This window comes from Conger conger, chromosome 8, assembly GCF_963514075.1.
Source record: "Conger conger chromosome 8, fConCon1.1, whole genome shotgun sequence".
Taxonomy (NCBI): domain Eukaryota; kingdom Metazoa; phylum Chordata; class Actinopteri; order Anguilliformes; family Congridae; genus Conger; species Conger conger.
Genome location: NC_083767.1, coordinates 16,108,313 through 16,252,491, shown reverse-complemented (window position 1 = coordinate 16,252,491; position 144,179 = coordinate 16,108,313). Strand labels below are relative to the sequence as shown.

General features: G+C 43.8%; 5 protein-coding genes across 7 annotated transcripts; 2 read left to right on the top strand and 3 right to left on the bottom strand.

The window, feature by feature from the left end:
• Window positions 1-31,122: 31,122 nt before the first annotated feature.
• Window positions 31,123-64,410, top strand: efcab6 (EF-hand calcium binding domain 6). Its single transcript, XM_061251942.1, has 29 exons — window positions 31,123-31,218; window positions 32,718-32,790; window positions 33,067-33,287; window positions 36,206-36,285; window positions 36,868-36,934; window positions 42,545-42,681; window positions 42,933-43,054; window positions 43,391-43,518; window positions 45,108-45,256; window positions 45,652-45,747; window positions 45,846-45,948; window positions 47,504-47,677; window positions 48,109-48,180; window positions 48,322-48,482; window positions 48,991-49,101; window positions 49,644-49,800; window positions 50,801-50,915; window positions 52,234-52,355; window positions 53,481-53,710; window positions 55,222-55,309; window positions 55,866-55,984; window positions 57,434-57,713; window positions 58,112-58,303; window positions 59,238-59,462; window positions 59,740-59,937; window positions 60,419-60,608; window positions 61,156-61,340; window positions 63,276-63,425; window positions 64,288-64,410. Exons 1-29 carry the CDS (start codon window positions 31,123-31,125, stop codon window positions 64,408-64,410), a joined length of 4,164 nt encoding a protein of 1,387 aa, XP_061107926.1.
• Window positions 64,411-65,460: 1,050 nt separating this feature from the next.
• On the bottom strand, window positions 65,461-83,645 carry LOC133135521 (metallophosphoesterase domain-containing protein 1-like). The gene is made up of 6 exons (XM_061252580.1): window positions 83,423-83,645; window positions 82,495-82,676; window positions 74,798-75,023; window positions 69,518-69,633; window positions 68,872-68,985; window positions 65,461-68,107 (listed from the first exon to the last, which is right to left on the bottom strand). Exons 1-6 carry the CDS (start codon window positions 83,569-83,571, stop codon window positions 67,989-67,991), a joined length of 906 nt encoding a protein of 301 aa, XP_061108564.1. The 5' UTR covers window positions 83,572-83,645; the 3' UTR covers window positions 65,461-67,988.
• A 3,543-nt stretch (window positions 83,646-87,188) lies between these two features.
• On the bottom strand, window positions 87,189-118,709 carry LOC133135040 (signal peptide, CUB and EGF-like domain-containing protein 1). Of its 2 annotated transcripts, XM_061251790.1 has the most exons (23): window positions 118,521-118,709; window positions 116,206-116,328; window positions 114,801-114,926; window positions 108,522-108,656; window positions 103,626-103,751; window positions 103,024-103,140; window positions 101,563-101,652; window positions 99,399-99,515; window positions 97,300-97,422; window positions 96,822-96,938; window positions 95,971-96,093; window positions 95,671-95,790; window positions 95,229-95,330; window positions 94,244-94,357; window positions 93,215-93,376; window positions 92,756-92,971; window positions 92,232-92,393; window positions 91,326-91,493; window positions 90,817-90,978; window positions 90,528-90,725; window positions 89,625-89,777; window positions 88,860-88,939; window positions 87,189-88,341 (listed from the first exon to the last, which is right to left on the bottom strand). In XM_061251790.1, the coding sequence occupies exons 1-23, from the start codon at window positions 118,606-118,608 to the stop codon at window positions 88,192-88,194; spliced, it is 3,072 nt and encodes a 1,023-aa protein (XP_061107774.1). In that variant the 5' UTR covers window positions 118,609-118,709; the 3' UTR covers window positions 87,189-88,191. The 2 variants fall into 2 exon arrangements, with proteins under 2 accessions (XP_061107774.1, XP_061107775.1); XM_061251791.1 differs by lacking the exon at window positions 101,563-101,652.
• A 1,014-nt stretch (window positions 118,710-119,723) lies between these two features.
• On the top strand, window positions 119,724-126,243 carry LOC133135192 (sorting and assembly machinery component 50 homolog A-like). The gene is made up of 15 exons (XM_061252018.1): window positions 119,724-119,914; window positions 120,266-120,376; window positions 120,681-120,782; window positions 121,030-121,117; window positions 121,381-121,487; window positions 121,971-122,101; window positions 122,505-122,592; window positions 123,254-123,382; window positions 123,482-123,553; window positions 123,640-123,726; window positions 123,861-123,931; window positions 124,459-124,526; window positions 124,626-124,772; window positions 125,158-125,299; window positions 125,588-126,243. Exons 1-15 carry the CDS (start codon window positions 119,894-119,896, stop codon window positions 125,631-125,633), a joined length of 1,410 nt encoding a protein of 469 aa, XP_061108002.1. The 5' UTR covers window positions 119,724-119,893; the 3' UTR covers window positions 125,634-126,243.
• Window positions 126,244-126,814: 571 nt separating this feature from the next.
• washc4 (WASH complex subunit 4) lies at window positions 126,815-142,086 on the bottom strand. Of its 2 annotated transcripts, none has more exons than XM_061252690.1 (33): window positions 141,969-142,086; window positions 140,505-140,644; window positions 140,192-140,245; window positions 139,546-139,611; window positions 139,100-139,145; window positions 138,490-138,557; window positions 138,066-138,148; window positions 137,830-137,872; window positions 137,522-137,625; window positions 137,221-137,341; window positions 136,935-137,058; window positions 136,505-136,632; window positions 136,085-136,245; window positions 135,735-135,861; window positions 135,354-135,479; window positions 134,407-134,514; window positions 134,177-134,323; window positions 134,002-134,081; window positions 133,697-133,802; window positions 133,436-133,552; window positions 133,081-133,249; window positions 132,720-132,874; window positions 132,238-132,312; window positions 132,032-132,136; window positions 131,478-131,612; window positions 131,026-131,134; window positions 130,568-130,634; window positions 130,337-130,423; window positions 129,983-130,130; window positions 129,603-129,699; window positions 129,173-129,369; window positions 128,921-129,017; window positions 126,815-128,754 (listed from the first exon to the last, which is right to left on the bottom strand). In XM_061252690.1, exons 1-33 carry the CDS (start codon window positions 142,033-142,035, stop codon window positions 128,687-128,689), a joined length of 3,525 nt encoding a protein of 1,174 aa, XP_061108674.1. In that variant the 5' UTR covers window positions 142,036-142,086; the 3' UTR covers window positions 126,815-128,686. The 2 variants fall into 2 exon arrangements, with proteins under 2 accessions (XP_061108674.1, XP_061108676.1); XM_061252692.1 differs by having other exon boundaries at window positions 126,815-128,751.
• Window positions 142,087-144,179: the final 2,093 nt, after the last annotated feature.

The following is a 144,179-nucleotide window of genomic DNA, read 5'->3' as shown; positions in this document are numbered from 1 at the left end:
GGGGGGTTGAGGCACATGGCTTTCACTGGGGCAGAGCTCCACATAGTTTCTCCTGGTTGGTTATGATGTCCAGGGTTTGCTGTTGCAGAAATAAAACCATTGCACCAGTCGCACTGAAACAATCAGGATAATACCAAACATGAATATTATCTAAACTGACTTTGTCATGAAACATCCAATGCTGTACACATCATTTAGTGACTGAGTAAAGAGGGAGAGAGCAATAAAGGGGGGTTCGAAGGGAATAATGGGCCCAACAGGCCGTGCCCTCTGAAACCTTCCCGTGCCGTAAAGGATGTTGCCCCGTCGTAACGAGTTTAACGGCTGGAGGCCTGAGTCTTCCCCCACAGGCTCCTGCCCATATGGGTGCGGAGATAGTGGGGGTTAATGGTGCATGCTCCTGAGTTAAATTACTTTACAGCCACATATTCCACAATACCAGAGGAAGCCAGCAAGCTGACCAGCCCTGAGTGATAATGCCAGATTTCCAGCCTTACAGGTCCATGGCACAAGTAGTAGGGCGGTGGGAGAGCAGGAGGTGAGACACATCAGCATCTGTAAGGGGACAGAAAGAGGAGAAACAGGGGGCAGACACAGAAAGGGAGGCAGGCATAGAAGTGGTGGTGGTCACGAAGGTGCTGCGGATATCGGCAACCTTCTCGTCAAAAAATCGTCAAAGTCATCAGCAGTGAGCGAGAACTGAGATGGTGGGGGAGGTGTGCTCAGGAAAGAGGAGAAAATGGAGAACAGTTGACGAGGGTTAGAAGTGGAATTCTGGAATTTTGTTTGGAAGTAATTTATTTTGGCAGTGGTGATAGCGGAGGAGAATTCCGCCAGGAGAGACTGGTAGGAAGACAGGTCCGATGGGTCTTTTGATTTCCTCCACTTCCTCTCAGTCGTCAATTGCTGTTCATGTATTATTGGCGATACAAGCAGTTTGAAATGTTTTAATCTTCGGAATGACTCTGACCTCTCTGTGTGAGTTTGTTAGACAAACTAACTTTCCTGATTGATCAGTCTTTGAAATAAATTGGGTAACAGTTTCTCTTCCCCGTGTTATAGATACATTCGAGAACAACAGATGATCAACATTTCACCACCAGACCTACGTGAACCATCACAACATTACTGTGCCGCTTTAGCCCAAAATATAACATGAAGAAAATATATTTGTAGCTAGACATTTCATGGGGATATTACGATCTGTAATGAGTAAAAATCTGTTATCATAAGGACTTTGAAGCTTCAAACAAAAGGAAAAATAATTTGTGGAATGTTTAAAGTAAATTTTTATTTTCTACAAAAATGAAATATTATCACAAAAATAAATAAAAAATAAAATAAAACAGTCATCAACAAACATTAAAAACAATAGAACTCTGGCTTAGTAATGCATCAGTGTGTGTTCATAACTAAAGGCTAATTATAATATCCAGAAGTGGCCAACCCTTAGAGAACCACAGAGTCTTCCAGATACATATCATTTCAGGGTGCCAGGCCAATTCTACAGCAAAGTTGGACTAATAGGATCACCCGGAGTACTTCTCAGTGCACAAAAACAAAATATAAAATCCGAAAAAGACAAATACACTCTTACAGTATGAATCATCAAAGAGACACTCTTCGGTTGGACAGCTAGGAAGTGAGAAGAGGTTCTCACAACTTCAGACAGTTTCCACTGGAAACAAGCAATGTTCACCAGAAAATCAGGTGATTGAGCAAGTGTGAGTCATGCCTTGAACACAGATTCTAGTGCTTTGCCATGTGCCTCCTCCTGTAATCCTGGAAGGTGGCAAATAGAGAACGTGATGTTCCTTTTGAAGTGTCACTTGGACTCTGAGCACAGGAATCTGTCAAGTGGGACAAGAGACAATACTCAGGCACATCCAACAGAATGATAACAGTGACTACTACATTGACTGTATAATTAAAATTACATCTGACATCAGAGAAGCCAACTGTCCAATTGCTTTTGGTCCCCTAAAATAGGGGGACAATGTAGAAAGGTATGAAATTCCTACATGGATGAAAATACCCTGAAATTAAAGGTGACAATCTATATTTTAACTTCATATTCATTGTTTCATCCTAAATCCAATGTACTGGAGAACAGAGCCAAGATAAAAAAGGCAAAAAAATATATATTTTCAAATTGATAAAAGTTTCAACAGAGGTTATAATGTCAACACCATCTCAGAACAAATTGGTCTTGGATAGTTGAGCTATTGCCAAGATACCATTACTTGTCTGAAGTAGCAAAACATATTTTTATATCATTCATTCCTTACAATGTTACTCTACTGTGTAGCACACCTAGTCAAAGTCATGGAGTCATGGTAATCAGAGAAAATTTTGTTAGCCTATATCTCCCAGATTAATAATCCAAGTGTAATTTTGGTTCCAATGGTTGCTTGTAAAACCAAATCAGCATGCCAAATCTCATTATCTGTGACAATAAGGTCAAAAAGTATGTTGAACTGACATGGACTTACCCTTCATAAAGAAAAATAAAGTGCACAATTAAATAAAAATATAAATGTGGTCTGCAAGTCTCCCCATTATACTACACTGCTGCTCACAGGATTGTAGTACTTACTCTTGTCTTCAGGAATTCTTGGATTTCACGTGGCCAGGACAATCTTTGAACAACGAAACACTGGCCTTCCCTTTCACTGCAATCTGAACTGATCTCCAACTCTGTGCTGTATTCTTAGTTTTGGATGTTGTTTTCTTTGGACTCTGGTCTGACTGTGACCTCAGAAGATGCACTTTCTTAAATTTCACATTTTTTGGCCTGTTGTTTTTGTCCCAGATAACACAATGTGGCCTTCAAATCCTGCTGCCTTGTTTCTCTACTGGTCTTTCTCAATGATGGGAAATCCAGGGATTGATGCACACTTTTTCTTCTTCTTCTTCTTTGCAAATTTTGCTGCGGACCGTGTCTTTTCCTGAAACTTGTCCAGGTGTTTGTTAACTGATGTAGGTACAGAGCACCTCTTCTCCTGATTCTTCCCGAGGTGTTTGTTACATGCTTTATATACAAAACTGTTTTCTTGATGGTCTTTACCTGTTTTTGGTGTCAAGTTCCTTTTTTCCTCCATCTTGCTCAGGTGTTTGATTCCTTCCCCAAGTTTGACTCTGGTGGAAGTCCTTGATGACTTTGAATGATTTTGACATACATTTGAATTAGCAGTCTGTGTTCTGGTTCGGTCTTGGTTACTATATCCCTTCACGATGCCCTGCTTAAGTTTCACAGTCTTACACCTTTCAGAAGAGATTAATGGTACAAAACTCTGTGCCCAGTTTGAAAATACCTGTTGTTTTGCTGGGCATTTAGCAGTTTCTTCTGAATGATTAGTGTCCTTGGAATGATTACTGAAACCTAAGGTTTTAGGTGCAGATAGAGTTCTGCCTCCAATGGATTTGAAAACTGATTCTCTAGTGGAATTTACAGCCCTATTTCCAGCTTTGGCAGAGGATCCATACAATGTCAAACACACGCCGCTGCCATTTGCTTTCTGCTCAGGCAAATCTTTTGATGAATTTACTTTGCATACAGATGGACTTTTTTCAAAGTTGCTTCCTTGGCTTAAGTGTTTGTCTATGTGCAGTTTAGGAAGCTTTGATTTTGGGGATTCAGAGCAGTCATGTCCTTTACGTTTGGCCAGCAGGGGCTTTTTCCTGTTGAGATGTCTGTGCTCAGTGCCTTGGATCACAGTCACTGCCTCTTTCATCTCCCTGACCTTTGCTCTTTGGGGCGATGGCACTCGGACAGGTGACGTGGGACATGGGGACTTTTTACAACGCCTCCTTTCGCACTTTTCTCCCCTTCTGAAATGTTCATCCTTATAATCATGCTTCTCTGCTGGTGAGACACGTTTGTGAAGCCTCTGCCGCAAAGAAATAGAAGTTTCTCTTCCTATCAGTCTTTTCAGATCAAAAAAATCCATTGGTTCTGGCAGGCAACTGGAAACCTCCTTGTGAGAATCCACCGTGGTTTTCCCCAAAACCACGTCATCTTCAGCTTCTAACCCAGAGGTGGGAACTTCATCCATATTTGCCAGGAGTGGAACTGGAGGCTCACCTTTAGCAATGCCTTCTTTCCACCACTGTTCAGAAACCGCTGCGGCAATCTTGAGTGTCTCCTCATAGGTAATGTAGAAATTATCATTTTCAACTTCAGTGACATTCTGGACATTCGGGATGATGACCTCATGAAGAGTGGTATCAGGATCAAAGAGAATCTCTGAACTGGAGCAGTCATAGGGGCCCCTTCCTTCATCCGGTTCAGCAGATGACACAGCGGCTTCCCCTTCTGTGCCGCTCCCCTCTTCCTGGATGGAGTCATCTGCTGGCTTGGACTCGTAACATTCAGACACAGGGGGTGCCTTGTTTTCGATATTCTGACCTAACTCTGGCAGATTTTCCTTTGGTTGATCTTCCTCTGGCAGATTTTCCTTTGGTTGATCTTCCTCTGGCAGATTTTCCTTTGGTCGATCTTCCTTTGGCAGATTTTCCTTTGGTCGATCTTCATTTGGTTGATCTTTCTCTGGCAGATCCTCCTTTGTAGTTTCACTTTCATGGACAGAATCAGTGTTGTTCTTTTCAGCTGGAAAGCATTCACCTTCCACGGAACTCTCCATGTGCTCCACCATCTCACCTTTCCCAATTTGGGTGCCGTCTATAGAAATGTCTATTTCTGATTCCCTCTCTCCCCCCTGCCATCCCATCCAGCGGATTGGGCAACAGGAAACATTGACCTGCTTTTCCTCTTCCTGCTGCTCTTCTGCATGCCACGGAGATAGCTCGACCTCCATTACGCTCATTTCATCTGCCTGGCCCTCCTCTGCAGGCAGCTTGCTTTGTGTGTCATCCAGCTTCACAACCTCCATTTCCTCACCACAGAAAATCTGCCTGGCTATTTCAGATGGAAGCACTTGAATTTTGATGGAAGAGAAGGCATCCACAGAGTCAGTCTGTGACGATAGGAGTGTGTCCCTGTTACTTCTGTGAGTCACAGTTGTAGTTCTGACTGTTTTCCCTTTCTCAGTTTGGTTTGATTTCACAACTTTATGTTCTTCATTGAGGAGAACAGGGCTGTGCTTGAGAATCTGGCAGTTCTCTGCCACTGCCTCAAGGCTTGTGGGATGAATCTGGGAAAACACAACAGAGTTTTCTCCTCCTTTGCCTATGCTGCAGGCTTCGGCCATTATCGACTGGTAATGGTCCGAATTGAAGATGTCGGGGAGATCATAATAACCCTGCAACCCGTAAAGCTTTGCAGTCTTCTTGACATCCATCTCCTGCTTTGGGGTGCCTTCAGTCTGATGCAACAAAGAGATTAGCTTGACCAGATCTGCAATTGTCCATTCTGTGATGACTACAGATGAAAGAGTAAACACCGCCTTTTCCAAATCTCCATTCTGGTCATGGTTTTCATGATTGACCACAGCTGTTTGGGCACCTAGTTCAGGGGAGTGTATACCTGAAGGGGTATTGTCTTCTGTGAAAGGAGGAGCTGGATAGGCTGGTAGCATTGGGTCAGTTTGAGGATCAAACTTCTTTGTGGCTGAATTATCGTGTGTGTGCGGAATCACCTGTAAGGTTGAATCAGACATCTGTGATGTCATTTGCTGGTGTGGTATAACCAGCTCTGTAGACTCTGGAGCCAGGCTTGCAGTAGAGGGCACTACTGACTGGGTGTTCTTTGGATCTTTTTCACCTGTTCCCATGCTGATTAGCAAGGACTCGAAAGCTGCTTCTGTCATTTTGAAGTCGAACAGACCTGCTGTGGACTCTGCACTCAGCGATATCACACTCAGGATCTTACATGGCAGGTCACTCTGTGTGTGGGAGATGCTGCTGGTCTCATCTGCAGGGTCCCAGGAGTGTGGTGATAAGGGTGGAACCACTGCCACAGCCTTCTGGCTCAAAGAGGAGCCAGATGACTTGCTTTGCTGGCTTACATTTGGTGGCTTGAAAGCAGGTTCTAGAGATGGGGAATCAGCATCTGAAATATGCGTGCTGGCAGTCTGTGGGCTCTCGGTTCCACAGGTCCCTCCATGGTCTTCTCTGTGATCTGCTTTCACACTGACACCTGCAGAAGATATATGGCTGCTTTTCTTTTGACCTTCTCCTCGTCTAGCAGGCTGGCTGCCCATACATGAATCACTTCCTGGCGTAAATGAATTCGCTGAGATCCCTTGTCTTTCTGAGCTGGTCATTGAGGTACTGGATATCTGATTGGGGCACAGCTGCTTACCTGGCTGCACAGCCTGGCTGGGAAAAGCAGAGGTGCCAATGCTCAGCTCATGGTAATCGCCAGTGTCACAGCATTCACTACCAGGTGCACTCGGATGGTTTGGGTGATGGTCATCCATTTGTATTGCCTTCACATGCTTCACAGCCTCATCTGTACCTCCACTGTTTGTCCTAGTCCTAGATGCCCCCTCTGTGTTTCTCTCCCCAGGACCCTGTGCTTTTGGGGGCTGTGGGCTGGTTGAGAGCAGGTCCCCCTGCTTGGTGGGGAAGGTATGGTGCAGAGGCAGGTGACAAGCTGCACCTTGGCTGGGGACACACTGGTAAGACTGCTGTGCTGTCGCCGTGCCGCACTGGTTCACGGGTCTCTCACCGGACATGCTTCCTGGAGAATTGGATGGGTTCAGGGAGCTTTGGGGTTGGATTGCTTTCTCCCCACATTGTTCCTGAACCAAAGGCACCCCTGCATTTGCAATGCCCTCAGGTGCCATAAGCAAGTAGCGGAGCAAACCATCTATTGATTTATCTTTGTCAGAACTTATCAATTGGCCTGCCAAGTCTGTGGCATCATATATGAGCTGGAGCAGCTGCAGGTGAGGGAGAGTTTTCTGTGCTGGAGCAGCAGTTGGCACAGCAGCATTTGGTGCCCTTCTGGCCAGCTCCTGACCCCCACAAACCGTTCTGTGGGCCTGTACTCTAAAGTTGGAATTCAGTCTCAACTCCTTCCCGCAGTTCCTTGAGACACTCCTCGCCTTGTCCATCTCCTGCCTGAGGTCCATCACCTCCTGCCTTCCGCTGCCCTTCTGTCCCACCATTGCAGCTGATGGTAAATTCAAGCTCTCTGTCCTCCCAGTTCCCACAGCCTCATGCCTATTGTTCCACGCTCTTCGATCTGCGTTGACATTTCCCTGAAATCTACGGGGGAAGAACTGTGCAGAGGAGTATGTCCCTGCACCCCAGGCTGCAGGGATAGAACACTGTGCAGAGGAGTATGCCCTTTTATCCTGTGCTACAGGGATAGAACACTGTGCAGAGGAATATGTCCCTACACTCTGTACTGCAGGGATAGAACACTGTGCTGAGGAGTACGCCCTTTTATCCTGTGCTACAGGGAGAGAACACTGTGCTGAGGAATATGTCCCTACACTCTGTACTGCAGGGATAGAACACTGTGCTGAGGAGTACGCCCTTTTATCCTGTGCTACAGGGAGAGAACACTGTGCTGAGGAATATGTCCCTACACTCTGTACTGCAGGGATAGAACACTGTGCTGAGGAGTACGCCCTTTTATCCTGTGCTACAGGGGTAGAACTCTGTGCAGAGGAGTATGTCCCTACACTCTGTACTGCAGGGATAGAACACTGTGCTGAGGAGTACGCCCTTTTATCCTGTGCTACAGGGAGAGAACACTGTGCTGAGGAATATGTCCCTACACTCTGTACTGCAGGGATAGAACACTGTGCTGAGGAATATGTCCCTACACTCTGTACTGCAGGGATAGAACACTGTGCAGAGGAGTACGCCCTTTTATCCTGTGCTACAGGGATAGAACACTGTGCTGAGGAATATGTCCCTACACTCTGTACTGCAGGGATAGAACACTGTGCTGAGGAGTACGCCCTTTTATCCTGTACTACAGGGATAGAACACTGTGCTGAGGAATATGTCCCTACACTCTGCACTGCAGGGATAGAACGCTGTGTAGAGGAGTACGCCCTTTTATCCTGTGCTACAGGGATAGAACACTGTGCTGAGGAATATGTCCCTACACTCTGCACCACAGAGGTAGAACGCCGTGTAGACGAGTACACACCGGCTCCCTGCACCACAGGGGTAGAACGCCGTGTAGAGGAGTACACACCTGCACCCTGCACCACAGGGGTAGAACACTGTGTAGAGGAGTACACACCTGCACCCTGCACCACAGGGGTAGAACACTGTGTAGAGGAGTACACACCTGCACCCTGTGCTACAGCGGTAGAACACTGTGTAGAGGAGTACACACCTGCACCCTGCACCACAGGGGTAGAACACTGTGTAGAGGAGTACACACCTGCACCCTGTGCTACAGCGGTAGAATACTGTGTAGAGGAATACACCCCTGTGTCCTGTGCTGCAGGGATAGAGAACTGTCTCCCCGCACTCTGCCTCCGAATCAAACCCCTTTGTGGTAGTGAGGTAGGCAGCTGAGGTGCATCATCAGGAATAAAGGAATGCATAGTCTTTTGGGAAATGTAGTCCTGAGGCTGCACAGGGACTTGCAAGTTCTGCTGGTTTTGTCTGGCAGCACAGCCATCTGGTCTCATGGGAGTTTGTTGTGCTGTGCACAGGATGTACTCAAAATTTGCTGGAGGGGAAACACAACCGACATCTCCAGTTGGCGAAAACTGGATTTTTAATGGTGGCTGGTGTCCAGGCCCAATCGTTGATGAACAATGATTGGTGTTGCCTTGACCTGGACATGAGGAAGAGCTCCTAGGGAAGGGACATGGTGGCGCAATTTTCATGTAATTCCCGCTGGCCTGCTGTCCTCTGTGCTGGGAGCGGTTGGAGGGTGGTACAGGTGGAATCTGATAGACAAACGCAGGATGCCTGAGAACCCGTCCTCCATTACGGGCACCATGGTAGCCAGAGTTATTTGGCTCAGTTGAGCAGAGGAGCTGTGGCAAAATGTTCTGCATCATACTGCTCCTGCTGCATTACCTTTCTCTGTACAGAAATATGTGCTTCCTAAAAAAACAAGAAACAGAAGGTCAGATTTACTGTATTGTATCTTCCTACAACTACTGCTTAGCTCCACCAAAACCAGTATGTCTACCACTTTCATTGGACAAGACAGTGGTTTGTTGTTAAAACCTCTGGGGTAATTCTGGGGAAATGGTTCCTTTTCAATCTTGACTGCTTTCTGATATTTCACTTCCATAATGTAACTCAGGAGTACTGACCATGGGGCCAAATATGTGGGCCAAAATGGACACTTTTGCCCTGAATTTTCTTAAGTGGTTTATATACTTTCCAAATGTATACCAATGGTTGTGTCAAACAGCAAAAACATCTCAGAGGTCAAAAATTAAAAGGAGCCATTTTCCGCCAGAATTACACTGAGATTAATTACAATCCAAGCACAAGCACACAACTAATACAGGATGAGGCCACTGTAGAAACAAGACACTTACAGTACTTTCACTTAACAACAGTTTGTATAAAGCTATTTTAACTAAATAACAAAAACATATACATTGGTTGACTATAGAACAGACTGAAGGTAAACCAAAGTTTAACATTAAAAGTTACAATAGGTAAAGATTTTGGGTTAAAACATTGGTACAAGACTGACAGGTTGGTTCTCAGGAAAAGAGTCCGAAGCTGGTGAATAATATGTTTTTTTATTGCAATAATATTCTGGCCCAGAAGAGCAATGTTAGAGGAACACAGTATGAACACAGAACAGAATCTCTTGTTCATACTAGGGCTGCAACTAACGATTATTTTGTTATCGATTAATCTGTTGATTATTTTATTAATCATACGATTTATCTACATTATTAATGTACTTGGTGGGGGGGGGGGGGGCAATTGATTCAATTTGCAATTGAACATTGAAAAAAGTATTGACATGTGCGAAGTGCGAAACTACTATCCGTAAATCACTTGGGTAGTTGCCTGTCTGACACCAACTGCTGAAGACCCAGAGTAGACCATCTTTGAGTAAAGAGCTCAAATCATCAACAAGGATTTGTTTTTTACTACAGTCGTATGAAAAAGTTTGGGCACCCCTGACAATTTCCATTATTTTCATTTATAAATCATTGGGTGTTTGGATCCGCAACTTCATTTTGATCTATCAAATAACTGATGGACACAGTAATATTTCAGTAGTGAAATGAGGTTTATTGGATTAACAGAAAATGTCCAATATGCATCAAAACAAAATTAGACTGGTGCATAAATTTGGGCACCCTTGTCATTTTGTTGATTTGAATACCTGTAACTACTTAACACTAATTAATTGGAACACAAAATTGGTTTGATGAGCTCATTAAGCCTTGAACATCATAGACAGGTGCATCCAATCATGAGAAAATGTATTTAAGGTGGCCAATTGCAAGTTGTTCTTCTCTTTCACTCTCCTCTGAAGAGTGGCAACATGGGGGCCTCAAAACAACTCTCAAATCACCTGAAAACAAAGATTTCATTATGGTTTAGGGGAAGGCTACAAAAAGCTATCTCAGAGATTTCAGCTGTCAGTTTCCACTGTGAGGAACATAGTGAGGAAATGGAAGGCCACAGGCACAATTCTTGTTAAGTCCAGAAGTGGCAGGCCAAGAAGAATATCGGAGAGGCAAAGGCGAAGGATGGTGAGAATGGTCAAATACAACCCACAGACCACCTCCAAAGACGTACAAGGTCATCTTGCTGCAGATGGTGTCATTGTGCATCGTTCAACAATACAGCACACTTTGCACAAAGAAAAGCTGTACGGGAGAGTGATGCGGAAGAGCCTTTTCTGCGCACACGCCACAAACAGAGTCGCTTGAGGTATGCAAAAGCACATTTGGACAAGCCAGCTTCATTTTGTAATAAGGTGCTGTGGACTGATGAAACAATGTTTGAGTTATTTGATCATAACAAGGGGCGTTATGCATGGTGGCGAAAGAACACAGCATTCCAAGAAAAACACTTGCTACCCACAGTAAAATTTGGTGGCGGTTACATCACACTGTGGGATCTGTGGGATGATTTGAAGCAGGCTGTCCATCCTCGGCAACCATCACACCTAACTGAAATATTACTGTGTCTATCAGTTATTTGATAGATCAAAATGAAGTTGCGGATCCAAACACCCAATGATTTATAAATGAAAATAATGGAAATTGTCAGGGGTGCCCAAACTTTTTCATATGACTGTAAGTTAAAAGTAACAGAATTAAAAGTCAGAATTAGTTTGCAGTTGCACTGTAGGAAAAATTCACGGAACAAGATGTTCTACCTCCGTTTAATGACAACCAATCACAAGTCAAAATCAGACTAAACCATCAAACTGTCAGAGTTGAGCAAGCTGGTTCCTCCAAAACTCTTAAAGCTTCATGCCAAAAGTATACCAATATGTATGCGGCCTATAATCAATATATATCACTGAGTGATACATTTATTTTTAAGAATAGCTTACAAAGCAAAATGTCATGTTTAACAAGAGAACATTTATTTTTAAGAATAGCTTACAAAGCAAAATTGTAATTTGGGCAATTGCCACAATGATGTTGGCCCCCAAGAGTGCTAAATCATTGTGGCGTAACCGAGACCAGCTGGTATTTTTTTAGGAGTTATGCTGAAAGCAGTGTATAAAATGGGTGTAAAACTGACAATCGAGGTTCAATTCTGCAGAGTTGATCTGGCATTGTGCACATGTGCTAATAAAGTCTGATTTTTCTGAAGAACTTGCTGCCGTGGTGTCTTTTCCCTCGTTAAGTTGTTTTTCGACAAATTAGAGATTGGACTTTGAATTCTGTCGTTTCCTAGACACGACAGCACAATTTTACACTTAAACTAGAAAATTACAATTAAATGTCATATTAACATTTGTACTTATTGGTAAGAATATAATATTAATAATATTGATAATCATCATCATGAGTCATTAAGTTTATTTATGTCTGTAAATGCTGTGTGGGCGAGTCACCTACATGCCATGTCTTACTGCTCTGAATGTATTGACTCATTATAGCTACTTTATTATATTGAAATAATACCACACCCACGAGTTACTATAATGTTGTTTTTCATTATATACAATCTATCTATGCCTGTAGCTACTGTTGTGTCTTTTTCTCTTGACATAAATCTTGCAGAGACAGGAGCTTGTAGTTTTCAAACAGACTTTATTAGCAGTTAACAAAGCTGGGAGAATCCATTGAATCACCCCCTTCTCAATCTTTTTCCTTATATTTTATACAGTTAGAACATACTTTGTTCCTCCTCTCTTTGGTGTCCGATGGCCAATAACATGCTGCATACATTGATACCTCATTATTATTTAAATGACCAACACCTTTAGCCATTGTGCCACTATTGTCTCTTATCTTATATGTTCAAATTTCCTTTCTCTCCCTTTCTGTTTGTTTGGCGTTTTTCAGCACACATCTGTCTTTTCCTTATCCTGTTGTTTTACACTTGAGTACTTCAACAACACATTTCACCTTATGCTACCCAGCTTGGGTACTTATTTCACTTCTCTTCATGAGTGCCTACCATGCTTTGTTTTTTATGACCAGTACAGAGACACACAGTGTACTAACAGAAATGTTCCTATTCTACATGCAGAATTTTTTTTTACGAGATTATCCAATGGAGAGGCTGCACTATAATTATAGATTACTTGCGACGCTTGTATTGTGTTCGTCTGTGCACTACGCAGTGCATACATGGCAACTTGTTTATTAGGGTGATGGTAAAAGTTGGACTTGGACATGGACATGGAAACATTTAAATTCAAATTTGTTGAATAAACATATTTTAAGAGATGTTATTTATATTTCCAATGTGACTCGCACTCGTTAGATTACACATGTTGCGCATGTTATGACTTTGAACGTCTGCCATTTGCACTGCAAAGACGGCACAAGTTAAATCAAACACGTTATAAAACTAACCTTACAAATGGTTCATTTAACGTTGATTATAACAGCTGCTGACGTTGCCTCTTGTTTGCCTTACAAAACACTCGATCGCTGATTCCATTAATGGAATGTCAAACCGTGGTCAAAGTTTTGCGGAGTTACACAGTAGCCTAATATTGCTACCGGTGTGCATAACGTTTAGTGGCTGGAGCCGTCACAACTCCGCAATGGAAATAGTGCTTTGTAGCGTAAATGTAACTGTGGCGTTATAACAATTCCAACAGTATAGTCCAACAATGATCAATTATGTATTTACATTAATACGAAAGATCTAGATTTCAGACATGCGTGGGGTTTTAGGTTAATTTCACTAAAATCAACACACTATAATGTCTGAGAATAGAAATGTGGACGTTAACGATACAGAGCTACATATACATAACAATAGCAAGCTAGATTAAAAAAGCATTCAGGAGCTGTGATGGCATGGCCGTCGTGCTGCTTTGATCTGCCGTTTCGGCATTGGAAGTGTTCCCACACTTTGGATGCTCAGATTTTTTGGATGAACTCTCACTATCAGCTGGGTTTGCCGCTGCCATATTCAAAACAATATGACGCGTCGATCATGAAAATTCAAATTGACGAAATTTCATGATCGACGTCATCGATGCAGCCCTAGTTCATACATATCTTTTATACCATTTTCCTGACTCGTCATAGGAAGGAGGGGCTGTTCCACAGAGATAACAAGATGTTTGCTCAACAGCTTCCTCCCCAACATCATTCATTAGTCAAATAAATCTCAATACAAACTGCCGTTGTTAGTACATTCTTATTCTTTGATATACACATGTTTCACATTTTGCATAATTTCCAGTATGCATGATTAGATTCAAGAACAATAATTTAAACTGGGGCCTGCCAGGGCACACAGTTCGATTACATGCAAACTTCATAAATTCAGCAGGCGTGCAAGCTGGGGTCTCTTAAGGCATAAATCATGATTGCAAACACAGAAGTTCAAACTGGGGCCCTAGCGTTATAGCCATGTCCGTTTTTGTAATAACCAATTATTTTCATAACCAATATGAAATGTCTTGTACAAAAGCGGACATTTTGGTTATTTTTCTGAGTGCTAGTATCGGCCATTCTAACAAACCACTAAATGAAGTCAAGGTCCCATTAAGTGTAATGCGAGTTACCATCGAATTGAACTACAATAACTACTACCACTACTACAATAACTACTGTAGGCTATGACAAGAAAATACAGTACAACTCGTCCTTTGTTCCGTTGGTGATTATATGAACGTACATGCGAGGTACTGTTGCAAACTCCGTCAGCTACTAGCCACACTTTATTTAATGTGAAAATATATGATTCGGAACATTCTAATGCAACAACCACAACTAGTAATTGAAAGCAGAGTGTAGATCTAGAACACCGATCACATTCCAACGGACTCTTCATAGGGCTTACAAGTTGAAAAGTTTTCTGTTGCTTCCGTCATGATAATTAAATTCTAGGACAGTGTAGGCAACAGACTGCATTCGAAAGGTACAAAGTACTGCATTTATTTTTTTGGCTCAGGTTTATGAAAAGTATTTAGCAGTGTAAATAAGCCTGTTTAATTCGTCATAGTGATGCTTGCAAGCTAATTACGTTTGCAAGTTGCAACAGAGCAGCCGGACATGAAATGACGCCCGAGCATTAGGCTGCCGCCGGTAACTGTTAAGCATGCAAAAAATCCAAACAATACTCACATATTATGAAGTGGTGGCCACAGCATCAGATATGCATTCCCTCTGATCGAGATTATGATTCGTACAGTCAACAAATTCCTTTACTGTGTATTCCGGTCAAAGTAAATCCATATGTCGCAAGCTGTATTCTGCCGACCTTCTACACCCAAATACCACCAACCAGCAATTAAAAGTCAATCGCTTTGGTGATGTTACCAAAATGTTCACGCCCACACAGATCAGAGTTGCCATCTGATACTTATTCCCAGACGAGCGCCCTGGTACTTTAGGGTCGTTCGCAGTTTAAACATTCGTTTCTTCTGTTATTGCAATCTCAAATGGTCAACGTTTATATCGGAAATGTTCCTAAAATTGTAATTTTTATTATAATGTTGACCTCTTCACACATTCCAAAACAAGTGCGAATCAGCAACAGAATTTGACGTTAGCAGTCTTTTCCTTGGGATTACTTACTGTCGCTTAATGGTGTAACTGCCGTATGGCTACATGGATTACACTGCATTCTTTAAGCAGATGCTCTTATCCCAGGTAACTTAAAACATCCTAAAATCGGCCATTATGTTTTATGCGTTGTAGGGGCCATTAGTCTCTGGTCTTAATCTCAATACACTGCATTTCTACTCTGCTGAAACCTACACTATAAGGGACATTCAATACAAATGATATTAAATTTAAAAAATATTTAACATGTGTTTTTGTTGTCCTATGCACGCAAAAACGTTTTTCTGACTGGTCTTGTTGGAAATGTAATGTCATTATATGAACTAGTCTGGTAATGCACTTATAGTAAAACAATGTGATAGTCCATATAGACAATGTATATTAATCAAGCCACTTACTGTTAGTCACTGACTGGTTGAATGCACTTAATAAAGCCAGTCACATTGGTATAGACTCAAAGGGAGTTGTATGCACTTATGGCATTAATAAACACATTCTTATTTTCATTACCAATGACACATTTTCTACAATTGTTTGCCAAGAGGAGGGATTGTGGGGAGTTTCTAAGAGTCTGTAACCACAATGATTTCACAATGCTGGCAATGGTGCCAAGCAATGAGCATCAACCTATGTTTATTAAGAAATGTGAAACCATTGTGGCATGAGGAAAAGAGACTGTTCTGTTGGGAGGAGATACGCCTGTTTGAAAACTGTGTAAAAACTTGTCTGTAACTGAACAGATTTTGGGACACTGCAGAGACACCACAGCTTTGTGATCTCAATTTGAAGAATTAAGTGTGATATTCTGGAAGATTCTGCCTCATCCTCTTTACTGAAAATCTTAAAGAAATTATACACAAAGTCTGGATTCATCTCATTAATTGCTATTTGGCTTCTGATATCAGCTCACATCAAATTCAAAACCCTGGTGCTAGTCTACTTATCAACTGAATATTTATATATATTTATAAGTTCATCACACCCTCCACACCTCTCTTCTGGGTTCCTGAGAGATTTATCTCCCCTTGCTTCTGATCTCAGGCAGCCTTGATCAAGTTTTTATGTAAAAAGTAGTCATTTATCTGAGTACCCACACTTTTCTTCCTTGATATCACAAACAACAGAAGGTTTTTTATTTTATAATTAAAGATGTGGAAAAAAGCATTGTTTTAACTGTTGTTTTGCACTATATATGCCCCTGTATAAGTGTCTATTGGATCTAGAAACATATTATAATGCAGCACAATTAAGGTCAATTAGCATATGGATAGATGACCGCTCACAGATTAAATGGAGGAAAATTGAGATTAGTGGGCTAGGTGTTTGGTTGAAAAATATAGCCTTTTATGATAAGAAAATAATAGTAAAACACTGAATAATCATTGCGTTATAACACATTGAAAGTCTGGGGAAAAGTGTGCAGGGTTTAAAGGAAGATCAAATTTTATTAAGAGAAATATCCTCAGACCTGGAATTCATACCAAATAGAACGGTTTTCAAAACATGGGCCGTAAAAGGCTTATGTATCTATGGCCAATTATTTAATAATAGTTATAGTTATATTTAATAATAACTTTCCTCTGTATATGGACTCCCAAACTCTCACCTATTCCACTACTTACAAGTGAGAAAAGTATAAGTAGATTGTGGTGGGAATTTTAATTTATTCCTGTAAGAAAACACTCAGCGACAGAGACAGTAAATAAAATCCAATCTTTACTATGCACATAGGGTCCAAGTTGCATGCAAAAACAAGGACAAAGTTTTTCTCTTTTGTCTGGATATATGTATGCGCAGAGCGCAACAAATGTACGCCCCCCTTTGATTAATATTCCCAACGATCAATATTCAAAGACAATCCACCACTCTTCTCCTGACTACAGATGTTTATTCATATCTCCCCCCCTCAAGGTACTGTTTATGCAGATATATGTTCTCAGAACATTCCAGCATGATGTATACGCAGGGCCTGCGCAGGGCCTGCACGTCTGAGAAGTTTATTTTATCTTGTTTTAACTCCCTATCTTGAGGGGGAAGATAATCCCCATGGTAACCTCAGTGCTGAGGTCTTATGTTTTTGGTTCTGTAGGCTCACAGGTTCCCATGACAAGATAATATAGAACACATAGTTTATGGCCGTAGCCTTGGAGGCTCACAGGGTACAGAAGGAGAGAGACATCTCAACTCACACAGTTACAGAAAATAATACTCATTAGCACAAAGCAAATTATGATACTTTAATAATTATGTATGATCTGGATCACTCAAGGATAAGCAATTAATAATAAAATAATCACATAAATGTATAAATTCAACAACATAGATAAAGTGGTAAAAGGAAGGGAGTGGCATAACATTGCCCTTGGTGAAATGCTTGATCAAAACATATTAAATGACTATTCAAAGCTACTTGCCAAAATGATTAAACCGTGAAAAGAGGACATAGCAAATGTATACCCAAAAACTAGATTTAAATGGGAACAGGAATTACAAATAAATATTACAAATCAGGAATAGGAAAATATATGTCAAAATATACACAAAACTACATACATAGTGGAGGGAATTTGCTTGGAAAACAGTTATGCGGTACTTTATTACTCCACAAATACAAATAAAATATCAACAATCTATCTCAGGCACATGTTGGAGAAAAAGCAGCAAATTATACACATATATTTTGGTCATAAACAGTAATTAAGTTAAATTGGGAAAAATCTATCCGAGAAATGTCTGAAATATTTAAGGTTAAAATAAGGAAAAACCACATTGTTTTCTTGTTAGGAAATCAAGTAGGGGGTGTGAATAAAAAAATATTTATATTTGTTTAGAACTATTAGAATTGCGATCCTAAAACAAATAACCAGAAATTGATTAACAACTGAGATACCAACAACTAAAGAATGGACCGAAACTGTACAAAAAATATATGTAGCAGAAAGAATAAAAAACCAGGTACAACTACTAAAGGAAAAATAGACTACATGGGTAGACAATATGGAAAAATATGAAGATAAATTCTTGATGTATAAGGGAAACAATGGGTTGAGCTGAGCTTTTTATGTATTTATTATTATTATTATTATTAATAATATTATTACTACCGTAGTTTTATTTATTATTATTATTATTATTATTATTATTATTATTATTATTATTATTATTTTATTGATAATAATATAATATAATATAATATAATATAATATAATATAATAATAAAATGTTGTGTGTATCAGTTGGTTGTATTTTATTTTTGTACCTCTAAAAAATGTTTTTTATAAGTGTCTATAAATATATTCCTTGATACAAATAACTTTCTAACAACATAAAATATGAATGCATGTTTTAGAATACTCCCTACAAGTATATGCTATGTATATTCTCTATTCGTTGTATTGTGTGCAAGAGAATGGGAGATGTGTACCTTCCTGGCTTTCAGATAAGAAAGGGTTTGAAGTAAGGAGTTGCCAAGAGGAATGTGAAGATGGTGCAGGTGGCTAGGCAGCTATCAAAGAAAAGTCTTCTTAAACAAATCCGGTGAGACTTGTCCTTGGAAGAGCCTGAGAAATGTGTGGGGAGTTTATGGGAAGGGGAAATGTCCCTGAACAAGTCTGTGAAATGTGGGGGAAGATGTCTGGGAAAGAGAAGATAAGTGTGTAGTGTATCCAAAGTTAGAACACAATGAAACAATTTCTTAATTGCTGGGGACCCACTGTCATTCCAAATATATGTGCTCCTGCAAACTTTGCAAGAAAATACATTTCTTGTGTTCATTTTGGTTTGAGTTTTTTATTTGCTTTGATACAGTATTGTTGAAGTTTGATCAAAATGCTTTTATTAAAACTATGAATGTTTAGAATAATGATGATGTTTGATTTAAATGCTATTATTAAAACTGTGAATGTCTAGAATGTCATTAAAAATACCCTTTCTCTAAATGTTTCTATATATCTACAGTACTGTGCAAGTCTTAGGCACCTGTATAACTGTACAGATAAGATTCTTTAGAAAAAAATTCAATGAAAGGTCTTAAATAAACGTGCTATACATTTTACATTACATTTTAGTAATTTGGCAGAATAGTTAAAAACTGAATCAAATCAATATTTTTTGTGACCACCCTTCGGTGTTAAAACATCACTTCTCTATTATAGCCAACACTGTCCTGCAGTTCTATAAGACAATCAGCAGGGAGGTTGTTCCAAGCATGTTGGAGAACTTGCCACAGTTCTTCTGCAGACTTTGGTTAGATCCTTGCTTCTGATCTCAGGCAGCCTTGATCAAGTTTTTATGTAAAAAGTAGTCAATTGTTTACAGTAATATGTTACTTTTTAAAATTAAATACAAAAATGTCTCTGCAAAATGGTTGGCATTTATATAGCGCCTTTATCCAATTGATGCTTCTCATTCACCCATTCATACACACACTCACACACTCACACACTCATACACCAACGGCGATTGGCTGCCATGCAATGTGCCGACCAGCTCGCCAGGAGCATTTGGGGGTTAGGTGTCTTGCTCAGGGACACTTCGACACAGCCTGGGCGGGGGATCGAACCGGCAACCCTCCGACTGCCAGACGACTGCGCTTTCTGCCTGAGCCATGTCGCCCCTGTAAAATTAAATCTTTTGGAAAATGAATATTTGGAAATCTCAAATGTGTTATTGTAGGACCCATTCACAGAACAATCTCCGTTTTATCTCCGTTTTATGACAAATCAATCACAAGTCAAAATCAGATTAAACCGTCAAATTGACGAGTTGAGCAAGATGGTTCCTCCAAAAGTCAATTCAAACACCCTATTTGATGAAAGAAAACTGTGTTTAGAAACTCAATTTATACAGATCAACACCGCCTATTATCTCTGCTTCAACATATATTTATGAAGAAATGCTTGAAAAGTGGCGTCTTTGGTGATATTGTGTGATCATTGTGATATTGTATATGTCCTTATTTTGAATATGCTATAACGTTCTCTCATATTTATTCATGAACTCATTCAGGTGAGTCAGCGATACTATTCATAAACTATTTCCCACTTTACAGTCGATGTTTATAAATGCGGAAGTCATGGAAAATCTGCTTTATTCCTACTTAAGCAGAGGGTGTCAAGAAAACTGTTCAACACAACAAGACCTTTGAGTATTCTTATAAGACTTTATCCGCACTTGCAAGCCAATGAAGAATGGGGATATGTGCTTACTGACACTTTCCCCAAAATGCAAGAGGGGCAGTCCCTTTTTATATAATTTTGCTTTGCCGGATATAGATTATTTTAAGATGTTAAGCATTACTAGTTTTGCAATGACCAAGTTGTGTGGACACTTTAAACAAACAGAAGCCAGGGCTAAATGTATTATCTTATCTTTCTGCCTGATAAGGTATATCTGCAACAAGTTATTCCCCCATTTCAATGTCTCTCTTTCTCAGTCAGCAATACCTCTGGCCCAACTCTATATTAGTAATTCACCTACAATAAGTGTACTGTGTCAACCTTTTACTTTGAATATTTTCATATTCATCTCTGTACATTCCTATGTAATGAAAGCCAGATGTAGGGTAAGGAGGTGAGGTTAGTCTCATCATGATAAGAACACTGTCACTTATTACTGTGGTCAAACCAAGTCCAAGATATACTCACACAACGGGACAACGGGATTATAGTTGTCTAGCAAATTTATTACCAGTGACCGCTATATGTAATATATTATCAGTGCCAACAGAGGCTGGGGTAGTTATTCTGCCACATAACTTAAATATTTAAAATATACCCTCTGCCACATTCATTTTCAGATGTATACAATAATTTTAATTTGGAACATAATTTTACCTCCCCGAGAAATTCTGTGGATATTTAGCACTTCATATCTTGTGCCTACGGTAATATGGTTTCTTGTTCCTTTATCAAGTTGCTTTGGCAGAATGTGTTGCTTTTGATTGGTGAATTGTCTTCGCAAAGAGATAATACACTTAAAGGAACTTTATATAGGTCAATTTTGATTGTTTATTGTTGATGTTTCTCTTTTATACAGTATAATAAGAAAGTGGTAACTACTCTCTACATATACCCAGGTAACTAATACAAAGCTGCTATCAGGATGTACTGAACATTCAATATAAAATTCAATTAGCCTCAAAGTTGCCAGGGGGCTTCAATCACAAAACATCAAGATATAAGTAATTATTCAGTGAAATAAACTAAATAAAGCAAGCAATTAATAGTATACAACATACAATAACACTTTTACTTTCTGTAGATGTCTCACCTGTATATTTACTATTAAATTTGTATGGCAGTTTAAAAAAATGAAAAAAGGTTGTGATCCTGGTTACAGAACTGGGCTTGTAACTGCAAGGTTGCAAGTTTCATTCCCAGATAGGGCATGGCTGTTGCAACCTCGAGCAAGATACTTAGCTGTGTAATTGAATTGCATTGATGGGAAATGCTCTCTGAAAAATGGCTGAATAATATTGCTTATGAAATACAATAGTCTGAATATTTAAAAACATATTGCTTGACTCTGCTACTAGACTGGGGCTCTATAAGGACAGAGCTTCATGTCCCAGAAGGCTCTGCTTTCTTTCTCTCTCCCTACTCTGATCCTGGGAGATGGTTGCCGTGGTTCCCGTTGCTGTTTAATACATAGATTAAACACACAGCTGGCCACACGCACATGCTAAGCTGGTAGCTGTGCTCTGTGCTCAGCTGCATATACCTTCTGTCGCTGCTTTTCAATTGGACAGACCTGTAACAGTGGGAAGGAAGGGGGTGCTAACATGACGCAATGAGCATTTTCAAAATGTGGAAAATGAAATTTAAAAAATGGGCACCTGTGTGTTGATGAATTTGTACAATGATGTGAACAGGAGGGACTCTTTCACCTTGTAAAAACAGTGATGGTTTATTACTCTCATTTACTAGTGTGTCGTTCTGCTAAGTGCCTATATATCATGGGCTTCTACCTACACCTTTTTAGGGTGCAAGGTAACTGTGAGGTCAGATTTCCACCTCTTAAACTCTTTCCTTCTCCAGCAGAGTAAGAAACTGGGCTTGTAACCCAAATGTTCCAGGTCTGCTTCCCAGCTAAGAGGCTGCTGTTGTACACTTAAGCATGGAACCAAAATTGTTTCAGTAAATATCCAGCAGTATAAATTCATCTGATGGATAAATGCACTCTGGACAATAGCATCTGCTCAATGACAGTAATGTAGTATATGTGTATATGCATGCACTTCCTGGGCATGGCCTGTGATAATGTGCTGCTGATTGAGCAGTGCTGTGGCTCTGACAGCCTGTCTGCTGGCAGGGGTATGAACTCCTGCCTGTTCAATGAAGGCTCATAGCTGGAACATGCCACTCTTATCAACTTCAGGAGCAAACCTTGCTTGGGCCCTCTGCTGCCACCTTGTGGTGAATAATCATAGTTACAGCTTGCACCGAGAATTAAAGTGTTGTACAAGGACAAAAAAAAGGCAGAATTTGAATTGAATGTTTTCATTTTTGGTTTCAAAATTTAAATGTTGTTGTTTGTGTCTGAGGGGCTGTGAATAAGAGACACATTAAAAATAAATAAATGAAGTAGTGTTGAGCTGAGTACCATAAGTAAAACATATGTATCTTTTGAGCTAATCAACATATAATGTTTGAATAATCGAAATGTGTAACCAACTGAGAAATCTTTGTGATTTAAGTGTTTCTTTAATTTTCATTTATTACTTTTCATTTAAGACCGATGTATGTTGTTTCACAATAATGATGTAATCAGACAGACTGTGCATGAACAGGATGCGTGTTTGGGTCAAACAGAATATCATTTTGGCCTTGTTGGGAGGAGAGGGAAGTGGTGGAGGCTGTTGCCAAGGAAGGCTTCTGCTTTTGTGGAATCTAGACTTATGATCTAAGAGACACGGGTTTGCCTGTCTGATGAGTTTATGCAGTTTATATGAAATCTGTCTTAATGATCTGATAGGCCAACGATCTGATATTTTAAAACGTTATTTTGTAAAAAGACTATATGAACCAGAACCAAGGATAGATGGGAAGCCTCTATATGTCAAAGGAAGAGACTGCCTTAATACTAAAATTTATGTTAAAATGTAACATGTATTCCAAAGAATAACAATGTATTAACAATAATAGTTTGCATTATGGATTATTGTACTAATGAATTATAAAATGTATCAGCCAACATTAACAAGAGTTAAGTGCTTGTAGAGAATAGATACACCATGCAAAGATCAATTTATCAGTGAAACCTGGAACGAGTGAGAGTTTGAAAAGGTATAAAGATTGGAATGACCAAGAGATGTTTCGCAAAGCATTACTTTTTGTCTTGTGCATTGCTCTTCTGGACCAGAATATTATTGCAATAAAAACATATTATTCACCAGCCCTGGACTTCTGACTTGTCAGTGTCTGTATATTTTGAGTTTAATTCTTCCTTTTGGATTTATTATGGTTTTTACTATGTCCCCATTTTTCTATTTAGTGCATGGACCCATGTCTACACTGATACCGGTGCTGTGAGAAGTTTCAGTCGGAACTTTAATGCAGGTCTAGTAGCCTATCGGGAAGGTGAGAAGAGCAACACTGAATTTCAGTAAAGGGTCAGAGAAAACTGCTACCACAGCTAAAGAATGAGGACTAAGTAATCCGATTCACTGGTTTTGGTGTAAAATATCATCTTCTCCTTCACTATGGAGTGTATGGCTGTGGAATACTTGTCATCTTCACTGTTTCTATGAATGACATGTTTGATGCATTGAGTGCCTATTGAGCATTTATTCTGCAATAAATGGGGAAGTCTGATCTCAGCTTTGACTTCATTCTTTAAGGACCCTTACCCTGCAGCCTCCACTCCCAAACCGCTAACCATGCAGACGCCACACCTAAAATTACAGACCACACACCTAACCCTGCAGACTCCACACCTAAAACTACAGACCACATACCTAACCCTGCAGACTCCACACCTAAAACTACAGACCACACACCTAACCCTGCAGACTCCACACCTAAAACTACAGACCACACACCTAACCCTGCAGACCACACACCGAACCCTGCAGACCACTCACCTAACCCTGCAGACCACACACTTAACCCTGCAGATCACACACACCTAACCTTGCAGACCACACACCTAACCCTGCAGACCACACACCTAACCCTGCAGACCACATACCTAACCCTGCAGACCACACACCTAACCCTGCAGACCACTCACCTGACCCTGCAGACCACATACCTAACCCTACAGACCACACACCTAACCCTGCAGATCACTCATCTGACCCGGCAGACCACACACCTAACCCTGCAGACTCCATACCTAACCCTGCAGACCACACACCTAACCCTGCAGACCACACACCTAACCCTGCAGACCACACACCTAACCCAGCAGACCACACACCTAACCCGGTAGACCACACACCTAACCCTGCAGACCACTCACCTGACCCGGCAGACCACATACCTAACCCTACAGACTCCACACCTAACCCTGCAGATCACTCATCTGACCCGGCAGACCACACACCTAACCCTGCAGACTCCATACCTAACCCTGCAGACCACACACCTAACCCTGCAGACCACACACCTAACCCTGCAGACCACACACCTAACCCGGCAGACCACACACCTAACCCTGCAGACCACTCACCTGACCCGGCAGACCACATACCTAACCCTACAGACTCCACACCTAACCCTGCAGATCACTCATCTGACCCGGCAGACCACATACCTAACCCTGCAGACTCCATACCTAACCCTGCAGACCACACACCTAACCCTGCAGACCACATACCTAACCCTACAGACTCCACACCTAACCCTGCAGATCACTCACCTAACCCTGCAGACCACTCACCTGACCCGGCAGACCACACACCTAACCCTGCAGACTCCACACCTAACCCTTGGATTGTGATTGTGAACATGTGATGTGCCAATCTAGCACACACAGATTCTCAGAGATAATATTGCAGCAACATCAGACAAACCTTATGAGAACATTATGTGCCATTGGAGTAACTGCCCAGGTCTGGTTTTCCTGACCACAGACCAGTCATTGACCATACACAGTCACAGATTTACTTGGCCCTGTATCACCTATGATCAGGTATGCTTACCAAACCCTCCAAACTAACAGGAGTGAAGTATAGAGTTTTAATAAGCATGTTCAGACAGCATTTCCATATGAACCCAGCCCTTGATTCAGTCAGGTCTGGTGATGCTGATTGCACCCTGTCTGTGCAATTTGAGCGCTGGCTCAGGAGTTTTACAGACATTCAAGATCATTACTTCACCTTTGCCTGTTATCTATTGCTGTCTGTGCTTAACCTGTGCTACCAGTCCCATTGACAACCCCCCTCCCCCACCTTGTTTTTCATCTTTCCCAAGTGTGGGACATGCCGGGTGACTCTCAAAACAACACCATGTCATACATGACATTTATAAACACATACACATACACAAACATACACACACAAACAAAGAGCATCCACAAATATACAGTCTCCCTATAGTACTAACTGACTGGTCTGGGAGGTAACACATAACAAAATACTCACGCACAGTTGTTTTGTCTTAGCGGCAGCTCTACAGCAGCATCCTCATGATACCAAGTTGATGTGGTGACCAACTCCCCAGGAACAGACTCAGGAGCCCTGAAGGATGAGGCAGCAACAGAAGGTCCAATCAGTGACAATGTATTAACCAACATCCACACAGAGAGAAGTCCAGTCCAAACCTACAGATACATTTGGTTTTATCTGCCACAGTCACAAACCCAACAGTTTGGTCACTCCCGTAGAACGTATCCACCAATTACTTCCCACCACATCTCCCATATCCGAACACAACTCCTGTGTTGGTTGCTTCATGAGGGTGCCCATACCATCCCTCCCCCTGACCAAAAGGTCAGAGGCTCAGGTCAACCTAAGGCTAGCAGATAGTGTAAACACATATAGGATTTGTGTATCTGTTTTCCACAAGGAACCCCTATCACAGCATTTCAGCCTATTCCATCGGGGAGCAATGTCCATTGCGGCATTGCGGCCCTCCCCTCTGTACCGTAGCTTATGTTTTGGAGATACGTTTACCTGTTTAGGTGTCTTCCAGGGTGAAAACTGACCTGCAAAAATAAAAATAAATATGCATGAATGAGCAGGGAACAGGAAACAGCACAAAGGGTACATGGCATATACAATCCCCTCAAAAATTATTGGAACAGCAAGACCAATTCCTTTGTTATTGCAATACACTGAATACATTTTGGGGGGAGATAAAAAGATTAACATGAGACAAGAGTTCAGAATTTCAGCTTTTATTTCCTGGTATTTACACTTGTGTTAAACTTCTTAGGACATAGCACCTTTGCTATCAGATCGCCCAATTTTTAGCTGAGCAATAGTATTGCAACAGAGAGTATTTAAGTAAATGAAAGTGAATAACACTATTTGGTAGCATATCCCTTGCTTGCAATAACTGCATCAAGCCTGTGGCCCATTGACATCACCAAACTATTGCATTCTTCTTTTTTGATGCTTTTTCAGGCTTTTACTGGAGCCACTTTCAGTTGTTGTTGGTTTCAGGGTTTTTTTTTCTTTCCTTCAATCTCCTCTTCAGGAGGTGAAATGCATGCTCGATTGGGTTTAGGTCTGTTGACAATTGACTAGGTCAGTCTAAAACCTTCCCCTTTTTTTCCCTAATGAAGTCCATTGTGTTGGCAGTGTGTTTTGGGTCACTTTGGTAGAGGCTAATCTTGGCCTCATCAGTCCATAAAACGTTGTTCCAGAACTTTTGTGGCTCATCTCTGTACTTCTTTGCACATGTAATGTCACCTTCGGATTCTTATTATTGATGAGTGGTTTGCATCTTGTTGTAGCCTCTATATTGCTGCTCTCTAAGCCTTCCTCTAAAAGGTTGATTGAGATACCTTCATCCCTGCCCTGTGGAGATTGTTTATGATGTCACTGGCGGATGTCACCACCAATAATTTGGTGGTCTGATACAGAAGGTGATATGTTCTAAATTGTTTAACAAATCTAGATCTGACCTTGCTGTCAATTTGTACATTTGGAGGGGACTGTCAGTGTAGGGTGGTTTACAGAAGCATGCTCCTTAACAGACCCCCAAAGGAAAGCAGGCTGTATGTCTAACAAACACAGTTAACCTTTGAAACACACTCCTTAATGATACCGTCTTATACCCCATGACATCGGCATTCCAGCACACCAAACATGATTACACTGTCAGAGTCAGTGAAGTTTGATAAATAGACAATGCTCATCAAATATGGCACTTTTGCCCCCATCATTCTGCTGCCTCTACAGATTGCCCCCACAACTTCTCAGCTCAGATAGCAATATGTAAACATTAGGTTTTCTACATATAGTGTAATAAGTTTTGGTGTGTTGGAATGCTTTTGTCATGGGGAATAAGTTGATGTCATTGAGAGGTGTATATGTTAAACATGGATAATGAAAGCAGGATCATTGATGTTACTGTCGGTTTGTGATTACGTCTTTAATTGAGGAGTTGCTGTTTTTCTCTGATCCTTGGGTATATAAGGGGTAAAGTGATTTAAATTCTCAGTTCCACTTTAAAGAAAGCCTCTTGCTGCGTAATGTCATATAACTAACCACTTTGTTTAGAGAGCACAAATACCTAATACTGATCAAACCTCAACTGGATTATCACATACACTCACTAAGCACTTTATTAGGAACACCTGTATACCTACTTATTCATGCAATTATCTACATTATCTGCAGTGTAATGCATAAAATCATGCAGATACAGTCAGGAGCTCCAGTAAATCTTCACATCAACCAACAGAATCTAAGTGACTTTCCACACATGGATTGTTGGTGCCACACATGGTGGTTTGAGTATCTCACAAACTGATGAAAAAACATCCAGTGAGCAGCAGTTCTGCGGCAGAAACGCATTATTAATAAGAGAGGTCAGAGCAGAATGGCCAGACTGGGTGAAGCTGACAGGAAGGTGACAGTAAGGCATACAACCACACATTACAACAGTGGTATGCAGAAGAGCACTTCTGCAAGAGAGTTCTCCTAGAGAGTTATTATAGCCATGTTTCAGATTTGTGAAAATGGCAAGAATTAAGTTTTTGCACAGGGTTTCACCATCAGAGTTTTAAAGAGAGCTCTAGCCTCTTGTGAACACATCTCAGCAAAGGTGAATTATACCTCACCAAATATGACTAAGCACGTAATATGACACTTCAAAAGGCAGAATGCTAATAGTCACACAGGAATGCACCCCACTATAAACCCAGACACCCATATAGGCTTTAGCCACTGCTTTACCTTGTCGAGGACCCGGCCCTAGGCCCTCCTGATGAGAGATTGACAGAAGATGGGTTAAGCAGGAATGCATTGTTAACCCCTCGCACACGCCAATGGGGTAGGAGTAAAAGCTCCCGTAAGAGGAAAAGTATATGGTATAAAATAAATGTACAACCGTATATGGATACTGAGGAGTCTGAAGTCAGAGGACTTAGATTCAGGGTTTTAGAGAGCAAGGCTAAAGGCCTGACTGAGGCCATGCGTAGAATGTGTTCTAGCATGACCATGGAAGGGGCTGAACACGCAGAACGGAAAATTGGGGACCCAGGGAGTTTTGCATTTAAGGAGACGATAGATGTGATAACATACTTGGTTGACACGTGTGGGCTGGCTCCTACAGGGGAGGAGCACGAGGCCTGGTTAAAAAAACAGGATGAGAAAGACAATGAAAATAATTGGGAAATCAAAGAGCAGGAGGAGATTGAAAAATGTAAAAGAGATAAGGAAAACGGAAGGGATGTCAATACCGAAAGAAAATTAATGATTAATGGCGGATGATTTACACTCAGCTATTGGCTGGATGTCCTTTGTAGATCCCTTAAGGCGCCACAAAAAGGGGCACCTGAAGAGGGTGTTGAGATGGTGGCAGGCTTTAACGTCTGGCTTGCATGAGATCAAAGTTTGGAGGAAGTCAAGGAGAGATTATGAAACTGACACAGACACCAGTGATGAATAGGTTCATTAAAAACAACATAAGGGCTAGTGTTTTTCCACTCGTATATTAAGATGGTGGAAATTCCCAAACCAGAGGGGCCCATGAAATAAAATATTGGGGACAGTTCTTTTGAGGTATGAGAAAATGACAATTGGAAAAACAGAAATAATTAATATGATCATTAAAAAACAGGTTATATAAAAGATAAATGTCTTCCCGCTTGACATAATGGGGGCATTTCTTATCAAAAAAGGTACACTTTTGTATGCAAAAAAGATATATAAGGCAGATATATATATATAAGATATATATATAGATATATATATAGACCTTAGAGCAGGATCTTAGAATTTTGCTTCAGAAGATATCTACGGGCTGTTGAAGAGAGAGCAACACAAGACAGCTGTATTCAAGCTGGAGTGGCGCGCTCCCTCTGCGCGCCACTCCAGGATATGGATATGGAGAGAGGAGTGACGTATGCGGTGCGGACTCATCTGAAGAAAGAGCCACGCAGAACAATTATAACCAAGCTGGAGTGGTAATTATAATCTATATTACTTGTAGAAGTAGGAAAAGTAACATATTATAAGTTTACTTTTATATATCTTTTATTTCTCATTAGGGTACTATATAAAGTAGAAAAATGTAGAGAAATTATCATATTTAGATAAATATAATATTATAGGAATAGTTTCTTTTTAAACGTCAAGAAGGGAGAGCTATAGGATAAGGCTAAGGCCAAAGAGGATGGATATAGGAAGGGTGTACCTTGATTTTTAAACATCATGGTGGAAAGGTAATTTAGAAAGAGCTAAGAGGGGTATATGTAACTTGCATGTGATTAGCAAACTGCAAAAGATGATATGTACACTGTAATCTGTATAACTCTATTCTTTTGATTGATTATAATAAAGTATATCTTACTATAATCATATGTGATAAAGATTCTTTAGAGGAATACATTGAATACAGGACATCGATTACCAGATTTGCATCACACCCTTCACTTCGAGACTGGGCTGGAAGTTCAGTAGAACTTACCAGGGCTCCAGGACGTTCGGAGTACTTGAGTTCGTCCCCGAGACACCTCATGGTGAGGTACTGCTCGTGGGAACGTGAGGTCTGAGCTCGGCAAGGGGTCCGTGGCTCACGACAACCTGGTCCAGAAAGTGGATGAAGACTGTCTCCCCAATACAATATAGACCAGACTAAAACACTCAAACCTAAATATAAAACAGTACACAAAGTTGTATGTTCTTTATTTTCTTGGTAAAAAGGAATTAACTTCCATGCATTCTGATCAACTAGACCCCACTAGTCCAGGGTTGCGTGCCCCACAACAGACAGGTTTGGGTGTGCTGGCTTTCAACGGGGTGTATGTGAAATGGTTAAGACAGTCAGTCACGCTAAGCCCACCCCAGTTCACAGGCAGGAATGCAGACAGTTAAACAGTAGCACACAATGAAACAGTAGAATTAACAACTACCTATCAACACACTTACCCAAGCTATATATCCACCTTTGTCTCTGGACCTGACCTATTGCCCCAGAGACCAATGGCTCCTCCCAGGAAACCAAGAAATGTATGCTTGATACTGCATACCTCCTCTCTCGCTTAGCAGTTTCCCTTTTTGAAAGGTGATGGATGATTTTCAATTATCATTACCGAGACCAAACGTCATAGAATCACAATTAATACATATTCACGTTGTTGAACGATAAGAGGTTTCGTCAATTTTCGCCAAATTATCATTCATTGAAAAATAGGTGTACAAAATTCGCAATTAAGATCAGCATCTTACACTTATGGATGCAAATCCACTTCAATATTAAAGGGATTTGTATTTGTTTAAAAATCATTATTCGTATTTATGCAGTTTTAATTGAGAAAGATTAATGAAGAATGTTTACTACAGAAAAGGAGAGGTTGGAGGAACGTCGGTCGTAATTCAGAATGGAAACTTTCAGCCAATCACAGACAATACCAGGCGGAGTCAGCGATGGTTGAGGGAGGCCAGGCCGTTTCTGTGGCAACCACGGAGCGTCTCGCTGGTTGCGAGGAGAGCAGCAGGCGCGCGGAAATCGGCGAGACGCCCGTGAACCGATCAGACGAGGAATTATAAATAAATTCTTGCTGTATTATAGAAGGGGACAGGGTAAGTATTGTAACCAAATATTTCCGGACCTCCCCTAAGTGCCTTGCCAAGAAAGGCACAGGAAAATATTCGAAGCATGATTATTTCATAATTGTTACACAAACTAAGCCTTGTTTAATTGAAACTGTTGCTTTGAAATTTCAACAAACAAAACAATAAATGTGTGTCAATGTTTTATTTTGTTTGCCAGTAGATTAACTATGTTTGATTTTAACTTGAATATTAAAAGCAAATAATTTGCAATCACAGAAGATAAGTAACAACAAATGTGGATGGATCAGAAAGCCGACTGTTGCCCACACACGCGTTCTAATTCTTAATCAGCTTGGCAATGACTGTTTAAAGCTTTTGTTGCCATTACATCAAAACAACACTAAGAATGAATAATTTAAATGGAATACAAGAAAAAGACTGCCTTTTGATACAAATTGTCATTACGATATTTGTAATTGTAAGGCGGATTCAAAGTTAGTTTTAATCCAAACAGGCTCATTTGTAAAAACAAAAATGTTTTAAGTTAATATCGTTTTTACATAGTTAACCCATTAATGTCCATAGTTGAAGTTTTTGAATTCCCTTGTTACACACAAGCTAGTTGCACCTATGACGAATCTGTTTCAAATTCTTAATATCAGCCAGTGTATTAGGCTACAGCACGTTCTATTATCATTATTATTATTATATTTTTATTTTTTTGCATACATTTTAGTCATTAGTCACGAATGGTTTCTTTCTACACCAAACAGAATGACCTATGCAGTCATTTTCTAAATTCTTTTTTTAGTGAATTAGGGGTTAATGAATGGACGTGTAGTTACATGCAGTTCTACCCTTCAATCAAACTATTATTGCGAACCATAACTTGAGCTGCCTGTTCATGGCTGAACACCCAGCGATAAAGAGGTAACTCGGCAACCAGCCAGAGCCAGACAAGAGGACTGTACCCCACCCTGTTTTTCTCTCTCTTAGTACCCAGTTGTAAATAGATTCATATTTATTTTCATTTCTCAAATGAAACATTAAGTTCTCAAAATTAAACATTAACTTGATAACTTGCAACCATCTGCTGGTATTGCCTTGCACTACCGTGCCATACGCTCTCATAATAGATCTCTTGCATGTATTTTATTAGAAAACTACAGAGCTTCAGCTCGTAAAATTTAATCATAAAGTTTGAGTGACATTTTTAATGTGTTTAATGCGTGTTGCAGGAGGAGTGGACTTTCTGGTGATTAGAGGGGCAGAACCTGTAGTTGTCTTCTCTGCATACCTCTTTTTAGATGGCTGCTTTTGTTCCTCCAAATCTTGGTCTTCAATGCCAGGCAATGGGAGTTACCCCAAGACCACAGAGCTCTGTAAAACCTCAGGGGACCCCAAGGCCTCACAGCACTCCAAAAGCACAAGGCACCTTGAAACCGCACAGCTCTCCAACACCCCAGGGCACCCCTCACTCCCCTGAAGATGGGGACCATGGTAGAGATTCAGGGCGCAACAGCAGCCAGTCAGAATCCAGTAAGTCATGAACCAGGAAATAAAGAATGTATATAAAACCATGATCTCATTAACACACCCACATACACACACACATGCTCACTTATGTATTCTGTATATACACATATATGTGCACACATACACATGCACAGCCACCTGCATGTGCGCGCACACACACACACACACACACACACACACACACAGACACACAGGAATATTACTGTAATAGTGTCTAATGGGTTAAAGTGTGAAATAATAACAGGACCCAGAAAGTGACCCAGCTCTGCTCTCTCCCAGCGACCTCAGTTGGGTCTGTCCCAAACGAAGCACTTTCGGGGGTGCAGGTGGATCAGGCCATCGCTCGCGCCGTGCGGGAGAGGCATGGTGTCCTGAGGTCAGCGTTCCGGGCCCTGGACACTGAGGGGAACTTCACCGTTACTAAAGGAGAGTTTTGGCAGGTCATCCAGGGCTTCATCCTCCCGCTGACGCAACCGCAGTTCACAGCGCTGCTGGCCAAGGTGAGAGCACTCTGCCCTGGTAGACTCACCTGTACCCATCCCACAGGTCTACCTGAGATTCCATCCCACAGGTCTACCTGAGCCTCCATCCCACAGTTCTACCTGAGCCTCCATCCCACAGGTCTACCTGAGCTTCCATACCACAGGTCTACCTGAGATTCCATCCCACAGGTCTACCTGAGCCTCTATCCCATGGGGGTCCTGAAATCTATCCTTTTGTGTATTGGGTCTACAGAGGGAGGGATTGCCTAAGGTCTAAAAGAACCCCAGATAGTACATCAAACACTATTTACATTTGACTCCTGTTTGACAACAAAGTGATCCACCTAGCAGGCTGACAGGCATGCCATTCTTAAATTCAGCCAGAGGGTGGCAGTAAAACACTTCAGATCACTTGCGTTCAAATGAGAAATTCCACAAAATGGATTTATAGATTTTAATAAAATTATTTATGCTCTGAGAAACAGCCGGAGAGGCTAAAGGCTGGATCAGTAAGTAATTTTCGAGGCTCAGACATGGTTGGATTACTGAAGGTTTGAGTGAAATGACGTAATTGCAGATGTCCCACAAACCTATTGGTAGAAAAACAAGCTGAAATTTTTGTACCATAAACCAGCCGTGCATTGAAATGAATCGCAGAGCAGCTGAGAATTTAAGTGGCATGTCACCTATGACATTACTAATGGGTAGTAGTGCTTGGCTTTGACCAGAATCTCTGTCAGTACAGATGGCCTGTGCCATTGTCCCAGACACCACATACATTTACATTTAGACACTGAGCAGACCGTCCGGTCCTCACTGTGACACCACACAATGATATCTGAGCTCTTCCTCCTGTCTGTCTCCCCTTACACTGTAAAGAAAACCCTATGCTACACTGGGCTTAAAACTGTCTCCACATTCTGTCTCCATAACATTTCCCAACTGCATTACAGTCTGTGTACCTCAACAGAGCCACGGTGCTTCATCTACCAGATTACGCTTTCTCTGCAAAATTAAAATGCTTCCTGCACTTAGCCATGGTGCTTTCTCACAGCGTTTATTTACGCAAAAGCAACGAGGCTTTAATGAAATATGGCAACCCAAATTACATTGTTTTAGCAAACATGTGTGGGACTGATGGTTCATCAAGATGTGTTGGGCTCTAATACATGTATTCATAAGTATGTGTGTGTCTCTGATAGAACGGTTCATCAGCATGTGTGGGGCTCTAATAGATCTGTTCATCAGGATGTGTGGGACTGATAGATCTGTTCATCATTGTGGGTCTGATAGATCTTTTCATCAGGATGTGTGGGACTGATAGATCTGTTCTTCAGTGTGGGACTGATAGATCTGTTTGTCAGGATCTGTGGGACTGATAGATCTGTTTGTCAGGATCTGTGGGACTGATAGATCTGTTCATCAGGATCTGTGGGACTGATAGATCTGTTTGTCAGGATCTGTGGGACTGATAGATCTGTTCATCATTGTGGGTCGGATAGATCTTTTCATCAGGATGTGTGGGACTGATAGATCTGTTCTTCAGTGTGGGACTGATAGATCTGTTTGTCAGGATCTGTGGGACTGATAGATCTGTTTGTCAGGAACTGTGGGAGTGATAGATCTGTTCATCAGAATCTGTGGGACTGATAGATCTGTTTGTCAGGATCTGTGGGACTGATAGATCTGTTCTTCAGTGTGGGACTGATAGATCTGTTCGTCAGGATGTGTGGGACTGATAGATGTGTTCGTCAGGACCGTGTTTTGTTGCCGCAGTGTTGTCACTGTGCTACATGACTGTAATTGTCTGTTCCTTTGTGTTGGGTGTCACTGCTCGACTGACAGACAGCTCCACTGCGTGCTGTCGTCTCAGCGCTCATCTGCAGGCACAGAATACACCCGTAGACTTTGTTGGCTTCTTCCCGAGTTGTTGAAAGTTTACTTTTTAAAGACTGATTCTGCAGCAGCAGCTGTTAATCTGGGGATATCTGACAGATGAGCATTTAGCAGAGCCGCGGGATGCCAAACACATCTCTCTCTCCCTCTCTCTCTTTCTCTCTGTCCCTCTCTCTCTCTATTTCTCTCTCTCACTCTCTCTCAAAGGACCACCAGATGCAAAACAGGATCTCGTTTTTAATTCTGATCTGTTATTGAGCATTAAAAGCAGTCATTTTGCACGTGAGAGGACCTTTTAAAAACACAAATAATTGAAGTGACTGAATTCACAAATATACACTGAGAAAAAAATATCCCTTCGGAAATGTCCGAAGGAGCATGAGAATATTGTAAATGTCGGGCAAGTAAACCTGGGCATAAAGAAGCATTTGAGGAAGAGCAGGAACATGTTTATGCAATAAAATCGACCGTGATTTTGCACCTAGCAAGTCACTATGGAGAAGAAACTAATAAATTACTGAATGTCAATATTCTGAAATAAAATGCATATAGCAACATGACCGAGGCATCTAATTTCGTAGCAAAAACATGCTGTTTTCACCTGTAGTCTGGACACATTTCTGAAATACAGTGGCTTCAGAAATTATTCAGACCCCTTTACTTTTTGCACACTTTATTGCAATGTAGATTTAATTCTAAATTGATAAAAAAAGGTACATTTACATAACCCATAATGACAAAGTGAAAACATGTTTTTAGAAACTTTAAATAAAAAAACTGAAATAAAAAAATGCAATAAATGAACGGGTCTGAATACTTTCTGAAAGGACTATTTGGCAGACCTGATTGTTGGCTTTGGGTCTGAAGGTGTGGTTCTGTAGTGTGAGTGATAACTAACCTGTATGTGGGTCCCTTTAATCAGCACAGTACCCCTTTGCGCTTCTCTCGCTAGGTGCTCTGACCAATCACACGTTGCTATGTAGCCACATACATTAGAGAGGAGCTAGAGCCCATGACTCACTGCATGCTGGGTTTTGTAGGCTCCAAGGAGAGAAAATGGGAGCGTGGCCTACATGGAGTTCCTGAGGAGATACTGCAGAACCCCCACTGCGAGGAGCAGGTACTGTATGGGAACCCGGACCTGTTACCAGGACTGGTGAAAGGGACAAACGTAAGAATACTGCCAATGTATAACGGACTTGGGGACAACTCCATTTTGAATTCAGGAATTTAATTGAATTTCAATGAATTACCTGAAAAACCCTCATAGAACCTTATGGGCATTTTCAGTTCATAAAATCTAAAGTCAATTAATTTCCAGAATTGACCTAATTGAAATGGCCCTGATGTGTGTGTTTTGTGTGTATGTGTGTGTGTGTGTGCCTGTGTGTATGCGACAGCCACCTGCTGAGTATTGATGGGAACAGTAGTGTTCTCTTGAGGTTCAGAACTGTAAAACTGCAGCCCCCACAGTTTGATTGTGTGAAGTATCAGCATTGTACCTGCAGTACGAGGTGACTCTCTCATCGATTGGATCACAAACACACTGCACATCACCCATACATTTCACAGCTGAACCTAAAACTCAACTCCACTGCAAAAACGGTCCTCAGTCGGTGTTAAAACATGAATAAAACTCAAGAGCTGGGACGGGTTTGACCCAAATCTTAACCTGACACCCCATCTCTTCCCCTGTCCCAAGGTTCCCCCCCAGGAGTCGACAGCAGGCTATGACCCTGAAGGAACTTCAGCACTGCCTCAGAGACAAGGTTTGGACACTCCACATTTTACAGCAGGGCTGTGATTTTACACAAGTCAGTTTACACAATACCATAGTCTTTTACAACTTTGACAACCATTTTGAGTCTTTCAGTCACAAAAATGAAAACCATTATCTAATGACTGATGTATAAATGCAAGCCTCTATATTTTTCAGGGAAATGTGTTTATCTGTGTCGAAGGGAATTAGGACAGTCTGGAAAGTCTGAAACAGCTTATTCTGATGCATGTGCTTTGCACATATTCTAGATATTAGTTACAGGAGTAATGAAATGGAAAATGCACTAAATTAAATCAGTGTACAGATTAATACCTTGGAGGGTTTATATTTATTAACGTCAGGTGTTTGTGTGATTATTCATGTTCAGAGAGGCCTGGTAGACCCAGTGGTACAGCGTGGCGTTCTAATGTACTTACACATCTGTCTGTATCACATACTGCTCTGCTTTACCATGCAGATGCTATGGCTCTCTCAGTTGGCCCTGCAGACCACAGATAGCACAGATAGCCTTTATCCAAAGCGCTGTACAATTGATGCTTCTCATCCACCCATCCACTCACACACCAATGGCAATTGGCTGCCATGCAAGGCACCAACCAGCTCATCAGGAGCAATTTGGGGTTAGATGTCTTGCTCAGGGACACTTCGACATACCCAGGGTGGGATCGAACCGGCAACTTACCCCCAGAGCCAATGTCGCCCCTTATCTCTGGTGCAGACAGTGCAACAGGTGCCTGCCCTGTGAACTATAGATATCACAGATGATATCGTATCTATGGTTTTGGACAGTTTGGTTCACCAGGGACCTGGCTGCAGAAATCCTGCTCAATATGGTCTACTTGAGCATCAGATTTATGTGTCTGAGACAGGTGATCAGTGAGAGAAGTGATCAATCTGAAACAGGTGATCATTTTAATTAAGGTAAGGCAACATGGTATAAAAAGCAACAAACAAGGAAATAATACCTGCACACTAGCTAGCTAGACAGACCCGACAAAGACCAAACAGGTCGAAAACGTTGTCTGTCTATCTCACTTTAATAAATATCACCAGGGAGCATTAATAGCACTGTGTGGGTATTCCTTTCAGTCTTATTTTTTACCTAGTGCCCGCGCTACAAGTTTAAAACGGGGTGCAGTGTGTAAATCTTCCGGAACCAAAGGAAATATCTGGAACAGTCACTCTGTTCAACCACCATAATTGCGCATTATCCACTGTATCCATTATCTACGATAATTTGGAATATTATTTAAACTAAAACACTTTGGGGACTTGTTCTGAGCACATTTGACATTTTTTTAAAGCAGTAGTTTTCACATTTCGGGGGGAAATGCGACGGCTCTCGGCAGTCAGCAGCAGAAAAACGGGTGGCGGTGTTTTTCTCTGGAGAAGCTGTGAGGAGAGCACAGCTGTTTGTGCTAATGAGTGATGCACCTAGATGAAATATCCCACGCACATGTGCCCCCCTCGTGCATTTTCACATATCAATATTCCATTAAAACAGGAGACACGGGGGAGAGGTGTACATGTCGAGAAAGGCATCAACCGCTAGGACATCTCAGTCTCCGAGAGGAAAGTGTTGCCTTGTTTGTGTGTCTTCCCATCAGCCCGAGAACATGTTGTGCTGTACAAATCATTGGGAAGGATTCTGCAAAGGGCACTTGTTATAGTACTGGGGCTAACTACAACGTGTTTGATATTGTGTACATGCCAGCTGTCAATGCATTAGAATGCTGAAGATTACAAACGTTGCTTAGTTATTGCTTAGAGTATTATCAGTAATATTCACAGTAATATGTACCATAATAGTGTTAATCCTGTAGGAGTGCTGAATATCCTAGCCTGCTTTAGTTATTTTGAGTATTGTTGTAGATGCTTACCAGTTTCTTGGTAGTTTGTTGAGAGGTTTAAGAATCAAAGACAGCCTCTGGGCAGATGAACTCACCTGCTGTCTCTATCTGCCCTCCATCTTCTTTCCTTTCAACTCACTTCTGTTGTTCCTTTTGCGAAGTTCTCTGGAGAAGCATCAAATAGACTTCAGAGTTCTCTCCACGAGCCCAATGTTCTCATCAGCTTCGATCTGCGTGGTTTCACCGCGGTTCTTGCCCTGACTGATGCTTTTGGGAGCCACGTGGCCCCGGCTAATGCCTGCAGTCCAGGTTCTTCCATTTTTATTACCTCTTTCTGGGGTGAGTTGCTGCTGGAACATGTGTAACAAGTGTGAATTTGCCTGAGTCCAAAGGCGGGATTTGAACCCTGGTCTCTCCCTCGAAATCGAAAGACGAAATCGCCTCTAGCCAAGGGCAACAACGTTCTTTTGAATTTGAGGGTTACGTCATTAGGGAGCATTGGTAACCTGCTATCAGGCTTCGTTTCCTTGTGAACTAGCCAAGCTAACCCTGCTGCACATGGCCTTATTGGTCCTTGTGCTTAGTTCCTGACGCTCCGCCATTTTGGAGCCATTTTATTGCCTGAAAAAATGGCCAGGGAGGTTCTTCTTGAGCAGATTAGGAGCACCCGACACACTTGGGAGATCTATGCTCAGCCCAACTGGTTTTTCAGCCTTGCTTACATTGGCTGAATATGGACCAAAATCATGCTCAATCCATCCTGAAAACAAAGGCTTTGCAGCACACAGCCACAGATGGAAATAACTTCTAGAACTTTTTACAACCTGTTTACAAGATTATTTTCAACCTGTTCCACAGAGAACAACAGATTTAGCATAGCTGGTTGTGTGATATAATATTATTAGGGATTTGAGGGGGAGTAAAACAGAATAAATGTGGCAGAAGTGTGTGAGATACAGCTTCAACACAAACGTCTGTGTCCCTTCAATCTGAGGAAATTAGCACACAGAATTAAATGGAGGCAGCCAAATGTGTCTATTTACCAGCACAGTATGAATTCCAAAACCTTCCTAGTATTTGTGTATTTGAGCAAGTGTTCTGGTGTTCTGACACCAGGAAGTCTGGTGCTGCAGTGTTTTGAGACAGTGTGCAGTGTGCTACTGCAGTATGTTGTGAGGACTCCAGGCAGTGTGCTACTATGTTGTGAGAACACCAGGCAGTGCGCTATTGCAGTACCCTGTGAGGACACCAGGCATTGTGCTACTGCAGTATGTTGTGAGAACACCAGGCAGTGTGCTACTGCAGTATGTTGTGAGAACACCAGGCATTGTGCTACTGCAGTACCCTGTGAGGACACCAGGCAGTGTGCTACTGCAGTATGTTGTGAGAACACCAGGCATTGTGCTACTGCAGTATGTTGTGAGAACACCAGGCATTGTGCTACTGCAGTACCCTGTGAGGACACCAGGCAGTGTGCTACTGCAGTATGTTGTGAGAACACCAGGCATTGTGCTACTGCAGTATGTAGTCAGGACACCAGGCAGTGTGCTACTGCAGTACCCTGTGAGAACACCAGGCATTGTGCTACTGCAGTATGTAGTCAGGACACCAGGCAGTGTGCTACTGCAGTATGTTGTGAGAACACCAGGCATTGTGCTACTGCAGTATGTAGTCAGGACACCACGCAGTGTGCTACTGCAGTATGTAGTCAGGACACCAGGCAGTGTGCTACTGCAGTATGTTGTGAGGACACCAGGCAGTGTGCTACTGCAGTATGTTGTGAGAACACCAGGCAGTGTGCTACTGCAGTATCTTGTGAGTACACCAGGCTGTGTGCTACTGCAGTATGTAGTCAGGACACCAGGCAGTGTGCTACTGCAGTATGTAGTCAGGACACCAGGCAGTGTGCTACTGCAGTATGTAGTCAGGACACCAGGTAGTGTGCTACTGCAGTATGTTGTGAGGACACCAGGCAGTGTGCTACTGCAGTATGTTGTGAGAACACCAGGCAGTGTGCTACTGCAGTATCTTGTGAGTACACCAGGCTGTGTGCTACTGCAGTATGTAGTCAGGACACCAGGCAGTGTGCTACTGCAGTATGTAGTCAGGACACCAGGCAGTGTGCTATTGCAGTACCCTGTGAGGACACCAGGCATTGTGCTACTGCAGTACCCTGTGAGGACACCAGGCAGTGTGCTACTGCAGTATGTTGTGAGAACACCAGGCATTGTGCTACTGCAGTATGTAGTCAGGACACCAGGCAGTGTGCTACTGCAGTATGTAGTCAGGACACCACGCAGTGTGCTACTGCAGTATGTAGTCAGGACACCAGGTAGTGTGCTACTGCAGTATGTTGTGAGAACACCAGGCAGTGTGCTACTGCAGTATGTTGTGAGAACACCAGGCAGTGTGCTACTGCAGTATGTTGTGAGTACACCAGGCTGTGTGCTACTGCAGTATGTAGTCAGGACACCAGGCATTGTGCTACTGCAGTACCCTGTGAGAACACCAGGCAGTGTGCTACTGCAGTATGTTGTGAGAACACCAGGCAGTGTGCTACTGCAGTACGTAGTCAGGACACCAGGAAGTGTGCTACTGCAGTATGTTTTGAGGACATCAGGCAGTATGCTATTGCAGTACGGTGATCACAGATCGAAAGTTACAGACAGGCTTATTTATCCAGTTATACTCATGTCTTTGAAACTTCCGAAACTACATACATTAAAGCACATCTCTGAACAAGACTGAGACTTATCTTTTTTACATTAAGACAAGTCTGGGATGGCACTAAAGTCTAAAGTGCTTCTCAGCAAGATGCAGTGATTGGCCAGAAGCTATTCCAGGAAGCACGCAGCTGCTTAGCGGGAAACCGGCATCGCGGACAGCCGTGAACGCCGCCAGATCCGGGGGAGGGACACGGAGGCCCGAGAGCATCTTATTGGAAATAAGATACATAGAGTAGACCATATCTTTCTGTTTAACATATCATGGTTTTGCTTTGTGATTTTAGCACATTTTAATTAGCTGACAAATTCCAAAGTTTGAAAGGGGGGAGTGAAGATTATTTATATCCATTTTTAAAAAAAGAAATCTGCTTCATTTCATCTTTTTATAACTACGCTGTGGTGTACATTTTTCCCTTTACACTGATTAAAGCATCTCAGCTTAATAAAACTGTTTTCTGTGCAAGAGTAATTACTGTGCTTGTCAGATGCACTCCTGCAGTTTGTTTAAATTTTCCATGTAAAGGAAACCTCCTGCTGTGCTGTACACCCACCCGGAGAAACGGCTGTGAAGCCGTGAGCGTCTCTCAGATGAGCACAGATTGTCTAAAGATGTGTGTGTTGTTACAGTCATGTCATTTATTCCAGTGCAAATATAATTCACCCCCAGCAGCTGAACCCCAGCCCAAGAGACCACGCACACCCTCCCCCCACTAGATTTTGGAACAGCTGGTAGCTGGTTGACCAGTTCACACCAGCTTCATACTCAACATCGTTTGACTAGCTCAAGCTATGTCTTGAAACAGATGGTAGCTGGTCATAGCTGGATTTTACACCAAGGCCTTCTTCAGCACTTGAATCTGGAGAGCGTGAGAGAGAGAGAGAGAGAGACAGAGAGACAGAGGAGGAGAAGGGGGAGAGACAGAGATGGATTAATGTGTTTAAATTAAATTATGAATGCTCGGTAGTACCCCGTTCGGTTTCTAAGGCAAAATTTGTTTGTTTTCTCTTTTGAAACTTTCAAAGATTGGGAACAACTTAAAGAATGTGACCAGGGCCTTCCGTCTGTTCGATCACAACCGGGACGGCAGGATCCAGAAACATGAACTGCTCAGGGTCTTGGAGAGCTACTGCCTACCCCTGGGAAACCAGGAGTTCTACAGGTCTGAGTATGAAGCGAGAGAGAGAGAGAGAGAGAGAGAGAGAGAGAGAGAGAGGAGGGGAGAGAGGGAGAGAGATAAAGAAAGAGACAAAGAGACAGAGAGGGAGATAGAATGGGAGGGGGAGGGAGGGAGGGAGGGAGAGAGAGACAGTCAGTGTCAAGTGTGGTATTCATTACAGTAACATCTCTAGTCAGCACTAGTTTTTCTAATTGAAGTTCGGCAGCATATAACACTGCATTTTGTTCTTCCAGACTTTGGTCGCACTACAGCCCAGACAACCCAGGAACCATGTCGTACAGAGACTTTCTCCAGAGACTCAGCATTGACTGCGAAAACAACGCCAAGTTGGAGAGTGAGGATTCGGTGAAGTCAGGTAATGTAAGGGACAATAACCCTGTTAAAATTCCCAACACAGTTAGAAGAGGCTGTACTTTGAAGGAGTGTGACTAACCTGTGTTAGGTGTGGCCTTATGAGAGTGGTCCTCACTCCTGGTCCTGGAGAGCCTGATTTCTTGGGTCTGAAGTGATTGCTGATATTGAGGCGACAACAAAAGCTAGCGCAGGACTAGGCGTGAGGACCACTGCCTTACAATATGCTGGATCGGCCAGCTGTCAGGAGAGACCTCCAAAGCCCAAACTCACCAAGTCTTTCATGTTTCATGCTTTTTTCCCTTGCTGACCATTGTCATTAAAAATATTTGGGTTGCAGCTTTGAACTGGGCTGCTGTCAGTCGAGATAATGTGAGACAGCTGCAGGAAAGGACACCTGCAGACTCTGCCACCCTGCCGTGCCAAGGACTGACACTAGAGCAGGTTCACGATGCCTTCTTGAATAAAGTGAGTCATTATTTCTCCCTGTGCAGTGTGTTCAAGAGTTACCCCAAAACTCTCTCAGTCTCTCAGTGAAACAGCGAACCAAGCATCAGCATAGTGACCTTTTACCTTTGAAGAGTAGCTTTTTTGTGAAATTCTGTCAGTGTTCAAGAACTCGATTGCTTTCAGTCACCAGTTGTGATTGCTACATCAGCATTAGAATGATCAGTTAAGAACTGCTGAAAAATGGCTGGTTGACAAGCTCATACCCAGCTAGGCCAGCTTATGACCTGCTCAATTTTTAAGATGGTCAAGATGGATTTTACAGAAGGGTTCTAATCACATGTCTGTGAACTTACACCTTAAAGGGTTAAAGGAGGGTTGCATTAACTCCTCACCCTCTCCTTTTTAAGATGTTCTGGACCTCATCCAGCATCTGTTAAGCAGTGGCTGGCGCAGGATATTGGTGCTAACTGGCAAAATATCATTCACGCGACAGGCAATGACAATTTTTAATTAAAACGTTTGCCTAGAACATAATCTCCAGAGTGGTTTTGTTAATTATGACTAATTTCTGTGGTGATAGTGGGGAGATGAAGCAGCTCTTTAAAACATTGTGTATGCTGGGTTTTCTCCATGGCAACGACTGGCAGGGCAGCAGTGGAGTATAGTGGTTAGGGGATCTTCGCTGGTGGGGCACTGCCATTGCACAATTGACCATATTTACACATGAAATCCGTACTCTCGGTTTTGCAATCCGTACTCTCAGTTTTGTAAACCGTGTGCTCGGTTCACCAATTACATCCCAAATTATGCAATCCATACCCTCTGTTTTAGCAATCCATGGGTTCGGTTTGCCTTCGCAAACCGAGTACAGGGTTTACAAACCTGGGGGAACGGATTGACAAATCAAGCGCATGGTTTACTAAACTGAGGGTGTCGATTTGCAAACTGGATTGCAAAACCCAGAGTATGGATTGAAATATTTATATAATACCTACGTTGACCAGAGGCGCTGCATACATGGGATTGTATTTCTAAATGTAAGCTAAACAATATTGCATGGTCCTCGCTGGTTCCAGCCCCTGGTGGGTGCAGCATTGGACCCTGGGTACTTTGTTCTGGTGTAAACTAAACATGAAACTTCTTTGAGCCCCCCATGGATTTCATGCCTTCCGTACGGAGTCACCCCTCGTTAGCATTACACTGGCATTTCAAAGACAGCGCGGGAGAGAAACTAATCCCGCTTTCAACTGCTCCCAGGAGGAAAATAACAGGCTTTGATACAATCTGTATGGATGTGGCATTTCAGTGCACTTTTTGGGGGGCCACACTGACAAAACAGCACATCAAAAGCATCAAGAGAATGCTCTACTAAAGATCTCAGTTGGAGACGTATCGGACTTTAAGCAAGCTCACTAACACAGTGTGTAAATTCTGCCCCTCTGTCTGTCGAACTGACTTTTGGGTCAATGCCATTTCAATAGTCAGCAGAGGAAATTAATTGATAGGCACTTAATTAGTCCAAAACCCTTATTGAACCATGGCATTTCCCTAGAACATTTTAACCCCTTTTCTGAACTGACTCCTGAATGCGTTTCATCCTACAACAGATGCGTCTGAGCTACAACGATGTCTGGCGAGCTCTCCAGGTGTCTGACGTTACCTGCAGCGGAGTAGTCTCCCTGGAGGACCTGAGATCCATCATCACCCACTTCCTGTTCCCTTTGAGCGACTTCCTGTTCCATGGTCTGGCGAGCCGGTAGGCCAGAGAGAGCGTGCATAAAGGAGTATACCACCAATTACACACTGCAATGTAACAGTGCTTTGGTTTACACAAGGACTACTCAATTGATGACTCACCATAGACATTCCCATGCCCTGATGACAGAATCAGAAAACTGTTTTATTCAGATGTAACAAAATTGGCAGGTCTGTATCGGCACACTAATGACAGAATATTCACTAATTATGATTCATAATTTAAGGAAGCATTACTTTATTTACACGTATACAATACATATTTTTCACACATTGTAATATGTGGAAAGAGTCTAGCCTTTTGTAGTCAATAAAAAAAGAAAAGAATCAGGCCCCTATGGAGAAGCAGCTGAAGACCCTGCCCTGTTTGGCTCTTTCCACCATTTTCTGATGCAGGTTTGGCCTGAAGGCTGCAGAACCGGTACCGTGGACCCAGTTCATGGCCCAGTTTAAGGATTTGGCCCCGGACGAGAGGCAGACATCACGTGTTAGGTTAGAACAGTGCGAAGAACACTTGCAAGTCACTTTGGATAAGCATGTCCTCTAAATGCCTATGTATGTCTGTATGCATGTCCGTATGGGTCCAGCAGGGGGCACTCTGAGCAGCAGGGCCCTGATATAGCCCAGCAGAACCTGCAGGCCCTACAGGAAGTCTACCCTCTGCTGAAGAGCTCTGCCCTGAAGTCTGATCAAGTGAGCATCAGTGAAAAAATGCATAATTTCATGTAAAACCTGCACTCTACCACCAGTTTCCCAGTCCCTGTCCACCTTTACATACCCAAAATGAAATGGTTACTGTTCTTGAACCCTTTTGACTACAGGCATAATCCTAGTCTCTTCTGAAAGGTAACCCTTTGGGGTTTGTTCTCCAAGAGTCAGAGACATTACTCCAAACAAAGTTACAGAAGCTCAAACACGGTGAATGTAGAAGCTTCTTTTCTCACTGAAAAGATTTTCTGTTTTAGACTGGATACAGATTATTGTAGATGTGCTCTTGGAGCCACAGCCACAACACTGGACAACAAATTCCCTTTCAAATTTCATGACAATATCACCAAAAATGAGCATTCTGCATTGTTTTTTCTAAGATATGTCAAGGCAGTTTTCCAAAAAGGACATTTTGAGATTCCAAAAGGACACATACGTGGTATATCTTGTTACCATATTGATGGAAAATTGCACGGTGAAAAAATTTATGAATGCAAAAAAACCCCCCTCACTGGTCCAGCCCTTGGTGGGTGATTTAAGGGGATAAAAACAGAATTAAACAGATGATCCTAATGGTCTGGCTGAAATTGGTAAGATCTCTACTGTGGCTGCAACACACCATTTTTACAGAATTTGTAAAAAATATCTTTACATTTTGTAAATTGTTCTTTTTATGATGCCATTACCATACATTTGGCCAGAGGCTGTAGCTTTCAGTAACACCTTCAGTTACTTTTCGGGAAAATAATTTAATATTCAATGCAGTTTGATGCTGTTACTATTTAATAATGTTGTTCCAAGTTTCTAAACCGTATGAAGTATATTCCAGAAATTAGTCACACATCTCTGGGAGATATTCTGTCTTTAATGTCATAAAACGGAGAGAAAGAAAAAAATACCAACTGTCTTAATAATAAACGGTGTGCGTACTGGATCAAACGAAGGACTGGGAAAGCTGCAGCTAGTAATCAGGTTTTCAGTAGGTGTGTTCTCATAGCCCTGGGGAGGACAACTAAAGTACGGAGAATGTGCTTTGACTCACAATGTGTGCTTATGTGTTTCAGTACCCAGCCAACACAAATGAAAAGTTCTCTCCTCTTAAAAAGTACAATCCTGGTCTTCAATAAGGAAAAACTACTTTGATATAAACATGATGTCATTGCTTGAAGTTTAAGTTCCTTACGGATTGGTCAGGATGGACCGCCTGCATTCCCTTTGTCCTGTTTGCTTCATAACTAGAGGAGGTTCTGGTGCCGTATCACATTACAGAAACCTCCATTGGTACTATACTGTATTGGTCATGGACTGTAACACAAGTTGACTGTTGCAGCTCCAAAGGTAGGGAGACAGAGTGGCCAGCGCTGAATATCTGGGGAGTGTATATAACCTGTAGATGAAGCTGGCTAAGACAGACTGAGGGAGGGTTACAGAGAAACAGACTGGAGATAAAGGTGGATAGAACAGGTTTGTCAGTTGCTCTACTGACCATCTCCACGGAAATATCCCATGATTAACATCTGTGCCCCCCCGCACCTTGTAGGGCAGGGCCGGGAAGGTCATGCGGGCAGAGCTGCGGAGGTTGTTGGAAGGCCACAAGTTTCGCCTGACAGAGCTGCAGTTTAAAGAGCTGATGATCTTGCTGGACCCTGCACACACTGGTGTTATCGACAGCCAGCGCATCCTGGAGCTATTGCACCCACCACCGGATAGCATGGTAACAACATCAGCCTCAATCCACCACAAGCTAACGTGCTAACACCATCACCCTCAACCCACCGTAGGCTAACATGATAACACCATCACCCTCCACCCACCGTAGGCTAACATGCTAACACCATCACCCTCCAGCCACCACAGCCAAACATGCTAACACCATCACCCTCCAGCCACCACAGCCAAACATGCTAACACCATCACCCTCCAGCCACCACAGGCTAACACGTTGACACCATCACCCTCCACACACCACAAGCTAGCACCATTGCCCTCTAGCCACCATCAGCTACCCGGCTGCAATGTGGCAACACTATCACCTGTGTCGGAGGGTGATGGTATTTCAGATGTGTATACTCACCCAACTCCTGTTTAGAATGTGGTGTCAGAGAAAAGTGGGAGGCCCTGACCTCCCAGTGTCGCCCTCTTCAGGTAGAGGCCAGGGAGTGCAGTGGACCCACACAGAAAGACAAGCTAACCATGGAGGCTGATGGATGGAGCACAGTGAGTTAAGCCATGAGTCTTCCACTAATGCTGTTTGGCCAATGACAGGCACAGCTGGGACAGCATGATGACAGCATGAGAATGGCAGAACAGTTGCTTGAGTTTTCTTATCTGACCCATGCTCTGGTTACCTGTCTGCAGGTAGAGGGGTTACTACGTGACAAACTCTCAGAGCACCTTGACCAGGTCACAGAGGCACTCAGACACTATGACCAAGGTCAGAATGGGACGGTTCATCGAGATGAACTTAGGGAGGTCATCAACCGCTATGGGCTACCTTTGTCAGAGGGTCACTTCAACAGGTGAGTCAATATAGAGTCAGAGTTACTTCTACAGGTGATTCAGTATAGAATCACAGTCTTAGCAGTTTTCTAGGTCTATATTATTTTATTTTATGGTCAACACCAGAACAACCCTACAGCTGTCTAGGATCTGCGTTGAGGACCACTGCTATAGAACATACCATCAAAGCTGGAGTTTAGGACAGTGATTAAAATTGATCCCAACTGGCATGCAAGTTACGAGGCCAATGTGGTGCTGAGAGGTCTGCCCCAGAGCCATGCTTTGCACAGAGCGAACCTATGAATCTCACCCAGAGCGACGATTTCTTACCAGCGGATTAATAATTATCATGTTCCCAGCAACAGGGAAACATGGGTCTATTCCCCCTGCTTCCCCCAAGTCTCATTCTGAAAACTGCAGGAATTCCTAATCTGCAGAACTGTTGCTGATTGGTAAATTATAAAAAATATTGAAAATCTTACCCAGCACTGTGCCATTTATAATGGTGTTTCTCTTCACCTACTGCAGACTTTGTGAGCCACACACGGACTCGGGAAGACTAGCATATGACCGGTTTCTGAATAGTTTGGGTGTGTCAAAGAGACGCAGCACAGCAAGAGCCCACAGGGCAATCAGCAGGTAAGAGCTTTAATAATTCTGTGTGTTTGCACATTCTGCTAGAATGTGTTAGCGTATTACTGTCGCATTTACGCTCAGTGAGCAATTGATTAGGTAGACACCAGCTTGTTCATGCAAATATAAAAAATATTTAGTAAAAAAAAAAAAAGGTCTAATAAATACCTAATAAAGTGTATATTAGCTCATTCTATTACCATATTCATAGCATGAGATAGCATATTTCCAGAGATTATGTGCATTAGCCCCTTTTCCTAGCATGGGGTTTGATCATTTTGATAGCATGCGCAGTATCAGGCCCAGATCCTCTCTGCGTGGAGTTTGCACATTCTCCCTGTGTTCGCCTGGCTTTCCTCTGGGTGCTCCGATTTCCTCCCACTGCCAAAGCATGTAGCCCAGGGACTACAGATGAAAACTTCCTGGCTAGCATTTACAGAAATGTTAATTAATGTGCATTGTCTCTGTCAAAATAAACGAATAAACTATTCAATAAATCTTCTCAGAGTTCTCCGTTTGTAGCTGGAAATGTGCTGCTGTGGTTCTAGGTCATCTGCGTGCAGGGTTAGAACCCGGGCTGTGGAGAACACGGTATTGAGGAAGATGAGAGAGAACCTGGCCCAGCGGAACATCACCGTTCACGACTGTCTCCCGGAAACAGGAGGGAACTCTGACGGAACGCTGAGTTTAAAGCACTTTGAGAGGGTGAGCTTCTGAACATTTCCCTCACTTTAGAAGTTTCCGGCATGACTGAGTAATGAGCCCAGCAGCACTGGGAGTTTGGAGATAAGACCCCACTGGGTTTATACGGACATTCCCGCGCAGTGATCGACTTTGTTCATGTCTTCTTTTTAACCTGCTTAACGTTTAAATAAATCAGTAAAGAGCCTGTCAAGAGATGGGGACAAGCAACATAAATATTCATTTTGTTCCCTTATGAGGATCATTTGAATTTTTGACAAGTGTGCCAGAACTTAAAATTTCAGTCAGCTTTCCTGCCGAAGGGGAGTGCTTTGGGAGCTGCAGAATGTGCTGAGTTTTGTTTGTACTCAGATCTTAGTTAATCAATGAAAGCAGCTGATAGCATAGTTAACACACCTCACCTCAGATAATTCACCGCGTCATGTTTTTGAAATGAACAAGTTGTTCATTTTAAGGTGAAAATACAAACCAGAGGTGTGTTCAAGATCGCGAATGGGAGAGAACAAAAGTGGACAATTAAAGTTATAATACGCTTTAATCAAAGTAATATTTGTTCTTACCCTAAACCCTGAATAACAGACAAGTAATGAATCAGCTAGCTGGCATTGTTAAATCTAATTCACATCCATTTGTATTTAAAATGCCTTGGTGGCCGTGAAGGTTTGCTGTCTTGAACATACCTCTGGTTGCCTTACTGGGCTGAATGGCGATATGCTTTGCATCAGGTCACAAAGGTGGTTTCACTGCAAAAAAAAAAAGTCTTATCAAGTTTTAGTCTTAAAATGTTTTTTTCTCTCAAGTACGAAATATTAGCTATCTTGAAATGAGTCAAACTGTCTCACCTAATGGAAATCTTTTTGTTGTATTTAGCAAAAAGCAGTAATAGAAATGAGCTTTTAAGTCTAAATAGAAGTCTAAAATACTTGTTAAGATTCTCTCTCTTTGGATTGTGCAGTATGTTGTAGAGTAACTGTACCTTCCCCTGCTGAAATCTCACTCCTAGATGCTGGAGGACTGTGGAATCAGTCTTGATCAGGAGGAGTTTGATGTTCTGACTGAAGCTCTTGGTTTTAAGGATGGAACCCTCTCCCATGCCGACTTCCTGGTTAAATATGAAGGTGAGGATGGCCAGCAGGTGTGTGGGGACACAAACCAGAGTAGACAATGACACACCTATGCACTCAGGTTCCACATTGCATGTCAAGACATTTCTGTTGTTAAGATGATTAATAGATAAGTGCTGTCTTAAGGGTCATAAATGACCCGCCACTATGTTCAACAGCGGAAAAACCCCCTAAATTATCTTTTCAATTTCAAAATAGATTTGGAGTTTAAAATTCAGTTTAGTGAAGGCGGGTCATTTTTTACCCTTCGGACAAGGAGATCATACAACATGTTAAGACTACACAAGGGTTAAAAAGCAAAGCAAAGCGATATCACAAGTTCCTTCCATCCTCTGCTTCTTAACTACAAGACGTTTGGGTTGGTAACAGGAGTTTTTGCGCTGTATTACAGCGCAGAACATTCACTGCCTCTTGGCTATTAGGCACCCCTCCCCACGTCTGTCTGTCTGTCTGTCTGTCTGTCTGTCTGTCCTCCCCTCTGACTCAGGTTCCAGCACTAAGCACATAATATCATAGCCTTTTCTAACTCCACTAGTCATCTACAGGATAATTAAGTGCATATATAGGTCCTCATTTCTCATTAGTGCTAAAAACAGAAGGAGAGTAGAACAGTTTCGTTTTTGATATTCTGCCTAATTATGTGTTTTCATTGGAAGCTTTTACTGTGAGAGGGACATCTCTCATTTTTATCTTCTGAAATGCCAATTAAAAGGAGCTTTGAATGCAAAGTCACGTGCAGAACACCTCAGAACGAAGAATAAAATGAAGGATGCACAAAAACCACATTAAAGAACAAATATCTGCAGTTAGGCTAATCTCACCTCATAAATAATTCATTTGTCAACAAAACAAACAACTATATTGTTTTCAGTAAGTTGCACAGAAACTGGAGACTTAAAATTACATTTTCTCCCAGCATCACTTATTGTAGCAGAAGAAAAATGTGTCCTGTAGAAAAGTGTGTACCCAGTAATAATGTTGACCACTGCATAGTCTGTATGTGCACATTATTATAACACCTGATCACTGCATAATTACATTTTATGTATTCAGCAGATGCTCTTACCAAGAGACACAGCTTAAATTATTTTATATACAATCCATTTATACTCATGGATAGTAACTGAAGCAGTTGAGGTAAAGCACCTTGCTCAAAGCTATAGTGGATCTAGGAATAAAACTAACAACCACTAGTTTCCTCAATGTAATACTACACTGTCATCCTTCACTGCCACAGTTGCACGTTACGTACTGTTACAGCAATGTAATAACTGTTTAGTAAGTGTAGTAGTAACACTGTAATAATGTACAGATAAACTGAAGGAGAAGAGGGCGACAGAGCTGAATAACAGTGTGACGGAGAAGCAGCCACGCTTCCTGACAGCAGAGGACTGTCTCTCTCAGATGAAGGAGAGGATCGAGAAGTACCACGGGGTGAGAGAAATGTACTCTACAGCTGAGGGCTAAAATCCACAACATAAAACGTAGCTGAAATAATAACACCCAACAATAACAACAAACCCCATCTATAGATAGCAGCTTTCATCTCCTGACCTCAAAGCACTTTACAATGAGGTGCCAACACCAACGTGTAGCCCCCACCACTCAGCAGCCATTTTGTGCCAGAACTCTGAGAGCAGAGAGAGAGAGGAAATTATGCAGTCTGGTGGATAGATGGCATGTGTTAAGCAATAGCAAACATTTTCTTATTTGTTTAAAATGAAATGAATAACTGCTGAATGAATCACCGACATGAAATGAAAATGAAATGACTCACTATTAACAAATAGGTGTTCACACAGCTTCACAGCGGACGTTCTAAAGAGGAAACCCCCCCCTTTCCAAATTGCAGAAACCAGAGAGCAAAACACTTATTAAGGTTATGAATAAGCATCTATTCAGGCATCTGATAGGATTCCTAAATACAGTACTCTGAGAAGTAAGAAATCACTGGATGGACATGCCCTACATTCTTTCAAAAAATGGTTCTGAAAGGGTTCTTTGGTTTGATTCCATAAAGGAACCCTTTTTAGATCTTCTTGGAACCCACTATCAAAGTTGTGCAGTCTGAAAGCTCAAAGAACCAGTTTGCCCGATGAAGAACGCTTTAACTAGATAGGGTTCTATTATTCTCTGAGAATGTAGGAGAATGAATGAAAGAAAATCGATTTAAAGGTACAATAGGTAAGATTTCTGTGTTAAAACATTGTTACAAGACCATTGTAAATCCATTCCTATCATTGAAAAAGTCTCACTGACATGTTGACTCACTCTCTGCCTGTGTTTGTAGTCCTCAAATTGCAGGTTTCAAAATATGCAGTTGACGGACTGACACTCTTTACCAAAATATTGTGTAGTTGTACAATAAAGTTGTACAATAATTCAAACTCATTGGTTGCAAATTGGTTCTAATTGTCACAGCCAATGGTGTGGAGGGGAATTTCAACATCAGCGCATTCACAGAGAAGGGTGCTTGTTGCTGCAATTCCTCTATTGACTTGGGGGGGATATAGTATATCCATCCATCAAACCCCTAGTAAAGCATTCTTGGATTTTCAGGATGTCCTCACGGCCTTCCTCCTGATAGACCGGAACCGGGACAGCGTCATCGACAGGAACGACCTCAGGCGGCTGTTCGACACCCTGATATTCCTCACCAAAGAGCAGGAGTACCAGCGTATGCTGGATCTGCTGGGACTCAAACCTGGAGCCACACTGAACTACACAGAGTTCTACAGCACCATCCAGGCCTGCAGCCAGTCAGGTGCACTGCCTCGACCCACCACCAGGTGAGCTCCCCCTCTCCTAAACACACGCAAATGAAATATCGCCAGCCTGCCTCTTACGGATGTTCTCAATCAAGAATATGTGGAGGTACCCACAACCCTTCACTTTATGGACGAGCAAAAGATGTTTTGAAAAGCAGGTCTTTACTTTCAACTGGACAAAAGCAAAAATGCTGTTGGCATGCTCATGAATCGCTCTGAGTCATTTGTTGCTAATGAATCACTAGGACCTGGTTGCTAACGAATCACTGGAAGCTGTTTATTATCTAATGAATCGCTAGGAGCTGCTTGTTTGCTAATGAATCGCCAGGACCTGTGTGCTAACAAATCACTGGAAGCTGCTTATTGTCTAATGAATCGCTAGGAGCTGTTTGTTTGCTAATGAATCGCTTGGACGTGTGTGCTAACAAATCGCTGGAAGCTATTTGTTTGTTAATGAATTGCTGGGAGTGTGCTGGTACTTTATGTTTCCTTCACACCAGGACTGTATGCACCGCTGGGTGTACGTTTATCAGAGTACTGTGATAGCCATTCGATGACTGCTCATTGTGTGTGTGAGAGAGCGATAGAGAGAGAGAGAGAGTGTGTCTGCGTGTGTGTGTGAGATAGAGAGCTAGAGAGAGAGAGTGTGTGTGTGTGTGTGCAGCCATGCTGAGAGTTGGTTCATTATGTGCGTGTGAGAGAGATAGAGAGTATGTGTGTGTATGTGTGCAGCCATGCTGAGCGTTAGCTCATTGTGTGTGTGAGAGAGAGATAGAGATAGTGAGTGTGAGTGAGTGTGTGTGTGGATGTATGCAGCCATGCTGAGTGTTAACTCATTGTGTGTGTGAGATAGAGATAGAGAAAGAGTGCGTGTGTGTGTGTGTGTGTGTGTGTGTGTGCGTGTGTGTCTGCGAGTGTGTGTGTGTGTGTGTGTGTGTGTGTGTGAGTGTGTGTGTGTGCAGCCACGCAATGAACGTGAGCTCATTGTGTGGTCCTGTACCAGGGGAAGCAGGTCATTAGGCTGATCAGTCACTGCTCACACCCCTCAGTATTACTTCAGGTCTTGAAGGTTCAGTAGTCCGTTTGACACTCAGAAGCAGTTCACCAGTTCAGTCGTTCACTGGTTAGACGGTCCGTTGGGCCTACTGCTCACAGATGTGACTTCGCTGCTAAGGCTAGTTTGGCTGCATTACTGCCATTGTGTCATTGCATTACTTCCTCTAAAAATAACTGCGTTTCTTAAGCCCAAGCTAAGTCCCAAGCCCAATATGAAATGGCTCCACCCAAATCCCAAGGGGTTTTGGCTTTGGTTGAGAAAATGGAAGAAGTTGAAAACATTTAGTTGGGTTTTAATTGGGGCTCAAAACAATAGTATTGCAGCCATTTTGATTTGGTTGAAAATATATATGGTTGAGAGTGCCATATGGAATTTTACGGTCATTATGCTTGAGTGCCATATGGCACTCTTGGGACTGAAAGCGTTGAATAAAGTTCTTGTTTTTGTCAAGCAACATTTGTGCATTTTTCTGCAGATCGAAACGGTTTGTGGAAGAAGCAGGGGAACAGGTTCACAGTCACCTGGTGGCTCGAGCTCGCAGCAGTTGGTCTGATATGGCGAAGGTGCGTTTGGTTTAAAAGAGACTCCCGGTCAGCTGACTAAAGAACAATCCACCACTGCAACTCTCTGTGCCTCCATAACCTCTCAATTCCAAAAGTGGGACTTAAACTTTTTTTTTTTAAGTCACCCTACAGTCACATTGGAGAATGTTGGAAATGAACAGAGCTGGGTTAAATACCTCATTGCTTTGGATTCAAATACTTTTCTACACTTTACTGAGCTTGGATCCTATCAAATGCAAACCCCAACTTCTGGTCCTCTTGTATGGCTCATACTGCACCAGGCCAGATCAGTCAATCACAGAAAAGCAATTGTGTACATATTTGGCCCAGTTCTGTGTAAAATCACATTTCTTAAGAGCTGTCTGCTGTATTGGATCCTATCAAATGCAAACCCCACCTTCTGGTCCTCTTGTTCGGCTCATACTGCACCAGGCCAGATCAGTCAATCCCAGAAAAGCAATTATGTATGTATTTGACCCAGTTCTGTGTAAAATCACGTTATTTAAGAGCTGAAGGCGTGTGGTGGTAATAATCGGTGATTCTGCTCTCTGTGCAGGCTTTTTTTCACTCCGATGAAGAGGGTAACGGCCTTGTCTCTAAGAATGAATTGAGAGAGCTCCTGTACTCCTATGCTTTGCCCATCACCGCAAACCAGTTCGAAAAAATCTGGTCCAGGTAATGCACTTTTTTCCAAGACTAAACTAGAGAACCACATGGTGTGGGCTAGAGTTAAGCCATTTTTGTTACATTTCTCTTACAATAACAATAATTTCACTTTTTTATCTTTTCTTTTTAATTGAAATATTTTCATTAAACAGGAATGAAGAGTAACATGTTATCTGTCCACGTGTGCTGGGATCTCTTACAACTTCTATACTTCAAATGAGACAGAAGCAAATGAAAAAGATATGACATTAGTGCCTGAAGAACAGTTCTCTCTGAGAAGGCAGGAAGTTCATTAATGTTATCTATCACCGGTTTCACGCAGTCAGTGCGCATATGCAGAAAAGGCCTTCAACTTTCTTCAAGGACAGGCTCAAAGAATGGTGTGGGCAGGCTTCACTGTCACGCACAAATTATTTATTTTTTTAGAAAACATGAAAGTAGCCATTAACAGAATATGCATTTAAGTTTTCTACTGTCAGGCTGTCCACCCTCTTGATATTCCCTACGTCTCTGTGCATTGTGTCATTCTCTTTGCTTGTTGCATCTTTACACATAAAGCGGTGTGGTTATGTGCTGGTTCTCTGGACTGCAGTGGTTCTGAAACTTGGTCCTGGAGTACCCCTGAATATGCTGGTTTTCGTTCTTCCAACCACAATGGCAATCCAAGAATTTTTAACAAGCTGTTCACTTCAAGTATTTAGGTGCTTTTCACATTTAGAGGGATTACTTGCTCTCTTAAACCACATTTTGTCAAATAGCTATGCATACCACAGATAATACAATTCCCATGTTCACATTGTGCTTATTGCAAACAATGCATACATTTTGTAGAATTAAAAAAGTGGTAAATTATTTTTAACTGATCAAATTAAAGACTGGAGTGAATCAGTAGGCTCCTAATTGGCGAAAGTGTTGACACATGGCCACCAAAACGAACCATTTGGAAGATAATGAAGAATTCAAAAGCAATTTTATAACAACTTATAATGAGGCAAACCTGCATTGTGTTGATATGTTTAAGGAATAAAATGAGAAATGAAATTAAACACATGTTTAACAACCTAATTAATTAATTAATTAATTATGAGTTTGTTTAACCTAAGTCTTTTATTTGTTCCTCTTCTTATATAATTGTTAGCAAGATGGTGCAATGAGCACAGTATGAACATGTTAATGTTATTCTTCATGCAATTGCAAAGCTATTTCTGGCATAATGTGTTTTAAGGTAAATAATACATTTTAAGATGAAAAGCACCTAATTAAGAAAGATTAACTGCTTGGTAAAATGATTCAATGGCAATTGAGAGTAAAACAAAAACCAGCATACACAGGGGTACTGCAGGACCGAGTTTGGGAACCACTGCTCTACTGGATGGAGTGGACATGAAATGGTGAACCCATGTGTTTCTGTGCGAGAGAGACTGGTAGGACCAACTGCCCCTGGGAATGTGCCGACAGGTATGACAGAGAAGGTAGAGGTGTGCTCACCCAGTCTGAGTTCCTGGACAAGCTGGGCGTGGCTCCTGAGAGCTGTGGGCGTGGCCAGAGCCGGCAGACGGAGGAGGGGCGTTCTGATTCGCGGGCGCTGGGGACAGCGGGCAGTGCTACACCGGGGCCCCTCCCAGAGTCACGCCCCGAGCCCCTCCCTCAGAGAGAGAGCGTGGAGCACTTTAGCCCCGACAAGGCCATGCAGAGAGTGAGAGAGGAGGTCACGACCTCCTACTACACCCTGCTCAAGGTAAGCAAAGATACATGTGTGTGTCTGTGTGTGTGCATGTATGTGTGTGTGTGTGTGTGTGTGTGTGTGAAAAAGTGAGAGCGGTCACAACCTCCTACCACACCTTTCTCAAGGCAAGCAAAGATATGTGTGTGTGTGTATGTGTGTGTGAATTGGACTTGAAATCTACAGCATGGTGAGGCCTAATCCTACACTAAATTCAACTTTGATTGGAGATTCTCCATGCAAAACTCAATTTTACTAAATTTAGTCCAGTTTAGATCAATTAAGCATGATCTGTGCCCATGGCCTCTTTCCCCCAATTTTAAAAAGTGTCAGAGATAGTAGTGAGACATGTACCTGTCTCAGATAACACCACCTGTCTCAGGTATGGCCTGTTCTCTCTGCTCTGTCTCCAGGCCTTCTCTGCCCTCGACAGGAGTGGGAATGGTACCGTCTCATCGCTGGAGTTCCGGAGGGTTCTGGACCATTTCTGTGTCAGACTGTCAGACAGGCAGCATACACACCTGCTGGCCAGTCTGCCTGTGAGCGAGGAGGACCACAGCATCCCCTGGAGGACATTCCTGGAACGATTCCACCTCAACAACCAGGTGAGAGCACAATTGAACATCACAACCACTTCTCAACATGGTGAGGACACACCTTAACAGCACAACCATTACTCACAGTGAGAAGGCACCTTAACATCACAACCATTACTCAACATGGGAGAGATCACACCTTAACATCACAACCATTACTCAACATGGAGAGATCACACCTTAACATCACAACCATTACTCAACATGGAGAGATCACACCTTAACATCACAACCATTACTCAACATGGAGAGATCACACCTTAACATAACAACCATTACTCAACATGGAGAGAACACACCTTTTTTATTTTTTTTTATTTTTTTTTTACAAAAATGAACATATATACATTGGTAATTTTCAGAGATAGAGAGAGAGGGAGAGGGAGAGACAGCGAAGGAAGAAGTATGAAGCCTTTGAGGGGAGGGTAAAACAAAACAGACAGAGTGACTAAAAATAACAATAAATTAAAAAAAATAAAAAAAAAGAATAATAATAAAAATAATAATAAAGTGTGGAAAGAGTGACTTGTGTACACATATGAACACGCAGACCAACGGGCAGATAGATGGATATGTGTTCTTTGAGTAGATTAAACCAATGTGAGAACACACCTTATCATCACAACTATTTCTCAACATGGAGAGATCACAGCTTAACATAACTATTACTCAACACGGTGAGAAAGCATCTTAACATCACAAACTGCTGAACATGGTGAAAGTTCACCATAACATCACTACCTTTCCACAATATGGTGAGAACACACTATAATGCCATTATAACCCATGTGAAAACATAGTAGACTAAGCATATTTGATATTTAATTATACCTCAAAGTTTCTGAAGTATAAAATAGTATATTTCTGGTATACAAGTATGTTAATGGCGTGTGTTCTGGGTGCATGTGTAAAAGCTGACATATGTTCATGGGAAATGGGAAAGGTCAAAACCTCTGACGACCGGCCGGAGAAAGCAGAAGGATATGTGAAGCCACGCCCACTTCCACTGAGTGACATCCTAGAACGCATCAGGGAGGTGGTGTGTGCCAGGATCTACACAATCGCCAAGGAGATGGCTGACCGGGACTACGCCCATCTTAACGTCATCTCCAAAGAGAACTTCAGGATCATCTGCGACCGCCATTTCCTGAGGCTCACGCCTGAACAGGTACGCCTTCATTTGGCACCCAAAGATAGAATCACTCACCTTTTATTTTCAAATGTTTGTAGCTGCCCTATTGGACATTAATAGGATTTTTAAATAATACTTTTATTCTATATTTTCAAGTGTTATTATTAAACTTATAGCACATTTTGTGGACCAAAAGGTATTCACTTATTTAAAAAAACAAAGGAAAAACCATCCTTCAGAAAAAATACACATTACATTTCAAATGTTCTCCCAGACTAAGAATCAGTTTGTCTTTTTCTCCAACTTGCTACAGTTTGAGGGCTTGTGGAAGCAGCTGCCAGTGAATGATTTTGGAAACCTGGAGTACAACGAGTTTCTGAAGAAGTTCAGTGGAGACCCTGCTGGGGGACTGCAAAACTCGGAGAGAAGGGACCCCAGGCCAAGCTCAGGGGTACCCACCACAACCATACGCCGCCCCAAAACTGCCCCCTGCACCCTTGGACGCAATAAGGTACAGAACTACAGAAACCACCTGAGGTACTTAAAGGCATGGACTGGAATGTTTCAGCTGAAATCACAGGGAGACAGAGATGTTAGGAATACAGAGCTAATAGTGTGTGGGTCTGTGGTTGTCTATTACCATTCTTCCCAAACACCGGTACATGGTCTTTGAGACTCAGAATTGTGGGTCCACATGTTTGGGAACCATTTTGGGAACAACTGATCTGAGGCTGAGAAAAGTATGTCTGAAATGTATGTCTGAGGCTGAGAAGAGATTAGGTCAGGAAACAACATTTGCATTGTCTCGTGATCTTACCACAGCACATCAGGTAATGTTAATTCAAATATTTCTCAGGGAAAACTACACTCACAGGGTTTTCCTGCATTACCATCAATGCAAACTGAAAATAGTCTCAAACAGAAAGAATAATAAGAACTTGGTTCATTTTGAATGAGTTCTTTTAACTGTGATTTATTTTCTTTAAATGCAGTCAGCAGATGTGGAGGAGCCCAGGGGAGCTGTGTCTGTTCAGGGGAGCAGTGCTACGCCCCTGCGGACCTTCGACGCCCTGGACCGGACGATGCGCGGGCAGATCCGCGGCTGCTGGAGGGAGCTCCAGAGACGGTGCCAGGACGAGGACATGGCGGGATGCGGTGGGATCGGCACGGACCGCTTCCTGGGTACTGTGTCCCCGCAGCGGGGTTTATTAACAGACCCTGCAAACACACCTGGGTCTGAACACACCTACTGCAAACACACCTACTTTACTCTACACTGACAAACCAGTAAATTGCCCTCCAGAATACTGAAACCTTCAGAGAGTTTCAGTTTCCAATATTCAGATCAAATTCTTCCATAAGATCGTTAGTGAATAGATTCTTAAGGATGTAAAAATTCAGGGTTCTGAATGACCCAATTGGATGGATCCACCAGCCCTGTCACTAGCAGACAACCTTTAACCTTTTGAATTATCCCCCAAATACTCACAGTACCTGAGGCTCCAGTAGTATCTCCCGGCTAGTGCACACACAGGTTCAATACATTTCAATTCAATTTTATCTGTACAGCACTGTTTACACAATGATGCTTTACAGAGTAACAAAGGGCAAAAGAAAGGGCAAACACCAGGCCCGAACCTCCACATAGCACGCACATGAGGCATGAAACTCCCCATGAAGTCTGTCTCAGTCTGAAACAGGATGTTGACAGCCGGTGTGTGTGTCCCAGCCATCCTGCAGGACCTGAGTGTGAGGATGACGAGGTCAGAGCTGGAGCAGCTAGCGCTGAAGTACGGCATCGCGGTCAATGGCAGGATCCCGTATGTCGACTTCCTGCGCCATCTCCTCCTCTCCATGCAGCCCCGCCCCGCCACCGCCTTCCATCGACCCAAAGTGCCGCTGCCACGCACCCCGGTACGACCCGCCACTCGTGCTCTATGGAGGACCTGGGACTCATAAGGGTGGTCATGTGATCTGGGACTTATAGGGGTGGTCATGTGACCTGTGACTTATATGGGTAGTCATGTGACCTGGAGCGCATATGGCTGGTCATGTGACCTGTGACTTATAGGGGTGGTCTTGTGACCTGTGACTTATAGAGGCGGTCATGTAATAATAATAATAATGATAATAATAATAATAATAATAATAATAATAATAATAATAATAAACTTTATTTATAAAGCACTTTTCTTGCAAAAAAGCAGCCCAGAGTTCTTTGCCAATAAAACAGAAATATAAAAAAGAATAATAATAAAAATGCAGGACACAGTAGACAGATTGCAAATCACAAGTAATAAAATAAATGATAAAACATAAAAACAGTAACATAATACAAATAGAAATGGTCAAAACAAAAGGCATTACTAATTACAGTTAAAGGCCAGGTTAAAAAGCTATGCTTTTAAACACTGTTCAAAAAGTGACCTGTGACTTAAAGGGGTGGTCACGTGACCTGGGACTTAAAGGGGTGGTCATGCGACCTGTGACAAATAGGGGTGATCATGCGACCTGTGACAAATAGGGGTGATCATGTGAACTGCATTAAAGTGACAAATTCAGTTTAATAAGGGTCAACTACCGCAACTGCATGATTTAAAAACGACTTAATAAATAAAATATATTATACATTATTAAATATATATTATATAAATATATTTGAGCTATCTTCCAAGACTACACATCTGGGATTGCAAAAACATTAATATTTAATGTAAACCTGGCTGTTTCACAGGACCAAATGTGGTGTAGTTTTCCTTTCCATACACCATAAACACACTTTATGTTGGGGAAAAGCAGTGACCGGAGGGTGTTATCCAGAGCAAACACACTGCACACACACGGCTGGGTTCCCCCAGCAGTCCCTGTTTTACTCCTCTTAGAGAGTCTGTCAGCTTTAAACAGGTTCATGAGAGAGAACCGCAATGAAGCAGCACTGAACACAGAGAGGACATACTGTGTGCATGTGTGTGTGTGTGTGTGCGTGTGTGTGTGTGTGTGCGCGTGCGTGTGTTTGTGTGTGTGTGTGTGTGTGTGTGTCTGTGTGTGTGTCTGTGTGTGTGTGTGCCGGGTATTCATTCAATTAAAAATAAAGAAAAACCTTGCTTCCCACAAAATAATAGCACAAGGCCCCATTTCCATCAAAATGGAACTCTGCACTTCTCCCACATACCTGATTTTAACATTAATTAGAGCTCCAATCCTCTCTGGCCTTTAATACAGAGACTGCAGCTCAATCCCCCCCCAAAAAAACGCCCACCAATCAAATCCAAGCCTCAGGCTGCCACGGTCATGTGACTTACTTATGTTCGAAAGGAGAAACTGTCAAACATCTCAACCTGGAAAACTCAAGACTGCAATTACAGAACAAAACATCTCATACACCGCAAGGTGCTATTCAGACCCATAGACCTCATTCTCTCGACAAACAGCACTTCAGCACAGAACCGCGGGGTAGGAAATTGTATTTGCTCGTGCTTTCATTTCAGGATTTATTTGTCTGCTTAGCACACACATTTACATTGAGAGACAGCAGCAGTGCCCTTGGAGTTAAAAGGCAGGTTCCCAAACAATTATACCACAGCGGCAACCTCTTACATAATGACATGAGAAATGTAAGGAAGACTAGATATTCATGACTGCTACGCCAATTATAAAAGACAAACTTAGCAGGAGGCGATGTGGATAACTGCAGAGGCTTCTGTTGGATTGTCGTTTGATGGGGAAATGCTGGTCTGTGCATTGAGCATGCTCAGTCTGGTCCAAGTCTGTTTCCGTCCTGTATGGCCTGGTGTGGTCTGGTCCAGACTGGTCTGTTCTGGTTTGATGCGGTTCTCTCCCCGGGTCCAGGTGAGCAAGGGGGTTCTGACTGGGCCGTGTGCAGACACCATGCTTGGAATGCTCGGCTTGGTTCGGAAGTTCAGGAGACCAATGAGACACAGCTTTGTTGCCTGCGATCCAACCCGGAACGGCCAGATCTCCATTAGTGATTTCAGACAGGTACGCTGACCTGAGCCATTGCGGCGTGCTGATTGGTGCAAACAGCACTGGGTATTGGGTGCATCCCAATACTGAAAAAATGCATCCTCCTTTCCTCCACTTGTCCACTCCCCACATACTTCCAGATAGGAAGAGATGAGCGGAGGAAAGGAGGATACATTTTTGAGATGTACCCTTAGTAATCTGTTGGAATCTGTCTGGTGTCTGAAGGGATAAAGCAGGTGTCTGTCGGCTCTCCAGGACTGGAGTTAAACTTGCAGACACTACAGTCCTCCAGGACTGGAGTTAAACCTGCAGACACTGCGGCCCTCCAGGACTGGAGTTAAACCAGCAGACACTGTGGCCCTCCAGGACTGGAGTTAAACCTGCAGACACTACAGTCCTCCAGGACTGGAGTTAAACCTGCAGACACTGCGGCCCTCCAGGACTGGAGTTAAACCAGCAGACACTGTGGCCCTCCAGGACTGGAGTTAAACCTGCAGACACTACAGTCCTCCAGGACTGGAGTTAAACCTGCAGACACTACAGTCCTCCAGGACTGGAGTTAAACCTGCAGACACTGCGGCCCTCCAGGACTGGAGTTAGACCTGCAGACACTGCGGCCCTCCAGGACTGGAGTTAAACCTGCAGACACTGCGGCCGTCCAGTACTGGAGTTAATCCTGCAGACACTGTGGCCATCCAGGACTGGAGTTAAACCTGCAGACACTGCAGCCCTCCAGGACTGGAGTTAAACCTGCAGACACTGCAGCCCTCCAGTACTGGAGCCAGAGAACCATGTTAAAGAATAAAAAGTAAGCCCAGGTCTGTTGAAAGTTTTAAAAGCTGTGAGAACACGCTGAGTTCTGTTGCCTCTGCTGCAGGTACTGGGGCAGTATGGAATCTGCCTTTCCCAAGACGAAGTCTTCCATCTCACCTCTTACTTTGACAAAAATCTCTCAGGGAAGATATCCTACAACGACTTCCTGCATTCCTTTCTACAGTGAGGAAAACATGCAGGCAGTGCTTCTCCCTATGGAGCTGATGCAGCAGGGGGTTCTGGGTAAAGTCTGTATGGTTAATGTTTGATGGGTTTTACCAGTGAGAAATACAACAACATTCCATTCACTACAGTAATACTTGAGTAGAGACATATTTGCTATAAGAAATGTGAATACAAGACATATTCACTACAATCGAGTGCTGAGAAATATTCACCACCATAATTGAGAGTGCAGAGAAAATGTACCGTAACCAATCAAAACATTTCTGTGATTGCATTTTTTAAATATGATTCTCCCTTTCAGTCCAAGCTTGTCTCAATCATCTCGTTTGTTAGGATTCCTAGCTAATTATTGCCTCTTTTTTTTACTTACCCAAATAAAGTATTTCCTACATCCGAGTCTGCATCCTTTCACAGCAGATGCTCGAGCTTTGTGTGGAAACGTGTGAAATGCAAAACCCATAAGAAAAAAACAACAGGGACTGCAGCCTGCATAGCTAAACATGAAAGGACAGCCATCTTTTGTGAAGGCTTTTCTGTAGAGACGTCTCTTATGGCCGGGCGAACAGCGTCTATATGTGCCGTATCTCACAATAAACCTCACTCCCTCCCACAGGATCGCTGATGTAATTATTTGAACGGAGCTATTTGTGCACCGAAGACAGGATTCACAATATGAAATATGAAAATCTGATTTTATTCGCAGATTACGTTTGCTGGGAATGTACATAATTCATGTGAGATGGAGATCTTCTCTCTGACTCCGGAGGATAAACAGGAACCTGCAGTTTGCCTGCGTGGCTCGGGCAGAGAATAAGGAAGCGGGGTATTCACGCAGCGTCTCATTCCGCGGGTCTGAATGATCTTTCTCAAAACGAATTTCATCAGAGGTGTGATGGAACGAAATGTGCCGTACTGCAGTTACAGAAGAGAAATTTCACCTGAAATATGGAGAGTAGATGTTTTTTTTGTAGTATGGGAGCCAGGTCTGTTTTTTGGCACAGCAAATACTGGCTCTGATAATACCCCATATAAGGCTTATAAAATAATACACTTCTAAATCAAAACATTTTATTAGTATATCCCAGACAAAATACATAACGCAAAAAAGCGAGTGAGTGATTTATAACAACATGCCTGATGAGGGAAGGATAGAAACCAGAAACACCCCCAGACCGTATTTTCAGAGAAAACAGGAACTACACACAGCAAATGAGAAAAGAGCATCATTTAAACACAAACATGGAAAATAAACATTTCATACACTGAGATAAATCTTACTGAAGCTTGTTTTAAAACAGCTCGAATAATGTTTAATGGACCATAAATTCATTTTTAGTCAGTCCTTGAATTAAATGTACCCTGCATTTTCTGTAAAATGTTTGTCAGACAAACACTGCCTGGACCTGCTCACTAGCACTTCAGGAGAGAACAGCACCAAGTTCCACCATCTCCCTATCACTGCACAAGCCAATCACTACCCACCCTATCATAGCCCACCATCTGTACTTCCTCATTAGCCAATCAGAACAATTCCATCATTCCCAGCCTGCCAATCACTGAACCATTCTACCATCTCAACCAGCCAGTCGCTGAACCAGACAATAACATGTAACAGTTTGGAACTCACAATAAGAGGACATAGGATGCACTCAAACACACCTTTTAAGACAATATCAGTTTCACCAAGAATACATGCAGATGGGCCTAATCTAAAATGTAAAGTGTTCTAATAATAATTTGCTATTTAGCTGACACGTTTATCCAAAGCAACTTACAGTTGATTGGACTAAGCAGGGGACAAACCTCCCTGGAGCAATGCAGGGTTAAGGGCCTTGCTCAAGGGCCCAACAGCTGTGTGAATCTTATCGTGGCTACACCGGGCCTTGAGTTCTGTAGAACGTTGCTGAAATGCTCAGAGAGCTGCAGACTTTGAGCAGGTAATGAAAGCAGCACTATTGGAACCCACTACTAGTTACTTACAGTAACTGATTATCTCAAAGCCAATATTAGACGTAAGCAGGATTCATACTGTATAATCTCACAGTGCCTTATGATTATTGCAAGTTTGCACTGTACATGTCTGGTAATTGTACTCATTCATCTTGAGAAAAAGACATCAGCATTCCCATCACTTTGACTGCATTAAATATTAATCCAATACAATGATCATTACTGGTGAAAATTTATGTAAAACCCACAGGAATATATTACAGCCGGGAGGCTAAAAAAGCTTTAAATCAAACTGAAGTAGAGGACACATTGAGATTCAAATTCAACTCCAACAGATTCAGTATGTTACCCACACAGAGAGAGATAATGTTGCTCTGAGTTTGAGAAGGCTGTAACATTTTAAAGAGCAGGCAATTTACAGTATTAAATTATCTGGAAACAGTAAAATAATACTGTTCAAACAAGTAAGGATAGTCATTAGAAAACATGTTGCAATAAATACTATAACATTGCACAATTCATGTAACATTCTCATCCCGTAAAACAGTTTTCAGCAATAGGAGAGTACAGTGGCTGACTTGTAACACACATAAATATTTAATGTCTTTCCAAAGAAAAAATTAACAGAGCAGGTGCCCTCTCAGAAATAAACCAAATCCTTTTTGTACTTCAAGGATCAAATTTCTCAAAAGTACACAGAAAGTACGGTAATATTCTCTTTGGGTACAAATGAGCATGTTTTTTTCTGGCTAGGGGTACAATTTTATGTACTTATAGGGTACCACCCCAGCGAGAAGCATTTATACCCTTTTAGGCACTTTTTGTACCTTTATTTCTGAGAGTGTACGTATTTCTGAATGTACCAACACATGCTGGAAAAGGCCTATGGAATGTGTTTCCTCTGCCCACGCCCAGACACCCCTCTGCTTTCACCCGCACACCTCCTGGCCTGTGGGCCACACCAAAACGCACGTGACACTTAGCAGTTCTGCCCCGCACTGTTGTGGCTCTAAATTAGAGACTGTTTGCTCCACTCACAGCAACCGACAGTTCATTCGGGGACTCGGGAAGTTTGGTACCACAGTTTTGGAATTCCAAGCGCACTCTTCCTCAGAGGGATGAGTAGTGCAGGGGGGTTTGGTGGGAAATGCAGTTTATTCCTGCTTCGCGCAACCAATGAACAAAGTACAAGTGAAAATAATAAAAAAACAAACTCAGTCTGAGCAAACACTGAAAGAGAGGTGCTGTGGTAGCTTGAGAGAAAGAGAGAGAAAGACAGAGATATTGAAAGCGAGAAAGAATGAAAGAGAGAGAGGGCGGCGGGGGAGGGGGGGTACAGCATTGTGAGCTCCCTGTCATCGCCCCCTCCAGGGAGACTATGAAGGAATGAAGCTGAAAGCTTGCAGAGAAAGTTCTAGAACGTCCCAGAGGGAGGCTGTTTTGCAGTGTGGTTCTTTATGTTTGAAATAAATAAAAAGGTAAGAGGACCCAGCACACGCGCAGGTGTGGAGTCCACAGCAGGACCATCTGAGACAGTCAGAATGGGTACCACCCACCATACCCACGTTCCAGCCCACCTGCCGCAGCGTAAGGTCCATGGGGGCAGGGCAGGGGGCTGAGCTCCCTCACTCACGTGCTCCTGGAAGTGGGCAGGTCGAACACGATGGGCGCGTTCATGGGCTGGAAGTTGACTGTGCAGGCCGAGGCGTTGACGAAGGTCGTGATGCCGTCAGTCATCATTCCGTAGCCTATCAGGAGGAGGAAGGGGAGGGTCAGGAAGTGATGGTAAATGTGAAGGCTGCCCAGCTGTGCTACTTTCGCTCCACACACTCGGACTCACTTTCTAATCTGGATAGTTCCAAGAACTACAGAAAAAAGGACCTGACTAGCCTACTAACCTGGAAAAACCACAATCAGGGGAAAAAACCCCAGTGACTGCATTTCCCCAAATGCACCTCCCCAGTGACTGCACCTCCCCATATGCAACTCCCCAGGGACTGTACCTCCTCAGAAACTGTACCTCCCCAGAGACTGCACCTCCCCAGAGACTGTAGCTCCCAAGAGATTGAACCTCCAAACCAGAAACTTCTACTCTCTATAAGAAAATACTTTTAACTTTTTTTCTGTGAACATCTGGTCCTGCCATCTCAGCCTGCTTCTCTCAATGCTTATCGGAAACACTTTCTGCACATTTCTCAAGAAAAACAGGTTCCTAAACGAAAAGTATGATCATACGAAGAAGGAAATCTGTTATGAACATTGCTGCAATTAGATATTTTACTAAACAGATGTTTCATTCATAGGCATATTTCTTTGAAATGTGTTTTTGAGTAATCAGCCAGAAATGTACCGGTGGAAAAGTATTTGAAGTGATAGTCTGACTGGTTAGGGGTGAATCGGGGGTAGAAGTGAGTCCAGAAGTGAGTGTATAAGTGAAGGTAGAAGGGAGGGTAAACGGGGGTAAAAGGGGGGGTAGTGCAGGGGCTGAAGCAGGCAGGTATGCAGGACCCACCTTCATGGATGTGTCCGAACACATGCAGCTTGGGCTGAACTCTCCTCTGCACTGTGTTGAGCAGCTCCACGCACCCCACCCTCTGCATCTTCCCAGGGACCCAGTCCAGGAACCCTGCCACAGGGAGGAGCCACACCCATAACCATGCCCACCACCCACGCATGGGCACGTCCCCAGACCCATACCTACACCCATGGGTACACCCATAACCACACCCACCACACAGGGATACGCCCCTAACCACACCCATAACCCCACCCATAACCACATCGCATCAGCATACCTCTAACCACACACATAACCCAAACACATGCACTCATACATGCCTCATACACATACACATATGCAAACCTGCACACAAGTATATGTATAGTTAACCAACTGTAGTATATGTTAAAAGATGGGTTATTAAGACTGAGAAAACATCAAAAACATTAAATAGGTTAGGGTACACACTTGATATGGGAGCATTCATAACATAGTCCTGGTGACTGTAACCTTGAGTAGGATTCCTGTGTCAGAACACCCCAGTCTTGTTAAATACCGGAGGTACTTGTGTGCCCCAGGTGGAGTTGGGGTGGGCGGGGGTGTAGGTCCTTTGGAGAGTGAGAGTATAGGAACAGTGGGGGCATCATGCAGGACTTACCCAGTGGGGGGCAGTGTGTGATGAGGATATCGGTGTCATCGGGAATCTGGTTCCACTTGTCCAGTAGGGCCTGACCTCGAGGGAGGTTAAAACCCCAGCCGTAATACCAAGGCTGCCTGAGAGAGAGAGAGAGAGAGAGAGAGAGAGAGAGAGGGAGGGAGGGAGAGAGGAGGGGGGAGAGAGAGAGAGGGAGAGGGAGGGAGAAAGAGAGAGCAAGAGAGGGAGAGAGAGAGACAAAAAAGTTAAAATAAAGATGTTTCCCAGGACATTTCTGAACTGCACAAGGTTTATTTATATGCTAATATTAGATATTTGAATAAAGGGCTTTATGGGTGGGTGCCCTGGAATCACCCTTCTCAGCTCTAAATTAGTCACCATTAGTTAATCAGAAGTTAATCAATTCCAACACAGGGCTGGAACTCACAGAGCAAACAGCACTACCAGACAGACAGCCAGACAGACAGATAGCGACATTGGCTCAGGTGGTAAGAACAGTCGTCTGGCAGTTGAAGGGTTGCCAGTTCGATCCTACCCTGGATGTGTCGAAGTGTCCCTAAGCAAGACATCTAACCCCCAAATGCTTCTGATGAGCTGGTTGGTGCCTTGCATGGCAGCCAATCGCTGTTGTTGTGCGAGTGTGTGTGTGGATTTGTGAATGAGAAGCATAATTGTACAGTGCTTTGGATAAAGTGCTATATAAATTCAGGCGTTTACCATTTTACCTTTTTATATTGCTTTTCTCACACTGAAAGTGCTTTTCAGTGATGAGGGGAAAACTCGCCTCAACTACCACCAATGTGTAACACCCACCCGGGTGATGCAACGGCAGCCATTTTGTGCCAGAATGCTCACCCCACACCACACTGCGGAACAAACAGTCACCAGGCACAGGCCAGAGCGGCCTCCGCTCGGATAAGATAGTTTAAACAGGCTGCTTTAGAAACAGGAAGGGGAAGGGACGCTTGTGTCCGTCACTCTGACTGTGGAGGCAACAAGCTTGACTGACGGTGTAGGAATGAACATGTCACTAACAATCTCAGGCAGTATCCATCTTCCACGCCCACGCTGGGTTTCCCACGTCCCCGCTACGCTGTTGGTGGCGAGCTCTCGCTGGCTTTTTGTTTTAATTTGCCAAGCGCACTCGGTCGGAACGCGGAGCTCCGCAGCATTTTCGCTTTTCGCCGTTCCGTACCATTTCAGACGCCTCCATCACTTACTTCCTGCTTCTGTCCGCCCGCCTGTCTGTCTCTGTCGCCATGGACACTGGACTATGTGGGAAACTAAATTATGGGAGACAGTGGGAGCCTTTTGTGGGACGAAAACAAGCAAATAAAATGTTGTTCTGAATATTTATTGAATATTATTGATGTCTAAAGTATCCAATGCTGATGTCACACATCTGACAGTGGAACCGGACTCTGACTCACCTACAGTACAGGCCAGAGACAGGCCCGCTCACCTGGAGAGCCTTAGAGCAGAAATGCTTCTCAGTTTCTTTAAACTAAAAACACCCTTCTCCTCAGTTTAATCCTACCAACAAGGGTCACGCGCGGTGCTGGATTATCAGTATCTATGAGGGGAGTTCACCTCCCTGTCCTTGTTTAATAGAACTCTACATGATCCTGTTTAATATTATGATTTGTTGGTTACTGTGGGGTACTGAATATATTCCCCAGTACCTAGGCCTGGATATTTCACATTTTCACCATCCAAAAAACCCCCCCAAAAATTCTACTAGAATATGCGTTACTGGTGGACTTACAATAAGCAGAAAAAGCACAAACAGGCAGAGTGAGAATTACTGAAGATAAGAGGGATTTAGATGAATGAGCGACATGTGTGTGTTTGCATGCGAGAGAGAGAGGGACAGAGAGAAAGAGGCCCCGTTAGAAAACCACAGTACTCTAAAGTCAAACTCAAAGTTTGATTGTCCAAGTTGTTCAAAGCTAAGAGAGCACCTCTATTATGCCATCTATTAAAATATACCAACACACTGGAGCACCTCAATTCCTAATCAAATCCTTCCTGTTACAAATAATTGTCAATTACCATAAAGGATGAGGCCGTTTGCGTGGGGGATGAAGGGGTGTTTTCATGTTTCTGCTGAGGCCGGTTTTTGGCAGGTTTTCACCTCTAATTGGTGGCTGACGTGCTCTGTGCTTTTTTTGTGCTGTTGACGGGGCTGTTCTGGGAGAAGCAGAGGAGAGGGTCTCACACAGCCATTAGTGTCTGTGTACTGTTTGTCCTGCAAAAATATATTATGGGAGTCGCATCTCCTAAACTGTGTCTAATTCTGCCTATGAAGCAACCGAACACTTACTCCCTCCCCCTCCCTTCCTGGGAATGACGGTTGCCTTGGCAACTGTGCAAATCTTCTCATTCTCAAACAGATGTCCCATATAGTAGGAAATTAGAATGTGGAAAAAAACAGGAGATGCAAATAATTTAAGTTCTCTGAATAAAAAAATAAAAAAATCCAAAACAAGCATGTTATGCTTCACTACGCAAAGCCCTACTTGTTTTAACTTGTGGAACTCCAGGAGATTTCAGGTAGCTTTCATGTGTTTATGGACCGTAAAAGGTGAATTAGGTGATGCACCTAAATTAGGTTTAAGTACATTAGGTTACAATTAGGTTATAGCAAGCAGATCCCCTACAGTGGGAACAGGAGGAGGAAGAGGAGGAGGATGAAGAAGGCTGGCATCACTGAAGCAGTCTCAGCTGGCCAGACTGTACAGGTGTTAGAGCTCAGTCCTGACTGGGGCAAAGGCACAGAATAACTACAATTCCCAGAATGCAGCAGTGACCCCAGGGAGCATAGATGCCCACAGTGCGCTAGGTAAATTGCAGTACAATAATGTTATTATTCATGGTCATAAAGGAATGTACACCTGTCACTGTCTATGTTTCATTTCTTTAAAACTGCTGTCCCTCCTCTCCTGGCAGAACATCAACAGTGAGAGCTGGAGTGAAGCAGGCAGGCATCGTTTACTTCATTTTGGGAGCTGCAAGGTGTAGCGCAAAGTGAGAGATGAATTCCTTTTGATGATGCATTTTAATTAGGCTGCCACAGAAGAGGTGCAAATCCTCAATAATTAAAAAAAATATAATTAAGAAGTCTTTTAAATCCCCCTCATTAATGACTCCACGTGGAGACAGAGTGCCGCATTTTTCCCTGTTTGAATTTTTAAAAGCTGCCCCTGCCCCCTTCTCTGCCTCATCTTTAAGACAAAGAAATCTGTGACAGTTCTTTAGCACATCTATTTGTCTTAAGGAAGGTTCATTATCAAACTTTTGACAACTTTACACCATGAATTAGGTTCAGTTCATTAAAATCAGGTTAAGTCCAGCTGCTGACCCACAAGTTCAGTAAAGACTGGAATATGAACACACAGCAGAAGCAGAGAGTAACAATAGAGAGAGGGACAACCTAGAGGCTAAATTGCTCAGTGCTTAAATCTGCTTATGCAGACCTCTGCAATGTTCTTACAATGGGTCCCTATGGGAAAGTTTCTTACAATGAGCTGTTGATCCATACTTCTTGAGTCCTTATTGGGTTTGCACGAGTTATTGGATAGCCTAGATTGTTAGGTACGGTTAACTCTGAGAAAAAAAGCAATTTATCTTGCAGTTGTTCACCATCGCACTTACGCAGTGTCTTGAAATGGAATACTGTCTCTAGCTACTTTCTCTAGCTCAGAGAGGAACAGTAGACTTACGTAACTGCACATGCTCTTGACATCTCATGGCCTCTCCTTTAACATCTTTGGCAGAAGTATGCAGTTGTCCTGGAACTAAGGTTCTAACTCAGGTTACAGGTTCAAATCTGTCGGGATCCAAAAATATGGTGCAGTGGCTAGCACTGTCACCTCAGAGCAAGAAGGTGCTGGGTTTGAATCCCAGCCAGGGTCTTTCTGTGTTCCCAACCTTCCTGTGGGGGTTTCCTCTGGGTACTCTGGTTTCCTCCCGCAATCCAAAGACATGCAGGCTAGGCTACTAGCTGAAAGATCATCAAAGTCAACCTACTCTGGGTAAACAAAGGTGAATGAAAAAATAAGGCATAGGATAATGATATTAATGTAGATACAAGCTCCTACAACAGTGTGCTCATGCTGTATACAACTCATTGCTAATTCCACTGCTTCCTGGGTGTGAATGGGCTGTGTTCTGTACTGTCGTGTTTTCAATGGGAAAAGCCCCTTCTTCATACCCCCACACAATCCCTCTTTCAGGAAACTGCAGAAAGCTCCCTTCTGCCTTCAGAGAGCTCCTGGATGGGGGGGGGGGGGGGGGTTGAGGATAGGAGAGAGGTGGATTGAGGGGGAGGGAGAGAGGAATGGAGAGAGCAGGAAATAGAGAGGGATACAGGATAGAGAGGGGGAGAGAGAGTGGGATCGGGAGAAAGGGAGTGGGAGGGGGAGAGAGGGGACAGAGAGACAGGAGGTAGAGAAGGCTTTACAGAGAGAGAAAAAGAGAGACAGATAGAGATATATAGAGAGAGAGAAAGAGAGAGAGAGAGAGAGAGAGAGAGAGACAGTGACAGTGAGAGAGAGAGTGAGATGTTCTCCAGACCTGTTCGCCCTGAGGCAGAGAGGGCGGAAGCCCATAAATCCAGCTCATTTGCAAAAAGAAATCACCATGGAGACCAGATTTTAACAGCTCCATCCTGCTGTTCCTGAGACTGACAGGGGACAAGCCCCAAGCCATAGAGCCGAGTGACAGACAGACAGACAGACAGACAGAGGCAGACAGACAGACAGACGACAGAGGCAGACAGGCAGACATGCACACAGTCAGACAGACACTGGCAGGCAAACAGAGACAGACAGTTGGAGTTCCCTCAGTTGGAGCCTCTTCAGGCAGTAAGGCTGTTAGTTCCGCACACACATAACAAATGTTTTATCAGGTGTGAATAATGAACCCGTCGAACAAGCTGCTCCAGCAGCCTTACTGCGGTGACTTTACTACAGATAAATCCTGACAAACCAAGCCCCCTCTCTGCGCTGACATGCTCCACACAGCCAGGGACCATTATTAGGGGAATATTTTAGACTACAGAAAGCCAGAGAGCCATCAATCCCCTAAAGTGAACCTTGAGCCTACTGTATTTTACAATCCCTCCTGTTGCATTGCTCCAGGAGGGATCATCCCCTGCTTAGTCTAATCAAATGCAAGTCGCTTTGGAAAAAAGCGTCAGATAAATAACAAATTATTATTTCATAATTATTATTACCCAGGTCAGACCCGGGTCAGAATGCTCCCCGCTCAGCCCAGACTCACCAGGGTGTGCCGTAGATGCGCAGGCCCCTGACCGTGACCTGGGAGTCCTGCAGGTAGATGCAGTTGGTGAGCAGGGAGCGCACGTTCTCATAGCTCTCCCGCTTCAGCTTGGTGGCTGAGGGGAAGTAGTAGAAGTCCTGCTTCACCAGGTCGGCCATGAACTCCTGGTCAAAGGTCAGCTCGTGGTTCCCGGCGATCACAATCTTTATCTCGTAGGGCAAGGTGCCTGGACAGGAAGGGGCGGAGACACAGGTAGCAGGTGAGTGCGTGTGACAGGAAGGGGCGGAGACACAGGTAGCAGGTGAGTGCGTGTGACAGGAAGGGGCGGAGACACAGGTAACAGGTGAGTGCGTGTGACAGGAAAGGGCAGAGACACAGGTAACAGGTGGGTGCGTGTGACAGGAAGGGGCGGAGACACAGGTAACAGGTGAGTGCGTGTGACAGGAAGGGGTGGAGACACAGGTAACAGGTGAGTGCGTGTGACAGGAAGAGGCGGAGACACAGGTAACAGGTGGACATGTGTGTCTCCTGTCAAGGTGGACATACAGATGCGGCAGAGGAAAGGGACATATAGGTTCATATCCAGGGCACCTCAGTTGGGGCTTAGAGCCCAGCTAAGATCTAGGGCTTCTTATAAAAGATCACATCAGTACATACAGCACACTTTCCCTTTAAGTACAAGTACGGGTTGTGTTACAATACAGTAATTAATTTCAAAGCATTTTCCCCCAATAATGAAACCATACACATCTCTAATAGAATTTACCACACCAAATATTTTTCAGAGAGCTTCTCTCAAATTATTTTGTTTCAGTTTTACTACAGGGATAAGATCAAAGCCGTGGGCCTCTAGGGATGAGTACAGCAAAATCTGCTCGTTTTTCATGAAATTAAAGCGAAAACGTTCCGTCCCACCTCCCCTGGCAAAACGTCGCATGAGAAGGTTGTCATTTTGAAAAATGAATTCCATTTGAAATGGAAGTGACAAATATTTTGAAGTCAGCAAGGACCGTGAAGTGTGCGCATGTCAAATTTTTACCAATCACGCCTGTTCAGCAACGCGTCTGTTCAGCAACACGCGCAGTAATGTGACAAGAACAGCCCAGTCACTTTGGGGAGTTTTGACAATTATTCTGGAAAAGCAGAGGGAGAAGTTGCTGAAAAAAGCAGTAATTAAATGCTGTGAGAGTTGGCACTGCTGAGCTGGACAGAACAGAGATGTCACACTGCGTTCAGAACCTGCCGTGAAAGCAAACCGCCAACCTGGCATCAATGTGGTGGTAAACATTGAGCAAGGACAGAAACATGTAAAACCGGAACAGACCAGATCCACCAATTTCAACTTTAATAACTTAGCCAACTGTAAAATCCAGCTATGCCAGCTTGACCAGCTTGAAATTTGAGTTGGTCAAGCTGGTCATAAGCTGGTCAATGAGCTAGCGCTGGTAGCTTGTCTGAGCAGTTTCAAAACATAGCTTGAGCTGGTCAAACCATTTCAAGCTGGGAGCTAGTCTGAACTGATCAACCAGCTAAACCATGTTGAGCTGGGAGCTGGTCTGAACTGGTCAACCTGCTAAACCATGTTGAGCTGGGAGCTGGTCTGAACTGGTCAACCTGCTAAACCATGTTGAGCTGGGACCTGGGCTGAACTGGTCAACCAACTACAAGCTGTTTCAAAACACAATTGTTTCAGCAGGGCAGTTAGCCCTGTTGGCTCCCTTACCACTGCTGGATCTGCTAGCATTATTCCTGGCTTTAGTGCTGTTAGTGGTATTAGCATTGCTTCCAATCCAGCAGAGAAACCTTCTCAGAAATACAGGCACTAAGGCCTAACCACCATTCATTCACATACGCACATGGTGCAAGAGTCATCATTCCTAAATGCTAAAAAAAACATTCCCAGCATGCAATGCATATCAAAATGAAGGGCTGAGGAAAGAGGGGAGGGGCCTTGTCTGGTTGAATCTCAACAGGGAACTGTCACAGGTCCTTTTGTTTGCCTCTCCTGAAACAGTAACGACAATGCACACAAATGCACAGCGCAAAACACCCAAAAGCACAGAGCACGGAGAGTCTTCAGGAGAGAAGCCCTCCCGAAGTTATCTATTAGCTTTACAGAAATTAGATGCAGTATGTCAAAGGAATGAATACATTAGTAATATCCATCGACAAAACACCAGAATGTACATGTATTTCACACGCACATACAGACACACGCATTCACACATGCAGTAATTCGCGCCGTACACAGATGTCTTCAGTCACACCAACCTCACTCTCTACACGTCTCTCTGCCTCTCTTTCTCCCTCTCCCTCTCCCTCTCTGATGGAGCAGCTGCTCTTCCCTCTCCCACACCTCTCAGATAAAAAGCGGCGAGTAGAATTGTCCCTCTAATTAAAACAGAGGGGGGATGTGTGAGGGAGAGCAGCATCGAATCAGGGCCCCTCTTCACACCCATACTGAGAGGGACTCCATTTTAAAACACATCAAACGCAAAACTCTGTGCGTAAACGCCGCTTTTGGTCTCTCTTCCTGTCGGGAGCGTTTCACGCTGCGATGCAATATCATTATTTTCAAACCCCAGAGAGACACGAGATAAACCACTCGCGGTCAACGATCGCCGAAACATTTACCGCTGTGCGATTTTTAATTCTGCCTCTTCTTTCAGTTGGTCAATAATTTTCAACCGACATGCGGCAAGCTAATCTGCCCGTGCGGAGAGCGTTCACAAATGAGCAGCCTGTAGCCTAGTAGACCTGGAAGGTTGATGATTCAAGCCCCAGTGTAGCCACAACAGGAGAAGGCCCTTAACCCCAAGCCCCTCCTCAGTGTAATCAACTGTAAATAGCATTGGATCAAAGCATCAGATAAATTACTGTAATGTAACAATCACACTAGCCAGGAGTAGAGCAGGGTGATTCCACATATACTTTACACACACAAGATACTCAGCCCCTGCATTCCATCTATTCTCACTGCTGCTTAACTACAGGAGGTTATGGTTAGTAACAGGAGGTTTGGAGCTGTGTTTCAGTGCAGATCATTTACTGTCATAGTATTGTACATGGACATGAACTTTACCTTCGAAAAGCAGGTTTCCATTCCATTACCAGTCGGAATTGTTACATCAGCATTAGAATGTTCATACCTGAACTATTTGTAATCTTACATCTGAAGGTATCTTACATCTTAAAGGGTCAATGAATATTCAGGAGAATGTTCTGGCTTCAGCAGGAAGGAGACAGCACTGAATTTTAATGTCACAGGGCTGAGTATCTGATGGGGTAATATAATCTGTGGTGTTGCCCAGGGAGATGGTTTCAGCCCACACCTCTTCAGCCACAGAGGACCCCTCTGTTCTATTGGTCTGTGGACTGACTGCATCAGCTGTCCAGTGACCACACAGTTCAGTGACTGGACAGCATGCGTACACACATGCCAATGTGTGCATCCCAATAATCAACAGAGGGCTTTGCAGTAATTTGTAATTGTGCTTACAAACTGAAGTGAAAAAAGAGGAATAACAGTTGGCAGTCAAACTAGCAATTGTACAGTGGACTTAGGGACCTGCATTCACTCACTGAGCACTTTATTAGGTAGACCTGTACACCAACTTGTTAATGTGAATATTTAATCAGCCAATCATGTGGCAGCAACTAAATGCATAAAGGTATGCAGACATGGTCAAGAGGTTCAGCTGTTTTTCAGACCAGAATATCAGAATAGGGAAGAAATGTGATCTCTGACCATGGAATAATCATTGGTGCCAGACAGGGTGGTTTGATTATCTCAGAAACTGCTGCTCTCCCTGGATTTCCATGCACAACAGTCTCTAGAGTTTGCTGTGAATGGTGTGAAAAACAAGAAACAAGAGCAGAAATTCTGCGGGCAAAAACGCCTTGTTAATGGGAGAGGTCTGAAGGGCCAGACAGATCGAAGCCGACAGGAAGGAGACAGTAATGCAAATAACCACACATTACAACAGTGGTATGCAGAACAGCATCTCTGAACACACAACGCATCAAACCTCTTAAGTGGATAGGCGACAGCAGCAGAACCAATAGGTGAAATAAATACCTAATAAAGTGCTCACTGAGTGTATGTTCAGAAAATAAGAATTTACATCCAAGATGGTTTCAAAGCCGGTTACAGGGTGGCCTGTAGCGTAGATGGTTGTAGTGGTAGGTAAATGACTGGGACACGCAAGGTCGGTGGTTCTAAACCCGGTATAGCAACAATAAGATCTGCACCGCCGTTGGGCCCTTGAGCAAAGCCCTTAACCCTGCATTGCTCCAGGGCAGGATTGTCTCCTGCTTAGTCTAATCAACTGTATGTCGCTCAGGATAAGAGCGTCTGCCAAATGCCAATAATGAAAGCTGTTCACAGCATAGCGAAACAGTTTTGTCATTTTATTTGGAAAGGAGGCTAGAATAAGCAGGATGTGGACAATGACCATTTAGAGAACCCTTCCCCTGGCCATTCGAAAAACACCTGCAGACACCCAGGGGATAGCATATACAGTGCACCCTGCTGGTTTCCCAGAGGATAGCGCAGCTGGCTGGTTTCTCAGGGGATGGCACATGTAGAGGATAGTTTATGTAGCTGACAGACAGATGGACAGAGCTGTTCATAAAGAACCAGACTTACATTTGTTAAAAGAACGAGAACTTACCCACAAAGCACCAGTGCGCTGAACATTGGATAAAGCAAAACATCAGCAGAGGTTTTGCCCCTTTCTCAGTTACTGCTCGTAAATGGGCCTCCTCTTCTGTTACAGCACGGCTGTATTTATGATTTACTGATTTATGATTTATTTACAATTGGGACACTGATATTCTCCCCTGTGGCAGTTACTCTTGATGAGAGTGTCTGTGAAAGTCTATAAGGTAAAGTATTGTCTTGGTTATCTCCAGAGCTCTTAGCATAAAGCTTCAGTCCTGCAGTGCCACTTTTAAATCACCAGCAGCTTTCTGTTATATCTTCATCTACCGCGGATTACACAGCAGATTTCGCATCCCAGTTAACCGACTACAGACCTAACAGGCGAAAGTCACGTTCACAACTAATAAACAAAGTTTCTAAGTGATTGTGTCTAATTACCCCAGTGCAAGTAACGAATGCCATAGCTTCAGACAGAATTCACAAATACAAACATGTCACACGAGGAGCGAAGAGGACATCCACTCACAAAAACGAGGATGTCGAGTTCCGTCCCAGAAACATGTAACAGAATGGCAGACACCACAGAAGAAGAAGGCCGAGCCTGGAAGATTTCCCTAATGTCTGTCCTTACCAGTGAACAGGAAAGACATACTGCTTTAAATGTATTTATGCATCCAGTACAAATATAAAAAAATAAGACGAGATACCTATAACTTCAAAATGCACTTGAGAAGCGGAGCCTGAGACAGGCGTAAATAAGTGATGTGTTCGAAAACACCATCACTCAGAATGCTTTTTTGTTTTGCATGCTATAGTGTGTCAGGTTTTTCCTCATTAACATCTAGCAGCGAGTTCCTCTGTTGAGTAAACACAACTGAACTGCTGAAGGAAGGCATAGATATGAGAATGCTCAGGAGTACTGAGCTAGCTGGATTACTGCACTGAGTGAAAACCAGGACAGCTCTTTTTACTTCAGTCCATGTTCCAGATTTGGGACGGTTCCGGTTTCTACTCAGTGCAGTTATCCAGATAAATCAGTAATCCTGCTTTGTGATACATGCGCCAGATCTGCTGGGGGAGGGGAGCTCTCATTAAGCTTTAAAGACAAGCTGTAATCAAAATTCACTTTCTCCTCAATTTAGTCAATTCTTCATAACCACATGCCTTAAAGTACATTACACTTTTCTTGATTTTCACTCCGAAGTTGTTTTTCTTCCACTTCCTGGAAAACAAGATTTCACCAGTGGCCGTGTAAGCTGATCAAATGTCAGTCAATTTTCTGTTCCCCTCCAATCAATATCCTTTTCACACAGCAGCACGCATCCTAAATTGACGTCAGTCAAATCTTCTCCCCGACCTTCAAGAATTCCCCTGAGAGATCGGTTTTACTCATGTATGCATCATATAGGAGAAGCTTGTCTGTTTCAGCATGTCTTTAAAGCAGGGCTACCCTGGAGATCTACACTGCTGTAGGTTTTCACTTCAACCCTATTTGGAACACCTAATTCTATGAAATAGCAGCCCAGGGACATCTCTAGCTGTTGAACGAGATGTGCTTTGTTAGGGTGAAGCCACACATCCTCGGACGAGAAGCAAATTTTTGGCGATGACATCGTACTCCGTTCATCTTCAATGAGAGACCATTATTTGCGGCCGCAAGGCATGTTGGGATAGCTGGCGACGCGAGGCAAGCCAGCTAAGTGACAGGAAGGACAGGGAACATGGTGCGATAACCAATCAGATTAAAGATCCAATGTGTAAATTGACCCCAATTTCAACATTTATTTCCCCGTTAACATAGTTCTGTGAAGGAGGACCCCTTAATTATTGCAGAGTTGGGATTTCCTATATCTACGATCGATATACATTTAAGAACACAGTGTGTCATGAATACAAAACATACCCACAAGCTACTGATTGTGAGAAGCAACAGCGATGCCAGGCGACTTTGTCAGGGAACTTGTAGCTTTAGCCTTAGGGTTGGAGTGAAAACCTACTGTAAAGGATAGTAGATCTCCAAGAACAGGGTTGGGCAGCCCTGATTCTATGTGCAGTAGGGATACAGAACAGGGGACTCCCACTCCAGCCCTGGAGTGCTGCAGCCTGTGCGGTGAAATTCAGCGCCTGTGATTTAAACTCAAACTCAAACTTTATTTATTTATATAGCACCTTTCATACAGGGCAGTGCTTTACAGTAGACAGAAGGCAAAAACATACAAAAGACAGATTAATGGGATGCAAAATAGAAAATAAAATAGAAGATAATAAAAGCAACATGATGGAGGCAGCAATAAAAGAATAAAAGTGAATCAAATACATAATAAGGTAAGAATACATAGGATAAAAGGATAAAAGGATAAATAACAACGATAAGATATTTATCAGATCATAAAATATATTATAATGCATAAATAAAAATAAAGAATACATAAAATAAATATATATAACAATTAACTAAAGATAATAATTATAATTAGAACCCAAGTTTGTGGGAAAAGAGTTAAGTCATTGATTGGCTAAAGAGTCCACACTCAAGGCCTTGATTGGTGGTGACAAAACATAAACCACAGATACCTGCTGACCCTGTGGCCCTCCTGGACTGGAGTTGGACACCCCTGATATAGAGCCTTATTCTGCATGAGCCTGTACACACACACATGGTCTGTGCACACAGATCCTGCAATTGGTATTTGGCATTGGAATATGAAGGCCACAGTTTTACTCAAAAAGATATCCTAGTACAGACATCTAAAACATTTGTAAAGGTTGTACAAATTACTCAGAGATCTCCAAAACAGGTCAAAACCAGTGCTACTGAGCACTAACTTGACTCCAAGTTGCTTGGAATTACAGGATATTATCATAAATAAAAATTTAAAATTTTTTTTTAAAAAATTTAGATTAAAAAAAAAAAGATTACTCATGGTGGATCCATTTTTATGGATTTATTGAAAGGCATGTACAAAAAGAAAGAGGGTACCCATGGCAACGTTTAAAAAATGGGCGGGAGAAGGAGAGGATTGGCAGCTCTTACCCAGCCAATCGTTGAACTTCTTGACCTCGCTGGGCAGGCCGAGCTCGGTGAAGTCGCCGGCGTGGATGAAGACGTCTCCGAACGGCATGTGGATGGAGTCGGTGCGGGAGTGTGTGTCCGAGACGCAGACGAAGCGGGTGTAACCGGGCAGTTTGGGGGCGTCATGGGGCAGGGGGTCCACCCTGCAGCACAATGCAGCATGAAATTAAACAACATATCTGGACAAAAACACCTGGAAAATGTGCACAGACTTTAACAAGGCCGGTGTGTTTAGCAGTGTGTGTAGCATACTCTTGCATATGTGTACGTGTGTGGGTCTGTGTGTGTGCACATGTATGAGTGAGTGTGTTTATATGTGTATGTGTGTGTTTTCTGAGAGTGTGTGTGTGTACAGGCTCATACATGTGTATGTGAGGCGGTTGTGTGTGTTTGAGTGTGTTTTCTGAGAGTGTGTGTACAGGCTCATACATGTGTATGTGGGGTGTTTGTGTGTGTGTGTTTTTGGGGAGTGAGAGTGTACAGGCTCATAAATATGTACGTGGGGTGTTTGTTTGTGTGTGTGTGTGTGTGTGTGTGTACAGGCTCGTACGTGTGTACATGGGGTGGTTGGAAGCGGCCCTGGTTGATGTTGTAGAAGGTGAAGGCCTGTGTTGGGTTAGAGTGTGTGTGTGTGCGTGTGTGTGTGTGTGTGTACAGACTCGTACATGTGTACGTGGGGTGGTTGGAAGCGGCCCTGGTTGATGTTGTAGAAGGTGAAGGCCTGTGTTGGGTTAGAGTGTGAGTGTGTGTATGTGTGTGTGTGTGTGTACAGGCTCGTACGTGTGTACATGGGGTGGTTGGAAGCGGCCCTGGTTGATGTTGTAGAAGGTGAAGGCCTGTGTTGGGTTAGAATGTGTGTGTGTGCGTGTGTGTGTGTACAGACTCGTACATGTGTACGTGGGGCGGTTGGAAGCGGCCCTGGTTGATGTTGTAGAAGGTGAAGGCCTGTGTTGGGTTGGCGCTGTAGTCGTCCACAGTCACTCCTCCCCCCCTCTGCTGTCTCCGCATCGCCATGATCTCTGATAGGGTGAAGGCCATGGCTCCGATTGGCCGGGGCCAGGCGGGGTGGAGCAGGGCTGGGCGGGGCTGAGTGCCTTTCTCCTGATCACTGTCGTCACTGGCTCCCACTGCCCCACACACACACACACACACACACACAGGGAAAACACTGAACAGAAGCAGTAGAGGCAAGCCTAATTTGAGCACTAATCCTGAGGGCATATTACAGAGGGAAAGTTCATGTGGGCTGGTCCGCCAGAGGTCTGTCTGTTCCATGTCTTAATCATGCACTCAGATGGGGACATGGGTCACTGGTTGCTTCAGGTGTCATTCATAATTTGCAAGATACATAATTCATACCGACAAATAAGAGGCAGATTGGGTGCATAATTGTGCATATTTGTGCATATTATCTGTATCACTGGCATGTATATTTCTGCATAGCCCTAAGCATCCATCGGTCTGTCCCACAACCAAATAATAAACTTTCAAAATGATCCACTACATTCTTAAATAAGCGCAGAACTAAATGGACATTCCACATATTCCTGAAATGGCCAAAAAATTATTGTATCATCTTCTGACTAATTACAATCTTATTACACAGTGACTTATACAGCTTATATTTGAATGCAATTTCTTATCTGAACATTCTAATGCTGATGTCTTAATCACTGCTGCAGTTCAAAGCAAAAGGGTTAAGCATCTTGCTCAGTGCTCCACTTGGGATTTGAACCAGTAACCTCCCATTTAACGGCTCATATTCCAAACCATTCCTTCATCAGCTTCAGAACTCTCTCACAACCACGAAACCCCTGTCAAGCCACACGCTGCGATTCCACAATACCTTCCCACTCAGGGCTTTGACATGAGTCGAGTTGTCTTTTTAAGGCTTGTCTTTCTGCTGGTGTCTGAGAGGAGTCTGCTGGGATATCTCAGGAACACACATTCAATGCAATTCTGTCCACAGCAGCATATCTGCAGGAGAAACAACACTTCGTCCTGGGCTTGAGTGTATTTTGCGTGACAGATTGTCTGTTCCTGTGTAGTTTTGAAAGGGTGTTTTCATATGGGCTACACTGCAGTAGGCATGCTTGCGCATACACACACACACACACACACACACACACACACACACACACACACACACACACACAGTTAATGTGGAGACTGCCAACCAGGTATGTGTGTGCTCTAATATATAATTTTTCTAGTCTAGTTTCTATCTAGTTTGTTTCTTTTACACCCCTGGAATTCTAAAAACCTGCATCACACACATCACATACCTTCCCCCTCTGAGTGTGTAGATATTATTACTGTAAAGCATGATATTATAACTGTGTTATTGTGCAGGTTATGTATCCAGAATAAAAAACATTTTCTGTAAAATCCCACTTTGTTGATTTGAGATAATACAAAATATGAATGCAATCTCCAATGCAATTAGCAAACACCTGTGTTAAAGCAGTTTGCACCACTTGAAGCATCACCAACCAAATATGCTACTTCATATTTTTCTGAACACGTAGTCTATTAGAAACCTATTTACCACAACTAATTAAAAATAAATTACATGTTTGGGAAATGGTTGCATTTGCTGCATACCGAATACCGTACAGGGTAATATAGAGGGGGTGGCAAATAGCAATGGTGAATGGGCTAAAATTATTATAGAAATAATGTGTATCCCGTTCAACAGGCTCGCATTGCTTTCACGTGCAATAATGCACGATTATATCAACCACTATATTCATGTACTGTAAAAACTGCGTTTGTACGGCAATTATACCTGCCCAGTTACAATTGTCAAAAGCAAACACATGAACAATAAAGACAGATGTAAATATTGTTTGCATTTGGTGTACGCTACCTAATGGGCGTAATTACAATGATAATAGAATTTAAACTAACATCCCCGCGGAGCACGCAGGACGGATGGAGGGAAGCGCAGAAGAATCCACCTCTTCAGAAGTCAGTTACGGCTAGATTTACACCTTTACATTTACACCTGCTCTTTATTCACCAGAGCCCTACATTAAATGCGATTTACTTTTCTAAACATTGCCACTCCTTAGTCATTTCAACAGCCGCATGAACACTTCTGCATTTGAAAACTACTCACGTAAGTACAAACAAACAGTCGAAAGGTTTAAAGGGGAAGCAAGAGGGAGTTATCCGCAGGGAGAGACAAGCAAATCTACGAACACCAACCTGGGTTTTTTTTTCTTTTTTTCTAGCGGCGTTCTCGGCGAGTCCAGGTAGAGGGGCAGCTTTGATTTCTTGCCGAGCCCCGATAGAGGTGCAGCTTTGCTCCGTGCCCAGGACTAGTCGCTGGGTCGTGACTGGAGTTTGGTTTGTTTCACTTGAGCCGCCTGGTCCTCTCCGGTCGTTGCGTTGTGTTCAAGCTCAAAGACACTCCCCCCTTTCTCGCGCCCTGGCTCCGCATCCTTCCTCTCATCCGTTTATCCGGAATGAACGGAATAAATGAGGGAAGACGCGACGGCAGCTGCTAACCTCTTGTAATCATGTGCCCAATCTCGTCCTACTGTATAAGGACCCGCCCAGAATAACATCCGCGCTGTAAGATTTTTTTATTCATTCTGTTGTTTTTAATTCGGTGGAGTTTCCTCATAAGTAAGAAAAGGGGATTTGCATTTTATTTAACTGCATTTGATAGTTTAAATCGTTCTAAAGTCGTTATATTTAATGTCTGAATAGCAGAGTGCAACTATTACTGCACTGGTAAAGAAAGTCGTTAAAGTGGTTTGAAGCATTGTGCAGTATCTACGGTCTATGCTTATACTTGAGTCCTTGCATAAATTATATGCTTTCGCCACCTGCTGGACAGCGTATATGATACGCTACTGGTGTTTATAAATACAGCGACTAACGTTTGAGTTTGAGTTTGAGCGAGCGTAAAATTGCGTTACAGAGCAAGAAATCATGAAACACTTACTCAAGATTTTTGGATACATTGGTTCAACGTCATGATAAGCCAATGCAAAAAAATACAAACACAAAATGTAATATTAAATAATTTAATAAGTCATATAACATTTTCTTTTACCAACTTTGCCTCAATTTAAGTTACATTACATGGGTTTTTTTTTTTTGGATAGAAAATGAATCCATCATAAGTCAATGAAGAGGCAGTCTTATAAATCTGGTGTTTAAGCAATTTTGTTTACCTTAGGACACAACATGACAAGATGAATTATACCATTATAAGCATGTTGTGTGATTATACAGATAATTTCATTACTCTGGCTAAGCCTTCTAATAAGGTAAATATTAACATTCAACCTGAAAAACTAGCGAACATTTGTACATCATTTACATATTGGCAATTAAAAGTTTGCAAAGTCACCAGTAGCATCCTGTCTCATTCTGAAACGCCTGCGTGCATTTCTATGTGTTTCTATATATCTGCATGTATATGTGTATGTGTGTGTGTCTGTGTGTATACAGTATGTGCTTGTGTGTGTGTGTGTGTGTGTGTGTGTGAGAATGTGCGTGCGCCTGTTGGCAGCCTGGTTGCTTCGAAGGGATAGGACATTTTAATGCACAAAGAATTATATTTTAAAAACAGAAGTAATTGTTTCTTTAAAAACCAACTAATCTGCAGGAATCAAACATGCCACACACACACACACACACACACACACACACACACACACACACACACACACACACACACACACAGGTAATGTGTTGATGGTGGAAATAAGGTGATAGATTAAGTTTTTTGTCTAAGTCCAAGGAGATAAACATCTATACAATACAAACAAAAGGAAAATATCACTGATTTCTCAAAAGCTTACAATATAAAATTCAAGTGCAATTAGCATTAAAAATAAACTACACCACATACATACATATGTTGTATTACTTACAGGCAGGTTGACAATGTATCTTGTTTAGAAGTGTTCTGTTATTTAAATGGGAAAGAAATTGTGTGGAATGGATTGTGCTTTTCAAAAACAAGTTATATTAATTTAGCATGTTCCAATGGTTTAACGCAAAACTAAAACACAAAAAAACAAGATATTTTAAAGCTTCTTGTGTACATCGGGGATCCAAGAAACAACACAACCGAATGCAGAAACATACATGTACACCTGCACTATCATTCCCTCACATGTCCATGAAATACCCACGCACACATACATGTACTAACATACCCACACAAACATGTTAACATGTAAGTAACATGCCCTCATACATATGTACGCATGTTAACATGCGCACACACACAGGAACATGTGTACAGTAACTGACATACTCATACACATGCACACGTGTTAACACAGGAACATGTATACTAATATACCATCACATACATGTACGTGCACTAATATACCCTCATACACATGTACTAACCTTCTCTCACATAAATGTACCTTCACATGCATTCAGACAGGCAGAGACACACAAACAAACAAACACACACACGTGCACGCACACACACACACGCACGCAGTCACACACATAAATGCACACACCAACACACAAACACACAGTCACGCACACACACACTCACACACAACACATTCATATACACACTCCTTGGCAAAAGCAGACACTACACACTGCAGTGGGCAGTGGGCAGGGCGGGAGGGGGCTGTGGGCCTCTGTGGGGGATTCTCTAAGATGGCGGACCTATTTGTACGGCCGTAGAAACCTGGACACTTTGTAGCGGAGGAGTCTGATGAAGGACCGGGGGAACATGGCCGTGTCTCTGGCTGTGTACTGGAAGTATTTCTGAGGGTCCGCCAGCACGTCAAACAGTGCCTTCACCAGCTTCTTATCCTGAAGAGGGATAACAGGAAGTTACATCACCGTTTCCTATCAGGCACTGACCTGATGCTCCCTGACAAAGACTTGTAAGTATTTAAAAACATTGGCCCCTGGTCTCATGTGAAGGATGTTCGCTAATACACACGCTGAGGAACTATGTATATTGGGAATACTGTTTACAACACACCTCAAGTAGATATTTTAAAATACTTATTTAATGTTTTTTTAATTTAATGTGTTATTTAATTTAATTTAATGTTTCTAATTATTTAGATGATGGACATATTTATAATATAATATTAAAATTTGTAATATTTCACTTATCAGTTACTGGTAAAATGTGACCACACTCTCGCAGATTTGTATTTAGAAAGAATTGAGGCGAGGAGTTTTACTGTCTGGTGCAGGTTTGACTGTTTTCACTCTCCAGTCTAGGCATTATCTAGAAACAGTGGACTAAAGAACAGACCCATGCTGGCTTACATGGTTCAGCCCTTTATTAAATAAACAGAAGAAAGAAAAATACCAACTTTTAATATTTCTTGGTGGTTCTCGGAGGCGTACAACCGTCCGTCTCGAACGATGTCTTCGACCAGCTGTTGATAGTCCTCTTCACAAAAACAGAATTTAAAACAGGATTACTGAACAGATCTGAACTCATAAAACAGGATTACTGAACAGATCTGAACTCACAAAACAGGATTACTGAACATATCTGAATTCCTAAAACACTGCACTATTCACATAATGCATATGCTACTGGTGTCCAATCTTGAATCAATCAGGAAATTAACTGAAATCCATTTAACTGCCTGAAAGATCTTCACAGAGCATATGGGTCTCACAGTTCCTGAACTGAAGTGTAATCAACTTCAACCCTCCTAACAGGGGTTCAGTTTGTGTGTGGAATGGGTGTGGTTTTGGGGTAAGAAGGGTGTGGTTTTGGGGTTTATGGTGTGGTTTTAGGGTGACCAGGGTGTGGTTTTAGGGTGACCAGGGTGTGGTTTAGGGGTGATCAGGGTGTGGTTTAGGGGTGAGAGATGTGTGGTTTTAGGGTGCTCCAGGGTGTGGTTTAGGAGCGATCAGGGTGTAGTTTTAGGGTGCTCCAGGGTGTGGTTTAGGGGTGAGAGAGGTGTGGTTTTAGGGTGACCATGGTGTGGTTTAGGGGTGAGAGAGGTGTGGTTTTAGGGTGCTCCAGGGTGTGGTTTAGGGGTGAGAGAGGTGTGGTTTTAGGGTGATCAGGGTGTGGTTTAGGGGTGGATTGTGGGTGCTCCAGGTGGAATGGCGGAACCGACCGTCATAGGTGACGTAGGGCACTTGGAAGCCCTTGGCGCTGTTGCCCTCGTTGGACTTGAACTGGACCCACAGCCTCCGGGAGCGGGAGGTGAAGGCTATGGGCCTCTCATACGTCTGACACGTCTCATAGGTGGTTATAGAGGTAGGCTGGGCTGCAGAGCCAGAGAGAGAGGGAGAGCGAGAGAGAGGAGGGAGGGAGGGAGAGAGAGAGAGAGAGAGAGAGAGTGAGAGAGAGGAGGGAGGGAGAGAGAGAGAGAGAGTGAGAGAGAGGAGGGAGGGGGAGAGAGAGAGAGAGAGAGCGAGAGAGAGGAGGGAGGGAGAAAGAGAGAGAGTGAGAGAGGAGGGAGGGAGAGCGAGAGGGAGAGAGAGAGGGAGGGAGGGAGAGAGGGAGAGGGGGGAGAGAGGGAGAGAGAGGGAGGGAGAGAGAGAGGGGGAGAGAGAGAGGAGAAGAGAAGGGGAGGGGGGAGAGAGGGAGGGGGGACGGTATGAGAGAGAGGGGAAAGTGAGATACAGAAAGAGAGAAACAAGAATTCGGTTCTGAATATTGTGAAAATAGAAAATAGTTTAGACCTTCAGTAAACTGCCCGTTTTCCTACATACATTAAGTATTTATGTTATTTTAAATACTTAATGCATGTAGGAAAACAGGCAGTTTATAGATCATTTTTGATCTGCCATCCCCGAACACCCCTAGCCGTGTTTTACAGTAGTTAAACTACATACATGTTTTTAATTGTGCTTTCGTGTTATCTGCTTGTAACAAACTGAAACAGATTTTTATTCTTAATTGCCATGGGGCGCTTTTGGGTTGAGAACACCATATAAAAATGTAACTTTGACTGAACAGAATTATTGCTAATCCTCATCATCATAATCTTCATCATCATCGTCGTCATCCTCACCAGTCTTCCTCATGACCAGCACGTCTCCACACTCGTCTTCGATTGGCAGGAAGATCTCCGGGACGACGATGAGGATGCGGCGTTTGGGCGGGGGGTTAATGCTCCACACGCAGTCCGCGTTAGAGGGGTAGTCTCCGGGGTAGTTGGGCGACTCGATATACCCCATGTATTCCCCCAAATGCCCCCCACACAGCTGGTCTGGAGAATAAGCCGAACCACACTCAGCACCCCAACACACATTGGTACGCCTTACAAATACTGCATATTACTGCATTGATACTCATCTTACTTTTACAGTGCGAGACGTCAGTAGCTCCGTCGAAGTCGGTGGTGGTGTTGCCGGGGCAGGTGATGCAGAAGTTCTGGCTGAAATCTGATTGGTAGGTGCCAGACGGGCAGCGGATGCAGCGGTGAGTATAAGCGTCATAGAGGTGACCAGGAGCACAGTGTACTGCAAGAGATAACACAAGTATACACACTCATACACTATACACTTACACACAATACACTTATGAATGTATCCATCATACAATTATACACACTTATAAATAATTATACACTGTACACTATACACACTGTATATACATCATACTTATACAGTATAAATAAATATATACACATATACTTTGCATGCTTATAGACACTTCTACACACTTCTATATAGTAAACACCAATACACTACACAATACTTACCGTATACTTACTTTACAAGACACTTATACACACATATATGTTATTCACGATAATACACTATTGATCCTCTGTACACACATATACACTGTAAGCACACACACACACCTTTAGCCTCGCAGTCCTTGAAGGACACCCCACCCTGGTATTTGGTCATGAGCCCACCCCCACAGGGGAAGCAGAGGACACGCCCTGGTTCGGGCTGGAAGGTTCCCAGGGGGCACGGCTGGCAGGGCTGGAACCCGTCTGAGGAGAACTGACCTGGCAGGCACTGACCTGGGATCAGCCGAGACACATTCACCCAACAGGAATTAATTAATACACATACATTTCAACCTATTTACCCAACTATGTGGAGACCTGTCAATCAAGAAACAGTAACAGTAACAGTAACAGTCAGGCGCAGTTCTTCCCTTGTCCACTAGGCGACACCAATCCCCTCATTAAGCAGAATGGCCAGTCCAGCTCTGCTGGTGAGATCAGTGCTGGATAGAGCTGTAATTTCACACTGCTGTGAGCAGCTGTAGGTTCCCCCTGTTCCACAGCAGGGCTCCCCGGCTGAGATAATGACTGTTTTATACGATGCGCACTGCGATTACTGGCTTATAGAGCGCACTGTGCCGGATCTCCAGGATTATCAGCTGTCTGTTCTGGACTTACATTACACCTCATTTCATCAGGCCACTGAGCTGGGGGTGCGTCTGAGCACGCTCTGTAAGGCCAGGTGTAATTACCTGGGGGATCGCTATCGACAGCGCAAACACACAGACTCCCATCCACACTGTCTGCATCAATCTTTCCTATTATTACACACATTTGTGCGTGCACACACATATATTGAAGCACACACACACACCATGTACACACACCTATTCAAGCATATACACACATACATGCATGCAAAAAGCACACACACATACGCACAAACACAAACACACATACATGCACGAGCATGAACACGCACACGCGCACACACGCACACGCACACAGGTGCAGTGGTATCAGAACACACACCTCCACACTGGGAGATGTTCTTGGCCCCAGGGAGGCCCTGGCTGTTGGAGTTGGGGCAAGGCTGGCAGGAGAGCTGGCCGGGCGTGTCCTGATAGGTCCCGGAAGGACACGGCACACACAGGTCCTCCTCTCCACTGTAGTAGCTTCCCACACTGCAACTGGCTGCCAGACAGACAGACCACCATAGACACTTCATTAGATCTCCTCTGGGCATGGTCTATACCCAGCACACTGTGGGTGTGGTCTGTACTCAGCACACTGTGGGTGTGGTCTGTACTCACCACACTGTGGGTGTGGTCTGTACCCAGCACACTGTGGGTGTGGTCTGTACCCAGAACACTGTGGGTGTGGTCTGTACCCAGCACACTGTGGGTGTGGTCTGTACCCAGCACACTGTGGCTGTGGTCTGTACTCAGCACACTGTGGGTGTGGTCTGTACTCAGCACACTGTGGGTGTGGTCTGTACTCAGCACACTGTGGCTGTGGTCAGTACTCAGCACACTGTGGCTGTGGTCTGTACTCACCACACTGCCCCTCCTGCAGGACCTGTCCAGTGCTGCAGAGCTCTTGGCTGGGGGGGACGTGGGCAGGGCTATAGGCGGGGCTCTGTGCCACCTCGTACTCGGTGTCAGAGAAGCGGATGTAGAACTGCTGCCTGTTTATGGACCTCCTGAGACTCCGTACGGCCGCCTGCAGCTTCTGCTTCATCCTCTCCCTCACACAGCTAATGTCACACGAGTCTGCAACACACACACATCACAGGAGTCTATAACACACACACAGCCCACCACAGCCCACATCACAGTCTGACACACACACACACACATACACAACAGTAATTGGTTTACAGGAAGGCAGACAGTCCATGTTATAGATGAATGTCTAATGTCTGTCAGTGTTGCTTAGGCTATGCAGACACCTCCAGTGCATCGCATGCATGTTACCCTGCAATGACCTTTTACCTCGGACCTGTAAGGACCCACCTGAGGCTTCCTCCTCCTCCATCTCCATCTCAAACTCTGCCGTGATGTGGGACACCTCCTTGGAGGGCGATTTCCGACCGCGCCGGCGCTTCTTCGATGACTCGCACCGCAGGTTAACGAAGGTCACCTGGCAGTCGTCCGTGCAGGCAAACGGCCCCCCTTCTAGTGAGAGAGGGAATGAGAAGGAAAACAGCCGTAAGACTTTGACTTTGTCATTTATAACCCTAGGCGGCACGGATGGTGCAGTGGGTAGCACTGCCACCTCACAGCAAGGAGGTCCTGGGTTCGAATCCCCGTCGGCCGGGGCCTCTCTGTGCGGAGTTTGCATGTTCTCCCCGTGTCTGCGTGGGTTTCCTCCGGGTACTCCGGTTTCCTCCCACAGTCCAAAGACATGCACGTTAGGCTGATTGGAGAGTCTAAATTGCCCGTAGGTATGAGTGTGTGAGTGAATGGTGTGTGTGCCCTGAGATAGACTGGCGACCTGTCCAGGGTGTATTCCTGCCTTTTGCCCAATGTATGCTGGGATAGGCTCCAGCCCCCCTGCGACCCTGATCAGGATAAGCGGGTTCAGGTAATGGATGGATGGATGGATTTATAACCCTGACTGGAACTGTGGCTGTCAGTGGAAACTTCACTCAAATCTTTGTGAAAGAAATCTGACAGATATTTTTGATGGTGCCTCAAAACAACCCCTTCTGAAAGTTTGCAGTAAAGGAACCCCTACGGTTCCTCCTTCAGTACACTCTCAGAAATAAAATGTCACAGCAGAGGTACATTCTTGTTCATCAAATAACAAATTTCCTGAATGTACCATGAAATTATTGTAATATTCTTTTTGGGTACGAATTAGTACTTTTTCCACAAGTAATAAAAGGTACAAATGAAGTACATATTTCTGGCTAGGGGTACAATTTTATGTACCTATATGGTACCGCCAAAGCATCAAGCATTTGTACCTTTTTAGGCACTTTTCATATATTTATTTCTGAGAGTGTACGTAGATATACTATGTAAAACAAATGTACATACCTTGGAGGTTTATAGGGGCATCGCTGTGGGTTTCCTTATTTCGGGGTCTCAGGTGACACTTGGCATCTTTGATCTTGAAGCGAGCTTTCTGTTTGATGGGTGTCGCTACGGACTCTGATGAAGGAGATGGATATTGTAAAGATCATTTTTTTGTTCCTTCTCCCATTTCCCTGCTAGTAAATGTCAGTCTTAATGGTTTCCTGTTCCTGTTTAGGAGACTGACACATGGATCCGAGGAAGTGCATTGTCAGCCATAGCTTCAGTTCTCTCTGCATGCCACCAGCTGAGTTCAGTTCAGTTCACTTAATTATCCCTTCTAGGAAAACTTGTCTGACAACAGGAAGTAAAAAATAACCACAGCAATGACTCAAAAGACACGCAGCATTAAGAGAAAATGGTGAATATATACAGCTGAACAGGCAGAACAGAGAAGCCCTCCATAGGTAGAGGTACAATCCCATGAACACCGGGCCTAGAGCAGTGTTCACATACAGAAACTACTCACTGATGGCCTTATGAACTCCCAGGGAAATCATTAGAGACAGAATGGGAAGACAGCACAACCATTGTGTAATGTCTCAGCGGTTAACCTCCATTACATCATAGCTTAACCACAGGAAAAGCGCGAGCAGCATCGTTTTCAAAGCTTGTCTTCTACTCGTGATTTAAGATGCCAGACTCACTCGGGATGTCTTTTTAAAAATGAATGGGTCTACAGGGCAACAGAGAGCTCTAACAGTTTGTATGAAAAATGGGACTGGGGTTTAAATCCGTGGGAGATGGAGAGAGCTGTGGGGATGGAGGGACAATGGAGAGACAAGGGAAAGATTGAGAGAAAGAATGATGAAACTGATATTTATGTTCGCTGGTTTAAAATGCATTGTGTATTTAGGGATTGGAACAAGACTGCGTCCAGTCTGTTCTAATGACAAATGGTTCTAATGCATGCTAACAGCTATACTATGTCTCCCATTATGCATTGCACCTGCACAGCTCAGCTGGGGATCAGTGGCGTTCCTCTTGTGGGTAGATTTCCCAGGCTGCACTGGGGTCCCACAGCTGAGGGAGTAGCCAGTAGTTTCAGAGTCTGAAAGACACACACACACATACACACACAGGGATGAGACAGACAGTTCAGTTCAAACTAACTAATAGCAAGTCCTCTGTCTCTCGAAGCCTGAGGGACTTTAAGCAATTTAAGTGGCGAACACAGCCGGCCAGATGACGTATAATTAGATATCAGAGGAACCGGTTCCTAACACTCAGCATGCACATGTACACTGCAATTACAGCCTTTTCCCAATAGAGGCCAGCAGAGTACAAATAAAGAGGTCCATTCCGGGTGAAACGTCATTAAGTAGTTCATTCATTACAACACAAACTGCAAGGTTAAGAGGTTTAAACCCACACTGGGGAGACAGACTGACCTGTGGTGAAGAGGGCGTTGGAGGGGCAGGACAGGGCACACACCTCGGACCCCCCTGTCCTGGCGCAGGTGAGCTGGGCTCCCGGGGGGGTCTTACTGCTGGGGGGGCACTTCACCATCTCTGAGGAAGTGCGAGACTCATGTTACCATGGCTACTGGGGACCCATGACCTACGACCGCCTCCTAGGCCTGAAAACCAGGTCAAGGTGACCTCACACCAGGGCAGACACACACACACACACACACACACACACACGCTTGCATTGAACCGGTAAAAATGATGGAGAGATGGGCCGCTTACCGATGCAGTCCTTCTTGTTCCAGCGCAAGCTGTGCCCAGGAGGGCACACACATGCATAGCTGCCCGCCGTGTTCACACAGCCGTGCTCACAGCTTCCGTTATTAACGCTGCACTCATCCACGTCTGAGACACAGAACACACAGCTTCTGTTATTAATGCTGCACTCATCCACGTCTGAGACACAGAACACACAGCTTCTGTTATTAACGCTGCATTCATCCACGTCTGAGACACAGAACACACAGCTTCTGTTATTAACGCTGCACTCATCCACGTCTGAGACACAGAACACACAGCTTCTGTTATTAATGCTGCACTCATCCACGTCTGAGACACAGAACACACAGCTTCTGTTATTAACGCTGCACTCATCCACGTCTGAGACACAGAACACACAGCTTCTGTTATTAACGCTGCACTCATCCACGTCTGAGACACAGAACACACAGCTTCTGTTATTAACGCTGCACTCATCCACGTCTGAGACACAGAACACACAGCTTCTGTTATTAACGCTGCACTCATCCACGTCTGAGACACAGAACACACAGCTTCTGTTATTAACGCTGCATTCATCCACGTCTGAGACACAGAACACACAGCTTCTGTTATTAACGCTGCACTCATCCACGTCTGAGACACAGAACACACAGCTTCCGTTTATATCGCTACACACACACCAGGATCACAATGCAGTCAGGCCGTGTGTAGTTATACGGTACCATTCAAATGTAGCACTGCACCCACAGTTCATTAGACCCCTGGGTTAGCTAAAGGGTTAGCTAAAGAGTTAGCCATCTGTGGGTGCAGCATGTTAAAGGGTTAGGTGCCTGGTCTCTCAGTTTACACACCTCCGCAGTGTGTCTTCCCGTAGAGTGTGTGGCCTCTGTCACACACGCACTCAAAGCTTCCGGGGTAGTTGATGCAGATGTGGTCACAGGTCCTTTCGAAAGAACACTCATCGATATCTGCCAAGAAAAACATTAATTTCAATTAAATATGGAACTTTTCTGGCAGAGAAACTGAGGGTGAAATTAAATGAGCTGAAGGGAAGAGGAACTGCTCAGAGTCCCAAGACTCCTAGGATCTGCTGAGTTTGAACAGGAAGCTCAGTAATTCCATCCTCCTCCAAGCTCAGCTGATGTGGGCTAAACATCCTGGTACAAAATGGCTGCCATGCCTCACCCGGGGGGGGCTACACATTGGTGGTGGGTTGAGATTCACCCCTTTACTCTAAAGTTCTTAGAAATCTCAAGGCCCTATATAAATGCTATCTCTTGTTCTGATAATTAATTAATTACTGCTGTCTGATTGACAGCTGTCACTCACCCTGGCAGCTCCTCTCGTCAGTCAGCAGCTTGTAGCCCTTCAGGCAGCTGCACACGAAGCTGCCCACCGTGTTCCTGCAGAAGTGATCACATCCACCGTTACTACGCTCACATTCATTTATATCTGCAGAGAGAGAGAAAGAGAGATCACATCCATTACTATGCTCACATTCATTTATATCTGCAGAGAGAGATCACATCCACCATTGCTATGCTCACATTCATTTATATCTGCAGAGAGAAAGAGAGATCACATCCATTACTACGCTCACATTCATTTATATCTGCAGAGAGATCACATCCACCATTACTACGCGCACATTCATTTATATCTGCAGAGAGAGAGATCACATCCACCGTTACTACGCTCACATTCATTTATATCTGCAGAGAGAGAGAGATCACATCCATTACTATGCTCACATTCATTTATATCTGCAGAGAGAGAGATCACATCCATTACTACGCTCACATTCATTTATATCTGCAGAGAAAGAGAGATCACATCCATTACTATGCTCACATTCATTTATATCTGCAGAAAGAGAGATCACATCCACCATTACTATGCTCACATTCATTTATATCTGCAGACAGATCACATCCACCATTACTATGCTCACATTCATACACCTGCCCCAGCAGTCCCAGCAGTCTATAATGAACCATATGAGCCATCATGAACTCTCATGAATAACTACACTTACAACACAATTAATAACACCAGTGGTGCCTTGTAAAAATAGTAATTTACACAAATTACCCACAGGAGGGCAACACTAACACATTCACACTCTTCATATTCACATCAGCATCTCATGACACCATTATGGCAGTATCACAACACGATTATGGCAGTATCACGACACCATAATGGCAGTATCACGACACCATAATGGCAGTATCATGACACCATTATGGCAGTGATGAGGGCAGCCGGGCCTCACAGTTTAAACAGTTCAGACGCCCCTGAGTCTCCCGACAGCCTCTGTACAGCCCCATCCCAAATATTCAGCACCTACCCGCCACATTCTCTGCCCACCTAACCCCCCTACCCCAACCCTCAGGCCAAGGGAATAGCTGACTGTCCTCCATAGCCATGGCAACCAATCAGAACAAGTGTACACGTTCAGCTCAACCCAACCCCGACCCAGCCTCACCCCTTTAATAAACACAGGGCAAGCCACAACCTCAAACTAAGCACATCCCCCCAAACTAAAAACAATTAAATATAAATGTGTTCACTACACTACAGAAATTGTGACCACCCTTCAAAAAATGCTCAACCAATTACTGCTCTGCCTGTGTGTTGATTGACAGATGTTCAATGATAAACTGTGGTTGGGATAGGAACTAGTGAACAATTCATGGTTGATATTCATTGTTACGGTTACACGTATAGTTCCTGCTGGACATGAGCTGTTACCCAAACAGAGACATTTGACCCCACTTACTACCGACAGCCACCCCCTCCACCCTGTGATTCACTGACTGTTCCCGTCCTCAGCCCACACCATGTTTACGGCACATACCACGCAGGAACCTCCTCATTTTACCGCAGAGAGAGCTGGAGGTCACATCGCTCAGCGTGGTATTTATTTAGAGATAGCCTCTGCTGTTTCGTGTGAACATCACTGATGTGGAGCTCTGCTGTGGTGAATGGGGGTGTGAGGCAGGATCTTACTGATGTTGCTGAGGTTTGGGAGCAGCAGAGTGCTTAGTGGGAAAGACAGTAGTGCATAAGTGATGGGGTTGCAAACATGCAGGGTGGGGCCTGACAACACTGTTTTGGAAAAGGGGCCGACTATGATGAAGATGTGTGTGTAGTTCAGCTCAATTCTGATTCCACATACTCCAATTGTAAACAAAACAAATCTTAAGGAAATACACACAGATAAAAAGTCACAAACCTATGCACACACACAGAAGCATACCACAAACAAGTGCAAACTGTCACAAAAAAAAAAACCTTCACAGACACACTCACAGAGAAATACAGACATACACACTATCACACAGATACACGGACACACAAGCGCACACACAGACCTACAGTACTCTCACTCTCTCTCTCTCTCTCACACACACACACACACACACCTTTGCAGGTTTTGCCGTCAGGTTGGAGGGTGAACCCCGCGGGGCAGCTGCAGTGGACCCCAGTGGCCGTGTCCTTACAGGTCCTGTCACACCCCCCATTATTCACTGCACAGGTTTCTGGGTAGACAGAGAAAAGTAAACGACATGCCATCAACAACCTTCTAAAATACATCCTTAAACATATATTTTATGTTCTTGTGTAATTATTATCATATCATGCAGTTTCCCCTACAGAAACGTAATGCCGCCAGTAACCTTGTCTCCTCTTAATAACCACTCCAACAGGGCAGAAACATCAGAAAACAGTTATTATTGTTCCTACAATTCACATTTTGGCAGAAAAAATGCTTCATTTACCAGTTAGGAGAGTCTTAACACAATGAACAGAAGAACGCCAGCAGAGGAAGGAGCTTAGTTCTGTAGTCATGTGACCCATACAGGGAGGAGTTTTAATTCTGTAGTCATGTGACCCAGAGAGGGAGGTGCTTTGCACTGTAGGCACTAGTCATGTGACCCACATATGCTTTTGGTTCTGTATTTTGTCATTTTTGTGGTCACTGACCCCCATATTGTATCTCTCAGTTTCAGTATTCCCCCCTGCCCCAAATTGTGCCTCCTCTGACCTTGACTAACAGTTCCAGCTTTACTAAGGGGTTAATATTTTGCAACCCTACCTCGCAGTCCCATAACCCAACAGCACTATGAACCTGACCAAGCAGATGCATTCATGTTTCAATGAATCACTCAAATTTCCATTAATTTCTTGAACAGACTGAATTGTAATGGGACTGGTGTGCTCTGTTCACCCATTAGGGTATATAATTCAACAGGAAATAACAGCAGTATCAATATAATTCACTTTTACAGATTTGTATGATTTCCTCTCCATTCACCAGCATTTCACTAACAGTGGCAGTGTCTCCAGGTTTAACTGCAGACCTGGAGGTCCACAGTGTCTACAGGTTTAACTCCAAACCTGGGGGTCCAGTGTCTACAGGTTTAACTCCACCCCTGGGGGTCCACAGTGTCTACAGGTTTAACTCCAAACCTGGGGGTCCAGTGTCTACAGGTTTAACTCCACCCCTGGGGGTCCACAGTGTCTACAGGTTTAACTCCAAACCTGGGGGTCCAGTGTCTACAGGTTTAACTCCACCCCTGGGGGTCCACAGTGTCTACAGGTTTAACTCCAGACCTGGGGGTCCAGTGTCTACAGGTTTAACTCCAGACCTGGGGGTCCACAGTGTCTACAGGTTTAACTTCAGTTCTGCAGATCCTGTGTCTACAGGTTTAACTCCAGACCTGGGGGTCCAGTGTCTACAGGTTTAACTCCAGTCCTGCAGATCCAGTGTCTACAGGTTTAACTACAGTCCTGGATGGCTGCATTGCCTTTTAATGCAGCATCTGCTGGTTGACGTACTGGCCTTTTAATCAGTAGCTAAATTTGCCAATCGCTTAAGGGCTGAAACACATCAAAAAGCAGGCACAGCACCCCCTCCAGGACTGGAGTTTGTGATCCCTGTATTGAATCCAGATGTGCCACTACTCTGGCATTGAATTTATTAAACTTTCTCTGAAAACAACTGAAGTAAAAGAGCTTCCTTTCAGCTCCCAGAGGATCAGCTCCAGAGTTTTGTTTGTGTGTCGAGGACAGAGAGCCACATGACTGATGAGGTGTGAGGTCATGAGGGGTCAGAGGTCAGAGGGTAAAGTAAACCACAACTAAATGAGGAGTCATCCTTTTAAAATAAACTAGACCATAAACACAATGAGCCATTTCCTGTTGCGTGGAAACTACAGTATGACGAAAGGCATAATCGGCATGATGTGTCAGTTTCACCCTGGTGATTTAGTCACACTTATAAGAGAGAGGCAGAAAAGAATGTAAACATTATCCTTCAGAAGAAGTTACTGTATTCTTCAGAAGAATCTGGAACTGGCAATACTAGAATTTCGTAAAACTAGTTTCTCTGTCCATAAAAAGAGGACCAGGGTTAGTACAGAATTCACAATAACTTATTTTTTTTAAATGCAATCACCACATTGCATCCAGTGCAAAGGAGGAAGATGTTGAACACCTTTTGGGTTTCCCGAAAATACATAAAACGAGAAAACAAGCACAAGCAACAGACAGGAAGAGGAAGAGGAAGAGGAAGAGGGGAGTTACCCATGAGCAGCCGGCGTTTCACCCGCTTGTCCACATCAGCTAATGACGTAGCATTGAGCCCAGAGCTCTCAACTGCAGCCTCATCTCTCTCTAGAACACAGGGTAGAGGGACACAGGGAGCAGGAGGTTAACGAGGAGTCAGACTCCGTACCTTCCCCAAAGAACACCCCAAAGCCAAGAAGCTTAAACCCCCGACTGTAATTTCACCCTTTTCCAACAATCCTACAAAAACCTACAAACCTTTTGTCCGTCATTAGCCAAGAGGAAGGGGGAAGAGAGGACATTTATTTTCGAGCTGTGGAAAGTGTGTGCACACGAATGTCAGTCGGTGTATGTGTGTAGATGTGGGGTGGTACAGGCGTGGGGGGCAGTCTTAGGCCTGTACTGGTTGCCTGTTTGTCCGTAGAAAACACTGCAACTGGGCTTCAACAGCCAATCAGGAAACAAGGTTACAAAGGGAAGGGTGGGGCCACTGATGCACAAGCCACAGTGGACCAATCACAGGTCTCGGCAGTCGGAACATCATCTGATCTCCGCATCGCGTTTGTCGGGGCTGCTAACATTACGGTGGGAGAGGGTTCCAGTCCAGAAGACCGGGCTGGACATTCAGGCACCTTGTGTTTGCAGATTTTGGGTTGGTGGAAGTTCTGGGTTTTGATCAGGCTGCAGTTGAGATATCTGCTCTAATCGATACTGTACAGGAGTTTTCAAAATGGCTCTCCGCTCAGACAAGACAGGCAAACAGGAACCACACCACCAGCGTGGAAACAGATAAGCAGAGAGAGAACCACAAACACAGATGCAGCCACATATGTACACACTCACACACACGTTTTTTACATCATTCCTGGAGGGAAATGAGCTGTTAAGATAATACTGATACTGTCACTGCATCACATCTGCTGTAGTTCCAAATATATTCTGACAGCGTTCTGTGAGGCTAAAAGAGATACATTGGACTCAGTTTTCTGTTTCTTTTGGGGCCTTGGAGATGTGGAGACACATCACTTTAGCCACCGAACAATAACAGTCACTTTTAACTTCCCTCATCTCTAATATGTCTCACCTCTCATCACCAATATTCGAGGTTCTTTTTGTCTTAAAATCATTTTTTCCCTCAAGTAGAAATATTAGTTTGTTTCAAGTTACTTTGTGTACTAAGTGAAACTGTCTTAACCCATTGGCAAATCTTGAAAAGAGTAAAACCACATAAAAGAAATAGGATTTGAGTATAAATATAACACATTAATTTTTTTTTTTTTTTTTTTGCAGTGCTCGCATCACTAATATTCCCTAATGCCTAACATATCTCACCTCTAATGTCTAATATTCCCTCATCTCATATTAGACAGAAGGTATGTTCTCTTCAGTGTGAGATTTTGTTCTGCCAGAAGGTGAGGCTGTTCTATATGGTTCCCCTGTCTTGAGTGTCAGGTTCTCCTGCAGTTCTGCAGTACTTACCAACACAGGTTCTGCTGTCTGAGTGGAGCGCATAGTTCTGGTGGCAGCCACACACCGGCCCCGCCTCCATGTCATCACAGGTGTGCTGGCAGCCCCCGTTTCCATAGTTACAAGTCACTGGTAACAGAGAGGTCATGTGACAGGAACTTAAAATCATGAGCAGAAATCAGTGTAACTATAAATGTTTATAATATCTAATAATGCATATCTAATTAAACACTCTCAGTCCCAAAGAACTGAACAATATGGGGTTTAAATATGTTAATTTCAAGCCCATTATTTTGCCTCTATAGATACATACATATGCATAGACATATACAGTACTGACAAATACAAACTTTCTATATTTCACAATGTTGCAATCCAATCACACTGCAGCCAAGAATTTATTTCCAAACCCAGTGAAACTAATTAAAAAGGGGAACTGAAATTGCCTTAAATGACAACTAGCGAGCACACATTTCTGTCTGCAGTAAATAATGCTTAAACTGACAGATTACGTGTTCCAAATTATACGCTTTAGCCAGGTGTGCCATATGCTACATGCATATATACCAGAAAACAAGAACAGCGCATTTATACAGTGTGTAAGCGCTACATACACATGCAGTCCCTCTGGTTCTCTGCCAGCTCGAACCCAGGTCTGCATTCACAGGCCACACCCCCCTTGGGAGTTTCTTGACAGATATGGGCACAGCCATGGTCTTTATTCATACAGTTCATCCCGTCTGAGAGAGAGAGGGGGGCAGGGCAAGAGAGAGGGTCAAGCAAAGACACATCAAGCAAAAAAAAAACTAAGATTAAACACCGTTTCAAATTTAGAAACCATTTAAAGCATATGAAGCATTAAACAAGTGTATTTCTTCAAAATTTGTTACCAATTCTCAAGTTCAAGTTTGATTTTAGTCTGAAGATTGTTCCAACATCAAAGGTTATAAAATGCTAGACATTTCTTTCAAGCTCCTGCCTTTTTTCTGTCCCTTCCTCTCCTTTCATTCTTATAAACACACAGGAAATGTGCGAGGTGAAAACCCATCAATAATAATTTTAGGATAAAACATAATTCCTGTCTCTTAGGCGGAGACAGGCTGGTCTGTTTCCAAATGAGTTTGTTTGATTATCAGAGGCGCCCGGTTTGTCTAGACACGATTTATATGGGGTTTTTACTATAATGTTTCTTAATTAAAGCAACTGTGGATTATTTAGTTGGCAGGCATTACATTAATTACTTCCACATATAAAAATGGGAAATAAAATATGACTGGAGTGAGTAAACAGTAGACCTAACATTACACCATTCAACAAATATTCTATCCCTTTTTCATTCTAAATGTACTTTTTCTCAGGACAATAACACACATTTTCATTTATATAGTGACTGCTCTATTACACTTCTGGATCAGAAATTCAGGATGCAAGGTATACCATTACAGAAACAAGCAGACATGCAACATTAAATATGTTCAAAAAGATTTATTTTCCAAAGTGAAGAAAAATAATAATAATTTAAATCTAAAATCTCACAAACATATTATTAGGAAAAGGAAATAAACAAAACCAAATTATCTTCTATAGCTGTATTAGGTTGGAGTAATAAGGTAAACATTGGTGTCAGAATTTCCCTAGAACTGAGGAGTTTAATAGGTGAAGGGCAGTTTACATAAACCAACGATTCTTCTATCACCGAAAGTCCACGCTCAGCTCTAATTTACCGTCACATTTCCCTCAACGCGGAGAGACAGGATGCGTTTACTGAACGGGGGTCGTTGCCCCGTGTTTTTCTTTCTTAATTGAACAAAGCCGCCTTCACACAACCCTTTATTCTGCTGGCCGACGAGACGGCTTCCTAGAAAGGGCCGCTGTCCAAACCAATCAACTCGAGTGTTATTTCACGGCCGGGCGCTGGGCTGAACTCGGCGCGAGAGCTGCTTGCTGAGTGACACATTTTCCGCGGACACCACGCCATTCCCACTGTAGCCACCTTTTCATGTGGCTCTGCGGCTGGCCCAAGCGTTTCTATACGAGCATGCACATGTGCCAGAAAACTTTAATGTGCCCGCGTTTAAATCTTAATTAAAAGAAAAACCTGACCACGGACCGGAGTCGTACGTGCGCAACTCGTAAGTAGCACGGTGGAATTATTTTTCCGAAGCCGATGGATCTTGAGAAAGGACGGGCAAATCATAACGAACATACAACACTTTCAAACCAATCTGAAAGTGTTTTCCTCAATCAGTAGACGGTATATAGAATGCGTTGTGTATTCTTGCCATCCATCCGTTAGACAAGTTTGCTGAGATACAATTTCAAATAGGAAATGGCAGCACGCGACCATACTGTATATTCTAGCTGAACGAATGTACAGCTTTCATAAAAATCTAGGTTAGTGGGAGGAAACATGAACTGGTCATAAACATTATTTCACAAACACCACATGAAAAATAATCTAGAAATCAACAGTAAAAGTAGCACACTGGCACTGATTTCATTCACATCTTTATGAATAAAACTTTGGAATGGCGCAGACAGTAGGCCTTTATTTGTCCGTTCTCAGAGTAGTGAGTAACTAGCCTCTTGGGTTGAGCACTTGCTGTGAAAATCTTCTCAGGTCACCACTGATGGCGTGGCACATGCACGCACACACACGTCCGTACGGTCTGCATGGTGTTGGCCAAATCCTAACTGAAGTGAGGAATTCTGATTCAGGCTTCAATTCAAAGCTTTCATTCTCAAAGCTTTTACTGTACACTGGGCTTCCAGCAGGGTAGCCATTACTGCCCCGAAAGCATTAATGCCCCTAAATCACTACTGCCCCGAGGCCAGTGTTTCCTGACCATTTTCCTCCTTGGAAAGTGTGCTGTGGAAAGTACAGAAAGCACAGAATCTCATGGCACACCACGCTCAAAACTGAGCGACCTACTGACATTCTCATCTGCTGGCCTAAATGGTTTCAGAGTATTAATTACCTGATATTAATTTTAATGACATTTATTTAGACTTTTGTGACATTTCAGTTTTTTTAATTTACATTTTTACATTTCACATAAAAAAAAAAAAAAATTTCACACGGAACACCTGCCATCACACTTGAGTGCCATGGCACACCAGTTGGGAAACTCTGCCCTAGACCATTCACGCTCCGAACCTTTAGTAACCATCAGTACAAGATTATCAGGGGCACAGAGGCACAGTTTGGTGGTATGTATTAAAATATGAAACAGGAATAGTCAGACACACCCCTTCCCAACCCTCCCTCTACTAAACGGCATTTTAATGAAACGCTGCCAGTTCCTCTCTGTACTGCTATAGTATTCAGTCATGGTTTTCAATGAGAGCCTTTCTTCAGATGAGAACCTCTCTTCCCACAACCTTTCCATTCCTCTACACATACACACACACACGTACACACGCAAACGGAACATACACTCTGTTTCAGACACCATTTTCTTCAACCTACATGTTGAAGGCATGTTAGATTTCCTCGTCCAGTAAAGCTTCTGGTGATGTCATACATGTGGCCAGAGCAGGAGCAGGAGAGAGGCATTAAAGTGCTTTATATCTGATCTTGCTGCCTCTGTGTTTATATTTAAAGCGCATACACTATGACTGAGGGAAAGCTGGGCAGGAAACTCTCTGTGGCTTCAACCGAACCCAGCTGCCCATTAGCCACCAAGGAAAGAAAAAAAAGAAAAAAGGCTCAGATCTCAGATATAAATATCAGCGGTTTGATCAGTTAAGCTCACCGTGTGTGTGTGTGTGTGTGTGTGTGTGTGTGTGTGTGTGCGTGTGCGTGTATGTGTGTGCGTGTGCGTGCGTGTGGGTGCGTGTGTGACTGTGTGTGTGTCCTTGGTAAGAGTGTGTTCTTGTTGACCGTGTTGTTTTATTTGTTTGGCTGCAGAACAGGAGTCACTCAGAGTGGTAACCCTTCAACACACGTAAAACACTTCCACTCACCAAAGACAAACTTTCTTCTAAAAATACCCTGGAAAGTCTCAGAGAAAGCCACAACCAATATTTACCCTGAAAGGCCCGGTCCATTCCAGCCCAATCGACAGGGACCTTATTTCAAAGCTTTTCCTGTGAAAAACAATATTTAACCAAAGTATTTTTACATGACGGATGAATTTACAGGGGAGAACTGAGGTCTGAAATAGACGTGATGAGGCTTTCAGAATGTGCCTTTGGTCAGGTAGCATTTCGAGCATCCGGCCCCCTCCAGCATTTTGGTGAACCCTTCCTGTGTATGCTAATCTACCTGGACAGGCCATACATGTTTACAGCTGGGGTCAGGTAAAGGTCTACCCCTGACTCAAGCAGAGCACAGTTGGAAAGATTTGAGAGATAAAGTATGATTTTAAAGAATGGTTACATACTCGGCTAAGATTATTTATCCATGCTGCTCATAATCTTACAGTACTATGCACCTTACCTGGCTGCTCATAACCTTGCAGTACTATGAGCCTGACCAGGCTGCTCATAACCTTACAGCACTATGAGTCTGACCAGGCTGCTCATAACATTACAGGACTATGAAGCTAAACAGGCTGCTCATAACCTTATGGTAGTATATTTACTTCTCCAGTAAATATATTCCACATCTAGTGTAAATATTCTTCTGATCCTGAAAGAAGCCAGTGGTTTGTATTCATTCCGTAGACACAGCCAATCCTCTGTTAGAACAGTGAAATCACTTCCTGTGCGGAGGGAGCACACAGGGAGGCAAATCGCAACGTTTAAGTAAAGAAAAAAACCTGGTATGTGTAAAAGAAGTCAAACAGAAATGTGAATACCAGCAGCTGCCCAGACCCTTGATTAGAGCGGAATGATTGAAGTTGTCAGTTAACGGGGCTCATTACACTCCTTGCAGGCTCAAAATTTGCCTGTATTTCCCCCACTATTCACCTGTCTTTCAGGATATCTCAGATTCACCTTCAGGTGTGAGGATAATGGATATCTCAGACTCACCCTCAGGTGTGGGGACAGTGGACATCTCATACTGACACTTGTGCGAGGATAATGGATATCTCAAACTCACCGTGTGGGGATAATGGATATCTCACACTAACCTTCAGGTGTGAGGATAAGGCATATCTCACACTAACCTTCAGGTGTGAGGATAAGGGATATCTCACACTAACCTTCAGGTGTGAGGATAAGGGATATCTCACACTAACCTTCAGGCGTGAGGATAAGGGATATCTCACACTAACCTTCAGGCGTGAGGATAAGGGATATCTCACACTAACCTTCAGGCGTGAGGATAATGGATATCTCACACTAACCTTCAGGTGTGAGGATAAGGGATATCTCACACTAACCTTCAGGTGTGAGGATAAGGGATATCTCACACTAACCTTCAGGTGTGAGGATAATGGATATCTCACACTAACCTTCAGGTGTGAGGATAAGGGATATCTCACACTAACCTTCAGGTGTGAGGATAAGGTACATCTCATACTGACACTCATGTGTGAGGATAATGGATATCTCAGACTCACCCTCAGAGCGGTGGATGCAGGTGTGCTGGTTGTAGCTCAGGAAGAACCCCACGTTACACAGGCACTCGTAGCTTCCCATGGTGTTCACACAGATCTGCTGGCAACCGCCGTTGTTGTCCAGACACTCATCTACATCTGCAGCACAAAGCAGAGAGGGAACATGGTCAGAGAGAGAGAGAGAGAGAGAGAGAGAGAGAGAGAGAGAGAGAGAACATGGTCAGAGAGAGAGAGAGAGAGAGAAGGAGAGAACACAGTCAGAGAGAGAACACAGTCAGAGAGAGAGAGAGAGAGAGAGAGAGAGAGAGAGAGAGAACACAGTCAGAGAGAGAGAGAGAGAACACGGTCAGAGAGAGAGAGAGAGAACACAGTCAGAGAGAGAACACGGTTAGAGAGAGACAGAGAACACAGTCAGTGAGAGAGAGAACACACAGAGAGAGAGAGAGAACAGAGAGAGAGAGAGAGAGAGAGAGAGAGAACACAGTCACAGAGAGGGAGAACACAGTCAGAGAGAGAGAGAGAACTACATTGTGTAGTTCTACAGTTGTGTAGTTCTACAGTATTTTTATTTTAATACAACAATGCTTTGTGGTCAGAGAGAGAGAGAGAACACGGTCAGAGAGAGAGAGAGAACACAGTCAGAGAGAGACAGAGAACACGGTGAGTGTGAGAGAGAGAGAGAGAGAGAACATGGTCAGAGAGAGAGAGAATGCGGTCAGAGAGAGAGAACATGGTCAGAAATACTACCTGTACAACTACAGTATATGCATGGTTTCAGAATCAGAAGAGCGGGGGGTAATTGCACCCATTTGTAGCAGAAATGCAAAACCTTTCCTTTCAATGTCAACAAGTTGATTTGACCCATTGAAAAGCATATGGAGAAATACAAAGACCTGATAGTTTATTCATGTTCAACACACAGTCAAGTGAGAAATCAGAGACGACTTTAAAAAGGCCAATTTCCCAGCACAAGCTTTTTAAAAGACAACAGGATAGACGGGTGAAATTGTGCTGATCTCCTCTCTGAGTTATTCCGTCAGAGTTATTCCGAGAAGAACTTTCTTTAAGTAACTGTTCACCGCCAAGAGGCCAGTGCTCACTCCATCACTGTGTCAAATATCTACAGCACTCTCCTCACCTTTCTGCAACACTCATAACCTTTCCACAACACTCTTAAGTGCAATGCCAAACTAGGGTTTCAGGACAATGTGAACACTGCACTGTACATAAAGGGAGAGAAAAAGAGACCGGGTGAAAGAGATACAGAGGAACAGGGAAGGAGGGAGGAGAAAAACTGAATGAAAGGGAAAGAGAGAGGGGAGTGAGAATCCTAGTGGCTGTCACAGAGAAAGTGGGTGCGTGTTGTTTGCGTGTTTAGTTTACAGGCGCGGTGCTTTGTTCCTGTATTTGGGTGTTTAGCTTGCTGGCGGTGAGCTCTGTTCCTGTGTTTGGGTTTCACATTGAGGTGGTACCAGCACCGGCCTGCTAGTCGGGTCACCACGCTGCAGAACTTTGAGGAACCCTCCGGCCGGGTCAGGTCAGGTGCCCAAATCCACATCAAAGCGCGGCATTCTAGTTCAAGGTGAGGACACGTCCTCAAACACGTGGCATGCTACTCTACAGGCTGCTGGGTCTGTGTTGAGTTCATGTTGGAATATAAACTCAGCTTCATAACAGCTAATAGCTGCTATACTCCATTCTATGCTATACCCATTCTTATCTTGTTACAGTACATTATCTGCAACAGACCACAGCATTACTGTACTATTGACACAAATTCTCAATGCCAGTGGTAACCAACCTTGTTCCTGGAGAAAGCCTGTAGGCTTTCACTCCAATCCCAAGAAAACACACCTCATTCAACAGTTAGAGATCTTGTTGAGCTGCTAATTAGTATAGTCAGGTGTGCCAAATTAGGATTAAAAAGAAAACCTACAGGATGGTAGATCTCCAGGAACATGGTTGGTTACCACTACTCTAGGCTGATCAGATACACTGATACTTCCATCAAGTGCAATGCTATGACAGTGGATGCTCTGTTCTGTAATACACCACCAGAAAGCCCTGTTACCAACTAGAACCTCCAGTAGTTATGAAGCAAAGAGGACAGCAGAAATGCAGGAGCTGACTATCTGGTGAGTCTATGGTATCTGTCATACTGATTGACAGGGAGCAGGAAATGTTCCATTTAGACATCACAGCCAAGGCTATGGAAGGACTGGAAGTGGAGCAACCTGACCGGAACCTGACAGCCATTTTAAAAGTAAATGAGAGCCAGACTGTATGACACACTGTAGCCATTTCCGCTCACAGATTCCAAATGTAAGAATTGTTTATGAAATATTGTGTATACACGACCGGTTCACACTTTCGGGCTAGAGTACCAGATCAAAAGAGCGCTGAGATGAAGCATGCTTTTGAACGTCATTCTCAGCTGCCTGTGTTTACATATCGCGCAGAGAACCCACTGTTCTGGGTTAATAGGAGGTTGGAAGTAACTGCTCAGTGTAATAGACTCAAAGGGGGTAGCATATTTAGTCATATTCTTGCTTGGGGAGGGATTGCTGTCAGCGGGCATCCATGACTCATCGCTCATGAGCACCCCCCTCTGGTCAGCACAAGCTGCATATGAAGTGACCTCCTCAAGTGTTCAACTGGACTGCGGAAAAAAAGGTTCTCGTCCTATGATTTTTGACCCAATTAAACATCGGAGAATCACAAGAGCCTTCATTCAGGGGCCAATTCGATGATGCTCTTTGTTTTAAACAGTTTTTGAAACCACCTGTACAAGACAGCCAACTGTGCACGCTTTGCAACCACTACATTACATTACATATATATATACAGTAAATATTATATATTAAACCATGGATTGTGTTCATTGTGTTGCGTGAGCCAAATAAGTACAAACTGGAAGCTTGGGCTCTTGCATATTCTGACCGACATCGACCAGCAACCAGGCCCCTATAGTCTCCCCCTCCTATAGCCTCCTTTTCAGATATTTTAAATATTTTCCAGTTCCAGCCTGTCATGCCCCCGTACTGCGAACAGGTCATGTCAAACATACTTTTGTCTGGAACATAACTAAATATTTATTGTCGTGAGTCCGTTTCCCCAGTCATTTCCGTATTTATTGTTTGTTCCGGTGCTTTCCGTGAACGTCTCGCTGTAAACGCTGTCCCTTCCTTCTCGTCATCTGCAGTCCCTCTGCCCCCTGAACTGTGTCAAGCTTTACTGCTCTCAGGCCATCGATCCTCAAACTACAGCACCTCTGCTTTGTTTGACTAGGATTTAGGCTGTGCAAATGTTTATTTGGACCTGTCTGAAAACGTACAGAGAGTTAGAGAGAGAAAGAGGGAAACATAATATCTCGAATTGGCAATCTTATGGAGAGAGACAGCAAGTGAACATTTAAGCAAAAACCTTATCTACAGCTTGCCACTTTGACACTGCAAAAAACAATTTTTCCCCATTCAAGTACAAAATATTACCTTGTTTTAAGTTACAGTTTGCTTCACAAGCGAGATTTTCTTACCCCATTTGCAAATCTTGAATTGAGTAAAACTGTCTCCCCTTATTGGCAATATTTTTGTCTTATTTAGAAAAAATAGATTTGACTTATATTTTGTTTTTTGCAGTGGCGGTAGTGGTTAGGAAACTGAGCTCAACAATTCGGTATCCGAATGGAGGATGTTGCTTCCTCTCTGACGTAGAGAGGAATGAGAGAGATAGAGGGAGAGAGAGAGAGGGAGCGAGAGAATTTTAAAAGAAAACAAACCAGCACCAGCCCTAAAAAGGGCCAAATTATCACCATATTGGGCCCAGCTGCCTCCGGGATAGAATACTGTAAATAAACAGTTTAATAACAAAGGGAACTATAGCAGATCTCTTTAATCACAGCCCTATTAGCCAATCTTAAATCAGTTAGGGTCCTGACTTGCTGTCATGAAGCATCTGGAAGTCTATGGAATTACTTCTTCTGAGACAGAGAGCGGTTTTATTTCACGCTTTTATTTTTGTTCTGTGCTTATTTCACCTCCCACCAAAGTGCTGGAGGTTTCTGCCCATCATTACTGAGAGAACGAGGGAGGCAGGGAGGGAGAGAAGGAGAGAGGGGAGAAGGAGTTTGAAGGAGAGCGGGAGAGTAGTAGGAGTTTTTTTGTAGTTTCTATGGTAATTATAATTTATAATACTGTTCTACTTTATAATGATTGTAATTAATCCCCTTACCCCACCTTATCATGCTCGGCTGAATTAATTGGGTACTTCGTTTTGAAAAAGTTTGAACTTAAATTCTAGACACATTTTAGGTAGATGCAACGTGTGAAGAGTTAACAGCTCGTTTAATTAAAACCGATTGTGTCATTGGTAGCGTAATGAACATTCAATTACATGCTGTTGAGCTGGATTCCAGTGTTTGCTTTGAAGTTAGGTTTGGACTGTCAAAGGAAATACACATCAGTTTGTGGAAAGAATGGAGGTAATTGCTATTAAGCTGCGAGTCGTATGCAACCTCTTTTTCCCACCAGGATGTACTCGACTCTACACTTTAATTAGTGGAGGGGCCACAACGCTGTGACACAGATGTGTGTGTTTACCACGTTTGAGCAGACGGGGGTGGGGTGGGGAGAGGGGGTGGAGGAGAGGGGGGCAGCGGGACTCTGTTAACACCTCACGGTTTTTGAACACTTTGTGTCTGAAAATAGCACTAAACTCCGCAATAAATCTTTTTCTTCATGCGTAGATCCGTGAAACAGCCACCAAGCGGACGTCTAACAAGTGGGGAGACTGATCATCTGCAGTCACTTAAACAGAATAGGAAAGGGAGGACAGTCGAAGACAGAACAACAGGGATGGAAGCCATATATTTTTATACACTCAGTGAGCACTTTAAGTTTTTATTACTTATTTTATAGACTATTCATTTCATCTTCTGCTGCTGTACCCTATCCACTTAGAGGTTTGACGCATGTGTTTAGAGATGCTCTTCTGCATACCACTGTGGTAATGTGTGGTCATTTGCGATACTGTCACCTTCCTGTCAGCTTTGACCAGTCTGGCCATTTTCCTCTGACCCCTCTCATTAACAAGGCATTTCTGCCCACAGAACTACTGGATGTTTTTGGTTTTTCGCATCATTGTCTGTAAACTCTAGAGGCTATTGTGTGTGAAAATCCCAGGAGATCAGCAGTTTGGCACTAACAATCATTCCATTCCATTCTCATATTTATTCCAAAATCTGATGTTTGGTCTGAACAACTGAATCTCTTGACCATGTCTGCATGTATGTATGCATTGAGTTGCTGCCACATGATTGGCTGATTTGCATTAACAAGGTCGTGTACAGGCCTACCTAATAAAGTGGTCACTGAATGTACATTAGAAACATTGATAATTGATAACTTTCTTATTTAATGTGATTTTGTCCACTTTATACTCAGGCATACAGACACTAGCCAGCTCAGTTTCTGATTACATACTGAATACCGTCAAAGAGGGCAGGGTTGAAGTGGGCAAGATTTCTGTGACATTGTGAGTTAATCATTCAGGACGTTGTTGCATGTACATTCCCTTGAGACACTAGAGGTGGACACCATTGGATACATTGACATGCTCACGCTGTGCTTGCTTCTGAAACCGTGGAAACAGGGGGCAGAGAGTTCTGCTTCACACCAATGTGATGAACACACCCAGCTCTGGGGTGCGCTCAGTTCATATGAGACAACACTGTCTGCTGTGTCTTCTCAGTCACCACACATGAAAAACAGTTAGAAGAGTACAATCTCCCAAAACAAAGTAAGAACAAGAATGAGCTTATCTCTGGGAACTGGAAAAATGTCCTGGCTAAATTCCCAACCTGGCTCTCTCAACCTGTCGCCTAATCATCCCCTGATTTAATTGGCTGAGAAAATTGTTCTGTCCCTCTCCACCTCAGCTGATGTACACTCAGTGAGCACTTTATTAGGTATTTATTAGACTTATTTTTTACACTAATTCCGCTGCTTTAGCCTATCCACTTTAAGGTTTAATGTGTTGTGTGTTCAGAGATGCTGTTCTGCATACCACTGTTTTAATGCATGGTCATTTGCGTTATGTCACCTTCCTGTCAGCTTCAACCAGTCCGGCCCTTCCCCTCTGACGTCTTTCATTAACAATGCATTTTTGCCTGCACTGGATGTTTTTTGTTTTTCGCACCATTCATGACGGGAAGACACACACAGCCTTGCTCTCTAGCGGTCAGTGGAGAAGGCCAGGACCCTGCAGGCTAGCGGAGGTACGTACCCAGGCAGTTGTGCCCATCGTGTGCCAGGGAGAAGCCGTCGTAGCAGGTGCACCTGTAGTTTCCCGGGAGGTTTATGCACTCATGGACACAGCCTCCAGTGTAGTCATTATCACACTCGTCCGCATCTGACAGACATGCAGAGAGATAGCTAGTCAACAGTCAATGAGGAATGAGGCTGTGGAACAGGAACACAACATTATATAATAATAATTTGTTATATAGCAGAAGCTTTTACCAAAAACGACTTACAGTTGATTAGACTAAGCAGGGGACAATCCCCTCTGAAACAATGTGGGGTTAAAGGCCCAACAGCTGTTGGTGGTGTTGGTGGCTACACCAGGGCTTGAACCACCAACCTTCCAGGTCCCAGTGAAGTACCTTAGCCACTAGGCTAGTCCATATGTCATGCCAGTAAAGCACTTTGACATTTACATTGAGAGAGAGCGAGAGAAAGAGATTGGGGAGGGACAGCAGTGGAGAGAGGGTGTTCGCTAGACAACTAGCCCCCTGCAGAGAGGCTTCCGGAACCACGCTTAGCTGCTGACATGTACCCGCTGCTCCCTGACTGTCTCCAGTTCAGCCTCCGCCATTTCCGCAGGTTTCTCGCACGGCTCTAATCCTACAGGAAATGCTCGCGCTGTGCGTCCCGCCACCTCGGGATTAGACCCTGCCCCCAGGGCCCCTGGGATAGCGGAGGCTGTCTGAAGTATGCGGCCTAATTAAAAGGCTCCCGATGTGACTGAGCTTCCTGAGTTCCGACAGGTGAGAGCAGGTGAAATCAGAGTGAGTCTCAACTGAGCAGACTGAAGTTCCCACTCAAGGTCAAAGCAGGTGACACTGTGACTCAAACAATGTTTGGAACAGACTGTCACTCAAACGATATACAGTATGTAACAAACCGTTAACTTCAAACCCACATATGTTACAGTACAGCTTTGCTCCTACAGTGTACATATGCACAGAACCCAGTGAGATTTTTCTTTGTACGCATGTTGTCGCTGAGCAAGACACCTAAACCTCAATTGCTCCTGATGAGCTCCGTTGATATGTGTGTTTGTGTGTCAATGGGTGAAAGGGCATCAATTGTACAGCGCTTTGGATAAAGGCACTACATAAGTGCAGACATTTACCATTTTACAGCCTCAGTGCTCAGCGCCCAGCCCCTATGTGATTGGTGAACAGGCATTCAACACCATCAACTGAGCCTAACCCCTTCTGAGCTTAGTCAATTCATCTGTGATAATGAAAAATTATAACAGATGAACAATTCAAAAGAAACAACAAAAAAAAAGAACACTTCAAGAATCCAAATCAGGCTCCTTTGTACACACACACACAAACAGCTTGTTTTGTTACTCTACTGTAAGTTGACTAGACGCATTTGCACAGGTCCAGCATACTCACCTTCACAGTGCTTCCCGTCCCCCTGGTACCCCGCTTTGCAAATGCATTTATAGGATTGGGGCGTATTCTGGCATAGAGCGTCGATGTGACAGTCATCCGTGGCTTCGGAACATTCGTCTACATCTGGACGGAACCACAGAGATCACCACGGGAACGACTGTCAAACGTCATTCGAATGAAAGCAGATGCAAATAAAACCATTATGGCATGGCAAACGCACATAAGGACGGCTCGTAAACGAGACTCCGAGGGGGGGGGGTCCCGGACAAAGGGGGGCGGGGGGGCGGAGGTGGGGCGAGAAAAACAAAAAAAAACAACAGACAGACAGCCCACAATTCCACAAGCTTTTAAAAACAGCCCAATCACTAAAATTCGAATTGAAAAAACTGATGTCGCAAGACGCGGCCCACTGCACTCTAAAAAAATGGATCCAATAGGAACCCTGTGATTCCATAGCTATAATACATGTCGGGAAAAATGGTTAATTGTCTGGGAGTGTTCACACTTTACATTAAAAACAGAGGGTTCCATAATGAACTAAAAAGGGCTCCGCTACTAATCAAGCCAAAGAACCCTTTCAGAACCCTTTTTTTATTTTATAGCCTGATCGTCATGACGCACGCAAAGAATCTAATAAGCATTATCAAGTAACAGGCCTATTATCGTGACATAACTAGGCTAATATAATAGAGCCCACGCCTGCTGTCCCATCTTCGTACTCTTCCGCCTCCAAATGAGTAACCCAGAAATATCAATCAAGGCAACAATAATCCATCTTCCAAGCGACGGGTGCCTTTTTCAGTCAAACGAGCCATTCTGCGAGCGGTCCCTTATCTGATCCGTCAGATATCAGTCACCGCTAGCTGAGCCACTTACATCTGGTGCTAATCCGAGCGCACCGTGCGGTTAATAGCCTCTCATCCAGTTTATAATTGGCGAGAAAAAAGTGGTCTGCGTTCAAGAGAAAACGGGCACGCGTCTCTGTTTTTAACTCCGTCCGCAAGCATTTGCGCCAGACTGAAATTTCTGTTAACTTGCTGCTCTCAATCTCGCTGTTAATAGTTCAAAAATAAAATGTCTGGTGGCCAAGAGTTACAAAGTAAGCCTCTCATTTATTTATTCTCAGAAAGCCCAATGCTCCACGGTGCGCAGGCACATAAAGTCTGCCCAAGCTTCCCAGTAACTGCCAAACAACCCACTTCAATAAAAAGAAATAAAACATCAAATGCAATTACAACCGATATTTATACAGATCTGAAGCCAGATTTATTTTCCCCAACTGTAAGTCACTCTGTAGCCGAGTTCTGTTCCAATGAGCAGAAATATTAGGCCCATAAATTAAACAGACTGACCCGTTGGTTCTCATTTCAACCGAGTATTCAACGCGCATATGATGGCAAAACGTAGAATAAAAATATTTTAGGGGTTGGATTTGTATTATTATTAATCATGACAGATTTACACTCGGGTGATTGTCTTAAGCACATTAAGTAATTGTTTAACTTCAGCCCTAACCTTGAGGAATGGTTACGTGACCCCAGCCACCTAGCTCGGTTGGTAACCCAGCCTGATCCGCGACTTCAGGGACCACACCACCTCACCCATATGGAAAACCGGAGCAAAAAACGGTGGCTGCAATGCACCTTCTCGGGTCACAGGTAGACCGAGCAAAAGTGTTGGCCTAGCTCTTCGTCTTTTGACTAATTAAACTATCGCGGATTCATCCGCTTCACCGTTCCAGATGTGCATCTTTTTCTTAGACTAATAAACACTTGTCGATGTAAATAGGGTTTAGTAGTTAGGCCTACATAGTTGCAAAAACATAAACCGATTTTTGCAGCATTATTACTCAATGGAATATTAAGGGAACGACATAAACACATTCCTGCCACGAAAAATCCAGAAAGTCCAGGAGCAAATATTTCCGAGCGCCCACACATATACAAAATTAAATTGTAATAAATAGCCTATATCCTTTTTCTTTAAAAAAAAAAAAAAAAAAAAAAAAAAAAGAATTTCGTAGATTCACTCATAATATAAGCTATACAATGGTAACTATTAGTTAGACTATCTGTTAAACGACCCAAGTGCCCAGTCTTACCAAAAAGTTAATATTTCCAATTCTTTGTAGTTAAACTGAGTTACATAGTAAAGACATTGCTAGTAAATTAATAACATCATAATTTGTATTACTATAAAGCTCACTGCAAACATAAAACGCCAATTAATTATTGACAAGAGAACCTGGAAACAGAATTGTTTTCGAATTACATGCAGGACTGTGCTAGTCAAAAAGGCAAACGAGAAGCCCTTACCTGCAAGTGCACTGTTTCCCGTCACACCACAAATATTTACGAGGACGAAAAACAAACATACGTCCCAGGAAAAACAAATTCTTTCCATGTTATAAGCGGTGATTGAACGTTGTATTTGTGGCTGTGTTTCTAAGATAAGACCGTGTCAGTGCTGCCAGCGAGACTGAGCGCACCACGTGCGCTGATTGGCTTGTGTGCACGAGGTGGTACAAAGTATATTAGGTGTACGAAAGACAGGAGCGATGATGATATGAGAGAGAGAGCGAGAGAGAGAGAGAGAGAGAGAGAGAGAGAGAGAGAGAGAGAGAGAGAGAGAGAGAGAGAGAGAGAGAGAGCGAGCGCTTCATTGATGCAAAAAGGGTGGGACCGTGGCTTATTTGTGGTTCGAATAAATAGCGAATAATCAGAAAAAATGTTGGACAATGAAAAAAAGAAAATAGCCATGTGGATACCGCAAAGCGTTCCACTTTGCTATAAATTTAGGCTTGCCTAATATTCTTTTAGTTACTCTGGGACGTTTTTATACTTTGTTTATGATATTTCGTTAATATATGCAAATATATTTTATTTTCAGGCATACAGCAATTCAAAATATAACTCGTTTCAGTGACATATGCTCATACATGAATAAAAATATGTCCACATTAGGATGGTCATAATTTTTACGATGTGTCATTAACGTTATTATTACTACTACTATTATTATTTTTGTTGTTACATAAAATTATGTTTTTCGGGGTCTAATGCTCACCCGTAAAAAATATTTGGACTGAAACCTAACATATACGCCCTCTCCTGGTGAGTATACGTTCGGACGTAGCCGAGATATATAGGTTACGCAGAATAACAGAGGGATCTAATCACAGAACGTGATGAGGGAGAGAAGACCTATTTCATAGAGATTAGAGAATTGTTTGTTCCAGAAAGACAGACAAAGAGCGACAGACAGTCAAAGAATGGAGAATACGGTTGGATTAGAACAGAGGGTCCATAGAAAAGAAACGGATAAACTGATTTTAAAAAAATAGTCAAACTAGGCAATGTTGTTGAAGCAATGAAATACTTTCACTGTTTAACCATTCTATAATCATGAAATTGCAATAGCTCTTTTTCGTGTCAGTAGATCTAGCTTCGGATTTAGAATAACTGTTCGAATGGGACAGCTGTGCACACTCTCTTCTCCTATGAAGTGACAGCGGGCAGCGCTCTAACCAATTGGCGCGCTGGAGGGTGGGGCTTGGAGGTGTCATGGCGGCGCACATGGATGGGTCGTCTTTAAGTGCTAAATAGTGTCTGTTGCTTTACCATCCGGACTGCAGTAAATATTGTGCAAACATCTTCTAAGGAACATATTTAAAAATCGAGAATCTAACATGGGGACTGTCCACGCCAGGGTAAATCCACGTGCTGTGTAACTGAAAGAGTGAAACCACTGTGCATGACCTCTGATCGCTTTGCTATGCTGGAGTAGGCCATAGCTAATTTGCTATGTTAAGATATAGCTTGACTAGACGCTTGAGTGTCAAGAACGGCTAGCAATGAATTGAAATATGCCTCACAGAACATATAATCATATTATATATATTTTTAAATGCAGCGACGGCGCTGGATAAATTATTCAAGCTGTGATCAAATCTGATGGAGCAAAGCGAATTCGCTAAATTAGTCAGCTATCTAACTTGCATAGCCAGGGTTGATGATAATTGCCAGCAGTGCATTGATAGGGTTTTATCCCGATTGTTCAGAGTCTCGACCCCCTCCCAATGCAAGGACCTGACCTTGGGGTGCAAGCCGATGAGGTTGACATGGTGGAGGTGGAACCGGAGGCAAAGCAAGAAGTTCTTGAAAACAAAGATGTGAGTTCCATGTTTTCACCGACTGTGCTTCGAAATGTGTTTTGGTTGCAGTAATGCTGCTTACTGAGGCACGAAATTATATCGCTATATTTGTTATTGTTGTTTAAGTTTTGCCACGTAGCTGCGTTAAAGATGAGAAAATGTGCGAACTTTCATAAACTGAGATGGGCGATTACTAACAGGGTGACACCGGTTCTTAAGTACGTCACTTGTTGCTGCTGGTTACACCCCCAGCACGCCCACCAAACGTGATCGAATACTGTTTTGCCAGACTAGTAGCAAATATTCAGTTTTTCTTGTTTAGGTTGTAGTCCAGCATGTTCATATAGATGGACTGGGGAGAACAAAAGAAGATATCCTGGGATATGAAATCGCAGAAGTCTTTGCTGCCAAAAACCTCATCGATGTAAGTGTCTGTCACCTCCAGTGGAATGTTTGTTGTATCCAGTATCACTTTAAAAGAAAAGAAAAAATAAAATTTATTTGCAAGAAAATTTGCTATGTTTTGGTCAATGGACCAAAGGCTGCATCAGAAAACACCCAGAAATGATGTTTCAGATGGTCATCCTTAATAAAAGGTTACAGGCATCTGTACATCAGTACCTGGTGACATTGTAGTGTGAACACACTACATATTTGTGTCTCTCCTACAGGTCATGAAAAGATCTCACGATGCTCGAGCCAAGTTGCTACGGCTGGGCATCTTCAGACAGGTGGAAGTCCTCATCGACACCTCGCAAGGTAGTCAGCAGTGCACAGCAACAGGGTGTAAAAATGAACATTTACTCAGCCCGTTCTGTGTGTGTAAGGGGTATTTGTGCAGCTGAATCCCGTTTTTGAATGCAGTTTAGTGGTTGAGAAGGCCTGTTTCAATTGCTATTGCCTGGAATGATTGAAATTTCCTGGTTTAACTGACATTGCTTTGACAAGATTGGCATTGACAGGTTTGATTAATAATGCCTGGTTTGTCAAGAACGATTTCAGGCATCTGCTTTCCCACACAGGAAATGGCGCTCTGCCCAACGGTCTCGATGTCACATTTGAAGTAACAGAATTGAGAAGAATGACTGGAAGCTACAACACGATGGTCGGCAATAATGAAGGAAGCATGGTACGAACGCCACTCTATTTAACCCTTTAACGTGTGTGGTTAGAATGTTCTTAACATTCTAATGTTGATGTAACTGAAAGCAATGAAGTTCTAGAACACTTCTGGAGACTCAGAATTTTGAAGCCACATTTCCAAAAACCTACTCGTCAAAAGTTTATTTGCCACAGATTCTGTACACACCAGATATTCCGCTCTGTACTGAAAACGAGCATTCTGATTCATCTTATAAATATTCATTGAGGGGTGTGGCAATGGCTGTTCTATACTGTAATGCAGACACTGGAAACTCCCAATACCAACGTGAACCTCCTGTATTTTAAAAGAGCTGAGTATCTGGTGAGTGTGGAGGATCTGTGCTGTGAGCAACTTGGAGGGCTTTTGACCCCTTGAAAAAAGCACATAGATCTATATCGAAGCAGCATTTAGTTGTTAATTTGTTAAGTAGGTCAGGTGACTCAGGTGCATGGTTTACCCGTACCACAGGTGCTGGGCATTAAGCTGCCCAACTTTCTTGGCCGTGCGGAAAAACTCACCTTCCAGTTCTCCTACGGAACCAAAGAGACATCCTACGGCCTGTCCTTCTTCAAACCTCAGCCTGGAAACTTTGACCGCAAGTACGGCAGGAGCCCAGAACCCGGAGCCGCTCCCTGCTGTGACCTGCCCAAATATAAACGCACACAGGCGCCCAGTTCTGCTCTAAAACTGCACAGTTTCCACACTGCGTGGTTTTGCAGTAGCAAACAAACAGTGACGCATTTTCTCATCTGACATTTTCTTTTTCTGGGATACAGTAGTTAACACTTGATACATAAGCACTTGCCCAGTACACACAGATACACACACACACACAGTGACTTTCAGTTTATTGCTGTATGATTATTACTGAATGTTAATTACTGGTCTTCAGTCTTGTCCTGGAGTCTGAATTTTTGTAGAAGAAACCCTGTAACTCTTCAAGGGTAAGCGTGAATATCACTGATGCATGAAATTGATGTGGGATGTTTTGTTTTGTTGCAGTTTCTCTTTAAACTTGTACAAAGTCACGGGCCAGTTTCCCTGGAGCTCGCTGAGAGAGACCGACCGTGGCGTCTCCACAGAGTTTAATGTAAGGAGCCTAACCACACACACCGGTCTCTGCGTTAACATTTTTAACAAGGAGCACAAGTGCTCCTAAGTTGAAAAAGTTAGGAGCAAACCAATGCATCCCAATTGGTAGATGTGCTTCTAAATTATTTCCCAGTTAGCACACAGCAACGTTCAGGAGAAAATGCTCCTAAAATGGCAGGGCAGCACTGTACTGGAGAGCCCTGCTTCACCTGCCTGCTTGAGCTGCTGACTGCTGACCAGTATGAAAGCAATCACTGCATCACCGCTTGAATACAGGGATGCCACTGTATTACCAGTCATCATTATCACGCTTTATCATACTGAATGTGTATGTGTGTTCGGGTCGATGTAATTGGTGATTTTGTGCTTGGATTTTCATTGCTGAACGTGGTTGGTGTTATTTGCTGTTGGTTCAGGTTGATGGCGTTGTTATTTGCAGACTTTGGTCAAGTACATAATTGCTTTAGATATGTTCATGATATGTTCAATTTGATCTTGCCTGGTGCAATTGAGCCAACCAAGAGTATTTCATGGGTTTCAATACAGCAGACAAGCTCAGTAAAACATAGGAAAGTATTTGAATACAAAACGGTTGCGTATTTGAACCAGGTCTGGTTGTTTGGTGTTGATGCAGCAGTGTTGTCCCCTCTCTCCTGTAGTTCCCGGTGTGGAGGAGTAACCACACACTGAAGTGGGAGGGGGTGTGGCGGGAGCTCGCCTGCCTGGCTCGTACCGCCTCCTTCGCCGTCAGAGAGGAGAGCGGCCACTCCCTAAAATCCTCCCTCTCGGTAAGGAGCGCCTCCTCGTACCCTACAGCGCCCCCTGCAGGCAGTCATTGTTCCAGGTGGAGGTGAGATTCACTCATCTTTATCCATTTCCCCCCCTAGCATGCCATGGTTATTGACACCAGGAACTCCGCTATCTTCCCGAAGAAAGGTGCCTTACTGAAGATAAACCAGGTGTGTGTGTGTGTGACCTGAAACTATCGCACGTTCTGTAGTCCCCGGCTCTAGCTGAACGGCCCTGACGTTTCCTGGTTTGACAGGAGCTGGCAGGCTACAGCGGTGGTGATGTCAGCTTCCTGAAGGAGGACTTTGAGATCCAGCTCAACCAGCGTCTCTTCTGGGATTCAGTGAGTCAGCTTTTTCCTGAGTACTGTACTCTGTCCAACTGGTCACCTTTACTCACAGAGTATCAGTACAACTGGTCACCTGTACTGAGTGCTGTTATTAGTGCGGCTGGTCACCTGTGCCCTGTGTGTTTCAGGTCCTCTCGGCCTCCCTGTGGGGGGGTGTGCTCATGCCAATCGGAGACCAGCCTAGCTGCATCGCTGACAGGTACGCTCCACTCAGTCTCCACGGTCACCTCCCAGTGCACTGTTCTCTGTGGACGTGTCACTCCTGGAATTCTGTTTGTGAGTGTGATGTCACGCGGCTCTGTATATGGTCAGATTGCTTGGCTGTAAATTACATCAGATGGAGTCTGGATTCTGAAATATCCTATGTTCTGAATGTATATTACATTAAACAGTGGTCTGAAACATGTTGCCACAGAATGTATGTATGCAGGTTTTCATTCCAACCAATTAATGCCACCTTAATTGATTCCCATTCAGCCATATGCATTGAACTGCATCAAAACACAGAATACAAGCAACCGTTTTTGTTTAGATGACACAAATGGCACATTTCAGTTTATATACATTCTATGCAAACCTATACCCCTAATTCAGCCAATGATTGAACTAAATTATATAATCATAATCTGAGGTTGGAATAAAAATCAGTATATTCATGGCCCTCCATGGCACTGAGTTTGAGACCACTACACTCGACTGACTGATGTTGCGTGTGTCATGTTTCAGGTTCTACCTGGGGGGTCCCACCAGTGTGAGGGGGTTCAGCATGTACAGCATCGGACCCCAGAGTGAAGGTGAGCCCTCCTGGTCCTGTCTGCATTGTCCACACAGCAGAAACACACCACTAAGACACAAACAGTGTTGACCTGTAACCTTGGCCATTGGTTTTCCAGGTGATTACCTGGGTGGAGAGGCCTACTGGGCAGGCGGGGTCCACCTGTACACGCCCCTGCCCTTCCGGCCTGGCCGAGGGGGGTTCGGAGATCTCTTCCGGACGCACTTCTTCCTCAATGCTGGGAACCTGTGCAACCTCAACTATGGTATGCATTACATTACATTACATTATTGGCATTTGGCAGACGCTCTCATCCAGAGCGACGTACAGTTGATTAGACTAAGCAGGAGACAATCCTCCCCTGGAGCAATGCAGGGTTTAGGGCCTTGCTCAAGGGCCCAACGGCTGTGCGGATGTTATTTTGGCTACACCGGGATTAGAACCACTGACCTTGCAGGTTCCAGTCATTTACCTTAACCACTACGCTACAGGCCACCCCACCTGTGCAAACTTCCCTAACATGTGAAACTTCAACTATGGTCCATACCTGTACACAGCCCATTTGTGCAATCTGACCTGTGTTGGATTAACATGGTGAACAGTGAGCATATTCCCTATGCCTAGCTCACACGCGCGTGTCTTCTCTCCAGGCGATGGGCCGCAGGCTCACCTGCAGAAGCTGGCAGAGTTTATCCGCTGGTCGTACGGAGTGGGCATCGTGCTGCGCCTGGGGAACATCGCCCGGCTGGAGCTCAACTACTGCGTTCCCATGGGAGTGCAGAGCGGAGACAGGTACCGCACGCCTGAGATCCCTACCCGATTCCTATTTCCTTGGCTCCACTCACAGCAGAACACTGTGGGTATATCCCAATACTTGAAAAAGGTATCCTCCTTTCGTCTACTACAGTCTCGGCTCCTACCCGGAAGTATGGGGGGAGGATACGAGTGGAGGAAATGAGGATACGAGTATTGGGACACACCCTCAATTTCCTTATTCTTGCCTCCACCCACTGCTATGAACTCACACCAACCCTCTTGCAGGTGGCTAGTCTGGTTTTACATTTTTCCTTCTCCCTACAGAATATGCGACGGCGTCCAGTTCGGAGCAGGAATCCGCTTCCTGTGATGTCCTCATCTTCCTAGACCCTGCAGCAAAGCATTGTGGGAAAGGAAAGGGGAGATTTTTTTGGCACTTGTGTGCTGTACAGAGTGTAGCCCTGAGAGGGGCCCCAGACACACCTGGCCCCCAGGGTCCCTGCAGTCCAGGTAGCATAGACAAAGCTCCGCCCAATTCTGTCATTTCCACTCGTCACTGTGCTTGTAACCTAGGAGATGAGGTTCGGATTAGGAAGTTTCTCCAAACTGAGGGAATTACGTTAAAGTCATAAAACTTCCTGTAGGTAACTGACTATTTTAAGAAGTTTTCAGCATGAAACATGTACTTCCGTCTGTACAGTGTTTTGTTGGGAATTCTCAGGGATCTGCAGGAGTGTTGTTACCATCATCCCAAGAGTTAAATTAGAATGGGCCAGGTCTGGTGTATTGCATGCACAGTGGCTTGTCCAGGATCAGTGTATTGGCACAGTGTACTGAGAAGCTGATCCCAGGTCAAAACCTCTCCTTTGGACTGCAGCCCCTGGAGGTCAGGGGTGGAAACCCCACCATCAGTGCCCTTAGAAGTCATATTTAAATGTTGTCTGCACTGTGATGCACAGAAATAAACATGATTTTGTTTCCTTTGGTCTCGCTGTCTTTGGTTTATCCATGGAAAAGTTGGTTTCCTCAGGGGGACTGGTGTCATATTGTTGCATAGGACCTGTGACTCCCAGCAGGGGAGTAGCATTTGTTGTAATCAGGAACTCACACACCTGAATTAACTAATCACGGTTATTTTTGATTGGTTCAGTCATTAAATCAGGAGTGTGAGTTCACAACAAAAATCTTCTGGCAAGTGTTCCTGAGGACTAGAGATCTGATTGAGCTGCTAATTGGTAGAATCAGGTGTACCAAATACGGGTTGGAATGAAAACCAACAGGACTATAGATCTCCAGGAACAGGGTTCTATGACCTAGCAGTAGAAGTTAGGAACTCCAAATCTTTCCTTTGTGCAAGAAAACATCAGTGTATCCTTTGCAGAAGTATTTTTCAGAAAGCCTGACATATAGCATAAATGATGGACCTGTGGATCCACCTCCATTCCAAGTGATTGGAATGTCCCAGCACTGCTGGTTCCTACTTTTAAGGTTCTTTCACAAACCGCAATACACATCTGAAAACATATTAACTCACCCCATAGGCTTGTACACTTACGATTCAAATATTGGTTCCTTTTTATTAACATCCAGTATGTCACAATGATGCCATGATTTAATGCACGATTAATATAAACAAATACAAGTTTGTTTTTTTACAAAGGCTTTAAAAAAATCAACACCAAAAAAAATTGGAATGTGCCATAAATGTAGAAAAGAGAGAAACCATCCAGGTGGAGGAAGTCCATTTTCCCTCTGCAGGAAGTAGAAACCAGGTGTAATCCTGCTCTAACATGGACCCTCCCTTTCAGTAAGCTGCCTGGCCGCCAAGCCAACCCAAAATGTCCTCACAATGTTACTGGAATGTTCTGTCAATGTTTTAACATTGCCACTACATGGCAGTGACATTGTGAGAACGTTCAGTCACAGGCATTTCAATCAAAAAAGAAAAAAGTACTTGTACAAAGGAAGTCCAACAGAAACGTAACAAAAGCTTGCTCTTGCAAACAAGGCACGATACAGAACTTTGTAGGGTCAACTTAAAAGGCGCAGGTCATTTTAATAAGAACAGAAAGGCATCGACGTGTGAGTAAAACTTCACTACCGTACACTACCATCAGTCAGACGCAAGGATAAACAGAACAAAACACATTTGATACAATTGAAATGGTAAAAAGACAATGACAATCAGTATCGGACACTTAATGTGAGACTGGAACACACACAGTGGTGGGAAGAGGAAGGATTCTGACTGTCTAGTGGAATAAATGCAATTTGGTGATCAGAGGAAATGGTGTCTTTAGCATATACTGTTCCTTGTATTTCCTAGATTTGTGTTACAAGATCAACAGCAATGTCCTAAAACAAGACAAATACAAGACAAAACAAGACGAGACATACTCGGATTATGCTTAATATAAGGAGGCAGCATTGTTATTGGCATATTAGTACCAACCAATCAAAAAATAAAATAATTAAAAAACTGCAAGAACTTCTGAAAATTCCAATCAAATCTGAACACAAGGCCTCCAGCCACAGCGATTAATTATCTTACGTCTGTGAGCGTGTGTTGCTGCAGATAGACGGCACAATCCCACAGGCCGCTATTCCGATGTCGCATTTTCCGTGTTACATCAGGGGAATGCTTGGTGTGCTGTACTGAGCTGGACAAGCCGATGCTAACAGAGTTCACGCTGTGGAGCTCACCAAGCTGCAAAAGCAGGGTTGTAGCTGTGAAGCGCTTTTGCGCTTAACCGAACTGCCGCCAATACCCTGCAGTTCTGTTGAGCGAGAAGAGGAAATGATGGAGACAAAACTACTGTCCATCAGACGAACGCTCCAGCCTCTCCTGTGCACTGAAACTGCTCTGTGTGGGAGAGGGGGGTTCACCACCCCCGTCTGGAACTCTGGGGGAGTTTGGGTAATGATGAAGGAGAGATGTGAACGGAGCAGGACTTTTATTAGGAGCGGAGGACAAGTCCCGCGCTGGCAGATACACATTCTGCTCATATGTAGTGGAGGTGGGAACAGAACCAGAACCAGAACCCTCTAGTGATAGAACCAGAATTCAGGAAGCCTGACCTTGATCCCTTTCAGCTTCTCGAACCACATGGAAACCACAGACCAGTCCCAGAGAGAAGGGGTAGGATTATCCAACATCCGTTGCTTCTCGATCGCCCCATCTCTCCCACCACCTGCAGTCCAGTCTTGACCCTCTTTCCCTCTTTCTCGTATCCTTTCCTCCCTCTCTTCACTTGTGCCTCCTTTCACTCTCTTCTCTTTCCTCCTTTCTCCTCTTTTCTCCTCCTCTCTCTCTCTCTCTCCTCCTTTCTCCCAGAACAGGTGTTGGAAGCGCTGGTCCAGAACAGGCTCTCAGCGATGTGCGAATGTCCGTGAGACGCCTGGGGTTAGCCGCACCCCCACCTCTCACTTGGGGGCGGGGTCTGAGGCAGGGTCACCGGAGGGGTTACTGCTGCCCGATTTGGACACCTCTTCTGAAAAACAAGCACAGCCAAAGGAGAAAAGGGTGAGTTACTTTTGCACAACTTCAGTGTGCTTTACACTAGGTCAGAAAGATTATGTTTGAGTAAGTGTGTGCGCAAGTGCGTGTATGTGTGCATATTGTATGTGTATGTGTGTGTGTGTGCATGCGTGTCTCACCTCTGTCCTTCTTCTCCTGGTTCTCCTCTGCGGCCGTCTTGTCGGCTCTGAAGAAGATGCGCGCACTGCTCAGGGAGAAATACAGCAGCTCAAACTCCTGCAAGAGAAACACAAACAGCCTTCAACATCATCCACCAGTTAAACTACATTACCCATGATCACCTGCAGATGAAGTGCAGCTCTGGTTGACAACATTATCCAGGATTACCTGCAGATGAGGTGCACCCATTTCACTACATTTCCCATGATTACCTGCAGGTAGACGTCGAGCCTCTTCTGGGTGAGGTTCATGGTTTGCAGCAGCTTCTCATCCTGGCCTGAGGCCTGAACGTTCTGCTCTTTAGCTACTGCACTCATTTCCTTCAGGTACTTATCCCTGACTGACTGGAACCAGTGCAGAGAGTCAAACTCCTGGTACTGGTCCAGCAGCTTCAGAATGTAGGCCACACCTGGACACACACACAGGTACATTAGCACATGCACACACATACACAAAAACAAAATTGCGTTTTGCAATGTATTTTCAGGTGCAAACACGATACCACCCATCCACACCATAGCACTATACTCAATATATACACTAGTCATTTCTATATTGTTATACCCTGCTCTATGCTATGCTACGCCTACTGGTATACTCTGCTATACTCATCAGTACTGTGCTCTACTCTTCTGTACTCACCCATAGCAAAGCCATCGTCAGTGAAGGCAGCTCCTCCTTTGTTCTTCTTGTTGAGTTTCTCCTTGCAGCTGATGGAGTGCTCTACGAAATTCACCGTCTGGAGGGAGACAACACTGCTGGGTGAGGGAGCCCATCAGACACTGCAAACCCTCTACAGAGGAGCGCAATCAACAACCTTACAATTACAGCAAGTGTGAAAAGCCCTGACAGACAGGAGCAGACCCTGAGAGAGATGGCGAGAGTTTCAACAGTGCTGCAGAGGGCTAGCTAACTCCACACACAGACAGACACTGACAGACCGGAAGAGACTTTGAGAGGGGGAGTTTTAACAGTGCTGCAGAGGGCTAGCTGACCCCACACAGACGGACAGAAAGACTCACCAGCGGAGGTACGATCATGTAGAAGTTCCTCAGGTGCATGTTCTTAACGCTGCGGAACTCTGGAGCGAACACACCCACCAGCATCTTAAAATACTCTGTCCCCTCTGCAGAGTTACTGGTCAGGTCACCCAGGACTGAGTCCAACACACTGGAACACACAGACACTACATTAATTAATCTGCTCTCAGCTTACAATGAAGCACACTTATTTTTCATTTGGCTACTTTGATTCTGGCTATTACACAGATATGAGTACAAGGTCACAGGTGAGGTCAAAGTTTTGATATGGGCAAAGGTGACATCACAGTGCAGTTTCAGGTGAGGTAATAGTGAGGTCAGAGGTGAGGTAAGCACCTGGCTGCTTTCTGTGTCTCCTCTGACAGCCCCTCCTCCTTCACCAGCTCCTCAAAGTTCACGATGTCCTCCAGATCCGGAACAAACCTGGAGAACAACAATCATCCAACTGTTCAGTAGGACAACACTGAGCCAGTCTCTCTGGTGTCTCTCTGCTGTGGGTATCAACTCTAACATTGAGCCACATCCAGGCAGAGCAGTACATGCTGGTTCTGGAACCTTCTCTCTCACCTGATGGCACTGCTGCAGCAGTGGAGGCCTCCAGAGCGGATCATTCGCACGTAGCCCATGGCATTACCTGTGTGAGGAGGAGGAGGAAGATCAGTCCTGTTAACACACTTCCTGTACCTGCTCAAATTAACCCAGTAGAACCCCAAAGATATCACCTAAATGGGGTATGAACCCCATAGCATGTGCAGTAGAAGTAGCACGTGCAGTCACACCATATCAATCTCCTTACCATAACTGATCCAAAAATACAAGCATGCTAAATTTCCCAAGTTTGGGAAATACGTCCAGTTGTGGGAAATTTCTCCCCAATTTTATCAACTGGGCTTTTCTTTGTAAAATAAAGACTGATTGATTGAGAGAGACCCAACACAGTACTGTAGCGCAGCCTCGCAGCGATTTGTCACTGGAGTGATGTGTTGCCTAGTGGCGCGTTGCCCGTTGCCATAGTGACCTCTCACCTATCTGGCTGATGAGCTGTCTGAACTGGTCCAGGTAGCTCTGTCCATCAGGGGTGATTCCCAGCTTCCTGATCCCGCGATTGAACTTCTCCGCACGCTCAAACGGGTACTGCAGATACACAGCATGGCCACCAGGGGCAGCAAAGGACAGGAGTTCAGTCTGGATTCTGTGATGGGCCGTGTGCATCCATAATGCATTTAGGACAGCAGCTATCACACAGATTGGGAGCATCCCAATGCTCGAAAAATGCATCCTGTTTTCCTCCACTTGTCTCCTCCCCCCATACTTCCAGATAGGAGACAATTGGAGGAAAGGAGGATATATTATTTGGAGTATTGGCACCCCTTCCCTCTGTGATAGCCATTTTGGAAAACCCAAAGCAAACTGCTGGTTAATGGGAATCTTAGCAGGGTTTCCCAGGAACAAAGCTAGAGATGAAAGGGTCTCTCACCTTCTGATCGGACTGGTCTTTGGTCTCCCTAAAGAAGCGGATGTCTTTGATGAGACGGGACTTGATGTGCTCATCGTACATGAACTGGCTGAAGATGTAGAACTTCTTCCGTAGGAACTGGTAAGTAAAATTCACCTGCAGGCACAAACGGTCATGCTCAAAACCAATGACAAACCCGACAGGCTCGTTCCACATTAAATGTGAGCGATTAAAAATGTATCAGCATCATTTCCTTCATCTAGATGTGTCAGACAAGCTAGATGTTAATTAATAGTCTAATTAAACTGAGTAATTAAAGACTAATTAAACTCTATTATTCCAGACACTGCCTCCAGAGTAGTGCGCTCTCAGCAGTAGAATTCCACATGAAAATAGGTTCAGAAAAGAATCCGCTTAAAGTCTTTAAAATATTTTTCAATATATTCAAAGCATTTCTTTTTCAACTGTTTAGCCTTTTTCCCTTGGTACGTTTCCAGAGACAGTTTTTGTTACCAACTTCATCATCAAAATAATCATCATCATTTATTATACTATCCCAGAGAGCTCCCCCTCACCGTGGTGTTCATGATGCCCGTGCCATGGGTGCGGATGGAGTTGGCGATGTGGCGGATGTTGATGGTGTTCAGGTGCTTGTTGTTACTGGTTCTCTCGATGAAGATCTGCAGAAGCAGGAAGGGGAGGTTTTGAGTCCTCAGCCAGGAGGGGCAGGGGGCAGAGCCCTTAAATCTAGCTCGGGGGGAAGTGGGGGCAGGAGGCTCACCTGGTTGTTCAGGTTGTACAGGTAACGTGAGACGAAAACGTGGATGTTCCTCATGATCTCGAGAACATCCAGACCCTGTGGAGGAAACATATTTCAAATACATAATTAACTCAACTGTGAAACATAATTACTCTCACACACATTCATTAATTCATTCATTCATTATCCTAACCCGCTTATCCTGAAGAGGGTCGCAGGGGGGCTGGAGCCTATCCCAGCATACATTGGGCGAAAGGCAGGAATACACCCTGGACAGGTTGCCAGTCCATCGCAGGGCACACACACCATTCACTCACACACTCATACCTATGGGCAATTTAGACTCTCCAATCAGCCTAACCTGCATGTCTTTGGACCGTGGGAGGAAACCGGAGTACCCGGAGGAAACCCACGTGAACACAGGGAGAACATGCAAACTCCACACAGAGAACAAACACTCAAACACACACACACACACACAGTAACATACTGCACACACACACCTGTTCCAGGGTCTGGCTGGGCAGGTGTGCTTCAGTCATCAGCAGGCCGTAGCGCTGGGTTGCCAGGTTTCTCATCTCGCTGTAGGTGGCCCAGTCGTGGAGCGCCACTGTGGTCAGGTTATAGAAGGTCTTATCCAGGTAGTGCGTCACATAGGCTGCAGGACAACAGGCAGGGCGAGAGAGTGAGACAGGTACAGGTCTGTGGCAGACGGAAGGTATATGATAATTGCTTCATAAGTACACCTCTTTAAGAGAAAGTACCGTATACAAGCCAGTTTGGGCTTTTTTGTTCAAGTTTGATTTCTGCTCTTAATTTGGTTTCTGTGATTTAATGTGAGATAGGTACAGGTGCATGGCTCACCTTTGATGTCTATGAAGCGGTTGAAGAAGCGGATTGGTTTGAGGGAGAACAGGTGGGCCAGGTCCTTCATGCCCACCTTAAAGGGGTTCCTGTCATCCAGTTTGAGGTGAGTGTGGACAGAGAGACGGAGGTCTTTCTCTATCTCCTTACACAGCTTATCCAGGAGGTGCTGAGAGAGAGAGAGAGAGAGAGAGAGAGAGCGAGAGAGAGAGAGAAATGTGGGGGAGAGTGAGAGATAGCGGATAACGGAGTTGGAGTTAAGATTTTTTTAAACATAATGAAAAAGATTTATTCAATTTAAGTCAGAGTATAATATTTTAGATTAAAAACTTCCCTCTCCTTCTCAGTCGCTCACCTCCTTAAACACCAGCATGGTCTCTGTGTCGTAGCTCTCCAGCAGCTGGTCACATGACTCCAGGTGTCTGGCGTGCAGCATGGTGGGGACACAGTCTCTCAGAGCGCTGAACATGTACTGAGAGCCAATCAGGGAAGGAGGAGACCAGGCACCAGCCAATCAGAGAGGGAGGAGAAAGCATACCTTCCAATCAGAGAGGTGGTGAGAAAAACAACAGCCAATAAAAAGCGGATTTGGAAGTATGATGGTGAGTGGACTTACGTGAACTCGAGCTGCATCCACAGCGTTGTCATAGACATCGTCCAGGTAGATGGGGAAGACTGCTCGGTGCCAATACATGAAGCTGCAGTCACACTGAACCTTCACCCTAGACACCAGAAACAACATCCACCCTCAACACTGAACCTTCAGCCTGAACACCAGAAACAACAAACATCCACCCTCAACAATGAACCTTCAGCCTGAACACCAGAAACAACAAACATCCACCCTCAACAATGAACCTTCAGCCTGAACACCAGAAACATTGTCGGTGGTTGTGTGTGGGTGTGGAGTAAATACTTCACCTCTCTCTCAGCTCACTGATCAGGTCCAGTTTCTTCAGAACCAGCTGCAGGGGCAGTAGCTCCTCATCCTTAAATGTTTTCTACAGGAAAAAGAGAACACATCAGATTATGCACACACATGCTCATACGTGGTCACACACACACACACACACACACACACACACACTTCCCGTACCATCTGTGTTCCCACACTGAGTGCGAGTGACACCACCAGCCGTCGCTCCCACGTGCTCGGTCCGTTCAGAGCGTTCTCTGCCAACACCAGCGCAGACAGGACATCCAGACGCTGCTCGCTGTACTTCTTATCCGAGATCACTCGTTTCTGCGGACACAGTCACCATGGTTACTGCAGGCGTTGAGCCAGCCGGGCCTGCAGGGGGCAGCAGAGGGCGCTATGTTCCTCACCTTGGCTGTAGCGATGGAGGCCAGCGCCTGGGACTGCAGCTGCTGGCTGATGTGGGACACGGAGTCAGCCACCACCATGGAGCGCCTGTGGAACGTGTGCTCCACCGCCTGGAGCACCAAACACCGTTACTGAACACCAACACCACTACTGAACACGGTTATTAATCACCAACACCATTACTGAACACTAGAACCGTTACAGAACGTGTGCTCCACCGCCTGGAGCACCGACACCGTTACTGAACACCAGCACCACTACTGAACACGGTTATTAATCACCAACACCATTACTGAACACTAGAACCGTTACAGAACGTGTGCTCCACCGCCTGGAGCACCGACACCGTTACTGAACACCAACACCACTACTGAACACGGTTATTAATCACCAACACCATTACTGAACACTAGAACCGTTACAGAACGTGTGCTCCACCGCCTGGAGCACCGACACCGTTACTGAACACTAAAACCATTACAGACCACTGTTACTGAACACAAACACCGTTACTGAACACTGTTATTAAACACTAACGCCATTACTGAATGCTGTTATTTAACACCAACACCATTACTGAATATTGTTTTTGGACACCAACACCATTATTGAACACAGTTACTGAACACCATTACTGAACACCAACACCACTTCCAAATAGTCACAGACCACAGAGCATTTCATATGTTTCAATACAGCAGACAAGCTCAGTAAAGTGGAGAAAACTATTCAAATCAAAACCAATTACGTATTTGACAGTCACCAACTGAACACCAACACTGTCACGTAACAATGTAACTGAACACAGTTACTGAACACCAACACTGTAACAGAACAATGTAACTGAACACAGATACTGAACACCAGCACTGTAACTGAACACAAACATCATGATTGAACAGCACTGCTGCAGGAGCACTAGAGCACTGCATGGGCCCGGCCCTCGTACCTTCAGCAGCTCCACCAGCCTGCACAGAGCCTTCACCGTGGTCTTGGTCATGGGCTTCTGTGTGGACATGTACAGGTTCATGGTGGTTCTGATGATGATGCCGATTCCATATGCGTACAGGATGCCCTGAGGGAGAGTCACATCACCACTGTTTATCCCAGGAGTACGTCATCCCATTCACCTACACACATTCAACATACACTCCAAGCTTTCTTCTCCATCTTTACCACTGTGTGCCACTGTACAGCTTTATATCTCCTCCCACAATGATACAAGCCTGAAATCAACATTATGTGTACAAAGGCACAACTGAACATCATTACCTGCACAATCACACACACACACACACACGCGCGCGCGCACACACCCAAACATCATTACCTGCACAAACACATTGCACCTGCTGCTCAGATCTTCAGAGGACTTCTCGCCTCGATGTTCTTTGGACAGAATCGACTCCATTTTCATCATCCAGGAAGTGACAAACACGTAGTAGGACTGCACGTCCCTACACAAGAGGGTGATGGGAAACAATGTCATAACAAGACATGTCCTCTACTTCCAGACACATTATTCAACTGTGCTGTCATAACATAAGCACTATGTACTTTCTGCTGTAAAGGGATAGCGTGATAGAGTCAAAGAGTCAAAGAGTGAAAGTGATAGGGGGATAGAGTGAGAGGAATCTGGGAATATAGTTATGGTGATAGATTGAGGATAGATGTGCATACTTGGTGAGGCTCTGTGCTTTCTGCTGTAGGAAAGCTTCTCTCTGAACTTTGATGCTCTGCAGAATCTTCTTGTCCATCATTTTGGCTGCAGCTGGAACTTTAGCCATCAGGAAGGAATCTGAGAACCAGATTATGTTTGCTGTGAGCGTTACAGCCGGGACCTGCAGAGAGAGAGAGAGAGAGAGAGAGAGAGAGAGAGAGAGAGAGAGAGAGAGAGAGAGAGAGAGAGAGAGAGAGAGAGAGAGAGAGAGAGAGAGAGAGAGAGAGAGAGAGAGAGAGAGAGAGAGAGAGAGAGAGAGAGAGAGAGAGAGAGAGAGAGAGAGAGAGAGAGAGAGAGAGAGAGAGAGAGAGAGAGAGAGATTAGAGCACTGCACACACAGACAAACATAGACACAAAAGCACATACACACTCATACACACCTTCTTGCAGATGTCCAGCAGGGCTTTGTAGAGCTTCTTGTCGACAGTTCTGAAGATGTGAAAATGAAGCACGAACAGGCCGCAGACACCAGCGTATTTATCCCTCTGATCGATCTCTGAGGGCTCACCTGGAACACACAGCAAGGTAGTCAGAGCCACACCCACAGAGCACAATGCCACACCCACACAACATAGAGCCACACCTACAAAGCACAGAGCCACACCCACACAGCACATAGCCACACCTACAAAGCCCAGAGCCACACCCACATAGCACATAGCCACACCCACATAGCACAGAGCCACACCCACATAGCACATAGCCACAACCTACGAAGCACAGCACCACACCATGAAAGGGCAGTGTAACATATCCCTGATGACCCTGACACTAATCAATTATTAAAGCAAAGAATCCACGGTGACACACCAAGCTTGGACTCCACGTTGGTGAAGATCGTCCGGATATTGTGGATAAACTCTTCAGCGAAAGCACTGTTTTTGGACACGGACACGCCGTCTCCTGGGTTATCAAACCTCTGTTCCACACAGGCCTGAGGGGCAACGACAGGGGTGTTAAAACAGCGGTTCATCTCACTCTCCAGACACACACACACACACACACAGAAAAGCAATGACTGTTTATTGGGCACGGTTATGTGTAAGAAATAACACGGCACCAGGAAGCTCAGACAGGAAGTGAGGTAAGCGGTCACCTGGAAGATCATGCCGTCCAGCAGCTGCCCCTCCAGCTTCAGCAGGAGCTTCTCAAAGGGCTTCAGCTTCTCCTCCGGGATGGCAAACTTGGAGGGGTTGTGGTGGACAGACTTCAGTAACCTAGGCAACGAGCACAACACTCAGCAACTCCCCATAGTGTGCAAGTGTGTGTGTACAGATGATCAGACACTGTGCATATGTACTGTATATGTGTATATGCGTGTGTGTGTGTGTGTGTGCGTATGCCAGACCTGAGTCAAATACGTAGTTGTTTTGGATTCAAATGACACCATGCCTCACCTCTTGTACATCTTCCAGTGCTCTTTCAGTGTGCTGTGGTTCTCCATGATCTCATCCAGGGTGATGAGCACCACCAGCAGCTCCCCAAGCTGCTCGTGCACTGTCTGCACAGGAGAGGGGCATTGTGGGTAAGGTTTAAAAAACCAACCCATCCATCCATCCATCCATTTATACAGGAAACTGAAAATGACTGTTCTGGCATTGTTCTCTCTCCTGCAGCATTTTGGGAATGCCCATACATTATCTTCAGCCAATCGGCTGAATGACATTCACTCTCCGGACGTTTGTGCGCGTTCAGATTACTGTACCTGAAAATGGACTCCAGACGACTCAATGATTTTTGTGGAGCCCCTTGAAGGACAAAAAGAGCAGAGCTTAGAGAAGTGCTGGCGGGATGTTCTGGGATGTAACACCGTGATCTCTGCTACACTGCTGCATGCACTATGCCGGACGCTGCGTCAGACTCTCGCCTGTGCTACTGTGTCATGCAGGACACTTGTGTACTGCTATTTCCTGTGTTACATGAGAGGTTTTGCTCTCTCACTTGCTGCTGTTGTAGAGGGAGGCCAGTTGATAGATCACGTTCACCACGACCTCGAAACAGCGTGACACGAAGCACGACAACTCCTGTAACACACACAACATACAGATTAATGCGAATGTCTCTCTCTCACAGTCTCTCTCTCACACACACACACACACTCTCACACACTCTCACACACTCTCACACACACACACACACACACACACACTCTCTCAAACACATACACATGCAGATTAATGCTAATGTCTCCCTCTCAATCACACACAAGCATGTGTGCACACACACACACACACACACACACACACACACACACACTCTCTCTCTCTCAAACACATACACATGCAGATTAATGCTAATGTCTCCCTCTCAATCACACACAAGCATGTGCGCACACACACACACACACACACACACTCTCTCTCACCTGCAGGAAGGATATAAAGCGTCCCATCTGCACCTGGGACTCCCCCTCCAGCACGCAGGTGTCCGACACTGAAACACACACTTCCTGTCAGCCAATCACAGCAGTCAAGCACAGGTCACCAAGAAGATAAAGCACACTGCCAGTTACTATTGGCTGCGGAACCCTGCAGAGCCATTTTCTAGTCATTTTCCCATTCATCTCCCCAGGCCCTGGAGAGCCACAGGTTCTGCTGAGAAGAGACCCAAATCCTGAAAAGGAACAGACTCCAACTACACTGCACACACAAGGAAAACTATGTACAAACCAGAAACAAATGTTAGCCAAGTTAATATACACTCACTGAGCACTTTTATGTAGATCTGTACACCAGCCTGTTAATGGTTCACTTGTTTTTCAGACCAAATGTCAGAATGGGGAAGAAATGTGATCCAAGTGACTTTGACCATGGAACCATGACCGTGAAAAACAAAAAATATCCAGTGAGCAGCTTCTCCTCAGGGCAGAAATGCATTGTACGCATAATAAAGACCTAATAAAGTGCTCACTGACTGTATATTAGCTTAATACTAGTTTAATCTCCCTGTAATGTTTAAGAATGAGATGTGCTTACCTCCTTCCCCATAGTACAGAAGACCATTGTAGAATTTCGTTTCAGCCTGCAGAGAGAGGGCAAGTTCAATTGAGTTTGTTGGGTTTTTGCCATAAAACACAGGTTGTCAGTCATCTTAAAATAGCCACGGCCAGACAACCACAGAAGAAGACGCTTATCTTTACTTTTCCTGAAGTGTTTTTAAAGGCAACAAGAGAATTAATCAAGAAAACAAACCTTTTCCCCAGTATCATTACAACAACACATTAATCCCCATATCTTCAATCATCTCTGAACCAAACACTGCCGTCTGGCTGTTATTTTATTGACTTTATCATCAAAAGAAAGAACAACTAAGAGCAATTCAGACTTTGCACAATCCCATAATGCACTGGGTGCTGTCTGGAACATAAGCAGCCAGGGAGTCGGTGCTAAAGGAGATAAAAAAAAAACAGTGAAGTTCGTACCTCGTATTTGAGTTTCCGGATTTCGCTACACAGAGCAGCGAAGACAGTGATAACTTTGTTCAGGACCTGAGGGACACCCACACAGACAGACCAAAACAAATACATACACAAAGCATGAAAGCTGAAAAGACTATCAACTTCTCTCCTCAGAAAAACCTGTCAAAACGTTTGGACAGCATTCAGTTGCAGATAAGAACAAGCATACATAGGGATGGGAACAGGCCAGCCAGCCCCCATAGGCTTGTTATTTTGTACTAGATTTCAAACTCCATCCCCAGAGCATCAGCGTTGGCTGACTTTCAGAGCGTTTCAGCAAGTAAGTGTTGAATTTAAGTTAGAGATTGGTTGAAAGGTCCACACAACTTGTTTGCAAGATCTAAGGAAACCTCCAAGATGCTGTGGCCCACCTAGACCGGAATTAGAGATCCTTGCATTTATCCAGCACTGTGTCAAGCCAAGCTTCAACTGCCATATCCTGAGGGTCTCCATCTCCATCACATGATCACACAAGCTGTTCTGATCACTAGCTGCCAAAGTTTACTGGACAAACACCGGATAATGTTAGACTTCCAGTGTGGAGCCGAGGAGAAGGGGGCTAAGGACAGAAAAGAGCTTGGTGAAGACGTCCCCAGTGGAGTTATCTTACCTTGTTTTCTGTTTTGATCAGCTCCAGGAGAGAGGACTGCTCGTAGGGGACAAGCTAAAGGGACAGATGCAGAAACACACCGAAGAGAGCATCTCACATTAGATACACTCTGACAAACACACATGCAGCCATTCACACACATATACACACACGAAAACACACACAAGATACATACACACATGCACACACACAAAAAAAGATACATATGCACACACACGAGACACACACGAGACACACACGAGACACACACATACAAGAAACGGGAGCACATACGCATACAACGTGTGGTGTGTGGGGTTTGGGCTGTGTGTACCTTCAGAGCAATGGGGTCCAGGGTGAAGTCCCACACGTCTCCAATGGAATCGTCGAGAGCGTCCTCGATGCCGCGGAGCTGGGAGGTGTACTCTTCCAGAAACTTCCCATAATTCTTCAGCTGCACTTCTGTGTGGATCTCTGGGAAAAGGAGAACAGCAGGGATTCAACAGCTACAGGGCTACACACAGCACTCAGCAAACACGCTACACGACTGTAACAGGCTACTAAACAAATACACTACACGGCTGTGACACGCTACTCAACAACCACGCCACAGGGCTAAACAGTCGACAGGTCGAAGCCTGCTACTCCCTGCCCTGTTAACAAATTTTGTCCTACATGCAAGAAGTTTCATTACACCAGGAAATGCCAAAATAACACTAACAGGATATTATGACAGAGGTGAAATAGGTTAGGCTACCATTTTGCCAACATCCAGAATACCATTGGGAATAAAGGAGAAAACCCTACACAAAAGGCATAGCCATTTGCTGAGAAAATTAGCAGGGATTATAGGGTCTTTTGGAGTAGGACTTTGCATACATTGCTTGCTTTTCTTGCTGTGCAAGAGCTGTATGGTAATGGACCAATCAAGGTCCACAGCATTTCGCCTGCAATGACGTTTCAGCTGAACACATTTACAGACACAGCCTGTCAGATACAGTGCCTAGAAGCGGGCCAGACAGTTTCAAATGAACAAGAACAGCCTACCAGTTACACGCGCTGCCTTTTCATTCAAATGCAGTATTTTTACAAACGCAGTGGAACATGCCGTTTACATCAGGTTGTCATGACACGTACTGTGCCCTTCTGTGCGTGTTAGCCTACTAGCCTACTAGCCTACTCAGTATTCAGACAGGGTTATGCGCGCATGTAATTCAAGTCCACTCACAAAAATACAAGATCTGGCTAGCAACCGTGCTTGCTCGTAAACTAATTAATTCTCCTGACTTTCGCAACAAGCAGCTGGGGCACAGTATACAGCCACAGTATAAACACCTATCCACACCAAAGCACTGCGACAATCGCGACAGAAACGATGAATCGATGCTCCAGACGTGACCAAACGCACCAAATAAATATTTTATGAGCCCAACTTGGTACCTTGACTTGAGCTTTACCCGGCTAGCTAACGTTAGCTTGGCTGTTCGGGACAATGGTTCAGTGCAGGCACAGAATAAATTGCTTGCACACAGCTTCAAGTTATTATAGATTATCTATGACCATTAATAGCCAATCCAGGTGATGTGAAATGACAATATGACAGTCCTCACCTGGAGCAACTAACTTGTTTGCTGCTTCAAAACAGCGGTTCGAATCGATAAGAAACATTAGCTAGCTAGCTAACTAGCTCGTTTCTTTCAACATGGCTAGTTCCATTGTCAACTTCCGTACAAGTACAGCTTGCTAAAGAACACGTCTCGCCACCCTAACGTACCATAATAAAATACAAATATCTTACTTTGAGACCCATCATCAAATCGGTCAAATTCCCAGTCCGGAGAAGAAATAGCTTCCACCGCCATCATAACAAACCCGACCCCGCTGTCAGGCCGCTTCGCTGTGGGACTGGCAGCTAGTGAAAGTGAAGGAGAGGAGCTGCGGCTCGCTCGTGATTTACCTCATGATCGATAGCGCGCTTCTTATGATTATGGGAAATGTAGTTTTAAAGGCACACGGCGATGATTCATAAAGTCAAGTGCTTGTGTTCAGTGGTTACTTATGTTATTTCGTTGTTTTGTTACTCGCTTTAACTTGACATATATCTCAACGATACCATATTATTAGCGGATAAACTGTTTTACGTTATTAATAGAACAGCCACTATTGGCGACTGTTCCTATAGACCGCGGTTCCCACAGACCACGGTTATCAGTAATTTATTTATTTATAGAGTAGAATTATTTATTCTGATTTTTATTTGCTTTGAACTCCCAGTGCCAGTCCCCTCTTCCCATTTATACTTACAATGTATGCCGTTTAGGCTATAGTTTATCTTGGCTTATTGATATCCAAAATTGAATAGTCAGACAGGCTTTTAGTAACATTGATACAATCCCCTTTGAAATAAAAGGACACACACTGAACAGATACATTAAAAAGAAAAGTAGAAAACTTTTTCATAGCAGCAGAAATCAAATCAAATGCAATGCAAATAGAGGACATCGTTAGGTCAGATCATGGTGGTCTTTTTACATAACAACCACAGGATGGCGATATAAACCCAGGAATGACCGTTTTATTTCGCTTGAGGGATGTGCTGATAGGCGTTCCTTTAGGGCTCATATTTAAACATACTGTACCTGGGTGCTAAGACATTCCAGCAGGGACAGGCAGAGGGTAAATTGGTCCTGGGTTCTGCAGTGTGTTTTCACTGGTGGCTTCTTAAGCCTCAAGAGCCTTGAAGATTTTGTGTTCAGGAGTCTTTGAATTAGCTGCTTATGCATAGCTTTGCAAACAATACATTGCTGGTCACCAGACAGGAGGTACTGTTAAGCTCTGCTATGCCCCATGCTCTGCTGTGCCTTAGTGGGGTGTTGCTGTGCCCTGCTGTGCTTTCTCTTTCTCCCTTATTAGGGTGATTGGTGGCACCTGGAGGTGATGCTCAAAAGGGCTCCTCTGGGATATACAATTCAGCTAGATTTGCGCCCTAGATTTGTGTATTTCTTTCAAGCTACTTGCTTGCTTCTTTTCCCCATAACAGTTACCCATATGAGTCTGTTTTCTCCAGTATATTTTAGTTTTCCGGGATTGTATTTTTCTGAATCCCACCAGCTGCCTTCCAAGAGTTTGGCTTGATGTGATTTATTTTCATGTATGGAAATCTGACTTCTTTCATCTGAGAGCCAGCTCATAGCCTATCCTCCTATCCTAACCCCTTGGAGAGAGACACGCTGTTCCTCATTTTTGATGTGGAACACATTATCTTGAATGTAGAATGTAGATTTTTCATCACGTCCAGTGGCACAACACAGGAAATGTCGTAATCCCTCGTGAGACTGGATTACAGTAGGCCTTTTACAGTTCAAACCTAACCTTTCACAGGTCACATTTCTGTGGGATATACGCGACACAGTAATACATTGCTCAATGATAAAATGCTGTTCTGTACAGTAGCCTACAGCATTCAGAAAAGTAGGCTACGGTAGGCCTCCTTTTTCCTTTGGAAAGTGCCAGTAACATCCTGTGGAATGTCACATTAATATTTTGCCGCTACTAGAGGCAACAAGAATATGCAGGAAATAAACGTTTATTTAAAAATGTAAATTGATGTGGTTATAGGGATCCTATTAAAACCGCTCAACTCAACTCGATCAGGACCACGCGAGAGAAAGAGTCCGCTTGTTTCAGCGAAGCGCAGCCATAGAGCGCATACAGGTCAATGAGCAAACATGTCCACGGCTGCACACGTGAGCACACACATGTCAAGTAGGCTACTGTTGGCCGAATGCATAAATAGTTTGTTTACTCGCCGGTAATTTCATTCATTTCCGCAGATTCCACACCAATCCAGGATAATTTCACCTACCGAATGTGTACATCTTCATTCAGCATTTTCTGCGTCAGAAAATTTTACTGAGGTTAGCGCTTCAAGCGCTGGCAAAGCCGGTTCAACTGTGCCAACCGTCTCTAAGTATAGGATTCATTTATGGTTTCGGCAGTTTAGGTGATT

What these genes read in the sequence shown, in the direction of transcription:
- efcab6 (XM_061251942.1), top strand. Translation starts at nt 31,123, where the DNA reads ATGGTTGAGGGAGGCCAGGCCGTTTCTGTGGCAACCACGGAGCGTCTC. An exon ending in ACGATGCCTTCTTGAATAAA is followed by an intron (nt 43,519 to 45,107) that starts GTGAGTCATTAT and finishes ATCCTACAACAG; the next exon opens with ATGCGTCTGAGCTACAACGA. An exon ending in AGGCTGATGGATGGAGCACA is followed by an intron (nt 48,181 to 48,321) that starts GTGAGTTAAGCC and finishes ACCTGTCTGCAG; the next exon opens with GTAGAGGGGTTACTACGTGA.
- LOC133135521 (XM_061252580.1), bottom strand. Translation starts at nt 83,571, where the DNA reads ATGGCCTTCACCCTATCAGAGATCATGGCGATGCGGAGACAGCAGAGG. An exon ending in CGCATCTACGGCACACCCTG is followed by an intron (nt 69,634 to 74,797) that starts GTGAGTCTGGGC and finishes TCTCTCTCTCAG; the next exon opens with GCAGCCTTGGTATTACGGCT. An exon ending in CACACACTGCCCCCCACTGG is followed by an intron (nt 68,986 to 69,517) that starts GTAAGTCCTGCA and finishes TCCCTGTGGCAG; the next exon opens with GGTTCCTGGACTGGGTCCCT.
- LOC133135040 (XM_061251790.1), bottom strand. Translation starts at nt 118,608, where the DNA reads ATGGAAAGAATTTGTTTTTCCTGGGACGTATGTTTGTTTTTCGTCCTC. An exon ending in TGACGTCTCGCACTGTAAAA is followed by an intron (nt 90,726 to 90,816) that starts GTAAGATGAGTA and finishes CTTATTCTCCAG; the next exon opens with ACCAGCTGTGTGGGGGGCAT. An exon ending in ACCACCAAGAAATATTAAAA is followed by an intron (nt 88,342 to 88,859) that starts GTTGGTATTTTT and finishes ATCCCTCTTCAG; the next exon opens with GATAAGAAGCTGGTGAAGGC.
- LOC133135192 (XM_061252018.1), top strand. Translation starts at nt 119,894, where the DNA reads ATGGGGACTGTCCACGCCAGG. An exon ending in GCAATAATGAAGGAAGCATG is followed by an intron (nt 121,488 to 121,970) that starts GTACGAACGCCA and finishes CCCGTACCACAG; the next exon opens with GTGCTGGGCATTAAGCTGCC. An exon ending in CCTGTGCAACCTCAACTATG is followed by an intron (nt 124,773 to 125,157) that starts GTATGCATTACA and finishes TCTTCTCTCCAG; the next exon opens with GCGATGGGCCGCAGGCTCAC.
- washc4 (XM_061252690.1), bottom strand. Translation starts at nt 142,035, where the DNA reads ATGATGGCGGTGGAAGCTATTTCTTCTCCGGACTGGGAATTTGACCGA. An exon ending in TCCGGAAACTCAAATACGAG is followed by an intron (nt 139,146 to 139,545) that starts GTACGAACTTCA and finishes CTCTCTCTGCAG; the next exon opens with GCTGAAACGAAATTCTACAA. An exon ending in AAGACCAGTCCGATCAGAAG is followed by an intron (nt 131,135 to 131,477) that starts GTGAGAGACCCT and finishes GTGTATCTGCAG; the next exon opens with TACCCGTTTGAGCGTGCGGA.